General features: G+C 47.0%; 2 protein-coding genes and 1 long non-coding RNA gene across 3 annotated transcripts; 1 reads left to right on the top strand and 2 right to left on the bottom strand.

The window, feature by feature from the left end:
* Window positions 1-4,399: 4,399 nt before the first annotated feature.
* LOC140848803 (uncharacterized) lies at window positions 4,400-14,426 on the bottom strand. The gene is made up of 13 exons (XM_073233085.1): window positions 12,387-14,426; window positions 11,418-11,722; window positions 10,756-10,845; window positions 10,265-10,419; window positions 9,455-10,125; window positions 8,480-8,695; window positions 8,029-8,132; window positions 7,490-7,559; window positions 6,677-6,742; window positions 6,225-6,332; window positions 5,231-5,352; window positions 5,016-5,122; window positions 4,400-4,650 (listed from the first exon to the last, which is right to left on the bottom strand). Exons 1-12 carry the CDS (start codon window positions 12,522-12,524, stop codon window positions 5,035-5,037), a joined length of 2,133 nt encoding a protein of 710 aa, XP_073089186.1. The 5' UTR covers window positions 12,525-14,426; the 3' UTR covers window positions 4,400-4,650; window positions 5,016-5,034.
* Window positions 14,427-56,663: 42,237 nt separating this feature from the next.
* On the top strand, window positions 56,664-93,448 carry LOC140848636 (uncharacterized). The gene is made up of 3 exons (XR_012129724.1): window positions 56,664-56,717; window positions 78,931-79,115; window positions 92,160-93,448. It is a non-coding gene; the product is annotated as an uncharacterized lncRNA (long non-coding RNA).
* Window positions 93,449-102,077: 8,629 nt separating this feature from the next.
* LOC140848802 (uncharacterized) lies at window positions 102,078-112,838 on the bottom strand. The gene is made up of 13 exons (XM_073233083.1): window positions 110,799-112,838; window positions 109,830-110,134; window positions 109,168-109,257; window positions 108,677-108,831; window positions 107,867-108,537; window positions 106,892-107,107; window positions 106,441-106,544; window positions 105,902-105,971; window positions 105,089-105,154; window positions 104,637-104,744; window positions 103,643-103,764; window positions 103,428-103,534; window positions 102,078-103,062 (listed from the first exon to the last, which is right to left on the bottom strand). Exons 1-12 carry the CDS (start codon window positions 110,934-110,936, stop codon window positions 103,447-103,449), a joined length of 2,133 nt encoding a protein of 710 aa, XP_073089184.1. The 5' UTR covers window positions 110,937-112,838; the 3' UTR covers window positions 102,078-103,062; window positions 103,428-103,446.
* Between the last annotated feature and the right edge of the window lie 31,341 nt (window positions 112,839-144,179).

Here is a 144,179-nt window from a genome sequence, read left to right as displayed (position 1 = left end):
AAGAAAGAGCAGTGGGGGGTGGCAGTCCTCTCACTGCATCCCACCTGCACAGGGATGAGACCAACCCCAGGAGCCACCAACCGCAGGGACGACATCCAGATCACACTGTCCTCAGGGAGGATATTTTTCTTTTTTTTTATTAAGGAATTACTGACATACACTCTTATGAAGGTTTTACATGAGAAAACCATGTGGTTACTACATTCACCCGTTATCTTGTTGAACTCTGTTGAATAAGAGTGCAGAGAGTGGGCACCCTTGTCTCGTTCCCAATCCTAAGCACAGGCTTTCCGCTTCTCACTGTTAACCATGACGTGGGCTGTGGGCTGGTCATGTATGGCCTTTATTACGTTAAGGTACTTGCCCTCTATACCCATTTTGTTGAGAGTTTTGATTGTGAATGGATGTTGAATTTTCTCGAATGCGATTTTGGCATCTATGGAGATGATCATGTGGTTTTTGTCCTTTTTGTTGATGTGGTGGATGATGTTGATGGATTTCCTAATATTGTACCACCCTTGCATCCCTAGAATAAATCCTACTTGATCATGATGGATGATCTTTTTGATGTATTTTTGAACTGGGTTTGCTAATATTTCAGTCAGTATTTTTGCATCTATGTTCATCAGGGATGTTTGTAATTTTCTCATTTTGTGGTGTCTTTGGTTCATTTTTGGTATTCGGATGATGCTGGCCTCATAGAATGAGTGTGGAACTATTCCTTCCTTTTCTACTCTTTGGAAAACATTAGGGGGGTGGGTATTAGGTCTTCACTAAATGTTTGGTGAAATTCAGGGGTGAATCCATCTGGTTCAGGAGTTTGGTTCTTAGGTAGTGTTTTGATCACCACTTCAATTTTGTTGCTGGTAATGGTCTATTCAGGTCTTCTCTTTCTTTCTGGGTCAGCCTTGGAAGGTTGTACTTTTATAGAAAGTTGTCCGTTTCTTCTAGGTTATCCAGTGTGTTAGCGTATAATTTTTCATAGTATTCTCTAATAATTCTTTGTATCTCTATGGGGTCTGTAGTAACTTTTCCTTTCTCATTTCTGATTCTGTTTGCGTGTGCAGACTCTTTTTCTTGATAAGTCTGGCTAGGGGTTTATCTCTGTTGTTTATTTTCTCAAACAAACAGCTCCTGTTTTCATTGATTCTTTCTATTGTTTTGCTCTTCTTGATTTTATTTATTTCTGCTCCAATCTTCATTATGTCCCTCCTTCTACTGACTTTGGACCTCCTTTGTTCATTTTCTAGTTTAATTAATTGTGAGTTTAGAGTGTTCATATGGGATTGTTCTTCTTTCCTGAGGTAGGCCTGTATTGCAATATTCTTCCCTGTCAGCACAGTCTTCACTGCATCGCACAGATATTGCTGTGTTGAATTTTTTTGTCATTTGTCTCCATATATTGCTTGATCTGTTTTTATTTGGTCATTGATCCATTGCTTATTTAAGAGCACGTTGCTAAATTTCCCTGCGTTTGTAGGCTTTTCCATTTTGTTTGTGTAATGTACTTCCAGTTTCATACCCCTGTGGTCTGAGAAGCTGGTTGGTACAATTTCAATATTTTTAATTTACTGAGGCTCTTTTTGTGACCTAGTATATGACCTATTCTTGAAAATGTTCCACGTACACTTGAGAAGAATGTGTATCCTGCTGCTTTTGGGCAGAGAGTTCTGTAGATGTCTGTTAGGTCCATCTGTTCTAATGGTTGTTCAGTGCCTCTTGTCTCCTTACTTATCGTCTGTCTGGTGGATCTGTCCTTCAGAGTGCGTGGAGTGTTGAAGTCTCCTAGAATGAATGCATTGCATTCTATTTCCCCTTTTAATTCTGTTAGTATTTCTTTCACATATGTAGGTGCTCCTGTGTTGGGTGCACAGATATTTATAATGGTTATATCCTCTTGTTGCATTGACCCTTTATCATTATGTAATGTCCTTCTTTGTCTCTTTTGACTTTCTTTTAAAGTCTCATGTCTGATACAAGTTCTGCAACACCTGTTTTTTTCTCCCTATTACTTCTATGAAATATCTTTTCCGTCCCTTCACTTTTAGTCTGTATATGTCTTTGGGTTTGAAGTGAGTCTCCTGCAGGCAGCATACAGTCGGGTCTTGTGTTTCTATCCATTCAGTGACTCTGTGTCTTTTGATCGGTGCATTCAGACTATTTACATCCAGGGTAATCATCAGTAGGTGTGCACTTACTGCCACTGCAGGCTGCAGGTTTACTGGAGTTCAAGGGTGACTTCCTTACTATCTGAGAGTCTCACTTAGCTCAGTGTGCTCTCACAGACACCATCTGAAGTTCTACCCCCCTTTTTTCTCCTCCATTCTTTATATACTAGCTATATATCATATTCTGGACTCTTTGGCTGTCCCTTTTTATTACCTCTGGTGACAGTTATTTGACCTTGGGAACACTTCCATCTATAGCAGTCCCTCCAAAATACACTGTAGAGATGGTTTGTGGGAGCTAAGTTCTCTCAGCTTTTGCTTACCCAGAAATTCTCTAATTCCTCCTTCAAATTTAAATGATAATCTTGCCGGAAAAAGTATTCTTGGTTCGAGGCCTTTCTGCTGAGAGGTCTGATGACAGCCTGATGGTTTTTCCTTTGTATGTGATCCAATTTCTCTCTCTGGCTGCTTTTAATCTTCTGTCTTTATCCTTAATCTTTGCCATTTTAATTATCATATGTCTTGGTGTTGTCCTCCTTGGGTCCCTTGTGTCAGGAGATCTGTGCACTACCATAGCTGAGAGACTATCTCCTTCCCCAGACTGGGGAAGTTTTCAGCAATTACTTCCGCAAGGCACTTTCCATCCCTTTTTCTCTCTTCTTCGTCCTCTTCTGGTGCCCCATGATATGAATATTGTTCTGCTTGGTGTGGTCACACATTTCCCTCAGTATTCTTTCATTCCTACAGATCCTTTTCTCTCTGTTCCTCAGCTTCTTTGTATTCCTCTTCCCTGATTTCCATTTCATTTATCGTCTCCTCCACCATATTTAACCTGCTTTTAATGCCCTCTATTGTGCTCTTCAATGACTGGATCTCTGTCCTAAATTCATTCCTGAGTTCTTGAATATTTTTCTGTACCTCCATGAGCATGTTTATGATTTTCATTTTGAGGACTTTTCAGGAAAATTTATTAATTCAGTCTCAGTCGATCCTTCCTCTGCTGTTGAGATTTTGCTTTGTAACAGGTTCCTTTCACATTTCATACCTGTATGTGGCACCGCCTAGTGCCCAGAAGCTCTACTCTCTGGAGCCGTTCAGGCACTGGAGTGATCTTGGGGGTCACAGGGGAGTGGTGCTGGTGCCTGGGGGGCAGGAAAGAGCTGTCCCCTATTTCCTGGCTGCTTTGCCTGTCTCAACTGCCAAAACCAGGACTGAACACACAGGTGTAAGCCTCTATGCTTTGTGTTTATAGCTGCTGTAGGCAGGGCTTCCCTCTGGCTGGCCTGATGCCAGGGTAGGGGCAGCCAGTTTGTGAGCCAGGTGCAGGGCTAGGTGGGAGGAAGACACAGCAGGCTGCATATCACAGTGGGGGACCTTGGAGCTGCGAAGCCAGCCAGGGGGATGGAGCTCCTGAACATTGTTTAAGTTCCCAACCTGCTGGGCAGAGTGTACCCCCATAAGTTTTTCTACCTCTCCTTTCTCCTGAGTGCTGAGGTCTGTGCACTCCTTGTCCCTTTAGCAGCCCTCTCGCTTTTAGGAAGTCTTTCAAACTTCCCACCCAGATCAGCCGGATATGAATCCCTGTTTTCCACAAGCAGCTCGAATCTCTGTCCTCCAGGTCTGTGTCTCTTCCTCCCGCCATTGGGCTGGGGTGGGGGAAGGGCTTCGGTTCTGCCGGGTCACAGCTTTGATACCTGACCCTGTTCCGTGAGTTCTGCTCTTTTCTCCAGGTGTATGCAGTCCGGTGCAGCCTTCTTTCATGTTGCTCTTTCAGCATGACTTGTACTAATTATATTCTTTGTTTAATATGTGCTTTTAGGAGGGGGACTCTGTCTCATCTCTCACATCACCATCTTTAATCCCTAGGGAGGCTGTTTCTCAGGGATGAGAAAGTTCTAGAGGGGGTCCCCCTGGGAGCATGCCCTGGGAACCTGTAGTGGCCGGCCATCCCTGCGTCCTCAGATGCCTCTGCTGCACACCCAGGGATGGTGGTTCTTCGCAGTGCTGCACCATGTCAGTGTCCATCCTGGGAAAGGCCAGACCTGGTGAGGACGGCCCCACCTCTTCCTGGAACCCTGTGGCTACAACTCAGTGGCTGACAGCACCCAGGCAGCAGGTGGTGTCGACAACATGGGAGGCCATGTGCAGGAATGGTGACACCCTCCACATGGTGGGGCAGCTTGCCTCTGTCCAGTGGGCCACAAGCAGAGGGGCTGACACAGCACAAAGGTGTCCAGGTTGGCCGCAGCTACGTACGGGTCCTTGAGGATGCAGCGGCAGCCTGCAGAGATGCCCGAGTCTGCCGACAGAGGAGGTGCTAGAGCACCTGCCCCGGCAGAGGCTCAGGATGAGCAGCCGGAGGAGGAGGAGCAGCAGGCAGACTGGGGTCCTGGGGCGCCAGGTGCCGCCTGCCCGAAGGGGATGAAGCTCTCGTCCGCATGCAGCCAGGACACCAGCAGGACCACGGGCCCGATGACAGCAGCTACAGGGCCACGTGGGTGATCAGAAGAGGCAGGTTATCCCGGGTTCCCCCCATTATCCTGCTTCCACGCCATCCCCACTGCCCTCTGTGCTCCGGGCCCTGTGCGGAGGGTCCTGCCAATCACCAGCACCCGGGGGGTTCCTGTCACAGGAAGGCCCCTGAGCGTCACCTCCTCACGGACGAGGAGAATGGATCCCAGAGAGGGAGGGGAACCACCCTTCAGACTGACAGGACTGGTTGGCAGTGGAGCTGGCATGCCAGCCCCACTGGTCTTTAGGATGCCCCCACACCCAATGTGGCCCAAAGGTTCCCTAAGGCTGGGGAACAGCCCACCCCTTGCCAATGGCCCCAGGCCAGAAACTCACCTGGCCCTGGCCACTAAGTTTATATCTTGTGGGACCTGAAGAACTGCAACAGTTCCTTCATGCCGGCCCACTGGCCTGAGGCCTCCAGCTGGCAGGACAGGTGGTAGCTGCAGGACAGAGGGCCCCCTGTGAGCCCCTGGAGCCACACGTCAGGAGGACCTTCTCCCCAAGCCTGCCGGCAGCTACAGCCCACGCCCGACTCCTGCCAGCCTCACCTCTTCTCCTCATCCAGGAGCTCCTCAGTTTGGAAGAAGGACAGGAAGCGCTCATCGGGCTCCAGGTCATACAGCGCGGCCACGCGCTTGTGCATCATGATCTCACGTCCGATGAGAGTGACCTGGGGCAAGGAAGGACAGGATGCAGACAGGGAGGGGGGTGAGGGGTGGGGCAGTGGGATGGTCCCGGATCTTTGCTCACACGGGAACCCGCCTTCCCTCCAATGCCATCCAGCCCTGCCTGTTCCCAGTGTTGGGTCTCCAGCTCCTCCAGGAAGGGGGCCTTGATGCCACCCCCATCCCCCACCTGACAAAGCCTTTAGTGTCCTCAGCTCTGCATGTCTTAACTCTCTCAAGACACGTTAGACCCAGGGGATGGCCCGGACAAGGTCCTGCCCAGGGGTTCTTGACTCCATCCCTCACCTTTCATGGCTGGGCACTCAACTCTTATTTTATACCATCACCCTGGAAGGCAGCAAGGCAGCCAAAGTGCATCGGAAGCAGCCCTCTGAGCCCAGAACGAGGCCGGAACGTCCCCACCCTTTCTCAAGGTGGAGGAGAGCCAGGGCCCTCCAAGGGGCCGGCCTGACAAGAAAGAGCACCCGGACCTGGCCCAGGATCGGGGCTACCGAGAGGCGGGGAGTGGACTGGGGAGCTGAGGCCAAGCTTCCCACGCAACTCTGTGACGGCAGACAGGGAGACGGGGCCTCAGGCGGGAAGGCACTGCCAGCCCCCTGATGTGCTTCCTGCCCTGAAGGAGCAGTATCCCTCCCCCTGGGGAGGGCCTGAGGGGGATGCCAGTCCTGCCCAGATGCTGCCCCTCTAGCCCTCGGCCCCACCTGCCCTAGAGCCAGGACTACGGCTTAGGGGAGGTCCTTCTGGCAGTCCTCTCCAAGCAGCCCAGCTCGTGGGGTGGAAGGGGTTGCTCAGGAGTTGGGGGGGCGGTGCTGACAGGTCCGGGCTCACTGGGGGCTCTCCTCTCTGTAAAACTCACCATGCTCGCCCTCCTGTGCCTTGCTGGGTCACTCACGTCCTCATTATATTTCGAGAGTTGGTCTATGGGCACGTCACGCAGAAAATATCCAAGGAACGGGACTATGCCCTGTGCCACCAGGGTGGGGAGGTGATGAGTCCCCACCTGCCTCAGGGGTACACACAGAGCTTCCCCTGAACCCCACACGCACAACCCCCAGCTCCCTTGGACCACCCTGTGCTGCCGCCCTCCCCTACCTTCGCCCTGCTCCCCCCCTCCCCGGCCCTCCCAGGGCTGGCTTTTGGCCAGTCCCAGGCCCTGTGGTCCCTGCACCTGCCCTCCACCTTCTCCTGTACCCAGCTGCTCTCGCCCTCCTCCTGGTCCCCCCAGTGCCGGCAGCTCAGGGCAGGTGGCACCAGGAGCAGGTGCAGGGTCGCCCCCACTGCCCGTGACCCTGGCCATGCCTCTCTCACCTGCGTCTTCCCATCCAGGTATCTGTAGGGGGCCTGCCGCCGTCGCCTCACTGTGGCCCTCGCCTCCTGCAAGGTCCAGGACACACAGGTGCTCGAGCTCCCCTCCCACGTGGCCTCCACAACCAGACCTTGGTTGATGGATGCCTTGCCCAAGTCCCCTGGTACCTATGCTGCCCCAGCTCCAGCAGGCTCTCAGCCTAGAGCAACCCCAGCTCCAGCACACACATACTCATGGGAGTCCTTGGGCTGAGACCGGCTGCCCTGAGAGGCTTCCTCACCTCCAGAGTGTCAGGGGAGGTCCCTCTGCCTCCCAGGGTGCCCTGAGGACTCCGTGTCACCTGGCTATCACTACGGCTCCCCTCACATGACCAGGTGGGATGGGCACAAAGCTAAAGCCCATCTTGTGCTCCCTGGACACTGCTCACCTGGCAGGCCGCACCCCAGGGGGACGACAACCCTCCATGACCAGATGAGGAGCCCGAGGGCTCAGAGGGGCAGTGACGGGCTCAGGGGACCCAGGGGAGAGGCCAACCTTGCTCAGCCACAGGCCCCACCCCTGCTGCCGCCCCCACGCCAGCCCCAGCCCTGACTGGGGGCCTGTCCCCTGGGTCCTCACTGGATACCAGGCCCCCAGTCAAGTGGAGCCAGGGAGGGAGACAAACGGGACACCTCGGGGCCTGGGGGTCCCCACTTCCCCCATCAGCTCCCCCCTGTCACCCCACACATGTCGAGCCTGCCCCAAGGCAGGGCCACAGCACGGTAGAGGACTTGCCCCAAGGACCCCTCCCTTCCAGACCTCTAGCCTTCACGAACCTCGAGGAGCTGCTTCCCATTAAGCCCGTGGTCCCTCTTTTGAAGTTTCTTATAGCTCCAGAAGCTCTTCCTGAGGGGAGGGGAGAGGAGGAGGGAGACACATGGCCAGTAGGTGGAGAGCTTTCCTGGGGCATCAGAAGATCCACTACCTGCAGGAGGCTTTCCCTCACGGCCCTGAGCCCTGGGGACTCTGTGGCCTGGGGAGGGGGCTGCATGTTTCCACCCGTGGCCTCCTTTCCCAGTTCTCCCGGGGGCAGATCTGCTTGAGGTGAGGTCACTGTTCTTGGGGCAGAGACCTCCTGCTGCAGGGCACATGCTCAAGATCTCCAGTTGGCTTCAACCCACACCGGACATTGAAGGAAACGGATTCCTGCAGGGGTCCCCCTGGCCTAACCCACAGGGGGCTCCAAGAGCCCACCATCCCTGTCCCTAGGCTCTGCCGCCTCCCAGGAGGTCCCAGCCAACCGAGGGGACAGCGCCAGACCCAGGGGTGGACCTGTCCACTCAGGCGCCCTGGTCCCGAGGACACGACTACCCACCAGGAAACATGTCCCCAGGTGCTGTCCAGACGACATACAGCACGGCACTGCAGGGCACAGAGAATGGCGTGGAGGGACTCGAAATTTCTGAGGTCCAGACACTCCTGGGAGGGAAGAGAGAGCTCTCGGCTCAAGCATGGCCTGCTTCTCTGCTTCTGTCCCCCCATGAACTCCTGTCCTTAAGGAGACAGACACCCAGGGAACCCAGCACACCTGGTACCTGCTGAGCAGCCTTCCTGGGTGGAGGACTGTAGCTCAACCCAAGGAAGGGGCCAGGGATGCCTGTCCCAGGGTGTCCCAGGGATGGGAGTCCAGGTCCACACACCCCTGGCAGGAGGGGGCCAGGGACCATACAGGGTCAGATCACAGGCTCCCATCCTGAAACCTGGCCAAGGAGGGGAGCAGGTCACACGACGCCAGGATGGACCCCGGGGGCTGTTCCATGACACACCTTGGCCACCTGGATCCAGAACTCCACCACTCGGGCCCTATCCTGGGCCATCAAGCTCGGGGCCCTGAGGCAGGAGGAGGTGACGAAGTAAAACGTGGCATCAAATTGCCTCATGATGTTATGGATGTTGGGGGCCAGGAGCTCAATGCCTTCCATCAGTGGCTGGCTCTCTAAGTAGGTCTTACATTCACCGAATTCAATCCTGCTGTACAGCTCCTGGGGATCACAAGGAGGGTGGTTATCTAGCTGTGCCCCTGGTGCCCCTGTTCCTAGGCAGAGTCACCAGTCATAGCTGGGGCCCAGGCAGCTGGGGGTGTGCTGTGAGCCTTGTGGCCGCCCAGGCTTCGGACCCCGTCCACAGAGGCGCCCAGGACCGGATGCACAGGACCCCACAGTGCTGGGGAACGGAGGGGCTCTGCTCACAGGCACCCTCGCTCACCTCCTCCCTGCTACACAAGGCAGCTCACACCTGCCCATCCTGGGGCATCTGCCTCCCGTTCTGCCACCCCGTGGATCCCGCTTCCCACTCTGGTGCATTTTCCCCTGAAACAACTCCACCCAGAGCCTCTGTTGGTGTCTGTGTCTCCCAAGCAGTCAGGTACCCGGCAGGGGCCTCTGAGGTGTGGAGGCCATGGAAGCCTGCCAGGCCAATGGCCCAAGGACCTACGGCCCTGGCAGCACCTCTCTGAGCACCCCTCCCATGCCCTGCCCCTCCCACCCCAGCCAGGCCCTGCCCACCTTCCCTCCACTCCTCCTCATTGGCTTGCAAGGATCCCTAAGTGCCAGCCCTACTGTCCCCATGTGGTCAGTGAGGACTTGGGGGTGGGGAGAGTCTCTCAGGGCACAGGGTGAGTCGGTGGGGAAGCTAGGATGTGGGCCCACATCACAGGAGTCCACGTCAGGGGACAGCAGGTCTGGAGTAGGCCGTGACACAGGGAAGGCCCACCCCCATCCCAGAGAGCCCACTTCACTCACCGCACATATCAAGGTCAGCTGCTCGGCCACCAGGGACGGGGGAAACGCCAGGATCGTCGGCTCCTCCTCCCCTGGCTCATCCCAGGTGCTCCAGGAACAGGGGCTGGTGGGCTCCGGGTCCGCCTCTGGCTCTGCCAGGCCCAGTGCCGTTCCGGCAGGTGCCACGGGCCCCGGGCCCGAAGGCTCATGGGGCTCCAGCTCGGGGCGTGAGGCCACTCCTGGAATGCCCCAGGCATTCATGGCACAGGGTCTGGTGGGCTCCAGGTCCGCCTCTGGCTCTGCCAGGCCCAGTACAATTCTGGCAGGTGCCATGGGCCCCGGGCCTGAAGGCTCATGGGGCTCCAGCTCGGGGCCTGAGACCACTCCTGGGATGTCCCAGTGGCTCATGGCACGGGGTCTGGTGGGCGCCGGGTCCACCTCTGGCTCTGTCAGGCCCTGTGCCATCCAGGCTGGTGCTCCAGGCCCCGTGCCCAAGGGCTGATGGGGCTCCAGCTTGGGGCCTGGCCCTGGGGCTGAGGCCACTGCTGGGACATCCTCCGGCTCTGCAGAGGCTGAAGCAGGTGACACCGGCCGTAGCTCCAGCACAGGGGTCGCAGGGAGCTCCTGGACGGGCTCCACCCACGAAGCGGACCCTCCCTGTGTCTCTGGAGCCAGCTGCCTCTGCTGTGCTTCTGGAGCAGGACACAGAGAAAGGGTCACCCCAGGGCTGATTCCCCGCGCCTTACAATGACAGAAAAGCCCTCACTGCCTTGAAGGGAACCCCCGTCCGGGAAGCGGACCCTGCACGGTCTCCTGGCTGCAGCCCCTCACCTTCCAGCTCTGCCACCGCGGGCCCCAGGTGCTCCTCCTGGACCAAGTGGTGGAGGACTTGGCCCACCAGGATGGATGACAGCTCGCTGGCATCGATGACACTGGGCACATGCTGGGGCTCCCAAGCAAGGCGCCTAGCCCGTCCCATCCTGGGGCTGGGGGAAGGCCGGGGGGTGGCAGAGTGAGAAGCCTGGTCTTACCCGACACACTGCCCTCCCGGCCCACCCTTGTGTGGGCCTGGCCTCTGTGCACTCCCCTGCCTGTCCAGGCACATCCCACCCTCCTTCCTGACCCTGCATGCCTGTCCTGGCACCCCATCCTCTCCCATCCTCCCGAGTAGGAAGTCCCCAGTCATCAGCCTGCCCGTGGGAATCCAAAGATGGGTGACCTGCTGGGCTCTGCTGGGCGCCCCCTGCCCCAAGCCCCAGACGCCTCCTCCACCCATTCTGGGCACAGGGGCAGTGCCCCCTCTGGGCCCCATGAAAACTCACATTCTCAGATCCTCCTCTGGCCCCTCGTCATGCCCCTCATCACATGAGGGGGCCATGACGGCATCGCCCGTGATGCTCCCCGGCCGTGACCTGCAGATGACGCCTGAAGTGACTGCCCGACTCCACCCGGGACGGGGTCCCAGTATTGTGTCCGCTTCCTTCACTCAGTTATACTAAGTGGGCCCAAAAGGACCTGCACAAAGTGGGTGCTGCATACCTATGGTTGCTGAAGGAAGTCCTACCTGAACCTTCCCAGGTACCCCTCTGCTGACCCCAGAGGTCCCTTATGTGGCCTCAGTGAGGACAAGGACTGGGGCCAGCCACAGGGAATCGCAAGCCTCCCCTCCAAAGGCTGCTTTTCATGTGCTTTTCCAAATTGAGGCCCCTGAAGGATGAGGCCAAAGGCGTTTCATCGGGTACTGAGAAGTAATAGCCCCAACGTGGCCCAGCTTGGCCAGCAGTCCTTTCTGCAGCACCCAGTGTCAGGGGAGCCCCTCTAAGGCTCCTCCCGTGTTCCCCTCGGGCACCATAACAGGATGATTGCCAGTCACCCTGCCTGTCAGAGGAGCACACTGCGGCTCAGACACATGTGGAGACACTGAAGACACACCGCGGGCTGTGGACAGAGGCCCGACTGTGCCGAGGAGGGGGTGGGTGCTCACCGGGGGAGCAGCGGGCCCGTGGCCGGCTGGTCAGCATCCGTGGCAGGGAGTAAGGACGAACAAGCGTTCCGGCTGAGGGTTGCCCCTGAGGACAACCTTCTTGCCCTGAACAGTCCCTCCTTCTCCTGCACATGTGTGGGCTGGTTAGCGTCCTCGGGAGGGAGGGTGGCCTCGGGACTGCTCCGGCTGGTGTTTGGAGCTGGTTCCACTCGTGCCGTGCGCTTTCTCCACTTCCTCCTCACGCCTGTCCAGGGAGCCCTGCACCTGGGGACCTCAGTCCCATGAACAGTTGGCTCATGTTCAGGCTGAGGGGGGCAGTAGGGATAAAGTCAGTGGGAAACCCAGGACCCACCAGGACAAGGGAGGTTTGCAGCTCACCCAAGAGGTCCCAGCCCCCTGGGATGCGAGCAAGGAGAGGCACAGGGTCCCCCCAGGAATGAGGTTCCAGGCCCCCTGGAGTGGGGCAGCCCTGGGAGGGCCCTGGCAGGTTGCCAGGTTTGGAATGGGGTCCTGGGTGTAGACAGCCTGCCCCAGGTCCAGGGAGGTGGAGTAGGTGAACCCATCCACCAGCTCCAGCACGCTCCCCAGGGTGGAGTAATGAAAAGCCGATGCCTGGTCCAGGGCTGCCAGAATCTCCCCAGAGGGGGCAATGTGGGGCCCAAACCCTGCTCCGAGATCAGGCACACAGGGCCATCGGCCTAGACACCTAGTCCCTGGGGGAAGGAGAGGACACCCCCGGGCTCAGGACTAACATGTGGGTGGAAGTACCTGGTCCCAACACTCACCTCCACTCCTGAATGCTGAGACCAGAGCTGTGACACTGACTGCCCCTCCTCCCCAGCCTTCAGTCCCACCCATTCCCCATTCCCATCACACACACACAAGAAAGGCTGGGGGGAAGGTCAGCCCAGATGGGTCACACTTGTGGCCTGGTGCTGGAGTGACCCGCTGTGGGCTGCCCTGTGTTACCTCGGGGCTCCTCCGGAGACACGGGCAGAGACGGTGGAGGAGGTCACTGAGCCAGCGCCCACAGCGAGTGGGGAGACTCTCCCTCTCGGCTTCCCTGACTCCCACGCCTTCAGAAGGCTCCGCACAACAAGACCGCATGTTGCTCTGTCGAGCGCCGCCGGTCAAGTGAGCAGGACTGGGGTCTGCGACCAGGATCTGGGTTCCGTCCGGGTCACAATTCAGGTTCTACTGGGCGTGTCTTCAGTGACATCACTTCTTCAAGTGTCCATTTCATGGGCCTCTCCCTGCGTTCAGACACGCCCACCTGGCCCTCTGGGCTGCTGACTGCCCAGCCTCCTGGCCCTTGCCATGCATGACGCCAGACCTCAGCTCATGGTGTGGAAGACTGGCCTCCAGTACCTGGAGGTGGTGCCGTCTGGCCAAGACGTTCTGCTCTCTGGGGTCCGCCCCGGGGCATCGGCTCGCCTGCAGCTGCTTCATCGCGCTGCCTTCTCGGGTATCCCCAAGGCCGAGCTGGCGTTGGATTAAACCCCTTTCTTTTCCATTGTTGTCTGCCCAGCCCATCTCATTGAGGCGACAATAAAGGGCAGTAAGCAGCTCCGTCCACTTGCAGGAAAATGATTTTCCCAGCAAGGTCAGAGGGCGATTTCAGTTCACCAAGTACTTGAGCCCATTTGCTGGACTTCGGAGGGGCTTCTCTGAGACTCAGCTGACATCTTTCCATCTCTCGCCAGATCTGAGATTTGGAATTTCAACTATATGTGTCATAATAAACACAAGCTTGACAGTTTTCTGTCTCTTTGGGTAATAAAAAGAGTGCGCCACTTCCGAGAGTACTGCAGACATGAATTAATGTGTCAGCAGCGGAGAGCGAGCCCAACAGGGCTCCACGCCAGGGGCGCCAAGGAGAGGCTGGGCTCCATCGGGGGTAGGAACCCAGAGAGGTTCGGTTCATGTCGGATGACAATCCCCGGGGCCCGAGGCGGCAGCGCGGCTAGGGAAGGAAGCAGTGTGTGGTGGGGGCAAGGGGGCGTTCTGGACGGCTGTCCAGCCTCCGACCGGCTGCCCTTGCTTCCAGAATCATCTCCCTCAGTCTATCCTCCACAGCCCCAGTTAGCTCTCCAAAGCACAAATGGATTCTCTTCATGTCCCACCTCAGAACCTGTTCCCATGGCCTCCCGAAGAGAAGACCAAGCCCCACAGAAAGTCAGAGACGAGTGGTCCTCAGCCGCCTCCAGCTCTCCTCTGCCTGGGCTCCAAGCCTCTGTGTCTTGCCAATGGGTTCCAGCCCCGGGCAAGCTCACTGTGGATTCAGTGTGACCAAAGAAATGACAGTAGAACGTTCTTGGGGTGAAAGGGTCATACCCAACTTTATTTCCATGGTGGCAGGTCAGTCACCAAAATCCCATCCACTCAGAGCGAGTCTGCACACAGCAAGCCCAGTCTCTGCCTCTGGGCCTCTTTACTCACACAGCCATCTTTTGGGCCCCTGTCCTCGGCGCTGCCACCAATCCAGCCTCTGTTCTGCTCTCGTACAGCCTTGCAGCCATGCCACCATGTCGCCCAGACCACTGGGCAGGGCTCTTTATATAGAGTCAATAGCAACGTCTTTCCCACACTTGCGTAGTGAGCTAGCCGACCAGGGCCCAGTGAGAATCCTGGCCACAGGAAACTTCACTTTATCCACACCCTGCCCAGCACCAGCCCCCACGACCTGGCCTCTGCAAGGGCTCCTCCCTCGGCTGGGATGGCCTTCTCGCTGCCTCTCTGTGGAGAAAATGAAGGGTCCCTGTGACCAGGATTCTCGCCTGGCCCTGGTCAGCTTGTCCACTGCCCATGTGTGGCCAATGTGCTGTTACTGACTCTTTATAAAGAGCTCTGCCCAGGGCCCTGGGCCGCACGGCTGCAGGAGAGCAGAGGCGGGAGTGGTGCCAGTACCAAGGACAGAGACGGAGACGGCTGCCAGGACAGAGATGCCCGGAGGCAGAGACCGGCTTGCTGCACGCAGACTCGCTCTGAGTGGACGGGATTCTAAGCACTTGACCTGCCACCATGGGAATAAAGTTGGGCATAAACCCTTTCACTCCAAGAATGTTCCATTGTCACTTTTCAGTCTCGCTGAGTCAAGGGTGAACTTCCCTGGGGCTGAAACCCATTGGCAAGACCCTCCTCCCCAAACCTCCTCGGCCACATAAGGCTTTTCATGGCTATTGTATCACACCATGTGGCATTATAAATATTTGCTGATGGGTCTTTCTTTTCCCCAATTAAACTGGGAGCTTTTCAGGGGCCAAAACCGCCTCTCTGTCTCAGGTCTTTATCAGTACCTCCTGAAAGATGTAGAGAAATAGAAAATAGAGAAAACACACATTTTTTTAAATTCCCCATGTTCCCACCCTGCCGAGTTAGCAGCTGTTAGCCTCTGACGTCTCTGCTTCCAGCTACCTTCCGACATATATTCCTCTCTGTGGTTAAAATGAAGGTTCCTGTGGCCACGATTCTCACCGGGCCCCGGTTGGCTGGCTCACTACACGCATGTGGGCAACGCGTTTGCTATTGACTCTGGATAAAGAGCTCTGCCCGGCGCTCTGCCAGCTGCCGCCTTCTCTATGCCCTCACGTGGTGGGGGGAGCAGGGCTGAGAGAGAGGAGACAGGAGGGCTCCCGGGTGTCTCTCCTCATCAAGGACCCTCTCCCCACCGCGGGGACCGCCCTCACGACCTCGTCTAACGCTACTGCCTCCAGAGGCCCCACCTCCGATGCCACCCACTGGGGGTTGGGGCTTCAACACACGCAGTCTTGGGGGACACAGACATTCGGGCCCCAGCCAGGGTGGGGGCGTCCCTCCTCAGCATCCCCAGCAAGCCTGGCTGTGCTTCCTTCTCGTGGGGCCCAAAGTGCTCTGTATTATCATCTGTCACCTCCCAGGGGGCAGGAGGACTACAGTCAGGGACCCCAAAAAGGTGTGTGCCAGTCCTGATCCCAGCACCCGTGACCATGACCTGACTCGGAAAATGGGACCTCGCTCTGCAGCTGTGATTAAGGCTCTTGCGATGGGGTCACCCTGGATTACCCAGGTGGCCCTAAATCCAGTGACAGGCGCCCTTGTAGGAGACACACCAAGGAGAGACCCACAGAAAGGCCATGTGACTGTGCAGGTGAGGGTTTGGTGGCGCTCGGCCACAAGCTAAGTGTTCCTGGAGCCCCAGAGCTAGAAGTGGCAGGAAGGACCCTTCCCTAGAGGTCCCGGCGGGAGCACGCCCTCCGGACGCCTTGATCTCAGACCACCGCCCTCTGAAACGGGGAGAACACATTCCTGGTGTCTTAGGCCGCCGGGTCTGCCGGGATTCCCCACAGCTGCCCCAGGAAAGCCCAGAGGAAAGAGGCCCCAGCGGGAGGCCCCACAGAGCTGGGCTCCCCATCTCCCCCAGGGAACCTGAGCACATGCCGCCGCTAGAGCTAAAGAAAGAAAAGCCAAGATGGAGCTTAATTTTCTAAGGAAACCTTGTTTGGGAGAGTTTAATTTTGGGGGGGTCCTTTGGGGAAAAGTAAGAAAACAGACTTCCCCATTCCAGGCAGAAAAGTCCCTGTGAATGGTGGAGGCTTGATTTGCCCTGGCCCTACACCATTCTGTCATCCCAGACTTAAATTTTTTAATCAAAGCTTTCAGCTATCAAAGTGCCTGAGGTTGGCAGAGGTTTGCTATTATCTTACGTTAAAATCCATCACGATCTTAATAAAATGAAATTAATTTCAGATGCCAGAAGACCCTCAGGTCAAGAGAGCACCGGTGTTCCCAGCTGCTGGTGGCAGGCAGGTGCCAGGAGGGGCTTCCCCTGGGGGCTGCAGGGCACAGAGATGGGTGGGCACTGGAGCACACACAGGCCCCAGCAGCCGGGAGCTCAGAGGGCAGGGGCCTCAGATTGAGGGCCATGCCAGATGTTTCTCCCTAGGGACATCCCCAGGGATACATGGATGACACCTCCAGCTCCTGGGGGCTGTTGTCACGTGCGTCTGACGCACAGACTCAGACATGGAAGAATGTCCCCCAGGCTTGGCATGGAGCGTGGAACACCACGCAAGTCAGGCCGGGGTCCGAGCCTTGTGATCTTCGGAAAGTCACTCCCCCTGTAGGCCGTTTTCAGGTGTGCACCTGGAAGGGGCAGCAATGAGAGGGCATCCAGGTGTTGCCATCTACTGGCATCCACCTTCCAAAGGTCCAGGTTGCTCTCAAACTAGGTGCTTTTTAGACCAACCAGTAAATGGGTCAGAGTAGAACACTGGAAATGAGGTCTATGCTGCCTCTGAAATCCGAGGTGGTCCACCAGGCTGCTGTGTCCTTTGTGTGTGTGGAGGGGAGGAGGGTCCAGGTACAGCACCTTATTCATCACCTTAGGAGAGCTTGGAATGCCCACACGATAGACTTCTAGAAACTTCTCTAAGATGAAAGGTCCCTGAATTTTTGTTGGATTCATTTCCCACCTTCTGACACGTAACTGTGCTATCAATATGCCTAGATGAGCTGTACTTCCTGACCACTGGGTCCAATCAGCAGAGTACCATCACTGGGATGGGCCAGTGTGACGGCTTCTGGAAGGAAAAGGAGATGGAGGTTCCTTCTGACTAAGTGACAGCTTAAGTCTGGAGGTCTGATATGCCTCTGAGATAATTTTCTCCCCTTGCTGGCTGAAAGCCAACTGCCCTGCTGGTCTTTACTCATAGGAGGAGAACAAAGAGCATTTTCCTGACCAATACTTACACACTGGGTGCTTGGGGATCAAGTGATGAAGCCCCATGTGCAGCAGTAGGTGCAATTTGAGACACCTTGATTACGGTGACAATCATGCACTGTCATCTCCAAGATTCATCCGTTTTCTGAGGAGGCCACGTGAGTGACTTCAATAAAGGTCTGTGGAAATCACCACCCTGACATCTTCCAAGGCCTTGGTGGTCACTCCAGTCTGTAAGCTCTCCTGGAAGGCAGTACTGCTTTCAATATATACTTCAGAGGGAGTTCTAGAGGCTTGTACGTGACGTGCCACACGGCAGGCACTCCTGGCCGGCACAGTGTCCTGTGGCTAGCAAGGAGGAAGCCGGGAGCTCTGCGTCCCTGGCAGCTCGGCCCTGCGGCCTCTGACACTGAGGGAGCGGCCCTGCGGGCACTTGGTCGGCGTGGGGGGTGCTGCTCCTGATGCCAAGACCCTGTCCTCGTCCCTGAGGTCAAACCACAAAACACAATGACAAGGTTTTGACAAAAGGAAAGAATAGTTTATTGACTTGCTAGCAAATGAGGGAGTGGCAGGCTCCTGCCTTAAAGAACCACTGTCCTCCTGACACATAGTGGTCAGGGCTTTTTGAGGGGAAATGGTGAGAGAGAAGCTGGGGTGCAGACACATGAAGTAGCAGCTTGCAAGGGTCCAAGCAGACATTCCTGCACCAGTTCACTAGCTTTTTGTTTTTCTTTTCTGCTCCTCCTCAGTCCCCAGGGACTGGCTGCTTGGGGTTGAACAAAATCAGCTTTCAGCTTTAACTCTGACACTCAGACTGAGAAAATCTGGAGAACAAGAAGAAACTGCCGCCCCACCCAACCGCGCCCATTAGTGGACAAAGTTTCTGGGGCTGTTTGAGTTCACTTTCCAGTACATGTTAGTGTTCAGTTTTGAACAAAGATTTGATTCCCCTTTTCTTCTATTACAAATTCATTTCTTACTGTTACGTTCCCTTAACAGCAGTCCCAAAACAGATCACGAAATGCCTTGAGGGAGAGTTTCTGACTTTATTCCCCGAAGAGAGCCACAAGTTGAAAAGCACAGCTCTAAGCATTTCTTGGAATATCAGTGCTGGCTGACAAGACAGGAACTGCCATCTGCAGTTCAGATTTCCAGTGGACTTGGCTTATGTATTCAAATTCTGCAAATGTTGCTGTCAGAATCAGCAAGGGACTGCCTGGAGCCGGCAGCCTTGCATTTAATACTCGCCTGCAGAATTTTCTCAAGAGCCCCTCCCCCACTTCTAGCACATGACAAGTTGGGGAAATGAGAAGAGGGGACCCACAGAGGCATTTATGTCCGGACCCACTGCCCCACTCCATCCACAGAGGCCTCAGGAGCCGAGGGGACAGTGCTTGCAACCCAGGGCCTCTGCTTTGCCTTCCAGGGTGTTTCCCCTGCTGCTGCCACACTTGTTACCACTTTCAGAAACTTAGGAGAGAAACACAAGTGCAAATTGGCCCTCACTGAGGTTTCAGTAAACAGGTGAGGCTATCGATCCTAGGAGTCAGCCTGTCCTGGCCATGGCCCTGCCAGTCCTTCAGTTAATTCTGTGCTATGAGTACCAGAGCTGGCCCTGCCTGCTGGGAACCTTTTAGTTGATGCTGTTGGCAAGAGCCTACGGCCTTGTGCAGCCGGCCGGGTATGCAGCTGGCCGTGTATGGATCCCACCATGCTGTCCCCTCTCCACACAATACCCTGGGATTCTGATACCACCCTCATGTCTTCTCTGCCTGTCCCACATGCCCACTAGCTTAATTGAGGTACACCTGACATGGAAACAATGGCACACACTCCAAGGGAAGGACTGAGGATGTGATTATAACGTCCTGAGCTATATGAAGCTGAAAAGCTTCTGTAAAGCAAAGGACACTGTAAATAGAACAAAACAGCATCCTACAGTATGGGGAATATATTCACAAATGACAGACCCAATAAACAGTTGACATCCAAAATATATAAAGAGCTCACGCACCTCGACAAACAAAATGCAAATAATCCAATTAAAAAATGGGCAGAGGAGAGGGTATTATGCTCAGTGAAATAAGCGAGGTGGAGAAAGCTAAAAATGGACATTTAAAGGTTCTTTCTAGTGACCCATCCCCCTTACAAGAAGTTGAAATCCCTATGCTATGTTGATCGTGTCCCATGGAGTGAGTGTCTGAGACTCCGACTGCGGAAACCTAATCTGATTATTAGAGAGTTGGAAATTTAGGACCTACCAGAATAAATGAGAAAACAAACATCTGTAACTAAATTCTTGTACTGCGCGTTTTTCTTTTACCCCAATTCAGTCATTATATGTGGATCAATCTCAGGAGTCAGGTTACTGGTTCAGCAGAAGCCAGGAAAAACAATAACTTTACAGTGATCAGAATGGTATCCAACTGTATATTGTTCACCTTATTGTAAAAACTGGACAACAGTGGAGAATCAATAATTTTATATTCAAAAACAAAAAACAAAAACCCCATCACACCGCTCCACCCTGAGCACGATGAGGCTGCTGCGGAGCTGCAAGCGGGAGGAACAGGTGCTCGGGGTGGCGGCTTGCCTGGGGCAGTGGCCAGGGGTGCATCCCGCCTCCGCTGAAGCCGCTGCTCGGCTAGGTCCCACGGGGCCCCGGGGCCCAGCACCCATGCACAGTGGAGGGGTCGCGGCGTGCACATGGCTTCCCCGTCAACACTGCGGGCGCCCACAGCTGCCAGCAGTGCCTCAATGCATGCGGCCTCACCGATCTCGCGGCGGCCGCAGCCGGCCTCATTCCAATGTGCCCGGCCATGCCTTCGCATCTGGTGCCCATGCCGGGTCTGTGCGGCCGCCACCCACACCATACCAAGGCGGTCGCCCCCACGGACACCGACACCAAGGCCATGTTCATAAAGGAGGCGCCATGGGGCATGTGCTGAGCCCTCCGCTGTCACCCACGCGCTCCACACACAATCTGCACAAGTTGCTCAGACGCAAAATGGGCTCCCCTATCCTAAACCAGAAGCTTAACATGCGGATCGCATGAACACCTTCCTGGACATGAACCGTAGTTGCTAAAATTAAACGGGCTCTGGTTGGCGTCTCTCAGCCTGCATGATCCAAGTAGACAAGCACTTCATAGCAGCATACTTACAATCGACGGCGCTGTGGGCCTGGTAGAGAAGAAACTAAACTGTAACTTAAGTAGGTCTTGAATATTAATGGCAGCAGTATGCTCAGGTATAGTGGGAAAAACACTTGGTATATTGAAAAGACAAAAAATAAAAGTGGTTCTGAGCAAAAAAAAACAATACTCAACAAAATATTAGCACACCAAATTCAAAAATACATGAAAAAGATCACCCATCATGAACAAGCAGGACTTATTCCAGTGAAGCAAGGATGGTACAGTATTAGAAAATCCATCAACATCATCCACCACATCAACAAAAAGGAGGACAAAAACCACATGACCGTGTCCACAGATGCTGAGAAAACATTTGACAAAATTCAACATCCATTCATGATAAAAACTCTCAACAAAATGGGTATAGAGAGCAAGTACCTCAACATAATACAGGCCATATATGACAAGCCCACAGCCAACATCATACTTAACAGCAAGAAGCTGAGAGCTTTTCCTCTGAGATCGGGAACAAGACAGGGATGCCCACTCTCCCCACTGTTATTCAACATAGTACTGGAGGTCCCAGCCACAGAAATCAGACAAAACAAAGAAATACAAGGCATGCAGATTGGTAAAGAACAAGTCATACCATCACTATCTGCAGATGACATGATATTGTACATTAAAAACCCTAAAGACTCCACTCCAAAACTACTACAAGTAATATCTGAATTCAACAACTTTGAAGGATACAAAAGTAATACACAGCAATCTGTTGCTGTCTTAGACACTAACGATGAACTACCAGAAAGAGAAATCAGGAAAACAATTCCATTCACAATTGCATCAACAAGAATAAAATACCTACGAATAAACCTAACCAAGGAACTGAAAGACCTACAATACCCTGAAAACTACAAGACACTCTTAACAGAAATTAAAGAGGACACTAACAAATGGAAACTCATCACATGCTCCTGGCTAGGAGGAATTAATATTATCAAAATGGCCATCCTGCCTAAAGCAATCTACAGGTTCAATGCAATCCCCATCGAAATACCAACAGCATTCTTCAACGAACCGGACACACTTTTATGAGATAAAAAGTACAGCATTTCGTCAGGAATAAGAGCGAAGTGTAGATCTCCTACCTTGCGGTGCTGAGCATCAGGGTCCGTGGCACTGATGAAGTCAGAGGCACACATCGAGCGAGTAAAGGATGTAAAGAGCACCCTTGCCTCACCCAGAGGCAGGGGCGGCCTGGAGGAGCAGGCTGGAAGTCAGAGAGACAGAAAGAGAGACACTCCTCACGGATACCCAGCCGGGCTGTCGGGGTCTGATTCCAGACACGCGGGCCTTGGAGAAGCCGCTGAAGCGCAGCCTCAGCCTAGACGCTTGCAGGTGCCCACGGCCTTCCTCAGTCCCTCGCATCCAGGGAGACGCCTCTGAAGGGGAACCCTGGCCTCCACTCAGGTGACTTTCCCGGCTCCCAAGGGAGACGGGGGATCCACTGAGGGAGACTCAGGGGAAACTGGCACTCGAGACTTTGAGATCGGCAGCCGGGCTAGTCCCATTTAAGTGGCTGACGAGCGCCCGATGTTGTGTGCCACAGACGGCTTCCTTCTATAAGGACAGTGAAGGAAAAGGCAGGCTCGGATGCCTATACTCACCTCTGAAGTAATCCCGGACGAGCCCTCAAAAATGACGCAGCTTCTCACACCACAAGGGTATGAAACTGGAAATAAATTACGCAAGTAAAATGAAAAAGCCTACCACCGCGTGGAGGCTTGACAACATGCTCCTAAATAACCAACAGACAAATGACTGAATAAAAACAGAGATCAAGCCATATATGGAGACAACTGACAGCAATAACTGAACAACACAAAATCCGTGGGACACAGACAAGGCGGTGCTAAGAGGGAAGTACACTGCAATACAGGCCTACCTCAGGAAAGAAGAACAATCCCACATGAACAGTCTAAACTCACAACTGGAAAAAGAAGAAGAAATGAGGTCCAAAGTCAGCAGGAGGAGGAACATAATAGGGATTGGAGCAGAAATAAATAGAACCGAGAAGAATGAAACAATAGAAAGAATCAATGAAAGCAGGAGCTGATGCTTTGAGAAAATAAACAAAATGGATAAACCCCTAGCCAGACTAATCAAGAAAAAAAGAGAGCCTGCACACATAAACAGAATCATAAATGAGAAAGGAAAAATCACTACGAAAACCACAGAAATACAAAGAATTATTAGAGAACACGATGAAAAATTTTATGCTAATTAACTGGATAACGTAGAAGAAATGGACAACTTTGTAGAAAAATGCAACCTTCCAAGGCTAACCCAGAAAGTACGGAAAATCTGAACAGACCAATGACTAGCAACAAAATTCAACTGGTAATCAAAAAACTACCTAAGAACAAAACACCTGAACCAGATGGCTGCACCGCTGACTTTAATCAAACATGTAGTGAAGATCTAATAGTCATCCTCCTTAAACTTTTCCAAAATGTAGAAGAAGAAGGAATATTTCCAAACTCATTCTACCAGGCCAGCATCACCTTTATACCAAAACCAGGCAAAGACACCACAAAAAAAGAAAATTACACACCAATATCGCTGACAAACATACATGCAAAAATACTCAACAATCCACTTCCAGGAATTTACCCTAAGAAAGCAGCAGCCCAGTTTGAAAAAGACAGATGCACCCCTATGTTTATCGCAGCACTATTTACAATAGCCAAGAAATGGAAGCAACCTAAGTGTCCATCAGTAGATGAATGGATTAAGAAGAGGTGGTACATACACACAATGGAATATTATCCAGCCATAAGAAGACAACAAATACTACCATTTGCCACAACATGGATGGAGCTAGAGGGCATTATGCTCAGTGAAATAAGCCCGTTGGAAACAGTCAAGCACCAAATGATTTCACTCATCTGTCTAGTATAAGAACAAAGAAAGTCTGAAGGAACAAAACAGCAGCAGAATCACAGAACCCAAGAATGGACTAATAGTTACCAAAGGAACATGGACTGAGGAGGATGGGTGGGAAGGGAGGGATAAGGGGGAAAAAGAAAGGGAGCATTACGATTAGCATGTATAATGTTGGGGGGCCATGGGAAGGGCTGTGCAACACAGAGAAGACAAGTAGTGATTCTACAATATCATACTACGCTGATGGGCAGTGACTGTAATGGGGTTTCTGGGGGGGACTTGGTGAAGGGGGGAGCCTAGTAAACATAATGTTCTTCATGTAACTGTAGATAAATGATAACAAAATAAAAATGAATAAATAAATGAAGGAAGGAAGGAAGGAAGGGCATCAGAGTTAATGCCATTACCTTTGTGGTAAGATAGAGCTAAATTTACATAGTGCTCCACTTCTTGTTATAAGGCCACAGATGAACTGCTGAATAGCCTTAGTTTCTTCACTTCTAAAATAGGGAAGGATAACAGAGCCAACCTCATAGTATATAATTTAACACGATTAGCACAATTCCCATTGCACAGTAAATACACAATAAGTATTAGCATGGATGTATTATAAGTTCTTCCTATCAAACATGAACTCATGAAGGTAAGTTTTTGATGCAGATTATAGGACCAACCTTAGATAGGGTGGTGAAGACCAGACTCTATTCAATACCCTGGAGATGTTACTTTTGCAAAGGAATAGTGCTATAAAGAATTTTTTTCCTTCTCTTTATTTTTCCAGTCAGCTCACACAGTACACTTCTCGTTACTGAGAGACACTAGTAGGGAAGCTCACTGTAATCAAAAGATTGATCTTCTGGAAACAATGCTTAATAACAGGCACAAAAAAGTGTGAGTAATTCTGCATTTTCCAACACTCTCCTCAAGTTAATTTAACCTGAGCTGTTTGTGAACCACCTAGAAAGTCTAGACTCGGTGTGTGCAGGCTGAAATCAATGCACCAGAGAGAAGAGGACACAAACTCCGACTGGCCACTTCACTGAGATCAGGGGAGCCTTGTGAAAAAAAAAGCAGGTGAACACACATTGCTAACAGTTCAGATTTGCAATGGCAACTTTTTGTATTTTGTGTGTTCTCTAAAGGAAACATCTATCTTTATGCATATATATTTATATTAATGTGTGTGCTGCAGGGACAGTGGGAAAGACACTTGGTGTATTGAAAAGACAAAAAATAAAAGGGGTTCTGAGCCAAAAAAAAAAAATACTCAACAAAATATTAGCACACCAAATTCAAAAATACATGAAAGGCGGAGTCAGGCTGGCGACGTGAGTAGGACAGTGGGAATATCCTCCCAAAAACATATATATTTTTGAAATTACAACAAATACGACTAATCCTAAAAGAGAGATGAGAAGACACAGGACAACAGCCAGACCACATCCACACCTGCGAGAACCCAGCGCCTGGTGAAAGGGGTAGGATACAAGCCGCAGCCCGGCGGGACCCGAGGCCCCTCACCCCAGCTCCTAGCGGGAGAAAAGGAGTCGGAGCGGGGAGGGAGAGGGAGCCCAGGACTGCTGAACACCCAGCCCCAGCCTACCAGAGCGCAGACACAGTGCATGCGCGGAGAGCTGGAAACTAGGGAAACAGGGCAGCAGGACCTCTGAGCAGGTTCCGAAGCTGATGCCCCTGTGACAAAGAAAAGCAAGTGCTTTTTGAAAGTCTTAAAGGGACAGGGACCCCACAGCTGGACTAAGCATCCCAGGTCACAGTCCAGCAGCTGGAAATTCCAGGGAAGTCCAGGCGCACTAACCCCCTGGGTGACAGCTCTGAGACCCCTCACGGAGGTAAACAGCCAAACAGCCCCCCCCCCCGTCTATTACCCCTCCAGGGCCCTGCCATAGCAGAACAGCAGCCTGAGGCTGGTCACGCCCACAGCAAGGGAGCTTCCTCCATACCAGCCGGGCAAAATACAGACACAGTCTACATGCAATTGCCCAACACAAGCCACTAGGGGTCGCAGTTGTCCCAGTAAAGAAAGGCCAGGAGCAAGTGGGAAGTCTTGGCTCTCCCAGCTGACAGACAAGTCAATAGCTCACCATTGCACCTATCAACATGAAAAGGCAAAAAAATTTGATCCAGACAAGACTAACCCAGACAGCTTCGACAGCTTCTACATCTTCCCCTGAGAAGGAACCTGGGGAGATAGATTTAACCAGTCTTCCTGAAAAAGAATTCAAAACAACAGTCATAACCATGCTGATGGACTTGCAGAGAAATATGCAAGAACTAAGGAGGGAGAATACAGAAATAAAACAAGCTCTGGAAGGACTTCAAAGCAGAATGGACGAGATGCAAGAGACCATTAATGGACTAGGAAACAGAGAACAGGAACGCAGAGAAGCTGATGCAGAGAGAGATAAAAGGATCTCCAGGAATGAAAGAATTCTAAGAGAGCTGAGTGACCAATGAAATGGAATAACACCCGCATTATAGGGGTACCAGAAGAAGAGAGAGAAAAAGGGATAGGAAGTGTCTTTGAAGAAATAATTGCTGAAAACTTCCCCAAACTAGGGGAGGAAATGGCCTCTCAGACCACAGAGGTACACAGAACTCCCATGACAAGGGAACCAAGGACGGCAACACCAAGACGCATAATAATTAAAATGGCAAAGATCAAAGACAAGGACAAAGTACTAAAGGCAGCCAGAGAGAAAAAACAGGTCACCCACAAAGGAAAACCCATATGGCTATCATCAGACTTCTCAACAGAAACCCTACAGGCCAGAAGAGAATGGCATGATATACTTCATGCAATGAAACAGAAGGGCCTCGAACCAAGACTACTGTATCCAGCACGATTATCACTTAAATATGAAGGAGGGATTAAACAATTCCCAGACAAGCAAAAGTTGAGGGAATTTGCCTCCCACAAACCACCTCTACAGGGCATCTTACAAGGACTGCTCTAGATGGGAGCACTCCTAAAAAGAGCAGAGAACAAAACACCCAACATATGAAGAAGGGAGGAGGAGGAATAAAAAGGGAGAGAAATAAAGATTCATCACACCATGTTTATAATAGTTCAATAAGTGAGTTTAGTTAGACAGTAAGATAGTAAAGAGGCTAACCTTGAACCTTTTGTAACCACAAACTTAAAGCCTGCAATGGCAATAAGTACATACCTTTCAATAATCACCCTAAATGTAAATGGACTGAATGCACCAATCAAAAGATACAGAGTAATAGAATGGATAAAAAAGCAAGACCCATCCATATGCTGCTTACAAGAGACTCACCTCAAACCCAAAGACGTGCACAGACTTAAAGTCAAGGGATGGAAAAAGATATTTCATGCAAACAACAGAGAGAAAAAAGCAGGTGTTGCAATACTAGTATCAGACAAAATAGACTTCAAAATAAAGAAAATAACAAAACATAAAGAAGGACATTACATAATGATAAAGGGCTCAGTCCAACAAGAGGATATAACCATTATAAATATATACAGAACTCTACATCCAAAAGTATCAGGATACACATTCTTCTCAAGTGCACATGGAACATTCTCCAGAAGTGACCACATACTAGGCCACAAAAAGAGCCTCAGTAAATTACAAAAGACTGAAATCCTAACAACCAACTTTTCAGACCACAAAGGCATAAAACTAGAAATAAATTGTACAAAGAAAGCAAAAAGGCTCACAAACACATGGAGGCTTAACAACACACTCCTAAAAAATCAATGGATCAATGACCAAATCAAAATGGAGATCCAGCAATATATGGAAACAAACGACAACAACAACACAAAGCCCCAGCTACTGTGGGACACAGCAAAAGCAGTCTTAAGAGGAAAGTACATAGCAATCCAGGCATATTTAAAGAAGGAAGAACAATCCCAAATGAATGGTCTAATGTCACAATTATCAAAATTGGAAGAAGAAGAACAAATGAGGCCTAAGGTCAGCAGAAGCAGGGACATAATAAAGATCAGAGAAGAAATAAATAAAATTGAGAAGAATTAAACAATAGCAAAAATCAATGTAACCAAGAGCTGGTTCTTCGAGAAAATAAACAAAATAGATAAGCCTCTAGCCAGACTTATTAAGAGGAAAAGAGAGTCAACACACATCAACAGAATCAGAAACGAGAAAGGAAAAATCACGACGGACCCACAGAAATACAAAGAATTATTAGAGAGTACTATGAAAACCTATATGCTAACAAGCTGGGAAACCTAGGAGAAATGGACAACTTCCTAGAAAAATATAACCTTCCAAGACTGACCCAGAAAGAAACAGAAAATCTAAACACACCAAATACCAGCAACAAAATTGAAGTGGTAATCAAAAAACTACCAAAGAACAAAACCCCCGGGCCAGATGGATTTACCTCGGAATTTTATCAGACATACAGAGAAGACATAATACCCATTCTCCTTAAAGTTTTCCAAAAAAGAGAAGAGGAGGGGATACTCCCAAACTGATTCTATGAAGCCAACATCACCCTAGTACCAAAACCAGGCAAAGACCCCACCAAAAAAGAAAATTACAGACCAATGTACCTGATGAACGTAGATGCAAAAATACTCAACAAAATATTAGCAAACCGAATTCAAAAATACATAAAAAGTATCACGCACCATGAACAAGTGGGATTCGTAACAGCGACGCAAAGATGGGACAACATTCGAAAATCCATCAACATCATCCACCACATCAACAAAAAGAAAGACAAAAACCACATGATCATCTCCATAGATGCTGAAAAAGCATTTGATAAAATTCAACATCCATTCATAATAAAAACTCTCAACAAAATGGGCATAGAGGGCAAGTACCTCAACATAATGAAGGCCATATATGATGAACCCACAAACAACATAATACAGAAGAAAGAGAAGCTGAAAGCCTTTCCTCTGCAATCAGGAACAAGACAGGGATGCCCACTCTCCGCACGGTTATTCAACATAATACTGGAGGTCACAGACACAGCAATCAGACAAAACAAAGAAATACAAGGCATCCAGATAGGTAAAGAACAAGTCAAACTGTCACTACTTGCAGATGACATGATATTGTACATAAAAAACCCTGAAGACCCCTCTCTAAAACCACTACAACTTATATCTGAATTCAGCATAGTTGCAGGATACAAAATTAATACACAGGAATCTGTTGCTTTCATAGACACTAACGGTGAACTAGCAGAAAGAGAAATCAGGAAAACAATTCCGTTCACAATTGCGTCAACAAGAATAAAATACCTAGGAATGAACCTAACCAAGGAAGTGAAAAGACCTACTATATCTGAAAACTACAAGACACTCTTAAGAGAAATTAAAGAGGACACTGACAAATGGAAACTCATCCCATGCTCCTGGCTAGGAAGAATTAACATCGTCAAAATGGCCATCCTGCCCAAAGCAATATACAGATTCGATGCAATCCCTATCAAACTACCAACAGCATTCTTCAATGAACTGGAAAAAACAGTTCAAAAATTCATATGGAAACACCAAAGACCCCAAATAGCTAAAGCAATCCTGAGAAGGAAGAATAAAGTGGGGGGGATCTCACTCCCCAACTTCAAGCTCTACTACAAAGCCACAGTAATCAAGACAATTTGGTACTGGCACAAGAACAGAGCCACCGACCAATGGAACAGAATAGAGACTCCAAACATTAACCCAAACATATATGGTCAACTAATATTCGTTAGAGGGGCCATGGACATACAATGGGGAAATGATGGTCTCTTCAACAGACGGTTCTGGCAAAACTGGACAGCTACATGTAGGAGAATGAAACTTGATCACTGTCTAACCCCATACACAAAAGTAAATTCAAAATGGATCAAAGACTTGAATGTACGTCATGACACCATAAAACTCTTAGAAAAAAACATCAGCAAAAATCTCTTAGACATAAACATGAGTGACCTCTTCTTGAACATGTCTCCCCGGGAAGGGAAACAAATGCAAAAGTGAACAAATGGGAGGATGGCGGCGTGAGTAGAGCAGTGGAAATCTCCTCCCAAAAACACATAGAGCTATGAAAATATAACAAAGAAAAATCTTCCTAAAATAGAGACCACAGGACACAGGACAACATCCAGACCACATCCACACCTGCAAGAACCCAGCGCCTTGCGAAGGGGGTAAGATACAAGCCCCGGCCCGGCGGGACCCGAGTGCCCCTCCCCCCGGCTCCCGGTGGGTGGAAAGAAACCGGAGCGGTTTTTTTTCTGGCGAGCGCTTTTTGGAAGCCTTAAAGGGACGGGCCCCCGTTGCTAGGGAGGCAGGGTGGCGGGACCTGTGAGCAGGTGCCTGGGACCGGTGCCTGAGGACAAAGAATATCCTGCATTTCTCCCTGCGGGACCGGCGGGCGGGTGCCTGAGACCGGTGCCTGAGGACAGAGGAAATCACGCGTTTTTACCTTTTTTTTTCTCTTTTTGGCGAGCGCTTTTTGGAAGCCTTAAAGGGACAGGGACCCCAGTGCTAGGGAGGCAGGGTGGCAGGACTGGTGAGCAGGTGCCTGGGACCGGTGCCTGAGGACAAAGAATATCCCACGTTTTTCCCTGCGGGACCGGTGGGCGGGTGCCTGAGACCGGCACTTGAGGACAGAGGAAATCATGCGTTTTTCCCCTTTTTTTTTTCTCTTTTCTGCGAGTGCTTTTTGGAAGCCTAAAAGGGACAGGGACCCCGGTGCTAGGGAGGCAGGGCGGCGGGACTGGTGAGCGGGTGCCTGGGACCAGTGCCTGAGGACAAAGAATATCGAGCGTTCCTTCCCTGCGGGACCGGTGGGTGGGTGCTTTTTGGAAGCCTTGAAAGGACAGGGACCCTGGTGCTAGGGAGACAGGGCAGCAGGACCAGTGAGCGGGTGCCTGGGACCGGCACCTGAGGACAAAAAAAAAAAAAATTGCTTCTTTATTCCTTTTTTTTTTTTTCATTCTTTCTGTTCCCTCTCTCATTGTTGCTGTTGTTGTTTTGGTTTGGAGAGTGCTTTTTGGAAGTCTTAAAGGGGCAGGACAGGTCACTTAGACCAGAGGCAGGGAATCTGGGGATCTCTGGGCACTCTAACCCCCTGGGCAGCAGGGAGCACAGAGGCCCCTTACGGAGATAAATAGCCTCCTGGCCGCTCCCACTCCAACGGGGCTCCACCACTTTGGAGGAACAGCCCCAGCCAGGCCATGCCCACAGCAACAGCGGAGATAAACCCCAAAGCAACTGGGCAGGAAGCAGAAGCCCTGTCTGCGCACAGCTGCCCAGCACAAGCAACTAGAGGTCGCTATTCTCCCAGGTGAGGAAGGCCACAAACCAACAAGAAGGGAAGCTCTTCCAGCGGTCACTTGTACCAGCTCTGCACACTATCTCTATCACCATGGAAAGGCAAAACTACAGGCAGACAAAGATCACAGAGACAACACCTGAGAAGGAGACAGACCTAACTAGTCCTCCTGAAAAAGAATTCAAAATAAAAATCATGAACATACTGACAGAGATGCAGAGAAAAATGCAAGAGCAATGGGATGAGATGCAGAGAAAAATGCAAGAGCAGTGGGATGAGATGCAGAGAAAAATGCAAGAGCAGTGGGATGAAGTCCGGAAGGAGATCACAGAGGTCGGGAAGGAGATCACAGAAGTGAAACAATCCCTGGAAGGATTTATAAGCAGAATGGATAAGATGCAAGAGGCCATTGAAGGAATAGAAGCCAGAGAACAGGAACGTATAGAAGCTGACATAGAGAGAGATAAAAGGATCTCCAGGAATGAAACAACACTAAGAGAAATATGTGACCAATACAAAAGGAATAACATTCGTATTATAGGGGTACCAGAAGAGGAAGAAAGAGGAAAAGGGATAGAAAGTGTCTTTGAAGAAATAATTGCTGAAAACTTCCCCAAACTGGGGGAGGAAATAATCGAACAGACCATGGAATTACACAGAACCCCCAACAGAAAGGATCCAAGGAGGACAACACCAAGACACATAGTAATTAAAATGGCAAGGATCAAGGACAAGGAAAGAGTTTTAAAGGCAGCTAGAGAAAAAAAGGTCACCTATAAAGGAAAACCAATCAGGCTAACATCAGACTTCTCAACAGAAACCCTACAGGCCAGAAGAGAATGGCATGATATACTTAATGCAATGAAACAGAAGGGCCTTGAACCAAGGATACTGTATCCAGCACGACTATCATTTAAATATGATGGTGGGATTAAACAATTCCCAGACAAGCAAAAGCTGAGGGAATTTGCTTCCCACAAACCACCGCTACAGGGCATCCTACGAGGACTGCTCTAGATGGGAGCACCCCTAAAAAGAGCACAGAACAAAACACACGACATATGAAGAATGGAGGAGGAGGAATAAGAAGGGAGAGAAGAAAAGAATCTCCAGACAGTGTATATAACAGCTCAATAAGCGAGCTAAGTTAGGCAGTAAGATACTAAAGAAGCTAACCTTGAACCTTTGGTAACCACGAATCTAAAGCCTGAAATGGCAATAAGTACATATCTCTCAATAGTCACCCTAAATGTAAATGGACTTAATGCACCAATCAAAAGACACAGAGTAATAGAATGGATAAAAAAGCAAGACCCATCTATATGCTGCTTACAAGAAACTCACCTTAAACCCAAAGATAAGCACAGACTAAAAGTCAAGGGATGGAAAAACATATTTCAGGCAAACAACAGTGAGAAGAAAGCAGGGGTCGCAGTACTAATATCAGACAAAATAGACTTCAAAACAAAGAAAGTAACAAGAGATAAAGAAGGCCACTACATAATGATAAAGGGCTCAGTCCAACAAGAGGATATAACCATTCTAAATATATATGCACCCAATACAGGAGCACCAGCATATGTGAAGCAAATACTAACAGAACTAAAGAGGGAAATAGACTGCAAAGCATTCATTGTAGGAGACTTCAACACACCACTCACCCCAAAGGATAGATCCACCGGGCAGAAAATAAGTAAAGACACACAGGCACTGAACAACACACTAGAACAGATGGACCTAATAGACATCTATAGAACTCTACATCCAAAAGCAACAGGATATACATTCTTCTCAAGTGCACATGGAACATTCTCCAGAATAGACCACATACTAGCTCACAAAAAGAGCCTCAGTAAATTCCAAAATATTGAAATTCTACCAACCAATTTTTCAGACTACAAAGGTATGAAAGTAGAAATAAATTCTACAAAGAAAACAAAAAGGCTCACAAACACATGGAGGCTTAACAACATGCTACTAAATAATCAATGGATCAATGAACAAATCAAAATAGAGATCAAGGAATATATAGAAACAAATGACAACAACAACACAAAGCCCCAACTTCTGTGGGATGCAGCGAAAGCAGTCTTAAGAGGAAAGCATATAGCAATCCAGGCACACTTGAAGAAGGAAGAACAATCCCAAATGAATAGTCTAACATCACAATTATTAAAACTGGAAAAAGAAGAACAAAGGAGGCCTAAAGTCAGCAGAAGGAGGGACATAATAAAGATCAGAGAAGAAATAAACAAAATTGAGAAGAATAAAACAATAGCAAAAATCAACATAACCAAGAGCTGGTTCTTTGAGAAAATAAACAAAACAGATAAGCCTCTAGCCCAACTTATTAAGAGAAAAAGAGAGTCAACACAAATCAACATAATCAGAAATGAGAATGGAAAAATCACGACAGACTCCACAGAAATACAAAGAATTATTAAAGACTACTATGAAAACCTATATGCCAACAAGCTGGAAAACCTAGAAGAAATGGACAACTTCCTAGAAAAATACAACCTCCCAAGACTGACCAAGGAAGAAACACAAAAGTTAAACAAACCAATTACAAGCAAAGAAATTGAAATGGTAATCAAAAAACTACCCAAGAACAAAACCCCGGGGCCGGACGGATTTACCTCGGAATTTTATCAGACACACAGAGAAGACATAATACCCATTCTCCTTAAAGTGTTCCACAAAATAGAAGAAGAGGGAATACTCCCAAACTCATTCTATGAGGCCAACATCACCCTAATACCAAAACCAGGCAAAGACCCCACCAAAAAAGAAAATTACAGACCAATATCCCTGATGAATGTAGATGCAAAAATACTCAATAAAATATTAGCAAACAGAATTCAACAGTATATCAAAAGGATCATACACCATGACCAAGTGGGGTTCATCCCAGGGATGCAAGGATGGTACAACATTCGAAAATCCATCAACATCATCCACCACATCAACAAAAAGAAAGACAAAAACCACATGATCATCTCCATAGATGCTGAAAAAGCATTTGACAAAATTCAACATCCATTCATGATAAAAACTCTCAGCAAAATGGGAATAGAGGGCAAGTACCTCAACATAATAAAGGCCATATATGATAAACCCACAGCCAGCATTATACTGAACAGCGAGAAGCTGAAAGCATTTCCACTGAGATCGGGAACCAGACAGGGATGCCCACTCTCCCCACTGTTATTTAACATAGTACTGGAGGTCCTAGCCACGGCAATCAGACAAAACAAAGAAATACAAGGAATCCAGATTGGTAAAGAAGAAGTTAAACTGTCACTATTTGCAGATGATATGATACTGTACATAAAAAACCCTAAAGACTCCACTCCAAAACTACTAGAACTGATATCGGAATACAGCAAAGTTGCAGGATACAAAATTAACACACAGAAATCTGTAGCTTTCCTATACACTAACAACGAATCAATAGAAAGAGAAATTAGGAAAACAATTCCATTCACCATTGCATCAAAAAGAATAAAATACCTAGGAATAAACCTAACCAAAGAAGTGAAAGACTTATACTCTGAAAACTACAAGTCACTCTTAAGAGAAATTAAAGGGGACACTAATAAATGGAAACTCATCCCATGCTCATGGCTAGGAAGAATTAATATCGTCAAAATGGCCATCCTGCCCAAAGCAATATACAGATTTGATGCAATCCCTCTCAAATTACCAGCAACATTCTTCAATGAATTGGAACAAATAATTCAAAAATTCATATGGAAACACCAAAGACCCCGAATAGCCAAAGCAATCCTGAAAAAGAAGAATAAAGTAGGGGGGATCTCACTCCCCAACTTCAAGCTCTACTACAAAGCCATAGTAATCAAGACAATTTGGTACTGGCACAAGAACAGAGCCACAGACCAGTGGAACAGATTAGAGACCCCAGAAATTAACCCAAACATATATGGTCAATTAATATTTGATAAAGGAGCCATGGACATACAATGGCAAAATGACAGTCTCTTCAACAGATGGTGCTGGCAAAACTGGACAGCTACATGTAGGAGAATGAAAGTGGACCATTGTCTAACCCCATATACAAAGGTAAACTCAAAATGGATCAAAGACCTGAATGTAAGTCATGAAACCATTAAACTCTTGGAAAAAAACATAGGCAAAAACCTCTTAGACATAAACATGAGTGATCTCTTCTTGAACATATCTCCCCGGGCAAGGAAAACAACAGCAAAAATGAGCAAGTGGGACTACATTAAGCTGAAAAGCTTCTGTACAGCGAAAGACACCATCAATAGAACAAAAAGGAACCCTACAGTATGGGAGAATATATTTGAAAATGACAGATCCGATAAAGGCTTGACGTCCAGAATATATAAAGAGCTCACACGCCTCAACAAACAAAAAACAAATAACCCAATTAAAAAATGGGCAGAGGAACTGAACAGACAGTTCTCCAAAAAAGAAATACAGATGGCCAAGAGACACATGAAAAGATGCTCCACATCGCTAATTATCAGAGAAATGCAAATTAAAACTACAATGAGGTATCACCTCACACCAGTAAGGATAGCTGCCATCCAAAAGACAAACAACAACAAATGTTGGCGAGGCTGTGGAGAAAGGGGAACCCTCCTACACTGCTGGTGGGAATGTAAATTAGTTCAACCATTGTGGAAAGCAGTATGGAGGTGCATCAAAATGCTCAAAACAGACCTACCATTTGACCCAGGAATTCCACTCCTAGGAATTTACCCTAAGAACGCAGCAATCAAGTTTGAGAAAGACAGATGCACTCCTATGTTTATCGCAGCACTATTTACAATAGCCAAGAATTGGAAGCAACCTAAATGTCCATCGGTAGATGAATGGATAAAGAAGATGTGGTACATATACACAATGGAATACTACTCAGCCATAAGAAGTGGAAAAATCCAACCATTTGCAGCAACATGGATGGAGCTGGAGAGTATAATGCTCAGTGAAATAAGCCAAGCGGAGAAAGAGAAATACCAAATGATTTCACTCATCTGAGGAGTATAGGAACAAAGGAAAAACTGAAGGAACAAAACAGCAGCAGAATTACAGAACCCAAAAATGGACTAACAGGTACCAAAGGGAAAGGAACTGGGGAGGATGGGTGGGCAGGGAGGGATCAGTGGGGGGAAGAAGAAGGGGGGTATTAAGATTAGCATGCATGGGGGGAGGGAGAAAGGGGAGGGTGGGCTACACAACACAGAGAGGACAAGTAGTGACTCTACAACATTTTGCTAAGCTGATGGACAGTAACCGTAATGTGGTTGTTAGGGGGGACCTGATATAGGGGAGAGCATAGTAAACATAGTATTCTTCATGTAAGTGTAGATTAAAAATCAAAAATTAAAAAAAAAAAGAAAGAAAGAAAGAAAAGGGGGATTACTCCTTAACAGGATAAAACTATTGGTAAATCAAAGATCAACGCATGCTTTAAATATCCTTAATGTTGATCACTTAAAGGGTGTCAGATGATCAGCTATGGAGGTACTCTTTTCTGATAATATTCCTTTCTCTTAATTAAAAAAAAAAAAAAAAAAAGCAGTTACTGTGTGCTGACCTCCAATGAGTTCTGCACAGTGGTATAGAGGGCATGTCAAAGTGTGGGCAAAGGGTCTGTTTGTTTCTACGCAGAAGATCAAGGCCTAGCTTGGATACCCAGAAAATGAACTAAGATACGATATGAGGAGGAGCTTCCGGCATCAGCACTCTCTGGAGGACTCGTGCCGGGGGATGATCATCAAAAAGCCTCCACAGGGATCCGGACGATGCTGCGGTTGTGGCTGCATCCAGCCCACCGTCTCCTGGACTTGCCATAGGAATGAGGAGGGAGATGTCTAGGCTGGCATGTGCATACTGTGAGACAACGAATTTGACCGGATCTGTACTGTTGGAACTCAACCAGGAGTTGGGAGGGGTGCAAGTTGTAGCGCTCCAAAATCTCATGACTATAGACTATCTATGGTTAAAAGAACATATGGGATGTGAACAGATCCCAGAAATGGGCTGCTTTAATTTGTCTGATGGTTCAAGTACAGTTGGACAATATCCATCATATCATAGATAAATTTTCACAAATGCCTAGGGTGCCTAAATGGTTTTCTTGGCTTCACTGGAGATGGATGGTAATTATAGATTTGCTTTGTTTATGTCACCGTATTCCTATTATGTTAATATGTGTGTGCAAATTAGTTAGTAGTTTAAAACCTATACATACTTAAGGTACTCTACAAGAAGATATGTCAAAGAAATAATCAATCCTCCCATGTTTCCTTTATATGCTACATCTATAGCTTTTCTTCTTCCTTCCTAATTACAACCCTTAAATAGAATTCGTGCCTCATATCGAATTTACCGAGTATCATAATTCCTCCAGGTGGTAAAGATACCTCGAGACAAATGCTGGGCATAGAAGCCACAGGGCATAAATCTGCAAAGAAGTAAAAAGCTAACCTTTGCAAACAATATGGCTTCTCTCTCACTTACCAACTTTACATTTCCCTGTATGGCCCCGGAAGATGACTGGTTAGCCAGAGACGGGTAAGATTCCTCAAGGGAGGAACAACCTAAGACAGGCACAGTCGCAGGGGGGCCATCAGGTGAGAATTTGGGGATCAACAGAGGTGAGGCTCAGAACCTCACCCCCCCTGCTTTGAGAGAAATCTTCTGCATCCATGGATGTTTTGCTGCCCTTGTCTAGCCTGGATTAATACTTAGTCCATAGGCACACACCTGATCATCTGATCATCTACATTTGCCCTCTTACAGCACTAAACTATGTTTTCTACCTTTATCTTGCATCTACCTACCACTTCAGCATTTTATTAAAAATAAAAATAATAATAACAATAGGAGAAATGTGGGATCAACATATAAATCAAGTACAAAAATCAAACGAATATTCATATTTGACCTGATTGTTTATAGGTCATATTGCATGATCAAAACCGAAAGTTTCTGTGATGAATATCCTTGTACTGTTCACCATGTAAGAATTTATTCACTATGTAAGAATTCGTTCACCATGTAAGAACTTGTTCGTTATGCTTCAGAAGATTGGAGACTGACGAGAATTAGGCTTGAGATGGATTAATGATTGTACATTGAGCGTTGACCCCCCTATACTGAATTTTATTGTTGTTAACAACCATTTGATCAATAAATATGAGAGATGCCCTCTCAAAAAAAAAAAAGTGAACAAATGGGACTTTATCAAACTGAAAAGCTTCTGTACAGCAAAGGACACCATCAATAGAACAAAAAGGTATCCTACAGTATGGGAGAATATATTTGTAAATGACAGATCCGATAAAGGGTTGACATTCAAAATATATAAAGAGCTCACACACCTCACCAAACAAAAACCAAATAATCCAATTAAAAAATGGGCAGAGGAGCTGAACAGACAGTTCTCTAAAGAAGAAATTCAGATAGCCAAAAGACACATGAAAAGATGCTCCACATCGCTTGTCATCAGAGAAATGCAAATTTAAACCACAATGAGATATCATCTCACACCATTAAGGATGGCTACCATCCAAAAGACAAATAACAACAAATGTTGGTGAGGTTGTGGAGAAAGGGGAACCCTCCTACACTGCTGGAGGGAATGTAAATTAGTTCAACCATTGTGGAAAGCAGTATGGAGGTTCCTCACAATGCTCAAAATAGAAATACCATTTGACCCAGGCATTTCACTTCTAGGAATTTACCCCAAGAATGCAGCACTCCAGTTTGAAAAAGACAGATGCACCCCTATATTTATTGGTACACTATTTACAACAGCCAAGATATGGAAGCAACCTAAATGTCCATCAGTAGATGAATGGATAAAGAAGATGTGGTACATATACACAATGGAATATTACTCAGCCATAAGAAAAAAACAAATCTGACCATTTGCAACAACATGGAATGGAGCTAGAGGGTATTATGCTCAGTGAAATAAGCCAGGCGGAGAAAGACAAGTACCAAATGATTTCACTCATATGTGGAGCATAAGAACAAAAGAAAACTGAAGGAACAAAACAGCAGCAGAAGCAGAGAACCCAAGAACGGACTAATAGTTACCAAAGGGAAAGGGACTGGGAAGGACAGGTGGGAAGAGAGGGATAAGGGCGAGAAAAAAAGAAGGGGGCATTATGATTAGCATGTATAGTGTCAGGGGGGAACGGGGAGGGCTGTGCAACACAGAAAACACAAGTAGTGATTTTACAGCATCTTACTATGTTGACGGACAGTGACTCTGAACGGGGATGTGGGAAGGGGGGACTTGGTGATGGGGGAAGCCTAGTAAACATAATTTCCTTCACGTAATTGTAGATTAATGATATCAAAATAAAATTTTTAAAAAAATACATGAAAAAGATCATTCATCATGAACAGGTAGGACTTATTCCAGGGAAGCAAGCATGCTACACTATTAGAAAATCCACCAACATCATCCACCACATCAACAAAAAGGAGGACAAAAACCACATGACCGTGTCCACAGATGCTGAAAAAACATTTGACAAAATTCAACATCCATTCATGATAAAAACTCTCAACAAAATGGGTATAGAGGGCAAGTACTTCAACACAATAAAGGCCATATATGACAAGCCCACAGCCAACATCATACTTAACAGCAAGAAGCTGAAAGCTTTTCCTCTAAGATCGGGAACAAGACAGGGATGCCCACTCTCCCCTCTGTTATTCAACATAGTACTGGAGGTCACAGCCATGGCAATCAGACAAAACAAAGAAATACAAGGCATCCAGATTGGTAAAGAACAAGTCAAACCATCACTATCTGCAGATGACATGATATTGTACATAAAAAAAACCCTAAAGACTCCACTCCAAAACTACTAGAACTGATATCTGAATTCAGCAGAGTTGCAAGATACACAATTAATACACAGAAACCAGTTGCTTTACTATACACTAACGATGAACTACCAGAAAGAGAAATCAGGAAAACAATTCCATTCACAATTGCATCAACAAGAATAAAATACCTACGAATAAACCTAACCAAGGAACTGAAAGACCTACAATACCCTGAAAACTACAAGACACTCTTAACAGAAATTAAAGAGGACACTAACAAATGGAAACTCATCACATGCTCCTGGCTAGGAGGAATTAATATTATCAAAATGGCCATCCTGCCTAAAGCAATCTACAGGTTCAATGCAATCCCCATCAAAATACCAACAGCATTCTTCAACGAACCGGACACATTTTTATGAGATAAAAAGTACAGCATTTTGTCAGGAATAAGAGTGAAGGAGTGAGGCGTAGATCTCCTACCTTGCAGTGCTGAGCATCGGGGTCCGTGGTACTGATGAAGTCAGAGGCACACATCGAGCGAGTAAAGGATGTAAAGAGCACCCTTGCCTCACGCAGAGGCTGGGGCGGCCTGGAGGAGCAGGCTGGAAGTCAGACAGACAGAAAGAGAGACACTCCTCACGGATACCCAGCCGGGCTGTCGGGGTCTGATTCCAGACACGCGGGCCTTGGAGAAGCCGCTGAAGCGCAGCCTCAGCCTAGACGCTTGCAGGTGCCCACGGCCTTCCTCAGTCCCTCGCATCCAGGGAGACGCCTCTGAAGGGGAACCCTGGCCTCCACTCAGGTGACTTTCCCTGCTCCCAAGGGACATGGGGGATCCACTGAGGGAGACGCAGGGGAACCTGGCGCTCGAGACTTTGAGATCGGCAGCCGGGCTAGTCCCATTTAAGTGGCTGACGAGCGCCCGATGTTGTGTGCCACAGACGGCTTCCTTCTATAAGGACAGTGAAGGAAAAGGCAGGCTCGGATGCCTATACTCACCTCTGAAGTAATCCCGGACGAGCCCTCAAAAATGACGCAGCTTCTCACACCACAAGGGTATGAAACTGGAAATAAATTACGCAAGTAAAATGAAAAAGCCTACCACCGCGTGGAGGCTTGACAACATGCTCCTAAATAACCAACAGACAAATGACCAAATAAAAACAGATCAAGCGATACCTGGAGACAAATGACAGCAATAACTGAACAACGCAAAATCCGTGGGACACAGACAAGGCGGTGCTAAGAGGGAAGTACACTGCAATACAGGCCTACCTCAGGAAAGAAGAACAATCCCACATGAACAGTCTAAACTCACAACTGGAAAAAGAAGAAGAAATGAGGCCCAAAGTCAGCAGGAGGAGGAACATAATAGGGATTGGAGCAGAAATAAATAGAACTGAGAAGAATGAAACAATAGAAAGAATCGATGAAAGCAGGAGCTGATTCTTCAGGAAAATAAACAAAATGGATAAACCCCTATCCAAACTAATCAAGAAGAAAAGAGAGCCTGCACACATAAACAGAATCAGAAGTGAGAAAAGAAAAATCACTAGGGATCCCTCAGAAATACAAAGAATTATTAGAGAATACTATGAAAATCTATATGCTCACAAACTGGATAAGCAAGAAGAAGTGGGTAACTTCCTAGAAAAATACAATCTCCAAGACTGACCCACGAAGAAATAGAAAACCTAAACAGACCAATCACTGGCAAATGAAACTGAATTGGTAATCAAAAAAATATCCAAGAACAAAACGCCCGGGGCCAGAAGGATTGACCCTGAATTCTATCAGACATACAGAGAAGACATAATACCTGTTCTCCTTAGAAGATTTCCAAAAAATAGAAGAGGAGGGAGTATTTCCAAACTCATTCTATGAAGCCAGCATCACTCTAAAACCAAAACCAGGCAAAGACCCCACAAAAAAGAAAATTACAGACCAATATCCCTGACGAATATAGATGCAAAAATACTCAACAGAATATTAGCAAGCCAAATTCAAAAATACATCAAGAGGATCATTCACCATGAACAAGTGGGATTCATCTCAACAATGCAAGGACGGTAAAACATTCGAAAATCTGTCAACATCTTCTACCACATGAACAAAAAGGGGTACAAAAACCACATGATCAAATCCATAGATGCTGAAAAAACATTCAACAAAATTCAACATCCATTCATGATAAAAACTCTCAACAAAATGGGTATAGAGGGCAAGTACCTCAACACAATAAAGGCCATATATGACAAGCCCACAGCCAACATCATACTTAACAGCAAGAAGCTGAAAGCTTTTCCTCTAAGACTGGGAACAAGACAGGGATGCCCACTCTCCGCACGGTTATTCAACATAATACTGGAGGTCACAGCCACGGCAATCAGAGAAAACAAAGAAATACAAGGCATCCAGATAGGTAAAGAACAAGTCAAACTGTCACTACTTGCAGATGACATGATATTGTACATAAAAAACCCTGAAGACCCCTCTCCAAAACCACTACAATTTATATCTGAATTCAGCATAGTTGCAGGATACAAAATTAATACACAGAAATCTGTTACTGTCGTAGACACTAACGGTGAACTAGCAGAAAGAGAAATCAGGAAAACAATTCCGTTCACAATTGAGTCAACAAGAATAAAATACCTAGGAATGAACCTAACCAAGGAAGTGGAAGACCTACTATACCCTGAAAACTACAAGACACTCTTAAGAGAAATTAAAGAGGACACTGACAAATGGAAACTCATCCCATGCTCCTGGCTAGGAGGAATTAATATTGTCAAAATGGCCATCCTGCCTGAAGCAATCTACAGAGTCAATGCAATCCCTATCAAAATACCAAGAGCATTCTTCAACGAACTGGAACAAAGTTTTAAAATTCATATGGAACCACAAAAGACCGCGAATAGCCAGAGCAATCCTGAGAAGGAAGAACAAAGCAGGGTGGGGGTCTTGCTCCCCAACTTCAAGTTCTACTACAAAGCCACAGTAATCAAGACAATTTGGTACTGGCACAAGAACAGACCCACAGACCAGTGGAACACAATAGAGTCCCCAGACATTAACCCAAACATACACAGTCAATCAATACACAATACAGGAGCCATGGACATACAATGGGGAAACGACAGCCTCTTGCAACAGCTGGTGTTGGCAAAACAGGACAGCTACATGTAAGAGAATGAAACTGGATGATCGTATAACCCCATGCACAAAAGTAAACTGGAAATGGATCAAACACCTGAATATAAGTCATGAAACCATAAAACTGTTCGGAAAAAACATAGGCAAAAATCTCTTGGACGTAAATATGAGTGACTCCTTCATGAACCTATCTTCCTGGGCAAGGGACACAAAAGCTAAAATGAACAAGTGGGACTATATCAAGCTGAAAAGCTTCTGTACAGCAAAGGACACCACCAACAGAACAAAAAGGCATCCTACAGTGTGGGAGAATATATTCATAAATGACAGATCCGATAAAGGGTTCACATCCAAAACATATAAAGAGCTCACACACCTCAACAAACAAAAAGCAAATAATCCAATTAAAAAGTGGGAAGAGGAGCTGAACAGACACTTCTCCAAAGAAGAAATTCACATGGTCAGCAGGCACATAGAAAAGATGCTCCACATAGATTGTCATCAGAGAAATGCAACTTAAAACTACAATGAGATGTCACCTCACAGTGCTAAGGATCGCCACCATCCAAAAGACAAACAACAAATGTTGGTGAGGTTGCGGAGAAAGGGAAACTACCCTACACTGCTGGTGGGAATGTAAATTAGTTCAACCATTGTGGAAAGCAGTATGGAGGTTCTTTAAAATGCTCAAAAAAGAAATATCATTTGACCCAGAAATTCCACTTCTAGGAATTTACCCTAAGAATACAGCAGCCCAGTTTGAAAAAGACAGATACACCCCTATGTTTATCGCAGCACTATTTACAAGAGCCAAGAAGTGGAAGGAACCTAAGTGTCCATCAGTACATGAACGGATAAAAAAGATGTGATACATATACACAATGGAATACTATTCAGCCATAAGAAGAAAACAAATCCTAGCATTTGCAACAACATGGATGGAGCTGGAGGGTATTATGCTCAGTGAAATAAGCCAGGCGGAGAAAGACAAGCACCAAATGATTTCACTCATCTGTGGAGTTTAAGAACAAAGCAGCACAATCACAGAAGCCGAGAATGGACTGACAGTTACCAAAGGGAAAGGGACTGGGGAGGATGGGTGGGAAGGGAGGGATAAGGGGAAAAAGGGGGGCATTACTATTAGCAGAAATGATGTAGGGGGATATGGGGACGGCTGTACAACACAGAGAAGACAAGTAGTGATTCGATAGCATCTTACTACGCTGATAGACACTGACTGTAATGGGGTATGTGCGGGGGACTTGTCGATGGGGGGAGTCTAGTAAACACAATGTTGCTCATGTATTGTAGATGACTCATACAAAAATAATAACAATAATAATAATAATAATAATAATAATAATTTTTTAAAAAGATTGCCATTTAAATTTGAAGGAGGAATTACACAATTTCCAGTTAAGCAAAAGCTGAGAGAATTTAGCTCCCACCAACCATCTCTACAGTGTATTTTGCAGGGACTGCTATAGATGGAAGTGTTCCTAAGGTTAAACAGCTGTCACCAGAGGTAACAACAATGGAGAGACAAAGAGTACAGAATATGATACCTAATATATAAATAATGACGAGGAATAAAAACAACCTTTAGACTGTGTTTGTAATAGCATACTTAAGTTACTCAAGTTAGCTTCTTAGATAATAAGGAAGGGACACTTTAAACTTTGGTAACCATGAATCTACAGCCTGCAATGGCAATAAATACATACCTATAGATAATCACCCTAAATGTAAATGGTCTCAATGCACCAATCAAAAGACACAGACTCACTGAATGGATAAAAAACAAGACCCATCTAGATGCTGCCTACAAGAGACTCACTTCAAACCCAAACACATACACAGACTAAAAGTGAAGGGACGGAAAAAGATACTTCACGCAACTAACAGGGAGAAAAAAGCAAGGGTTGCAGTACTTGTATTGGACAAAAAAAAGACTTTAAAACAAAGAAAGTCATAAGAGACAAAGACGGACATGACATAACGATGAAAAGGTCAATCCAACAACAGGATGTAACCATTATAAATATCTATTCCCCCAACACAGGAGCACCGACAGATGTGAAACAAATAGAAACAGAATTAAAAGGGGAAATAGAATGCAATGCATTCGTTTAGGAGACTTCAACACTCCACTCACTCCAAAGAACAGATCAACCAGACAGAAAATAAGTAAGGAGACAGAGGCACTGAACAACACACTAGAACAGATGGACCTAACAGACATCTACAGAACTCTCCACTCAAAAGCAGCAGGATACACATTCTTCTCAAGTGCACACCGAACATTTTCAAGAATAGATCATATACTAGGCCACAAAAAGAGCCTCAGTAAATTCAAAAAGATTGAAATTATACCAACCAACATCTCAGATAACAAGGGTATGAAACTAGAAATAAATTACACAAATAAAAAGAGATCAAGCAATATATGGAAACAAATGACAACAATAATTCAACAACGCAAAATCTGGGACGCAGCAAAGGCGGTGGTAAGAGGGAAGTATATTGCAACACAGGTCTACCTAAGGAAAGAACAACAATTCCGTATGAACAGTCTGAACTCACAATTAACTAAACTACAAAAAGAACAAATGAGGCCTAAAGTCAGTAGAAGGAGCGCCATAATAAAGATTAGAGCAAAAATAAATAAAACTGAGAAGAATAAAACAACAGAATCAATGAAAGCAGGAGCTGGTTCTTCGAGAAAATAAAAAAAATAGATAAACCGCTAGCCAGACAAGAAAAAAAAAAAGAGTCTACGCACATGAACAGAATCAGAAATGAGAAAGGGAAAATCACTACTGACACTACTGAAATATGAAGAGTAGAGAATACTATGAAAAGTTATATAGTAACAAACAGCACAACCTAGAAGAAATGGTCAACTTTCTAGGAAAATGCAACCTTCCAAGGGTGACCCAGGAAGAAACAGAAAATCTGAACAGACCAATGACCAGCAAGGAAACGGAACCGGTAATCCCGAATGACAAGGACGACAGGAGCCTCAGGAAACAGTTGTTAATCCTGGAGGCGCTGCCTCCGGCGGCCTCTCCCCGCCGCCCCGCCGCGGGTCCCACCCGACCCTCGCCCCCGAGGCCGCCGCCAGAAAACGGCGCAGACGGCGACACGCCCGCCGGCCTCCCCGTCTGCGCGGCCGGGCCCGGCCCCTCCCCCTGCGGCCCCGGCCCGGGCGGCGGTGGCAGGTTGGAGGCGCGGCGCAGGCCGGACCCCGCGAGCCCCCCAACCGCGTCGGCCGCCCCCCGGCCCCCGCGCGGCCCGCCGAGCCCCTCGCACGGCCGCCCCCTCACCGGTCCGCCGCGCCTGCAGGCGGAGGCAGGGGTCCACGCGCCCACTCCGGGCCCCTCGGCCACGTACCTTCCAGTCCGCAGAACCGTCGCTGTCGCCCTCAGCCCTGAAGCGGGGCCCGTTCTGGACGCTCCGCAGCAGGTCCAACGGTGCAAGGCTGGAGGCGGCAGAGCTGGACGAGCGCAGGTCCGGCCGGGGCGGCGGCTCCAAGTCCGGGCGGATCGCCGCCCTCCGCCAGGCGCGGGAGAGCCGCGAAGGGCCGAGTGCGGCGCCGGGGCCCAGCCGGCGCGAGGAGGCGATCCGAGGCCGGGGGGTGAGGTCGGTGCCGCAGGGGCATGCGCGCCGGGAGGAAGGCGCAGCCGAGCACAGCGCGGGTCACCATCTGGGCTCCGGCGGGCTCGCTGCGCGGACGAGACGGCGGGACGTAGGACACGGACGGCGAACCGGGGCTCGGACTGAGGCGCTGCAGCAGCTCCTCCTGGCGGCGCTCGCGAACCTATGATTCTTCAATTCGGCGGCGGCGGCGCCTGCAGCTACTACGCAGCCGCCGGAGGTACGTTTTCTGCGCGCGCGCCCAATGGCTACCTACTCTGCGGACCCGCTCCCACACTGGCCTCGAGTTCCGTCAGTCGGGGGAGGGCCTGAGCCTGGCGCCCCACGCTCATTGGCCGCGACGGCCTTCACACGGGGGCGGGCCTGCGCGGGATGCTGCACGCTCATTGGCCGCGAGGGCTGTCAGGCGGGGACTTTCATTTTGTTCACTGTACTTTCTAATTTTTCATGAGATGACCCACGTGTTATTTTTATTTATTTACTTATTTTATTGTGGTGTCATTAATACACAGTCACATGAGCAACAATGTGGTTACTAGATTCCCCCCATTATCAAGTCTCCCCACACACCCCATTACAGTCACTATCCATCAGCGTAGTAAGATGCTGGAGTCATTACTTGTCTTCTCTATATTTACTGCCTTTCTCGTGTCCCCCCGCTACATTATGTGTGCTAATCGTAATGCCCCTTTTCCCCCTTATCCCTCCCTTCCCACCCATCTCCCCAGTCCCTTTCCGTTGTCAGTCCATGTTTGGGTTCTTTGAGTCAGCTGCTGTTTTGTTCCTTTAGAAAGATATCCAGAAAATCTACAGTCACTTGAAAAGTAACTTCATAACACGTGAGTTATTTACAATAGCCAAGAAATGGAAGCAACCTAAGTGTCCATTAGTACATGAATGGATAAAGAGATGGTACATATACACAGTGGAATATTATTCAGCCATAGGAAGAAAACGAATCCTACCATTTGCAACAACATGGACGGAGCTAGAGGGTATTATGCTCAGGGAAATAAGCCAGGAGGAGAAAGACAAGTACCAAAAAATGATTTCACTCATCTGTGGAGCATAAGATCAAAGCAAAAACTGAAGGAACAAAACAACAACGGACTCACAGAACCCAAGAATGGACTGACAGTTACCAAAGGGAAAGGGACTGGGGAGTGTGGGTGGGGAGGGAGAAGGGGAATGAGGGGCATCAGGATCAGTACACATAATGCAGGGGGGGCGCGGGGAGGGCGGTACAACACGGAGACGACTTGTAGTGACTACAGCGTCGCACTACGCTGATGGATAGTGACTGTAATGGGGTGTGTGGGGAGACTTGATAATGGGGGGAATCTAGTAACCACATTGTTGCTCATGTGACTGTGTATTAATGACACAATAAAATAAATAAATAAATAAAAATAACACGTGGGTCATCTCATGAAAAATTAGAAAGTACAGTGAACAAAATGAAAGTCCCCGCCTGACAGCCCTCGCGGCCAATGAGCGTGCAGCGTCCCGCGCAGGCCCGCCCCCGTGTGAAGGCCGTCGCGGCCAATGAGCGTGGGGCGTCAGGCTCAGGCCCTCCCCCGACTGACGGAACTCGAGGCCAATGTGGGAGCGGGTCCGCAGAGTAGGTAGCCATTGGGCGCGCGCGCAGAAAACGTACCTCCGGCGGCTGCGTAGTAGCTGCAGGCGCCGCCGCCGCCGGATTGAAGAGTCAGTAGGTTCGCGAGCGCCGCCAGGAGAGCAGCTGCCGCAGCACAGTCCGAGCTCCGGTCCGCTGTCCGTGTCCGGGCGCCTCCGGCCCTCCGTCCCGTCCGCGCAGCGAGCCCGGCGGAGCCCAAATGGTGAACCGCGCTGTGCTCGGCTGCACCTTCCTCCCGGCGCGGAGGCGTCGGCGGTACCGACCACGCCCGCTGGGCCCACGGCGCTGCACTCGCCCCTTCGCGCCTCTCCCGCGGCGGGCGGAGGGCGGCGATAGACCCGGACTTAGAGCCGCCGCCCCGGCCGGACCTGCGCCCGTCCATCTCTGCCGCCTCCAGACTGGCGCCGTCGGGCGGCGCGACCGGGAACCCCGATGCGGCCGCGGACCTGGCTTCAGGCCTCGTAGGAGCAGCTCGTCGGCCGCAGCCGTTGGGCCGCCTGTCCCCAGCCGACCGCATCGCCAAGGCCGCCGAGAGCCCGGCCGGGAAGCGTCTCCCGCCGCCGCGGACCTGCGCCGGACCGTCCGGAGCGGGCCCCGCTTCGGGGGTGAAGGTGACAGCGACGGCTCTGTGGGCCCCAAGGTACGTGGTCGCGGGGCGCGGCGGGGCCGGGACGGGGCGCGGGGACCCCTGCCTCCGCCTGCGGGCGCGGTGGAGCCGGTGAGGGGGCGCTCGTGCGAGAGCTCGGCGGGCGGCGCGGGGCCCGCGGGGCCGTGGGGCGGACGACGCGGCTGCTGGGTCCTCGCTGGGCCCGGCTCGGGGCCGCTCCGCCGACCTGCCGCCGCCGCCCGGGACGGGGCCGCGCAGGCGGGGAGGCCGGCGGGCGTCTTGCCGCGTGTGGAGGTTCTCGGCGGCGGCCTCGAGGGCGAGGGCCGGGCGAGCAGAGGGTCAGGCGGGACCCGCGGCGGGGCGGCGGGGGAGAGGCCCCCGTAGGCCGCGCCTTCGGAATTAAACGTGTTGTCCTGCGGTGCCTGCTGCCTGCTGCCGTTTGGGATTACCGGTTCAGTTCCCTTGCCGGTCATGGGTCTGTTCAGATTTTGTTTCTTCCTGGGGCAGCCGTGGAAGGTTGCATTCTTCTAGAAAGCTGACCATCTTCTAGGTTCTCCACATTGTTACCATATAATTTTTGATAGTATTCTCTCATAATTCTTCATATTTCTGTGGTGTCAGTAGTGATTTTTCCTTTCTCATTTCTGGTTCTGTTCATGTGTGTAGACTCTCTTTTTTTCTTTGTAAGTCTGGCATAGGGGTTTAGTATTTTGTTTATTTTCTCAAAGAACCAGCTCCTGCTCTCATTGATTCACTCTATTGTTTTATTCTTCTCTGTTTTTCTTATTTCTGCTCTAATCATTATGTCCCTCCTTCTCCTGACTTTGGGCCTCATTTGTTCTTCTTTTTCTAGTTTAGTTAATTGTGAGTTTAGACTGTTCATATGGGATTGTTGTCCTTTCCTGAGGTAGGCCTGTGGTACAATATACTTCTTTCTTACCACCGCCTTCGCTGAGTCCCACAGATTTTGCGTTGTTGAATTATTGTTATTTGTTTCCATATGTTACTTGATCTCTGTTTTTATTTGGTCATTGATCTACTGGTTATTTAGGAGCATGTTAAGCCTCTGTGTGATTTGTAGGCCACTTTGTCGTCTTTGTGTAATTTATTTCTAGTTTCATACTCTTGTGGTCTGAGAAGCTGGTTGGTACAATTTCAATCTTTTCGAATTTCCTGAGGCTCTTTTTGTGGCCTAGTATATGATCTATTCTTGAAAATGTTCCGTGTGCACTTGAGAAGAATGTGTATCCTGCTGCTTTTGAGTGGAGAGTTCTGTAGATGTCTGTTAGGTCCATCTGTCCTAGTGTGTTGTTCAGTGCCTCTGTCTCCTTACTTATTTTCTGTCTGGTTGATCTGTGATTTGGAGTGAGTGGAGTGTTGAAGTCTCCTAGAATGAATGCACTGCATTCTATTTTCCCTTTCAATTCTTTTGGTATTTGTTTCACATGTGTAGGTGCTCCTGTGTTGGGTGCATAGGTATTTATAATGCTTATATCCTCTTGTTGGACTGACCCCTTTATCATTATGTAATGTCCGTCTTTGTCTCTTGTGACTTTCTTTGTTTTAAAGTCTATTTTGTTCAATACAAGTACTGCAACACCTGCATTTTTCTCCCTATTAGTTGCATGAAATATCTTTTTCCATCTCTTCACTCTTAGTCTGTGTATGTCTTTGGGTTTGAAGCGAGTCTCTTATAGACAGTATATACATGGGTCTTGTTTTTTTTATCTATTCAGTGACTCTGTGTGTTTTGATTGGTGCATTCAGACCATTTACATTTAGGGTGATTATCGGTAGGTATGTACTTATTGCCATTGCAGGCTTTAGGTTCCTGGTTACCAAAAGGTAAAGGGTCCCATCCTTACTACCTAAGAATCTAACTTAACTCACTTAAGTATGCTATTACAAACACAATCTAAAGGTTGTTTTTTTTTCCCCCTTCTCATTCTTTATATATTAGGTATGGTATTCTGTACTCTTTGTCCCTTTTTATTACCTCTGGTGACAGCTATTTAACCTTAGAAACACTTCCCTCTATAGCAGTCCCACCAAAATACACTGTAGAGATAGGTGGTGGGAGCTAAATTCTCTCAGCTTTTGCTTATCTGGAAATTGTGTAATCCCTCCTTTTAATTGAATGATAGTCTTTTTTATTTTTATTTCTTATTCAGTGGTTATTTTTTGTATGATTAATCTACAATTACATGAGCAACATTATGTTTACTAGACTCCCCCCATCATCAAGTCCCCCCCACATACCCTTTACAGTCACTGTCCATCAGCGTAGTAAGATGCTATAGAATCACTACTTGTCTTCTCTGTGTTGTACAGCCGTCCCCATGCACCCCCTACATTATGTCTGCTAATAGCAATGCCCCTTTTTTTCTGCTTATCCCTCCCTTCCCATACCCATCCTACCCAGTCCATTTCCCTTTGGTAACTCTTACTCCATTCTTGGGTTCCGTGAGCCTGCTGCTGTACATTCCTTCAGGTTTTTTTTCTTTGTTCTTATGCTCCACAGATGAGTGAAATCATCTGATACTTTTCTTTTTCCGCCTGGCTTATTTCACTGAGCATAATACCCTCCAGCTCCATCAATGCTGTTGCAAATGGTAGAATTTGTTTTCTTCTTATGGCTGACTAATATTCCATTGTGTATGTGTACCACATCTTCTTTATCCATTCATCTACTTATGGACACTTAGGTTGTTTCCATTTCTTGGCTATTGTAAATAGTGCTGTGATAAACATAGGGGTGCATCTGTCTTTTTCAAACTGGGCTGCTGCATTCTTAGGGTAAATTCCTAGAATTGGGATTCCTGGGTCAAATGGTATTTCTATTTTGAGCTTTTTGAGAAACCTCCATCCTTGCTATTAACAATGGTTGAACTAATTTACATTCCCACCAGCAGTGCAGGAGGGTTCCCCTTTCTCCACAATCTCACCATCATTTGTTGCTTTGTCTTGGATGGTAGCCATCCTTACTGGTGTGAGGTGATACCTCATTGTGGTTTTAATTTGCATTTCTCTGATGACAGGCGATGTGGAGCATCTTTTCATGTGTCTGCTGGCCATCTGAATTTCTTCTTTGGAGAACTGTCTGTTCAGCTCCTCTGACCATTTTTTAATTGAATTATTTGCTCTTTGTTGAAGTGTGTGAGCTCTTTATATATTTTTGATGTCAGCCCTTTATCGGATCTGTCATTTATGAATATATTCTCCCATACTGTAGGATGTCTTTTTGTTATATTGATGGTGTCCTTTGCTGTACAGAAGCCTTTCAGCTTGATATAGTCCCACTTGTTCATTGTTGCTTTTGTTTCCCTTGCCTGGGGAGATATGTTCATGAAGAAGTCGCTCATGTTTATGTCCAAGAGGTTTTTCACTCTGATTTTTTTCTAAGAGTTTTATGGATTCCTGGCTTACATTCAGGTCTTTGATCCATTTCCAATTTTCTTTTGTGTATGGGGTTTGACAGTGATCCAGTTTCATGCTCTTACATGTAGCTGTCCTGTTTTGCCAACACCAGCTGTTGCAAGAGGCTGTCGTTTCCCCATTGTATGTCCATGGCTCCTGTATTGTGTATTGATTGACCGTGTATGTTTGGGTTAATGTCTGGGGACTCTGTTGTGTTCCACTGGTCTGTGGGTCTGTTCTTGTGCCAGTACCAAATTGTCTTGATTACTGTGGCTTTGTAGTAGAGCTTGAAGTTGGGGAGCAAGAGCCCCACCCTGCTTTGTTCTTCCTTCTCAGGATTGCTCTGGCTATTCGCGGTCTTTTGTGGTTCCATATGAATTTTAAAACTATTTGTTCCAGTTCGTTGAAGAATGCTCTTGGTATTTTGATAGGGATTGCATTGACTCTGTAGATTGCTTCAGGCAGGATGGCCATTTTGACAATATTAATTCCTCCTAGCCAGGAGCATGGGATGAGTTTCCACTTGTCAGTGTCCTCTTTAATTTCTCTTAAGAGTGTCTTGTAGTTTTCAGGGTATAGTAGGTCTTCCACTTCCTTGGTTAGGTTTATTCGTAGGTATTTTATTCTTGATGACGCAACTGTGAATGGAATTGTTTTCCTGATTTCTCTTTCTGCTAGTTCATCATTAGTGTCCAAGAAAGCAACAGATTTCTGTGTATTAATTTTGTATCCTGCAACCATGCTGAATTCAGATATTAGTTGTAGTGGTTTTGGAGTGGGGTCTTCAGGGTTTTTTATGTACAATATCCTCTTATCTGCACATAGTGACAGTTTGACTTGTTCTTTACCTATATGGACGCCTTGTATTTCTTTATTTTGTCTGATTGCCGTGGCTAGGACCTCCAGTACTATGTTGAATAACAGTGGGGAAAGTGGGCATCCCTGTCTTGTTCCCAATCTTAGAGGAAAAGCTTTCAGCTTCTTGCTGTTAACTGTGATGTTGACTGTGGGCTTGTCATATATGGCCTTTATTATGTTGTGGTACTTGCCCTCTATACCCATTTTGTTGAGAGTTTTTATCATGAATGGATGTTGAATTGTGTTGAATGCTTTTTCAGCGTCTATGGAGTTGATCGTGTGGTTTTTGTCCCCCTTTTTGTTCATGTGGTGGATGATGTTGATGGATTTTCGAATGTTTTACCATCCTTGCATCGCTGAGATGAATCCCACTTGTTCATGGTGAATGATCCTCTTGATGTATTTTTGAATTTGGTTTGCTAATATTCTGTTGAGTATTTTTGCATCTATATTCGTCAGGGATATTGGTCTGTAATTTTCTTTTTTGTGGGGTCTTTGCCTGGTTTTGGTTTTAGAGTGATGCTGGCTTCATAGAATGAGTTTGGAAATACTCCCTCCTCTTCTATTTTTTGGAAATCTTCTAAGGAGAACAGGTATTATGTCTTCTCTGTATGTCTGATAGAATTCAGGGTCAATCCTTCTGGCCCCGGGGGTTTTGTTCTTGGATAGTTTTTTGATTACCAATTCAATTTCATTTGCCAGTGATTGGTCTGTTTAGGTTTTCTATTTCTTCCTGGGTCAGTCTTGGAGATTGTATTTTTCTAGGAAGTTACCCACTTCTTCTTGCTTATCCAGTTTGTAAGCATATAGATTTTCATACAGTTCTCTAATAATTCTTTGTATTTCTGAGGGGTCCATAGTGATTTTTCTTTTCTCACTTCTGATTCTGTTTATGTGTATAGATTTCTCTTTTTCTCTTAATAAGTCTGACTAGTGGTTTATCTATTTTGTTTATTTTTTCCAAGAACCAGCTCTTCGTTTCTTTGATTTTTTTCTATTGTTTTATTCTTCTCAATTTTATTTATTTCTTCTCTGAGCTTTATTATGTCCCTTCTTATGCTGACTTTGGGCCTCCTTTCCTCTTCTTTTCCAGTTTCAATAATTGTGATTTTAGACTATTCATTTGGGATGGTTCTTCCTCTTTAAATAGGCCTGGATTGCTATATACTTTCCTCTTAGAACTGACTTCGTCACATCCCACAGAAGTTGGGGCTTTGTGCTGTTGTTGTCATTTGTCTCCATATATTGCTTGATCTCTGTTATAATTTGGTCATCGATCCATTAATCATTTAGGAGTATGTTGTTAAGCCTCCTTGTGTTTGTGAGCCTTTTTGTTTTCTTCGTATGATTTATTTCTAGTTTTTTACCTTTGTGATCTGAGAGGTTGATTGGTAGAATTTTAATCTTTTTGAATTTACTGAGGCTCATTTTGTGGCCTAATAATGTGGTCTGTTCTGGAAAATGTTCCGTGTGCACTTGAGAAGAATGTGAGTCCTGCTGTTTTTGGGTGTAGAGTTCTGTACATGTCTGTTAGGTTCATCTGTTCCCAGTGTGTTGTTCAGTGCCTCTGTGTCCTTACTTATATCTTCTGTCTGGTTGATCTGTCCTTTGTAGTGAGTGGTGTGTTGAAGTCTCCTAGAATGAATGCATTGCATTCTACTTCCTCCTTTAATTCTGTTAGTATTTGTTTCACATATGTCAGTGCTCCTGTGTTAGGTGCATAGATATTTATAATGCTTGTATCCTGTTGTTGGGCTGCTGCCTTTACCATTCTTTAATGTCCTTCTTTATTAACTCTTGTTACTTTCTTTGTTTTGAAGTCTATTTTGTCTGATACAAGTATTGCAACACCTTATTTCTCCCTGTTGTTTGCATGAAATACCTTTTTCCATCCCTTCACTTTTAATCTGTGTATGTCTTTGGGTTTGAGGTGGGTCTCTTGTAAGCAGCATGTATATGGGTCTTGCTTTTTTGTCCATTCTGTTACTCTGTGTCTTCTGGTTGGTGCATTCAGTCCATTAACGTTTAGGATGATTATCAAAAGATATGTGCTTACTGCTGTTGCAGGCTTTGGATTCGTGGTTACCAGAGGTTCAAGGGTAGCTTCTTTACTATCTGACTGTCTAACTTGACTCTCATATTAGGTTATTATGAACACAGTCTGATGATGATTTATTTCTCTCCCTTCTTATTCCTCCTCCTCCATTCCTTATATGTTAGGTGTTCTCTTCTCTACTCCTTTGTGTTTCCTTTGGCTGCTTTTGTGGACAGTTGATTTAATTTTTTTTTGCCTTTAGTTAGTATTTGGTTGGTCTGTTTTCTTTGCTGTGATTTTATTTTCTCTGGTGACGTCTATTTTGCCTTAGGAGTGCTTCCATCTAGAGCAGTCCCTTTAAAATATCCTGTAAAGGGTGGTTTGTGGGAGGCAAATTCCCTCAAGTTTTGCTTGTCTGGGAAGTCTTTAATCCCTCCTTCAAATTTAAATGATAGTCATGCTGGATACAGTGTTCTTGGGTGAAGGCCTTTCTGTTTCTTTGCATTAAATACATCACGCCATTCTCTTCTGGCCGGTAAGGTTTCTGCTGAGAAATCTGATGATAGCCTGATGGGTTTTCCTTTGTATGTGGTCTCATTTCTCTCTCTGGATGCCTTTAATAGTCTGTCCTTATCCTTGATGTTTGCCGTTTTAATTATTATATGTCTTGGTGTTGTCCTCTTTGGCTCCCTTGTGTTGGGAGATCTCTGCACCTCCATGGCCTGAGAGACTATCTCCTTCCCCCGATTGGGGAGGTGTTCAGCAATTACTTCCTCAAAGACACTTTCTGTCCCTTCCTCTCTCTCCCTCCTTTTTCTTCTGGCACCCCTGTAATACGAATATTATTCCGTTTGGATTGGTCACACAGCCCTCTCAGTATTCCTTCATTCCTAGAGACCCTTTTTTCTCTCTGTGCCTCATCTTCTTTGGATTCCTCTTCCCTAGTTTCTGTTTTCATTTGTCATCTCCTCCACCGAATCTAATCTGCTTTTAATACCCTCCATTGTGCTCTTCACTGATTAGATCTCCGTCCTAAATTCTTTCTGAGTTCGTGAATATTTTTCTGTACCTCAATGAGCATGTTTATGATTTTTATTTTGAAATCTCTTTCAGTAAGATTTCTTAATTCAGTCCCAGTCCTTTCTCTGGTGTTGAGATTTTGCTTTGAACCAGGTTCCTTTGACGTTTCATATTTGTATGTGGCGCCCTCTAGTGCCCAGAAGCTCTCTCTGGAGCTGCTCAACGCCTGGAGGGACGTCCTGGGTCATAGGGGAGTGGTGCTGGTGCCCTATTCTGTGAGGTCTGCTGTTTTCTCCAGGTGTACACAGTCTGGTGCAGAATCTTTCCTGGTGCTCTTTCCTGGTGTGTTAATTATACTTTTGTATTATATGTGGTTTTACAAGAGGTTCTCTGTCTCACCTCTCATGCCACTGTCTTTAATCCAGTCTCAGTTGTTTTGATGCTCCACCCAGAACTTGGAGTTCTAAATTGTCAACTCCGTATGGCTATGTTGGAGGCATTTAATTTACTGTCAGGAGAGGAGCTACTGTGATATCTGGGATTTACCTTTCCGCTTCAGAGGGAAGAAGTAGTAAGATTCTTCACTTATTCTTTAGCAGAGAGACAACAACTCAGCCCACCTGTGGGCTGGGCATGCACCTTGTCTGATATGCTCCCCGACCAAGACGCTGGTATCCCAGGGAGAAACCAGAGCAGTAAATTTTGTGCGTTAAGTTAATTTTAAATCTTCAGGGACCACTTAACAAGTGCACACCATTAATCCTTTATCCAGTTCCCAAAAATCCTCCACTGCTTATAAAACCCCCAGACAATGCACAACTTTGGGCTCTCTTGTCCCCTTCTGGCACGGCGAGCCAGGAGCTCTGTCCTCTCAATGCATATCCCACTGAAAGCCTCTCCTACCTTGGGTGTTTGCTAAGTTCATTCTTCAACTCCACAGACAAGAAGAACCTGAGGATCATTTTGGGGGCTCGTCCGGGATTACTTCGGAGGTGAGTAATCAGCATCCAAGCCTGCCTTATCTTTCACTGTCCTCATAGAAGGATGCCGTCTGTGGCACACAATATCGGGCGCTCGTCAGCCACTTAAATGGGACTAGCCTGGCTGCCGATCTCAAAGTCTCGAGCGCCAGGTTCCCCTGCGTCTCCCTCAGTGGATCCCCCGTCTCCCTTGGGAGCCGGGAAAGTCACCTGAGTGGAGGCCAGGATTCCCCTTCAGAGGCATCTCCCTGGATGCGAGGAACTGAGGAAGGCCGTGGGCACCTGCAAGCGTCTAGGCTGAGGCTGCGCTTCAGCGGCTTCTCCAAGGCCCGCGTGTCTGGAATCAGACCCCGACAGCCCGGCTGGGTATCCGTGAGGAGTGTCTCTCTTTCTGTCTCTCTGACTTCCAGCCTGCTCCTCCAGGCCACCCCAGCCTCTGGGTGAGGCAAGGGTGCTCTTTACATCCTTTACTCGCTCGATGTGTGCCTCTGACTTCGTCAGTGCCACGGACCCAGATGCTCAGCACCGCAAGGTAGGAGATCTACGCTTCGCTCTTATTCCTGACAAAATGCTGTACTTTTTATCTCATAAAAGTGTGTCCGGTTCGTTGAAGAATGCTGTTGGTATTTCGATGGGGATTGCATTGAACCTGTAGATTGCTTTAGGCAGGATGGCCATTTTGATAATATTAATTCCTCCTAGCCAGGAGCATGGGATGAGTTTCCATTTGTTAGTGTCCTCTTTAATTTCTGTTAAGAGTGTCTTGTAGTTTTCAGGGTATGGTAGGTCTTTCAGTTCCTTGGTTAGGTTTATTCGTAGGTATTTTATACTTGTTGATGCAGTTGTGAATGGAATTGTTTTCCTGATTTCTCTTTCTGCCAGTTCATCGTGAGTGTCTAAGACAGCAACAGATTTCTGTGTATTAATTTTGTATCCTGCAAATTTGTTGAATTCAGATATTACTTGTAGTAGTTTTGGAGTGGAGTCTTTAGGGTTTTTAATGTACAATATCATGTCATCTGCAGATAGTGATGGTATGACTTGTTCTTTACCAATCTGCATGCCTTGTATTTCTTTGTTTTGTCTGATTGCCGTGGCTGGGACCTCCAGTACTATGTTGAATAACAGTGGGGAGAGTGGGCATCCCTGTCTTGTTCCCGATCTCAGAGGAAAAGCTCTCAGCTTCTTGCTGTTAAGTATGATGTTGGCTGTGGGCTTGTCATATATGGCCTTTATTCTGTTGAGGTACTTGCTCTCTATACCCATTTTGTTGAGAGTTTTTATCACGAATGGATGTTGAATTTTGTCAAATGTTTTTTTAGTATCTGTGGAGACGGTCACGTGGTTTTTGTCCTCCTTTTTGTTGATGTGGTGGATGATGTTGGTGGATTTTCTAATACTGTACCATCCTTCATTCACTGGAATAAGTCCTACTTGTTCATGATGGGTGATCTTTTTCATGTATTTTTGAATTTGGTGTGCTAATATTTTGTTGAGTATTTTTTTTTCTCAGAACCACTTTTATTTTTTGTCTTTTCAATATACCAAGTGTTTTTCCCACTGTACCTTCAGCACATACACATAAATAAATATATATGCATAAAGATAGATGTTTCCTTTAGAGAACACACAAAATACAAAAAGTTGCCATTGCAAATCCGAACTGTTAGCAATGTGTGTTCCCCTGCTTTTTTGTTCACAAGGCTCCCCTGATCTCAGTGAAGGGCCAGTCGGAGTTCGTCTCCTCTTCTCTCTGGTGCATTGATTTCAGCCTGCACACACCGAGTCTAGACTTTCTAGGTGGTTCACAAACAGCTCAGGTTAAATTAACTTGAGGACAGTGTTGGAAAATGCAGAATTACTCACACTTTTTTGTGCCTGTTATTAAGCATTGTTTCCAGAAGATCAATCTTTTAATTACAGTGAGCTTCCCGACTGGTGGTTCTCAGTAACGAGAAGTGTACTGTGTGAGCTGACTGGTAAAATAATGAGAAGGAAAAAAATTCTTTACAGCACATTGCCTTTGCAAAAGTAACATCTCCAGGGTATTGAATAGAGTCTGGTCTTCACCACCCTATCTAAGGTTGGTCCTATAATCTGCATCAAAAACTTACCTTCATGAGTTCATGTTTGATAGGAAGAACTTATAATACATCCATGCTAATACTTATTGTGTATTTACTGTGCAATGGGAATTGTGCTAATCGTGTTAAATTATATAGTATGAGGTTGACTCTGTTATCCTTCCCTATTTTAGAAGTGAAGAAACTAAGGCTATTCAGCAGTTAATCTGTGGCCTTATAACAATAAGTGGAGCACTATGTTAAATTTAGCTCTGTCTTACCACAAAGGTAATGGCATTAACTCTGATGCCCTTCCTTCCTTTCTTCCTACCTTCCTTCCTACCTGCCTGCCTTCCGTTATCATTTATCTACAATTACATGAAGAACATTATGTTTACTAGGCTCCCCCTTCACCAAGTCCCCTCCACAAACCCCATTACAGTCACTGTCCATCAGCGTAGTAAGATGCTGTAGAATCACTACTTGTCTTTTCTGTGTTGCACATCTCTTCCCTTGCCCCCCCACAGTACACATGCTAATCGTAATGCCCCCTTTCTTTTTCCCCCTCATCCCTCCCTTTCCCACCCATCCTCCCCAGTCCATTTTCCTTTGGTAACTTTTAGTCCAATCTTGGGTTCTGTGATTCTGCTGCTGGTGTTTTTTTTTTTCTAGATAATTATTTTTTATTGAAGGGTAGTTGACACACAGTATTACATTAGTTTCAAGTGTACAACACAGTGATTCAACATTTATATACATGATAATTCTAGGTACCAGCTATCACCATACAAAGTTGTTACAATATTTTGACTATATTCCTTATGCTATACATTTCATCCCAGTTACTTATTTGTTTTACAGTTGGAAGTCTGTAATTTTTTTTTTGAGAGGGCCTCTCTCATATTTATTGATCAAATGGTTGTTAACAACAATAAAATTCTGTATACGGGAGTCCATGCTCAATGCACAATTATTAATCCACCCCAAGCCTAATTTTCGTCAGTCTCCAATCTTCTGAAGCATAATGACCAAGTTCTTACATGGAGAACAAGTTCTTACATAGTGAATAAGTTACATCGTGAACAGTACAAGGGCAGTCATCACAGAAACTTTCGGTTTTGATCATGCATTATGAACTATAAACAATCAGTTCAAATATGAATATTCGTTTGATTTTTATACTTGATTTGTATGTGGATTCCACATTTCTCTCTTTATTAGTATTACTTTTAATAAAATGCTGAGGTGGTAGGTAGACGCAAGATAAAGGTAGAATACATAGTTTAGTGTTGTAAGAGAGCAAATGTAGATGATCAGGTGTGTGCCTGTAGACTATGTGTTAATCCAGGCTAGACAAGGGCAATAAAACATCCTTGGATGCAGAAGATTTCTCTCAAAACAGGGGGGGTGAGGTTCTAAGCCTCACCTCTGTTGATCCCCAATTTCTCACCTGATGGCCCCCCTGCAACTGTGCCTGTCTTAGGTTGTTCCTCCCTTGAGGAATCTTACCCGTCTCTGGCTAACCAGTCATCTTCTGGGGCCATACAGGGAAATGTAAAGTTGGTATGTGAGAGAGAAGCCTTACTGTTTGAAAAGGTTAGCTTTTTACTTCTTTGGATATTTATGCCCTGTGGCTTCTATGCCCAGCATTTGTCTTGAGGTATCTTTACCACTTGGAGGAATTATGATACTCAGTAAATTCAATATGAGGCACGAATTCTATTTAAGGGTTGTAATTAGGAAGGAAGAAGAAAAGCTATAGAAGTAGCAGGTGGAAGAAAACATGGGAAGATTCAGTATTTCTTTGATATTTCTTCTTGTAGAGTAACTTAAGCATGTATAGGTTTTAAACTACTAATTAAATTGCACACACACATTAACATAATAGGAATACAGTTACATAACCAAAGCAGACCTATAATTACCAGCCATCTCCAGTGAAACCAAGAAAACCAGTTAGGCACCTTAGGCATTTGTGAGAACTTATCTATAATATGGTGGATATTGTCCAACTGAACTTGAACCGTCTGAGAAAAATCCGACAAATTAAAACAACCCATTCCTGGGGACTGTTCACATCCCATATGTTCTTTTAACAGTAGATAGTCTGTAGTTGTAAGATTTTGGAGCGCTACAATTTGCACTTCTAATTCTTGGTTGAGTTCCAACAGTATAGATCCAGTCAAATTTGTTGCTTTACTGAAAGCACAGGCCAGCTTAGGTATCTCCTTCTTCATTCCCATGGCAAGTCCAGGAACCGGAGGGATGAGTGCAGCTACAACTGCAGCATCGCCTGGATCTTTGTGGAGGTTTTCTGATGATCATCTTCTGGTATGAGTCTTCCAGAGAGTGCTGATGTTGGAAGTTCTTCTTCATATCGTATCTTAGTTCATTTTCTGGGTAGCCAAATCAGGCTTTGATCCTCTGTATAAACACAAACAGACCCTTTGCCTACACTTTTATATGCCCTTTATACCATTGTGTAGAACTCATTGGAGGTCACCACACAGGAAGTGCTTTTTTTTTTTAAGAGAAAGGAATATTATCAGAAAAATGTACCTCCATAGCCGATCATCTGACACCCTTTAAGTGGTCCAAATTAAGGATATTTAAAGCATGCATTAATCATCGATTTACAGTTAGTTTTATCCTGTCAGGGAGTAATCCCCCTTTTCTTTCTTTCTTTTTTTTTGTTATCATTAATCTACACTTACATGATGAATATTGTGTTTACTAGGCTCTCCCCTATACCAGGTCCCCCCTATAAACCCCTTTACAGTCACTGTCCATCAGCATAGCAAAATGTTGTAGAGTTATCATTTAGATGAACTACAACTCTATAAAGAAGGTTGATTTATTCAGTTTTCAGAGGCTCATTTCACAGCTATTTCATCTGGAGGGTTCTTGGGGACATCCTGTTCCTAAAATCAAATGCTCCAGGTGGCACTGCTATGGCCGCTAATGGCGTCTCCACACCTGTGTCCTCCTGGCCATGCTGTAGGGTGTAGAATTCGGGGGATGTGATCATACCACATTGCCTCTTTTGAAATGAAGCCAAATCTACCCTTGTGACTAAGCAGTTGGTTCCTGCAGCCTCTCCCTGTGGGCGCAGGGGAGGGCCTTTGATCCCAATGACAGTTTTGATTAAGCTCCCCTCTGGCCACCTGGTCAACCTACCCAGTGCCACCCATTGCCAGCCACTGTAATGCTTTGCTCTCCACCTTCCAACCAAAGCCTGCAATCACTTTTGTAAAATACACTATCATCTGCAGGGTGTGTGATTCATCCCTGCCTCTGGGCGCTCTCCACTCCAGCTCCGAGCAAGAAGCCCGTGTATTTACACCACGTCCTGACCTTGTCTTGGCAGAGCCTGGCATTTACTGAGTCAGTTTTCACCCCTGACCTTGCTGAGACCTTCATGAGAAATGGCTACATGAAGTGTAGCGGTGGTCCTTTTGCACAAGAATGTTGTCACTTTTTCCCACGGGACTCCCAGCACCAATTAGAGTCCTCCTTTCAGGAAGGTGCGTGTCCCTCCCTTCTGATAAAAGACGCCCCCTGCTCGTACCCTTCCATTTGGGCTGCAGGGAGCTCGGAGCACACCCGAGCCCAACGACAAGCAGTTTTGTCTCCCTCCTGTGTCTGGTTCTTACTGTCTCATGGTACTTGTTTTGGGTACCAATCCTCCATCACAGTTGGTGTTTGGTGTCATTGGGAAGGGCGGGGCCATGGGGGCAGGCCCTTGGATTTTAGATTCTAGCATTCTGTGCTCAAACCCCAGCTGTGTGGCCGTGGGTAGGTGATGAATCTCTCTGAGATCAATGATGGCCCATTTCCATATTTTATGTCAAATGAGCCTTATTTGTCACGTCAGGGAGCTCGAGCTCAGCCGGGTTACAAAGAACTATGCCAGTGTCTCATAAAACTTTTAGGTGGACAAGCACATAGTAATTAATATTTTCCACAGGGCACGAAAAAAAAGCCGATTTACTGTCTTACTATTTCTAATCCTCAGAGAAAGACAGATGGGCTTGCAGTACGGAGGGCTGGAAACTTTCCTCGGTGTATCTTTGGAGATGAGCCTTCTGAAGCACTGGGGGTCTTTGCTGGGAAATGGCAAGCCAACCCACATTAATTCTCCACTAACTGGGCCATGGAAGCCTCTAGAATTCTGACTCCCATTCCAGTAGGTGTGTGGTATTTCACACCATTGAGTAATACTCAGACACCATCTGGGTGTCCTGCAGTTCCACTCAGTGTTGACCCTACACGTGGAGATGGCATCAGACCTCATGGGTTTAGGACTTGATCCCATGAGACTTCCCTGCTCCCCTTCAGATGCCGGTCACAAGTCCAGGGGTCACCTGTGCATGTCACCCATGCTTCTCACCAACTGGCTGTGAATTGGAAGGCCTCGTGAACTCCTTAGGTTTGATTAATTTGGTAGAGCAGCTCACAGAACTCAAATTTTACTTACTTACTAGATTATCAGTTTATTATAAAGTGACATAACTCAGGAGCAGCCAGATGGCAGAGAGGCACAAGGCCAGGTGTGGTGGGGGAAGGCTGTGCAACTCCCCTGCCCTCTCTGGGCCCCCCACCTCCACGTGAGCACCCAGCTGGAAGCTCTCTGAACTCTGTCCTCTGGGTTTTTATGGAGGTGTCATTATATAGGCACAATTGATTAAATCATTGGCCACTGGGGGCTGACCCAACCCCTCGGCCATCTCCCTCCCCAGAGGTCGGGCTGGGATCGAAGGTTCCGATCCTCTGGTCACTGGCATCAGGTGCCATTTTTAGGTGTGGTCCAAAGTCACCTCATAAATAACAAGGACAGCTTTGTGCTCTCATCACTTAGGAAATCCCAAAGGCTTCAGGAGCTCTGTGCCGGTCCCGGGATGAAGACCAAATATGTATTTCTTATTATAAATCACATGGTCACAGCTCTCTTGTGACCAACACTGTGGGGACCCATTTAAGGCTACACTTTCACCAAGGGAGTGGCCTCGTTTCCTGCGGCTGCTGTGTGAGGACGCCCTAAACGAGGCAGTGGCAGGGGCAGGATGGGGCCGAGTGTCCCAGTGATGGTCAGGCTTTGGGACGCAGACTCCCAGGTTCTGGGCCAGCAGGGCCAGCAGGGCCAGCAGGGGCCCAGGTTGCTGCATGTCCCACAGGCTCCCAGGTGAGCCCGGCCATTGCCTGGTGGGGCTGGGGACGCCCTGGGCCTGCTGATGCCTGCTCCCACTAACCCTGCTCCCTCCCAGTGCTGGGTTTGGGTCAGGGGTCAGGTCCGGAACACCCCCGGGGGGTCTGTCAGGTGCTGTCACTCTTCTGCCTCATAGACTATGAGGAACAAAACACATTAAAAAAGATTATTACTTATCATCCCCTTTGGCTTTGTGTTTTTTTTTTTTTCCTTTTGGGGCTGACTTGGCACTGGGGATGATAAAGCTGGGAGGGGACGATCCTGGAAGCAGCTGAGTTGTTAAAAACTTCGGTTTAATTCAGATTGATAACAGCATTTACGAGGCCAGCTTTCCCAGCGGTAATTGAGTTACACTCTCAACAACAGTTCTGCCAACATCCTGCCGGGGGGGTGGGGTGGTGATTTATGCTGAATCCCAGGCCCACCTCGGCATCTCTGGGTACCCATTAGCAGCTCTTCTCTAGGCCAGTTGGTTTCCTTGTGCACGGGGGGAGATCTCGGGGCACAGGTGAGACCCCAGCGGGTGCTCTGCCTCCCCTCCCTGCTCTCTGCTGTCTAACCAATCAGGTGGGCAATCCTTCCAGAAACTTCCCTCCATGGGGAAGCCTGGCTGCTCCTCCATCATTCCCATCCCTGGGCTCTTGGCCGCAACCGTTTGTCATGTTGCCCAGGGTCTCTGGTACATTCTGTCACTCACTGGGTATCTATTTAGACAAAATCTCCCCTCTGTCTGGATTATCTTCCCTGGGTCTGCCCGTGCTTATCCATCCAGCTTACAGGGGATATTTGTCCTCTGATTTCCACCAGGCAGGGAATTCTGTCACAGAGCCCAGTACTTCCCCTCCCTTTCTGGTCCCTGAACAGACCTGCTGCTTAGCAGGGTTGGTGATGAGCAGAAAGGGGGGCAGTACTGGAAGGGCCTCTCTGAGATTGGCAGAGGTGTCCTGGGAATTGTTGAGACTTGTGGTATATGAAAATAGGACAGAAAGAAAGTTAACACCTAACAGGGCTTCAATATTCTAGATCCCATTTTAAATGCATTGCACCGATGGACATATTCAATATCCATGCTAATTCTATAAAGTAGGGAGTTTCGGTATCACCACTTTGAATTAAGAAAAGAAGGACACAAAATAGAAACAAGAATACAAAAAAAGGAACGTATGAAGGAACATTATGTACTCACAAATAATTCAAGGAGAGCTATTCATCATACATGTATATGCACCTGGCTTCACAAAAACATCATGCAATACACAGAAATCCAGGCAGAAACTTTAATGGAGCTTTTCATGAAAAATAAAGCAGATAAAAGAAAGCAGAGATACTGAAGTCTTGACAAACATGCTGGAGCTGTGAGGTGTGCAGAGGATGCTAGAACCCCAAAACGGAGAATGTGTGTGCCCTTTTCCCCAGGCATGCAAAAAACATGTACAAAATGGGTCATATACAAAAACCACATGATCATCTCCATAGATGCTGAAAAAGCATTTGACAAAATTCAACATCCATTCATGATAAAAACTCTCAGCAAAATGGGAATAGAGGGCAAGTACCTCAACATAATAAAGGCCATATATGATAAACCCACAGCCAGCATTATACTGAACAGCGAGAAGCTGAAAGCATTTCCACTGAGATCGGGGACCAGACAGGGATGCCCACTCTCCCCACTGTTATTTAACATAGTACTGGAGGTCCTAGCCACGGCAATCAGACAACACAAAGAAATACAAGGAATCCAGATTGGTAAAGAAGAAGTTAAACTGTCACTATTTGCAGATGATATGATACTGTACATAAAAAACCCTAAAGACTCCACTCCAAAACTACTAGAACTGATATCGGAATACAGCAAAGTTGCAGGATACAAAATTAACACACAGAAATCTGTAGCTTTCCTATACACTAACAACGAATCAATAGAAAGAGAAATCAGGAAAACAATTCCATTCACCATTACATGAAAAAGAATAAAATACCTAGGAATAAACCTAACCAAAGAAGTGAAAGACTTATACTCTGAAAACTACAAGTCACTCTTAAGAGAAATTAAAGGGGACACTAATAAATGGAAACTCATCCCATGCTCATGGCTAGGAAGAATTAATATCGTCAAAATGGCCATCCTGCCCAAAGCAATATACAGATTTGATGCAATCCCTCTCAAATTACCAGCAACATTCTTCAATGAATTGGAACAAATAATTCAAAAATTCATATGGAAACACCAAAGACCCCGAATAGCCAAAGCAATCCTGAAAAAGAAGAATAAAGTAGGGGGGATCTCACTCCCCAACTTCAAGCTCTACTACAAAGCCATAGTAATCAAGACAATTTGGTACTGGCACAAGAACAGAGCCACAGACCAAGTGGAACAGATTAGAGACCCCAGAAATTAACCCAAACATATATGGTCAATTAATATTTGATAAAGGAGCCATGGACATACAATGGCAAAATGACAGTCTCTTCAACAGATGGTGCTGGCAAAACTGGACAGCTACATGTAGGAGAATGAAACTGGACCATTGTCTAACCCCATATACAAAGGTAAACTCAAAATGGATCAAAGACCTGAATGTAAGTCATGAAACCATTAAACTCTTGGAAAAAAACATAGGCAAAAACCTCTTAGACATAAACATGAGTGATCTCTTCTTGAACATATCTCCCCGGGCAAGGAAAACAACAGCAAAAATGAGCAAGTGGGACTACATTAAGCTGAAAAGCTTCTGTACAGCGAAAGACACCATCAATAGAACAAAAAGGAACCCTACAGTATGGGAGAATATATTTGAAAATGACAGATCCGATAAAGGCTTGACGTCCAGAATATATAAAGAGCTCACACGCCTCAACAAACAAAAAACAAATAACCCAATTAAAAAATGGGCAGAGGAACTGAACAGACAGTTCTCCAAAAAAGAAATACAGATGGCCAAGAGACACATGAAAAGATGCTCCATATCGCTAGTTATTAGAGAAATGCAAATTAAAACCACAATGAGGTATCACCTCACACCAGTAAGGATGGCTACCATCCAAAAGACAAACAACAACAAATGTTGGCGAGGCTGTGGAGAAAGGGGAACCCTCCTACACTGCTGGTGGGAATGTAAATTAGTTCAACCATTGTGGAAAGCAGTATGGAGGTGCATCAAAATGCTCAAAACAGACCTACCATTTGACCCAGGAATTCCACTCCTAGGAATTTACCCTAAGAACGCAGCAATCAAGTTTGAGAAAGACAGATGCACTCCTATGTTTATCGCAGCACTATTTACAATAGCCAAGAATTGGAAGCAACCTAAATGTCCATCGGTAGATGAATGGATAAAGAAGATGTGGTACATATACACAATGGAATACTACTCAGCCATAAGAAGTGGAAAAATCCAACCATTTGCAGCAACATGGATGGAGCTGGAGAGTATAATGCTCAGTGAAATAAGCCAAGCGGAGAAAGAGAAATACCAAATGATTTCACTCATCTGAGGAGTATAGGAACAAAGGAAAAACTGAAGGAACAAAACAGCAGCAGAATTACAGAACCCAAAAATGGACTAACAGGTACCAAAGGGAAAGGAACTGGGGAGGATGGGTGGGCAGGGAGGGATAAGGGGGGGGAAGAAGAAGGGGGGTATTAAGATTAGCATGCATGGGGGGAGGGAGAAAGGGGAGGGTGGGCTACACAACACAGAGAGGACAAGTAGTGACTCTACAACATTTTGCTAAGCTGATGGACAGTAACCGTAATGTGGTTGTTAGGGGGGACCTGATATAGGGGAGAGCATAGTAAACATAGTATTTTTCATGTAAGTGTAGATTAAAAATCAAAAATTAAAAAAAAAAGAAAGAAAGAAAAGGGGGATTACTCCTTAACAGGATAAAACTATTGGTAAATCAAAGATCAACGCATGCTTTAAATATCCTTAATGTTGATCACTTAAAGGGTGTCAGATGATCAGCTATGGAGGTACTCTTTTCTGATAATATTCCTTTCTCTTAATTAAAAAAAAAAAAAAAAAAGCAGTTCCTGTGCGCTGACCTCCAATGAGTTCTGCACAGTGGTATAGAGGGCATGTCAAAGTGTGGGCAAAGGGTCTGTTTGTTTCTATGCAGAAGATCAAGGCCTAGCTTGGATACCCAGAAAATGAACTAAGATACGATATGAGGAGGAGCTTCCGGCATCAGCACTCTCTGGAGGACTTGTGCCGGGGGATGATCATCAAAAAGCCTCCACAGGGATCCGGACGATGCTGCGGTTGTGGCTGCATCCAGCCCACCGTCTCCTGGACTTGCCATAGGAATGAGGAGGGAGATGTCTAGGCTGGCATGTGCATACAGTGAGACAACGAATTTGACCGGATCTGTACTGTTGGAACTCAACCAGGAGTTGGGAGGGGTGCAAGTTGTAGCGCTCCAAAATCTCATGACTATAGACTATCTATGGTTAAAAGAACATATGGGATGTGAACAGATCCCAGAAATGGGCTGCTTTAATTTGTCTGATGGTTCAAGTACAGTTGGACAATATCCATCATATCATAGATAAATTTTCACAAATGCCTAGGGTGCCTAAATGGTTTTCTTGGCTTCACTGGAGATGGATGGTAATTATAGATTTGCTTTGTTTATGTCACCGTATTCCTATTATGTTAATATGTGTGTGCAAATTAGTTAGTAGTTTAAAACCTATACATGCTTAAGGTACTCTACAAGAAGATATGTCAAAGAAATAATCAATCCTCCCATGTTTCCTTTATATGCTACATCTATAGCTTTTCTTCTTCCTTCCTAATTACAACCCTTAAATAGAATTCCTGCCTCATATCGAATTTACCGAGTATTATAATTCCTCCAGGTGGTAAAGATACCTCGAGACAAATGCTGGGCATAGAAGCCACAGGGCATAAATCTGCAAAGAAGTAAAAAGCTAACCTTTGCAAACAATATGGCTTCTCTCTCACTTACCAACTTTACATTTCCCTGTATGGCCCCGGAAGATGACTGGTTAGCCAGAGACGGGTAAGATTCCTCAAGGGAGGAACAACCTAAGACAGGCACAGTCGCAGGGGGGCCATCAGGTGAGAATTTGGGGATCAACAGAGGTGAGGCTCAGAACCTCACCCCCCCTGCTTTGAGAGAAATCTTCTGCATCCATGGATGTTTTGCTGCCCTTGTCTAGCCTGGATTAATACTTAGTCCATAGGCACACACCTGATCATCTGATCATCTACATTTGCCCTCTTACAGCACTAAACTATGTTTTCTACCTTTATCTTGCATCTACCTACCACTTCAGCATTTTATTAAAAATAAAAATAATAATAACAATAGGAGAAATGTGGGATCAACATATAAATCAAGTACAAAAATCAAACGAATATTCATATTTGACCTGATTGTTTATAGGTCATATTGCATGATCAAAACCGAAAGTTTCTGTGATGAATATCCTTGTACTGTTCACCATGTAAGAATTTATTCACTGTGTAAGAATTCGTTCACCATGTAAGAACTTGTTCGTTATGCTTCAGAAGATTGGAGACTGACGAGAACTAGGCTTGAGATGGATTAATGATTGTACATTGAGCGTTGACCCCCCTATACTGAATTTTATTGTTGTTAACAACCATTTGATCAATAAATATGAGAGATGCCCTCTCAAAAAAAAAAAGTGAACAAATGGGACTTTATCAAACTGAAAAGCTTCTGTACAGCAAAGGACACCATCAATACAACAAAAAGGTATCCTACAGTATGGGAGAATATATTTGTAAATGACAGATCCGATAAAGGGTTGACATTCAAAATATATAAAGAGCTCACACACCTCACCAAACAAAAACCAAATAATCCAATTAAAAAATGGGCAGAGGAGCTGAACAGACAGTTCTCTAAAGAAGAAATTCAGATAGCCAAAAGACACATGAAAAGATGCTCCACATCGCTTGTCATCAGAGAAATGCAAATTAAAACCACAATGAGATATCATCTCACACCATTAAGGATGGCTACCATCCAAAAGACAAATAACAACAAATGTTGGTGAGGTTGTGGAGAAAGGGGAACCCTCCTACACTGCTGGAGGGAATGTAAATTAGTTCAACCATTGTGGAAAGCAGTATGGAGGTTCCTCACAATGCTCAAAATAGAAATACCATTTGACCCAGGCATTTCACTTCTAGGAATTTACCCCAAGAATGCAGCACTCCAGTTTGAAAAAGACAGATGCACCCCTATATTTATTGGTACACTATTTACAACAGCCAAGATATGGAAGCAACCTAAATGTCCATCAGTAGATGAATGGATAAAGAAGATGTGGTACATATACACAATGGAATATTACTCAGCCATAAGAAAAAAACAAATCTGACCATTTGCAACAACATGGAATGGAGCTAGAGGGTATTATGCTCAGTGAAATAAGCCAGGCGGAGAAAGACAAGTACCAAATGATTTCACTCATATGTGGAGCATAAGAACAAAAGAAAACTGAAGGAACAAAACAGCAGCAGAAGCAGAGAACCCAAGAACGGACTAATAGTTACCAAAGGGAAAGGGACTGGGAAGGACAGGTGGGAAGAGAGGGATAAGGGCGAGAAAAAAAGAAGGGGGCATTATGATTAGCATGTATAGTGTCGGGGGGGGAACGGGGAGGGCTGTGCAACACAGAAAACACAAGTAGTGATTTTACAGCATCTTACTATGTTGACGGACAGTGACTCTGAACGGGGATGTGGGAAGGGGGGACTTGGTGATGGGGGAAGCCTAGTAAACATAATTTCCTTCACGTAATTGTAGATTAATGATATCAAAATAAAATTTTTAAAAAAATACATGAAAAAGATCATTCATCATGAACAGGTAGGACTTATTCCAGGGAAGCAAGCATGCTACACTATTAGAAAATCCACCAACATCATCCACCACATCAACAAAAAGGAGGACAAAAACCACATGACCGTGTCCACAGATGCTGAAAAAACATTTGACAAAATTCAACATCCATTCATGATAAAAACTCTCAACAAAATGGGTATAGAGGGCAAGTACTTCAACACAATAAAGGCCATATATGACAAGCCCACAGCCAACATCATACTTAACAGCAAGAAGCTGAAAGCTTTTCCTCTAAGATCGGGAACAAGACAGGGATGCCCACTCTCCCCTCTGTTATTCAACATAGTACTGGAGGTCACAGCCATGGCAATCAGACAAAACAAAGAAATACAAGGCATCCAGATTGGTAAAGAACAAGTCAAACCATCACTATCTGCAGATGACATGATATTGTACATAAAAAAAACCCTAAAGACTCCACTCCAAAACTACTAGAACTGATATCTGAATTCAGCAGAGTTGCAAGATACACAATTAATACACAGAAACCAGTTGCTTTACTATACACTAACGATGAACTACCAGAAAGAGAAATCAGGAAAACAATTCCATTCACAATTGCATCAACAAGAATAAAATACCTACGAATAAACCTAACCAAGGAACTGAAAGACCTACAATACCCTGAAAACTACAAGACACTCTTAACAGAAATTAAAGAGGACACTAACAAATGGAAACTCATCACATGCTCCTGGCTAGGAGGAATTAATATTATCAAAATGGCCATCCTGCCTAAAGCAATCTACAGGTTCAATGCAATCCCCATCAAAATACCAACAGCATTCTTCAACGAACCGGACACATTTTTATGAGATAAAAAGTACAGCATTTTGTCAGGAATAAGAGTGAAGGAGTGAGGCGTAGATCTCCTACCTTGCAGTGCTGAGCATCGGGGTCCGTGGTACTGATGAAGTCAGAGGCACACATCGAGCGAGTAAAGGATGTAAAGAGCACCCTTGCCTCACGCAGAGGCTGGGGCGGCCTGGAGGAGCAGGCTGGAAGTCAGACAGACAGAAAGAGAGACACTCCTCACGGATACCCAGCCGGGCTGTCGGGGTCTGATTCCAGACACGCGGGCCTTGGAGAAGCCGCTGAAGCGCAGCCTCAGCCTAGACGCTTGCAGGTGCCCACGGCCTTCCTCAGTCCCTCGCATCCAGGGAGACGCCTCTGAAGGGGAATCCTGGTCTCCACTCAAGTGACTTTCCCTGCTCCCAAGGGACATGGGGGATCCACTGAGGGAGACGCAGGGGAACCTGGCGCTCGAGACTTTGAGATCGGCAGCCGGGCTAGTCCCATTTAAGTGGCTGACGAGCGCACGATGTTGTGTGCCACAGACGGCTTCCTTCTATAAGGACAGTGAAGGAAAAGGCAGGCTCGGATGCCTATACTCACCTCTGAAGTAATCCCGGACGAGCCCTCAAAAATGACGCAGCTTCTCACACCACAAGGGTATGAAACTGGAAATAAATTACGCAAGTAAAATGAAAAAGCCTACCACCGCGTGGAGGCTTGACAACATGCTCCTAAATAACCAACAGACAAATGACCAAATAAAAACAGATCAAGCGATACCTGGAGACAAATGACAGCAATAACTGAACAACGCAAAATCCGTGGGACACAGACAAGGCGGTGCTAAGAGGGAAGCACACTGCAATACAGGCCTACCTCAGGAAAGAAGAACAATCCCACATGAACAGTCTAAACTCACAACTGGAAAAAGAAGAAGAAATGAGGCCCAAAGTCAGCAGGAGGAGGAACATAATAGGGATTGGAGCAGAAATAAATAGAACTGAGAAGAATGAAACAATAGAAAGAATCGATGAAAGCAGGAGCTGATTCTTCAGGAAAATAAACAAAATGGATAAACCCCTATCCAAACTAATCAAGAAGAAAAGAGAGCCTGCACACATAAACATAATCAGAAGTGAGAAAAGAAAAATCACTAGGGATCCCTCAGAAATACAAAGAATTATTAGAGAATACTATGAAAATCTATATGCTCACAAACTGGATAAGCAAGAAGAAGTGGGTAACTTCCTAGAAAAATACAATCTCCAAGACTGACCCACGAAGAAATAGAAAACCTAAACAGACCAATCACTGGCAAATGAAACTGAATTGGTAATCAAAAAAATATCCAAGAACAAAACGCCCGGGGCCAGAAGGATTGACCCTGAATTCTATCAGACATACAGAGAAGACATAATACCTGTTCTCCTTAGAAGATTTCCAAAAAATAGAAGAGGAGGGAGTATTTCCAAACTCATTCTATGAAGCCAGCATCACTCTAAAACCAAAACCAGGCAAAGACCCCACAAAAAAGAAAATTACAGACCAATATCCCTGACGAATATAGATGCAAAAATACTCAACAGAATATTAGCAAGCCAAATTCAAAAATACATCAAGAGGATCATTCACCATGAACAAGTGGGATTCATCTCAACAATGCAAGGACGGTAAAACATTCGAAAATCTGTCAACATCTTCTACCACATGAACAAAAAGGGGTACAAAAACCACATGATCAAATCCATAGATGCTGAAAAAACATTCAACAAAATTCAACATCCATTCATGATAAAAACTCTCAACAAAATGGGTATAGAGGGCAAGTACCTCAACACAATAAAGGCCATATATGACAAGCCCACAGCCAACATCATACTTAACAGCAAGAAGCTGAAAGCTTTTCCTCTAAGACTGGGAACAAGACAGGGATGCCCACTCTCCGCACGGTTATTCAACATAATACTGGAGGTCACAGCCACGGCAATCAGAGAAAACAAAGAAATACAAGGCATCCAGATAGGTAAAGAACAAGTCAAACTGTCACTACTTGCAGATGACATGATATTGTACATAAAAAACCCTGAAGACCCCTCTCCAAAACCACTACAATTTATATCTGAATTCAGCATAGTTGCAGGATACAAAATTAATACACAGAAATCTGTTACTGTCGTAGACACTAACGGTGAACTAGCAGAAAGAGAAATCAGGAAAACAATTCCGTTCACAATTGAGTCAACAAGAATAAAATACCTAGGAATAAACCTAACCAAGGAAGTGGAAGACCTACTATACCCTGAAAACTACAAGACACTCTTAAGAGAAATTAAAGAGGACACTGACAAATGGAAACTCATCCCATGCTCCTGGCTAGGAAGAATTAATATTGTCAAAATGGCCATCCTGCCTGAAGCAATCTACAGAGTCAATGCAATCCCTATCAAAATACCAAGAGCATTCTTCAACGAACTGGAACAAATAGTTTTAAAATTCATATGGAACCACAAAAGACCGCGAATAGCCAGAGCAATCCTGAGAAGGAAGAACAAAGCAGCGTGGGGGTCTTGCTCCCCAACTTCAAGCTCTACTACAAAGCCACAGTAATCAAGACAATTTGGTACTGGCACAAGAACAGACCCACAGACCAGTGGAACACAATAGAGTCCCCAGACATTAACCCAAACATACACGGTCAATCAATACACAATACAGGAGCCATGGACATACAATGGGGAAACGACAGCCTCTTGCAACAGCTGGTGTTGGCAAAACAGGACAGCTACATGTAAGAGCATGAAACTGGATCATTGTCAAACCCCATACACAAAAGAAAATTGGAAATGGATCAAAGACCTGAATGTAAGCCAGGAAACCATAAAACTCTTCGGAAAAAACATAGGCAAAAATCTCTTGGACGTAAATATGAGTGACACCTTCATGAACCTATCTTCCCGGGCAAGGGACACAAAAGCTAAAATGAACAAGTGGGACTATATCAAGCTGAAAAGCTTCTGTACAGCAAAGGACACCACCAACAGAACAAAAAGGCATCCTACAGTGTGGGAGAATATATTCATAAATGACAGATCCGATAAAGGGTTCACATCCAAAATATATAAAGAGCTCACACACCTCAACAAACAAAAAGCAAATAATCCAGTTAAAAAGTGGGAAGAGGACCTGAACAGACACTTCTCCAAAGAAGAAATTCACATGGTCAGCAGGCACATAGAAAAGATGTTCCACATAGATTGTCATCAGAGAAATGCAACTTAAAACCACAATGAGATATCACCTCACAGTGCTAAGGATCGCCACCATCCAAAAGACAAACAACAAATGTTGGTGAGGTTGCGGAGAAAGGGAAACTACCCTACACTGCTGGTGGGAATGTAAATTAGTTCAACCATTGTGGAAAGCAGTATGGAGGTTCTTTAAAATGCTCAAAAAAGAAATATCATTTGACCCAGAAATTCCACTTCTAGGAATTTACCCTAAGAATACAGCAGCCCAGTTTGAAAAAGACAGATGCACCCCTATGTTTATCGCAGCACTATTTACAAGAGCCAAGAAGTGGAAGGAACCTAAGTGTCCATCAGTACATGAATGGATAAAAAAGATGTGATACATATACACAACGGAATATTATTCAGCCATAAGAAGAAAACAAATCCTAGCATTTGCAACAACATGGATGGAGCTGGAGGGTATTATGCTCAGTGAAATAAGCCAGGCGGAGAAAGACAAGCACCAAATGATTTCACTCATCTGTGGAGTTTAAGAACAAAGCAGCACAATCACAGAAGCCGAGAATGGACTGACAGTTACCAAAGGGAAAGGGACTGGGGAGGATGGGTGGGAAGGGAGGGATAAGGGGAAAAAGGGGGGCATTACTATTAGCAGAAATGATGTAGGGGGATATGGGGACGGCTGTACAACACAGAGAAGACAAGTAGTGATTCGATAGCATCTTACTACGCTGATAGACACTGACTGTAATGGGGTATGTGCGGGGGACTTGTCGATGGGGGGAGTCTAGTAAACACAATGTTGCTCATGTATTGTAGATGACTCATACAAAAATAATGACAATAATAATAATAATAATAATAAATTTTTTAAAAAGATTACCATTTAAATTTGAAGGAGGAATTACACAATTTCCAGTTAAGCAAAAGCTGAGAGAATTTAGCTCCCACCAACCATCTCTACAGTGTATTTTGCAGGGACTGCTACAGATGGAAGTGTTCCTAAGGTTAAACAGCTGTCACCAGAGGTAACAACAATGGAGAGACAAAGAGTACAGAATATGATATCTAATATATAAATAATGGCGAGGAAAAAAAACAACCTTTAGACTGTGTTTGTAATAGCATACTTAAGTTACTCAAGTTAGCTTCTTAGATAATAAGGAAGGGACGCTTTAAACTTTGGTAACCATGAATCTACAGACTGCAATGGCAATAAGTTCATACCTATAGATAATCACCCTAAATGTAAATGGTCTCAATGCACCAATCAAAAGACACAGACTCACTGAATGGATAAAAAACAAGACCCATCTAGATGCTGCCTACAAGAGACTCACTTCAAACCCAAACACATACACAGACTAAAAGTGAAGGGACGGAAAAAGATACTTCACGCAACTAACAGGGAGAAAAAAGCAGGGGTTGCAGTACTTGTATTGGACAAAAAAAAGACTTTAAAACAAAGAAAGTCACAAGAGACAAAGACGGACATGACATAACGATGAAAAGGTCAATCCAACAACAGGATATAACCATTATAAGTATCTATTCCCCCAACACAGGAGCACCTACATATGTGAAACAAATAGAAACAGAATTAAAAGGGGAAATAGAATGCAATGCATTCGTTTAGGAGACTTCAACACTCCACTCACTCCAAAGTTGGCTGGTTGTTGTGTGGGTGGGTGGATGGATGGATGGATGAGTGGGTGGATGGATGGATGGATGGATGGATGGATGGATGGATGGATTGCTGAGTGGATGGACAGATAAGTGGAGGAATGCCACAGCAATCATTAATTATCCCCTTCAAAACAGCAAAGTCTCCTGTTTCTTCTGTCTCCTCACTTGCCCTCTACAATGCATTCTCCACACAGTTTAAAGCGTTCATTGACTTTCCATCTCCAGGACGAATTTCAAAACCTTGCCACAGCGCTCAGGTCCAGCTGCAATCTATTACCTCGGTGTGTTGTGCTACTTACCTTCTTGCTCCCAGGGCAGCCCCGACTCTGCCTGCCAATGGTGCTTTCAAAATGCAGTGTTCCTTCTCACCCCAGGGCCTTTGCACAGCCCTGGAACCTCTTCTCCACCTCTGTGCCCAAGTATGTCCTTCTCCCTTGCAGCTGGTAATTCTTCACTATGTAGCTTGTTTAGTGTCTATCTTCCCACTGATGAACGCTTCAAGAAGTCAAGGAATGGATCCATTTGGCTCACCGTTTATCCCCAGAGCCCAAGACAGTGCCTGGCAAAGAGCAGGCAGTAAATGCTTGTTGAATGACCAAGAATGCCCAGTATCTAGCAATTAAAACCACACTGCTTGCTCAAGAGAGCCCAAGCTTGGACTGATGCTAATTCCGCAAGACACTTTTCAGACACCTCACTGAAATAAGGCCAGATGGGGTGATGACGGATGCCAATAGATTACATGCACAGAGATATCAGGACACAATATGCAATGCTGACTTTTAAATGCAGTGTTGACTTTCAAATGACTAGACCCTGTAATGCCTCCCAGCCCCCACCCACTGCTAACCAGGATTCAGATTCCAACAGACGGTTGATATTTTGAAGCAGACAATTCTTCGCAGTGGGGGCTCTCCTGCCACAGCACCCTCTCCTCCCTCCAGGTGGAACAAGCTGGAATGTCTCCAGACAGTGCCAAAGCCCCGTGGGGGTCAGGATCAGTTCAGATCCGGTACCAACAGTGGGCCCCAGTGATGAGGGACACAAGCTACTTTCTGCTGGACTGTCTTGATCCAGGAGGCACATTCATACTACCTATTTGGGGGGGTCATGCACCTACTTGAGCATCTAATGAAACCTATTAATATTCCGGAGGCAGGATGGGGCTGTCTAGACATTCAAGCCCACTTCCTCAATATTTAGGAGGATTGCTGACCCTCTGAAGTCCGTGTATGCCACCCTGACAACCTGCTGCAGAGCTTATGCACTTTAGCCTAAAAGCCCTTAGTCCATGAAAATGGGTGGACTGAGATCTTCTAGGCATTTTTTCATTAATAGTATTTATGTCTGTATTGCCTTCCTCATGCAAAGGAAAAGGGAAAATAGAGCTACACACAGCAAGCTAACGTGTAAGTAAGGAAATCGGACGTGAGGGGGGGCTAGTGGGGAAAGAAAGCCTTGTCTGTTAAAAGGCAGCACCTATTTTTCATGCTACAAAATGCTTTATAGTAAGTCAAAGTTGGGTGTAAATTTGTCCCTGAGTCAATGTAAAGGGAGAAACATTATCAGCTTATACATTCCATTGTCCTGCAGGATCCCCCAAGAGGGGGCCAGTATTTTCCCTCTTGTCTCTCTCTCTCCCTTCCTCTTTTTTTAAATTCTCCCCCCACTTCCACAAAATACAATTTTACATTACTCAGGAGACAAAGTTTGAGCCCATTGGAAATTGGATGAAATAATTGTGGCTTAGTCAAAAACTATTTAATAAGGAATCCCTAGACGCCACTGCAGCTTGGCAATGCCTTCCAGCGTGCTGCCTGCTGCGTAGCAGGTGCTACAAAAGGTAATTCTTACATTTGGGTTATAGTAATGGACACAATCACCTAGCAAAGTGCATGTTAGCCAGAGATACCCTACAGGTAGGGAAACCAAGGCTCACGGAGAGGTGTGGCGGGATCACACAACTGGCAAGCATCAAGGTTGCTGTTTGGTGCGTATTAATATTCCAGGAAAGCCTCGTAGTGGCCAAAAAGCCTGGCATGTCCTGGGAAACAGCACAGACTTTGGGCAGGTGATCAGTGGATATGCAGGGAGTGGATACATCTCTCAAAGCCATGAGATTCACTTCCGTGCAACCAGAGACAAGGTATTTCCCAAGCAGGCAGCCACACCTTGCTAAGTGCTGGCATGGTACCTGGGGGCAGGAAACTGCAGGTGCAGAGCCCAGGAGGAAGGGACCTATTCTAGGACAAGCACCCCCAGAGAGCTTGGGCCCCTCCTCACCTGGGGCTGTCTCACTACTTTCTCTGCAGGTGGATGACGTGGGCGTGCACATACTTCGGAAGCTCATGGGCTCAGCAGACACTGAGAAGCTGTGAAACCTGATCTGAAATGGAAAACTTTAAAAAAATTAACCTTGGAGAGTCTAGTTCCTGGAATGAGACAATACCCAATGCCCCCCCTCCAAACTCTTGAGAAAGCAGAAGGAAAGAGACAGGTAATGTCACCCAAAGGGGACACTTGCTATTTTTTTTTAATTGTCATTCTAAGGTGTGAAATACTATCTCACTGTGGTTGTGACTTGCTGATCCATGATGTTGAGTGATATTGAACATCTTTTTCATGTACCTGTGGGCCATTTGGATGTCTTCTTTGGAAAAAAATGCAGTTACTCTACTCATTTTTCAATCAGATTTTTTTTTTTTTTTTTTGGCTAGAGTAGATCTTAAATGTTCTCAACACAAAAAAAGATAGAGTAATTATGTATGATGGAGACGTGAGCTAACAGTGTGATGGTAACCAGATTGCAGTATATAAATGTGTCGACCTACCCAATGTTTCAAGTCCATTTTATCTCAATAAAGCCAGAGGGGAAAAGAAGACCCCGATCATGTTGAGAAATGGAAAACTCATGGTTGGGCACAGTGTCCAGAGTGAATGGAGAAGCAGGAAGCTCAGAAGTATGCATAACGTTAAGGGACTGGCCAAACCCCTGTCTGCTGGTTGGGGAGACCGAGACTGGGGGCGTGTCAGGTAGTGAGACCCTGTAGGTACTCCGGGGATGTCCCTTCTGTGGAAGAGGGGTGCATCCGCCTTCTTCCTTGGAGGAGTCAAAATGAGCCTTTAAAATGGAATGAGAAACCTCTCACTCCTTTCAACTCTGATACTGACAGTTCCCATGGGGTAGCAGAGGCCCCCATCTGTGAATCTCAGGTCTCTTAACTTCTGTGAAAATGTCATCAAATACTCAGAAAGCTATGAGTTTGTATTTATGACTTTCATCTTTAAGGTAACTTAATTACAAGTGTCTGTCATTTTTCACAATGGCTCTGTTTGTCAACCTGCACACAAATTTCCTAAAAATTCCACAACTGTCTCTTGTAAGCCTGTGCAAATGGTGTGAGCATTTCAATCTCATCCTCCTGAGCTTGTCACACAAGACGCTGCCCCTAGTCTCCGCACGGCTTACGTGGCCTCTCATACACTCAGGACACCCAGACCTCTGAGGCCAGCCCATCTCCTTCTTTTTCCTGAGGTCCAGGACCAAACAGTCAGCTGCCCCTCTGGGGAAACCTCAAGGACCTCACTTCCTAAATGGGTGCGACAGAGCTGGTTACCCTTTTGTGACCAGTACCCTTCTTCCTTTCTCTTGCTTAATGATTCCAACATCCACTGATTGGTCCCAAAGACCCAGGAGCCACCCCATCTTCTGCACTGAGCCCTTATCCCCAAACACTGCCCTGCCCCTATCGCAATACCCACTGTTGCATATTACAAATCACTGTTTGGAGCCCCGTGTCTCACCTCCAGCTCTATGGAAAAAAAGGAGGTGAGACTTACTTTTGAATCTTGGCATCTCCAGTGCCTACCAACCTCCCTAGGCTTGAATCTGATCATCCATAAGACTTTAGTGAGCACCTGCTGTGATTCAGGCGTTATGCACCAGGAGATGATAAGGCAGAAGAGATGACATCTCTCCTGGAGAAGTGTGAGGCCCAGGGGCCCCGAGAAGTCAGGGTCAGTGTACAGAGCTTGGTGCTCCCACCCCTACATCCATATTCTGTCCAAGCAACTCCTGCCAGGCTCACGTAGCTTGGCCGTGGTACAGCTCACGGCTGGGATTCAAGCAGCAGAAGCGGTGCTTTGAGTTTTCTGGTCTGGGTTCCTTCCTTCAATGGGGGGAGGATGGTGTGGGAATAGCCACCCACATTTTTTAAGATGTGAATTTTTTAAATGTCTGTGCAGCAACCCTGGAGAAGCGGCAGGAGGCTGGGGGTTGGTGGAGGCTGGGCAGGTGGGGTATGAGACCCCAGGGCTGGGTCGGGGAGGATTCCCCTCTAGGTGCTGAGGCAGGCCGTGGTCACACGAGTGAATGGGTTCCAGGGCACAGAAATTCACCCTGCACAGGGATGAGAGATGCCACCACTGGAGCTCACTGACCTGAGCTCCCCCACCAGGCCTCTGCAGCTCAAGGGCTATAGGGCTGGGCCAAGTCAAGTTCTCAGAGCCTTCAGACTTGGAGGGGATGCGGGGAGCAAGACAGGGGCACGCTGAGCAGAGACAGTCACGGGGCTGATCAGAGACCCCAGGAGGCCCTGCAATCGAGCTGTCTGGGGTCACTTTTATAAGGGCACTGATTCCACTCATGAGGTCCCCACCATTGTGACCTGATTACCTCCCAAAGTCCCCACCCCCTAACACTGTTGCACTGGACATAGGATTTCAACACAGGAATTTAGAGGTGGGGGATACAGGCATTCAGACCATAGCACCTATTTGTTTCTACTTAAAAAAAAAAAAAAATATATATATATATATATATATATATATATGGCTATTAGCAAAAATTTAAATTACACATGTGGCTCACATTATACTTCTATTGGGTAGTGTGAGCAGAATGACCTTCATTGTACAGAAGAGCGAACCAAGGCACAGAGAGGTAAATGACATGCCCAGTGTAACACAGCTGGTGAGAGGCAAGGTCGGGATTGGAATCCACAACGTGTGGCTCCAAGCCAGGGCACCGAGCCACTGTCACGGCCCCAGCGCCCCCTCATGCATCAGGGGGGTCTGTGGGAGGAGGTTGTGTGAAGATCAGAGGCCACTGCTGCCCCCCCCCCCCTGGAGGGACCTCTTGCACCAAGATCGTCTGCACTGCACGGAGAAAGCCGGGAGCTGAGTGACCCGCTTGCCCTTGTCCATCTGTCCCTGACAGATTCCCATCCGGGGCGGATCTCCATCTCCCTCATGGCGAGCCCTGTCACCCAGCAAGAGGGAAGTACTTGCGAGTGTCAAGTGGAAGAAAAAACAAGGTGTGGAACAAGACGCATTGTGTTTCTGGATGATTGGGTTTAAAGGACACGAACTCCTTTGCTCTCTCTCTGAGCATGGTGGCTGTTTCTAGGGACAAGCCAAAGCCGTCACCTGGCTCCAAGGGACACCTGACCCCAGCAGAAGGTCCCTCAGCTGGTCAGAATTGCTGGGACTCAAACCCTTTCCTGTGACTTCAGAGGCAGACTTTCAGGAAAAAATTAGAAGAGAAATATGATGTATTCTTTGCCTCGAGAGATCACCTACGGAAAGCCACACACACCCATCACTAGAGCCCAGTGGGTGCGGTCAGAGATATTCAAACCTGCCCTACCCTGCCCCACCACGTGCACCATCTGCAGGGGGACACGCTGACTGTTCATACAAATCCACTGACCCCCACAGGCCCACCCACACCACCGCTGTACTGTCATCAAGGACGCACACACCAGAACCACACCTGCTAGGCTCTTCCACAGTCATTACATCTGCTCTCCCGAGCACAAGTCCCCTGCATCTGTTACAGAGCAAGAGACTCAAAAAACAACAGCAGCCAGACCTGTGGACCGGGTGTTCTCACATTCAAAGAATCCATTAGAGGTAAGGGGGTATTTCAACGTGGACTGGGCATCAGATGATACTGAGGAGGCATCGTTCATTTGTGAAGTGTGGTGATGCCAGAGCATCAGTGGGCTCCTGAAGGGGCCCATCCTTCCTCCTATGGAAAGCTGCATGGATCTCCCCACCTCTGAATCGGGGCTCAGCCATGGGACTTGTGTTGACCAATTTAGAGCAGGGCAGAAGAGACCTTGTGGACTTCTGAAGCTGAGCCTTGGGACATGTGGAGCTTGTATTTTGTGGGGTTTGGAAGGCTTCTCCCAGGAATCCATCCACCACGTGGTGCCACGTCCAAGCCAAGTGGAGCCGAGTGAGGATGCTCCGGCCGACAGCCCAGCACCGGCTCCCGCCCGAGGGCACAAACCACCCAGAAGAACTTTCCATGCCAGCCCAGCCACATCGCAGAGCTATGGGATGGGAGGCGGTGGTGGTTTTAAGCTGCCACATGTTTTAAAACAGAACAATGGACAACAGCAATAATGTTGGCAAGCAAAATAAATAAGCTTTCCTCATGCACTGTGGGTGGGAATGTAAATTGGTGTAGCCACTATGGAAAACGATGTGGAGTTTCTCAAAAATTTAAAAGATCCTATGATCCAGCAATTCCACTTCTGGGTGTCTATCTGAAGAGAATGAAAACAGCAATTTGAAAGACAGCTGCACCACATGGTTATTGCAGCATCATTATTTATAACAGCCAAGATACAGGAGCAACATAAGTGCTCACTAATGGATGAGTGGATAAAGAAAATGTGGTACATATACACGGTGGAATATTACTTAGCCACAAAAAAGAAGGAAATCCTGCCATTTGCAACATGAATGGATCCTCAGGGCTCTGTGCTAAGTGGAATAAGCCAGGCAGAGAAAGACAAATACCTTATGATCTGACGTACATGTGGACTTTAAAAATCAAAACAAAAATGACTCATAGATACAGACAACAGATTGGTGGTTGGTGGGTATCGGGGGTAGGAAGAATGGGTAAAAGGGGTCAAAAGGTACAAACTTCCAGTTTAAAAACAGACAAGTCCTGGTAGAGGTGATGTACATGGTAACTTAGTTAACAAGCCTGCATTGTATATTTGAAAGTTGCTAAGAGACTAGATCTTAATGTTTGCATCACAGGAGAAACATGTGGAACTATGACAGATGTTAAGCAGACATTGTGGGGATCTTTTCTCAGTGTGTACAAATACCAAATCATGACATCGTGTGCCTGAAACTAGTCTAATGTTATATGTCAATCATATGTCCGTTTAACAAAATAAACAAGTTCTTACTCTCAAATGTGTGCATAGATATTCAACCTCCTCAACGTAAACACACTTTTTCCACAGATCCTCTACACAGGTTCCCACAGCTCCTAGAAATTACACACACAAAGATGCAAACACAAGCACCTGACCCCTAAAATATTGAAAGTCCCACCGGCAAAAACAGGAGCACTGCTCACCAACCGACCTACCCCCAGATTTAACCCCAAAAACGAACAGACATCAGTGTACCGACACACACCAATTCCTGGGACATAACCACGCACATCCTTACTACCCATAGAGACGACTAGATGGTAGTGAGAAACAAACATGCTTACCAATGGTGGTAGCCAGACAAGCAGGCAGTGTTCAAACACCTCTCAAGCCCTAACCAAGGCACCATTCACTCATTCATTCATTGAATGGATTCATTGAATTCTTTGGACAAATGCATACTGAGTCCCTACTGTGTGCCAGACCCTGTTTTAAACCATTTAGGATTCATCAATAAGCAAAATGAAGATTCCTACCTTGCAAAGTATATAAAGAGTCTGGAATATCTAGTTCCAGAAAGTAAGGAAGTGCTTACAGATTAATGGGGCCGTATCTACAGGACAAAGGAGCTGGGCCAAGGGTGGGATAAGTTGGTATCAATGATGACAGTCACCAAGGATACTCCATTGAATGTGTTAAGAATCTAGAGGTTATATTGACATAAATAACAAATAAATAACTAAATGCCATGTGAGGAACCTCCCACCAGGTAACATCCTGATTGGCACCTGGGTATTGGACTTCTAATCTCCAGAACCATCAGAAAATACATTTCAACAGTTAAGCCACCCAAGCTCTTTTGTTATGGCAGCCTGAGTGCTGTAAGTCATTCAGATTCCCCACTGCCACCCAAAATTTCCTTCCCATCGCAGCCAATGTCATCACCATGTCCTTACCTTCTGAAGCTCTCCTAGGACCCCCGCAAGGGTCCTTTCCCCAAGGGGTGGTGATCCCAGTGCCTAGCATAAAGCCTGGCACGCAGAAGGTCTTTTGGTGTTCTGAGACTGTTTCCAATGGTAGAGGGCTGGTTCCCCCACATCAACCAGAAATTCTTGGACAGCAGCAGGGTGTCTGGAAATTCAAACTCAATTCTGACACTATCTACCTGGAGACAGCATCAGCTCCCACAGGTTAAGGGTTCAGTCTACAAGACTGCCCCCCAACACACACTTCAAGGCACCAATCGCAAGCCGGGCTTGTCACCTGCACTTCTGACCCCCTGGCTACAGATCAGTGGTTCCCCAGACGCCTGTACTTGGGTGTCACTAATTTGCCAGAGCAGCTCACGGAAGTCAGAGAGACAGTTAGCGAGGTTGTGTCTCCAGGTAACAGCTTACATACTTCCCTGGCCCAGCGAGGCCCACTGAGGTCTGCAAGAAGGCAACTGGGGTGCAATCCTGATTCCACCACTGGCCAGCTGTGTGAGCTTCTCTGGGCCTCAGTTTCCCCATTTGGAAAGTGGGAATGGCAATAATAAGACTTTCCTCAGAAGATTCTTGTGTGGACCCCATGAGAAGGGGCAAGGGCGATGGTCCCAGCCAAGTCTGTGCTCAATAGAGGTGGACTGCTATTTTCCCTGGCCTAAGCTAAGGGGCAGCCTATCTCAGATCAGAAGCTTTTTAGAGCAGTCTATTGCTCCCTAATCAGAGCCCACAAATCCTTAGGCCATTGCTCAATGCGTGGGCTGCCCCCTTCCATCGTTATTGTTCATGCCCGCCCCTTCCACATCACCCTGCATTCCAGCGAAACTGGGCAACACATCACAGGCAAAACACAGCTGGTGATCTCTACCCCAGGACCTTTGCTTATTCTACCTCCAGAAGAACTCATGGCACAGAGGATTGGAAATGGGCATCACTACTTACCAAACTGGACTGTACCCCAGTTTCACCTCTTGAATGCTGCTGACATTTAGCAAGTGACAAAACCTCTCTGAACTTCAGTTTATCCTTATGTACTAGAGTAGATAATGTATACATTAGAGATAATGAATGAGGACTAAAAGTGGATGGTAAACTCACCTAGACCAGAGAGGTACAGTAAATATAATTATTACTATAGTAAAATAAATAGTAATCGTAATATCAATAATAGATGTTAATTAATGTTATGTAATGTATAATCATAATTATAACACATATTATATATAATTGAAATAAAATTATATGTATTATAATACATATAATTAATGTAATTATTATAGCAAAATAAGTCATAACATTAATCTTAACAATAAATTTTATACAATATATACTATGCATAATATATTACTATTACATAATCAAAATAAATAAAAATATGATAAACATAATAAAATTATATAATAATATAATCATACAATTATAGTATGTGTATCATATATTATTGTGTATGATATGTATGTTATAATATTACAATATGTCATAATAGATGTTAATGCTACATTATAGGACAGATGATTACAATGATATGCTTATATATTATTATAACTAGTATGTACTTATAATTATAATATATATGATTATATAATGTATTTATTCTTACAATACAATAAATAATACTCATGTTAATAAATGCTAATTCATGCTATTATATTATGGTCATATATAATAACTCATATAATTATCAATGTAATGTCATAGTTTTATACATTTTCTATATGTTTACTATATATTCACTATATATTTAATTGTAGAATATATGTGATTATATAAAAAATTATAAAATATATAATGATACATGTTGTTCTATGAATATACACTGGTATCCATAATATAATATACATTTCAAATGTTTTTCCAATATTAATAAGCATTTGCCATGTGCCAGGCACTGTTCAAGAGCTCTACATATACTAAGTGATGGACTCCTTACAACACCCTCTCATGTCAACAGACCATCAATAAACCCATTTTACAGACTGAGGAAAGGGAGGCAAGGAGAGGCAGAGCAGGGCCTGAACCCTGGACATTTCCCTCCAGAGCATCGCTGTCAGATGGGCTGGTGGACATTCCTGCAGCAATGGACACGTTTTGTACCGCCAGTAGGGTAGCCACTGCTCCTGCATAGCTCCTGAGCTCTCCGAATGCAGCTACCATGGCTGAGGAAGTTGATTTTTATTTTTATCTAATTCTTAATAACTTACACTGAAGTAGCCACATGTGACTAGAGGCTATTGCACTGCGAGCCACAGCTTTGGGGCCCTCTCTCTTACCCACCACCCTCTCCTGACATTCAGCGCCCGTGGCTGGCCGGGCTGGCTGTAAGAAGAGCGTTCTTCATATAATAAATGCAGAGCGACAGTCCTGACAACGACGGGGAAATCATTCCTCCTGCTCCTGGGACACTGAGGCTCCCATTTCCCACTTGACTTGGAGATGCTGTGGATGAATATTACATGTTCCCCTGACTTTTACTCCAGGAAGAAACAGCAGTGCAACGACAAAAAGGAAGGCAACTGGGTGCTCTGAACCCAGCATGGGAGGCAACAGGCAGTGGTGGGGACTGGGACAAACTGGGTGCTCTGAACCCAGCATGGGAGGCAACAGGGAGTGGTGGGGACTGGGACAAACTGGGTGCTCTGAACCCAGCATGGGAGGCAACAGGGAGTGGTGGGGACTGGGACAAACTGGGTGCTCTGAACCCAGCATGGGAGGCAACAGGGAGTGGTGGGGACTGGGACAAACTGGGTGCTCTGAACCCAGCATGGGAGGCAACAGGCAGTGGTGGGGACTGGGACAAACTGGGTGCTCTGAACCCAGCATGGGAGGCAACAGGCAGTGGTGGGGACTGGGACAAACTGGGTGCTCTGAACCCAGCATGGGAGGCAACAGGGAGTGGTGGGGACTGGGACAAACTGGGTGCTCTGAACCCAGCATGGGAGGCAACAGGCAGTGGTGGGGACTGGGACAAACTGGGTGCTCTGAACCCAGCATGGGAGGCAACAGGCAGTGGTGGGGACTGGGACAAACAAATTGAAGACTTCTACCTGCTCCATCAAAAGGGACAGCTGCTGCTCAGCTTTTGCTGGGAGGCACACGACTGGGGCTGGCAGGAATTTAAAGCTTTTTACAAGGAGTTGGAAACCTGGAAACTTTACAGGATTTCAAAATATCAGTCGGGGGAATGCAACAACTTTTAAGAGGCTCTACCCCAAAACAAAGGCATGGCATGCTTGGGCCTGAATCAAGCTTTAGGCCATCATTTGAAAACTTCTGATTTAAATCAATGGTTCTCGATCCTGGCTGTGCATTAAAATCTCCCGTGCTAGCTTATTTTTTAAGAAAAATACCAATTTGGACAGGAGCACTGACTTGGGATTTTTCTCAAATCTTCCAGGGCATTCAGACACACAGTCAGGCTTCAGAGTCACTGATTTAAAATGAGGTCTTGGGCCCTTTCGTGCAATAAACATCTGTGGCGTGTCCACGTGCTATATTTTGTGACAGGAACAAAGTGGGCACTTGATAAAGAGGATGGAAATGTGGGGAAACAGGCACCTCACTCCAGGTTTTTCTGTGTCTCCATCTCTCTCCTTTTACATCTTGCACCCCTCATGTCTGTCACCCCTAAAGGGAAAGCAGCACGCCCCAATTCACTCTTGGTTTTTCTGTCTTCATCTGTATGGACAGCTGAGCCCTGAAGTACCCGGAGGCCAGAAGCCTATAAATGACTTCTTGGCAGGCCTCTCGAAGGCTGCAGCCGAGCAGACCTGACACCCTTTAATCCTGACCAAACGGGGTCGGTGGCAACGCTGCCTGTGCTGGAGGAAATCTCACATGATTTCCTGCTACAAAACCGAAAGAGCGGCTCTGGGGAAAAACGCGAAGACTACTGACTGGGGCAGGTGTGTGGGGTTTGCGCCACAGCGAGCAATCTTTTTTTCTTTCAAAAACTGGAGGAGAGCAACAATGTGGATTTGAAACAAATAGAGGTTTCAAGAGGGTAACTTTCCGACTCTGGGCCAAGGGCTGTGGCCTCCCCTGGGCTCCCGAGGACTGCGTCAGCCGGGGCTCCTTCAAATGAAACCTGGTTTGCAAGATTCCAAGTCCTCAAAGACAGACCAGACTTCCTGGCCTTAAACTGTTTCTCTCTTGTTGAATCCGGCATGTGGAGCTTGCAGGCTGGGGGTTTAAGGAAACCCAGGGACAGAAAGTGGCCCTGCCCTGCCTGCTCCCCCAGCCGGGCTCTTTGGTTCTGATACCAGCCGAGTGTTCAGAAAGGGCTTCTCTGCCCTTCTCTGCTCCAAAACCTGACATCCATCTTTCTGTCCAACCAATACATATACACTGAGTGTCCAACACGGGCTAAATTGAAGCTAAGGATTACAATAGCACCCCACCCCCATCTGTGGGGAGCTATGCTCAAAAACCATCAGTGGATGCCTGAACCCCGTATATACCATGCTTCTCCTACCCATACCTTCCTGGGATCAGCTGACCTTATAAATCAGGCACAGTAAGAGACTGGCAACAATGATGACGGAACAAATACAACAATACACTGTAACAAAAGTGATGTGAATGCGGTCTCTCGCTCTCTCTCAAAATATCTTTTTGTGAGTGGTGGAGGCGTCGTAACCTGGCATTACGCCGCTATTGACCTTCTGACATTTGTTTCCAGCTCCTCAGCACCCACCCAGGGCCTCCTGGTGGACCTGCTACTGAGCTGCAGTTGACCCCTAGTAACTGAAACTGGAGAGCGAAACGGCAGATAAGGGGGCATTGCTGAGTATTTTTATTATTCTTACTATCCTAATAGCAGCAAACACAAGTAGGCCCTATTCTGTGCCCCTGACATGTTCTAGGAGTAGTTCATGTAAATCCTTATTGAAAAGCTTCTACTTTCCCCATTTTATGGAGGAAGAAACAGAGGTTCAGAGGCCCCAAGTCATACAGTTGGGCTGGGATTTGAACCGGGCCATCTGGCCCTAGACCAGCCCTTTTTACCCCCTGGCATCATGCTCCCCTCACAGAACATATAGTTGAGTGGGGGCAACTTAAAAAACAAGTTGACTTCAGATATTTATATTTAAATTCTCATAAAGATATGAGAAATTTCATTTTCCTGTGGAAACAGCCAATTTAGCTAAAATTAGCTAATTTACCTAATTACCAGGGATTGTGAAATTACCAGTTTATTGTGAAAACATATCTGTAATGGGTTGTATCTGCTGGGCTGAGTAAAAGGGCAAGTTTTCTTCTGACTCAGTCTCTGAGCAGGTTGCCTGTGAAATGTGCCATGTTCTGGGTTCATGATTATGGTTTAATGGCTTTTCGTTAAAATTTCCCCAAAACCTGCGTGTTGCTTCCTACCTTTTCCTAATCGACACCTTTAGTCTGAGAGTCCCAGGAAGCCAGAGCTGGCCTAGCTTGTGGTCTTAATTTCACAGTGACATGGTGGGATCTGTCATCAATTCTGGGTTCAAATCCTGTGTGGCCGTGGACAAGGCACGCAACTTCTCTGTGCCTGAATTCCCCCCTTTGGTAAATTAGGGTTACAAATGACAGTACCTATTCCAGAGGATTATTGCCAGAACTAATGGGGAGAAGGGCTTAGGCTGAATCTCCGCACAAAGCACATAATTTTAGTTAATAATAACAACCACTATGGTTTTAGGATCCCTCGCTCTCATTGGGTTAGTACTATGTCAAATCCCAATATTAATAACAATGCAGTGCTGTCTGCTTCTCACTAAAAGCTAACATGCACTTTGACCTTGTTCACATAAGTGAACAAAACAATGTCCCTGCCCTCATGGGCCTCATAGGCTGGAGGGGGAAATAGACAAACAAGTAAATAAGTAATGGTGGAATGTAATGCCAAGTGGAGGGAAGGAAAGTCAGAAGAGAAGAGTGGTCTCTGTTGGCAGGGTGTTTGGAAACACGGAAGAGTGACAGACAGGCAGAGACCACACGGGAATGGGAGACCCAGTGAGGCTGACACTCACGGCCATCTGAGAATGATTCTGGGCATCCCTGAGGCCAGGTGGGGCTGGGAAGGGCCCCCTCGCCTATCCCAGGCCCTGATTGGCTCCCGGGGCCCTGGGAGCGGCCTGCATAGGCTCCCAGGTGGGTGTGGAGTGGGCTGCCGGGCTCACCCAGGAGTTACCTCCATTTTCCAGGGGAGGCACACTGGGGTACAGACACCTTGCTGCAGCTCACGCAGCCCTCGAGGGTCCACTGATGTGGGCACTGAGATCTGACGGCAGAGGGACAGCTGGGCTCTGCAGAGCTCCCAGCTGGTGTGGAAGGGCCGGGGTGCCAGGAAGAAGACGTGACCCTTGTTTCCAAGGCCCTGGGTGGATGATGAGAAGCTTGAGACAGAGCGAGAGCAGGTCGAGGCTGGGGTTCTAGGAAAAGCCCCGGTGGCTGTGGGAAGGAAGAAGGTCTGGAAGGAAAGATCCTGCAGGTAATTGGGCCAGAGGGGCTGGCGGACTAAGTCAGGGAGGCCTGATTGGAGTCACAGCAGTGGGGACAGAGGGAAGGAAACAGACTAGGAAGGTGGAACAGAGGGGCAGCCTTAGAGACTGGGGGACGGCACTGGGGAGAGGCAGCGGGGTTCCAGACGGGAGTTCCATTGGGCTGTTGGTTGGCAATGACCCCATTCTTTTCCCAGATCTGGCCCCACACCACCTTGTATCTGGTCCTGTCTGCAAGTGCCGGACACAGCCAGCTCAGCTGTGCACCAACCGTACTTCCTGTCCGTGACCTAGCCTCATCTTACCCAAGTGTCCTCATGGGTACATGGGATCAGAACATGTAAAATGCATCTGTAACGTGACCAGTCCTTCAGATGAATCTGAGGAATGCCAAATACTGGGCAGCATTGTTCTAGAATGTAGATTTCATAACGTTATTCTTGTCCTTCTGTTTGCTTGAAGGCATGGGCTATTTCCAAAGGAAATCCATGCCTGACTCTTGGTGTCAGTCTCAGCACCTGGTACAATGTGTAAAATGGAGTTGGTGATCTCTAAAAATTTGGGCCAGTAATAGGAAGACAGGAAAGAATCGGTGTGAGAGATGGTGATGGAGGGAGAAACGGGCAGAGGGACAGATCTGAATATTCATCTGGGTTCACGATATATACGGAGGGTGTTGCTTGTTTTGTGGTAACCACTGATTCTCGAACATTAACGTGTTTCAAATTCATCTGGAGGGCTTGTGAAAACGCACGTTTCTGGTCCTCCTCCCTGAGTTTATCCAGAGGAAGTCTTCAGTATTACCAAGAACTTTCATTTCTAACAAGTTCCCGGTTGGTGTTGCTGCTGTTAGAACAGGAACTATTATCTTTTCTTTTCCCTGCCTCTTTTACACCAGATTCATCAACAACACGAAGCCCACAGATCACACAGATGTTTCACAATTCCTCCTCCCACGGCTGACACAGGATCCAGACAGGAGCCCAGCAACTCATCAGCCATCACAGGAAAGTTCTCTACTGTTGAGATCATTTTGCTCTTAGAGAATTCGGCCGTCTTGAATTCACAGTATGAGATTTCCCACAGTTTTGGCAGAGTTTCCCAGACTGGAATAGCTGACCAGGAAATTTGTTTCTAGACACAATGTAACAGGGATGCTTCCGGAATGGGAACATTCACAAAACCTTGAGAATATGAGTCATTCTTGAGGATGAGGAGTTTGTGGCTTCCTTTTTCTGTTGTTTAAAGCCAATACTAAGGTTCCTTCAGAGTTTCTCACATTTTCCTAGGCCCAGAAAAATCCTCTAGGACCTGGTGTTCTGGTTGTCTATTGCTGTGTAACAAGTCACCCCAACCCGTGGCTGCAATACAGCAGGGAGTGACTGCTCCTCAGGATCCCCTGTGTAGCTCCAGGCCGAAGGGGGTTCCAGTTCCAGGCAAGGTTACTCTGGGTCCCCTGAGACTGAATAATGACCACGGAACACGCAGGTAGAAAAGGGCTCTGTCTCTGGTCCTGCTCAGCCTCTGCGCCAGCGGCTGCCTCTGCTTTCCGGCTCTCCTGCTGTCCTGCTTCCTTGCTGTCTGTCTTCCTCCCAGCAGGAGGCGGAGCTCTTTATGTAAAGACACAGGCAGCAACGGCTTATCGCCAAGCCTGCGCAGGAGGCCAAGTATTACCTCAAGCACGTACACAATGGGTGGGCAGATTAGGATCAGGTGAGGGTCCTGGCCGGGGTAACTTCCATTTTCACTATGCATGGGTTGTGTGTTTGGTCCCTTTGCTGATCTCACCCGCTGGCTTCGTCACTCCGTTACATTCTGCCAGTGGCTGGGCTGGACAATCACCCATGTGGCAGCTGGTACTGGCCGTTGGCTGGGCATCTTGTTCTTGAAAAATTAATACAGGGAAACCCCACTAAAATGCAGTCAACAGGCCAGAAGGGGGTGCCCTTACGCCAACCATTTGTTGTCACTTACAGAAAAAATCATCCACTATAGACCCCAACAGAACCGTCAACTGGAAAGAATCATCAATTACAGGCCCCAACAGGAAAAGAGGTACATTGCATCCCCTACAAGAAATCGGCTACCCCAGCAACTCAGCCACTGAGAAATTGTCACCACCTTGAACTCTTGCTTTTCTTCAATGGAATTTCATTCAAAACAACCCCTCCCGACTTCCCTCTTCTTCTCCATAAAGTAACATTTCTCTCTTTTGCTTGTTGGACTGGCCTTACCTTGCAGGCCCTGAATTGCAATTCTCTGATATCCTAAATAAGCCCATTTTTGCTGGTAAAATAACCATTTATCTCTAAGGTCCAGAGAAGGAAACCAACCCCCCCCCAACCCAACCCGCAGTGGATCTGAGGCTGGTGAGCACACAGGTGTTGGGAACGAGAAAGCCTTTGAACTCACTGCTTTCCTGCCAACCCCAGCATTGGTGGGTGACACTTCTGGGTTTTGAGATCCACTCCTTGTGTTTTGAGCTCTCCAGGCTTGATCCAGGATCTGTTCTAAGGCTTTGTCCTTTCTGAGAGTGCCCATTGGGACCTTTGGGTCTCCTTCGTGGAAACAGACTGTTCCTGCTGGAACTGTGCTGACCTTCGATCGGATTCCTTTTAGAGCTGGGCTGTTCCTACCGGAACTGTGCTGTTTAGGAATTTTTCTTTTTGCTCTAGAGAAAAACCTCTAGGAAATGGGATTCCAGAAACCAAGATACTTTGAGGGTGCTGCCCACCCACCCAGCCCTTCTGGGATCCCCATAAGTTTGATGTTAAAAAACTGCGGTCCTTCCTCCTTTGCATTTCTAAGTAAGTGGGCCAGCATAACTGAGAGTCATGTAGAACGCCAATGGCCAACGTGGGAAACTATGGATCTCCCCCAGCTTACTCTTCTCAGAACTAACTTGGACAGCCATGGCTCAAAAATTGTCAAAACTGAATGGGACACCTATTTTAATTGGTATTTTGAAACTTTCTAATGTTATCAGGGATCTAAAATTGCCTTTTTGCAAAACAGAATTTCCCAACTAACTGAGACCAACAGTCAACAACAGACAAAGAGGCTTCCGAGGCCCCTTTTTCCCCCCCGTTTTCCTTTCTCTCCAGATGCACAGCCGCCACCTTATGATCAGGCCCCACCTCTGGGGCCATTATTCTTTTTCCTTTCTGCACCACCTAAGCTCCCTATATAGCCTCAGCTTCCCCATTCTGATTACCTATCAGAACCAGCCCCTTTAAAGTTAAGTGCCCTGAAAAAAATAATAATAAAAAGGGGATTAAGTGTCTTGAGGATCAAAAAAAACCCCGAATTTCTGTTTCCTGGAGTAAAGCTGAATTGCAAGCCATAGTTACACTTTCCTGAAGTGACTGAGGACCCCATAGGTTTGCTGAAGAGTTTCATGTAGTGATTCAACTTACCGACCTGCATCTCAGATTTACATCAGTTAGTCTACAAGTACCACATGCCTGTTGAGGCCCAGGACAAACACTGGAGAAACTGGCTCAACAAACACATCCTTATTAGGCAGAAAGACAGACATGAGGAGGATGAAAAGAGGGTGGGGCCTACCAAGAACTCAGAAAGTCAGTCAGATAGAGCCAGAGACAACTCAGACAGCCAACTGACTGGAGCTACAGGGACTGGGAGTGACTTTAAGGGGACAGAGATACCGCAGAGCAAGGCACACCCCAGATGACAAGAATTTCCCAGATGAAAAATGTGACAGCACAACCCATGTCTCCAGTCCTCCAATCAGATCAAGTGCCCAAGCCCAAAGAATGTCAATCGAGGACTCCTTTGCAATGCCAAAAACCCCATAAAAGAAGCCTCACGATAGGCAGTCAGGGCCTCCTGACACTAGCTCAGAGGCCCACTCTGTTTCAGAGCTTATGAATAAAACTTGCTTTCCTTTCTTGACGTTGGTTTCACGTTTCACTCTATCTGAATCTGACTTCTCTGTGACTCCAAACCCAGTGACACCCCAACATCCTGAACAGGATTTAGGAAATGAAACCCTCATTTGTATCAAAATGCTAGAACACTCATTGAAAACCTCCCCCAAGTAGCTGCAGTTTTTCTAAGCCTGATTAGATCAAAATTTAAGCTTTCCCACAAAAATATGATAAATCAGTTCATGATTATTATGATTGACTTCAGATTGTTTTCAAAGAAAATTCTGGTCTTCCTTTAGATGTTAAATCCACTGTGGGACAAAGGACAGGCTACCCAAAGACGTGCCATTGTGACATGCAGATTATTTCAGAGTGGAGAACAGTCAAGGCCCAAATGATTCACAAACTTTGATGTCATACCCCCCAACTCCATAAACAGAATTTAGATACAGTGCATGCTCCAGAAAGAGCTCTATCACCTGAGACAGCTGTATTATAATGTAAACGAGGTGTGCTAGACAGGGAGGGATGTGGCTATGAGACAGGGACCATGGGTTACGCAGAGTAGGGTGAAGGCCTCCAGAAAAAATACCCTACGTAACTCCGTGTTAAACAATTAAGCAAACTCAGAGTGTCTTGCCAATGGGATTCAGCTGTGGATTCAGTGTGACCATAGAAATTGACAGCAAAACGTTCTTTGGGGTGAAAGGGTTATACCCAACTTTACTTCCAGGTGGCAGGTCAGTCACTAAAATCCCATTCACTCAGAGCGAGTCTGCATGCAGCAAGCTGATATCTGCCTCTGGGCCCCTCTGTCTGCACAGCTGTCCCTCACGGCCGTCCTCCAGGCCGCTCTGCACAGTCATCCCACACAGCCATCCTCTGGGCCACTGCCCTTGGTGCTGCCACCACTGCAGCCTCTGCTCTGCTCTCCTGCAGCCTTGCAGCCCTGCCACCGTGTCATGCCCAGAGCACTGGGCGGAGCTCTTTATATAGAGTCAACAGCCATGTATTGCCCACAGGTGTGCAGTGAGCTAGTCAGCCAGGGCCAGGTGAGAATCCTGGCCACAGGAACTCTCATTTTATCCACACAGAATCACATTAATTCTGTAAACTGGGATAAGCATTCTTCTGCGAGATTAATTGATATTAAAAAGCCAGGAGTAACGTGGCCTGAAATGTTTGAATATCCCCCAGATAAAAAAGACCACAGCATAGCCCATGTCTTCACTGTGTCAGTTCAATTCAGCTATTGTAAAATGTACCATAGCCTGCTAAAAGGCCCGGCGTATTTTCTTTCACTTTACCCACATGCTGCTTTTCTTCCTCCAGCCCTAATCAAATGATTTGCAACCTAGTTAAGTAATAATGGCAAGCAAGCCCAGTCACAAACAGCATAGTAAAAACAGGAAAAATTCCATCTTAAAGATAAGATTGCATTTTAAAACCCAAGAAGTCAAAAAATAGGTTTCTTGAAATAACAGACAATAATAACCCAGCCCACCCTGCGAGCAGGACACGCAGTCTTGATTGACACGCTCCCAAACCAAGAAGCTGCTACTGTAGGATAGAATCAAAGCAGTAAATTTCTTGTGTTAACTCTGCAAAATTATCTGGAAGACTGATAAGAAACTTAGTGTCTCTTCAAAGATAAGCATTGGGGGACCATTTAGCAGGTCTGCATCCCTAGCCCTTTGTCTCTCAACTGCCTATAAATCCCTAGACAGTGCACCACCCTGGGGCTGTCTTGTCAACTCTGGGCAGCAGCAAGCCAGGAGCTCTGTCCTCTTGGTTTATCTCTAAATAAAAGCCTTGCACTTGCTCTCCTACCTTACCTTGAGTGTTTGCAAAGTTCATTCTTTGACTCTGTGAACAAGAACACCGGCATCAGCTTCTGTGAAGAGCCCGAGGACAGGGACTCCCCAGAGTCCCATGCCTGGGCCCAGGTCAGAGCACCAGGTGCCAGAGGGCCCTGCCAGCTCCCCGGCACACGTTGGGTGGGACAGGTGCACTGCAGCCCACAGTCAGGGTGGCCACGCAGCTGTGTGAGCCTGGTGTCCCAGCAGCAGCAGTCCAGAGCCTGGCACACTTGGGCCACCTGCACACACCCGGGGCAGGATGGAACACTGGACCCAGTGACCACCGAGCAGGCCCAGGGCTGCTGCTTTGTTTCTGGGCCCAGAGCTCTTCTGTCTCACGTTCAGGCTGGTGGGCTGTGCAGGAAGACAGGTCTGACCTTGGCCACTGCCCTTCCAGGGACCCGTCTGCCCTCCTCCTGCCCAAACCTACCTCCCTATGTGGCCGGGGTCATCCCTGGGACCACTGTGCAGGCAGATGGCTCTGAGGGTGCTGGGGGCAGGGCCAAGGGATGGAGGGTGGCCTGGGTGTCCCGATTTTACCTCCAGTCACCCAGTCACCTAAGGCTGTCAGGTGGGCCCAAATCCCCTTCCCCAGTCCCCAGTCTGGGGCTCCACCTGCAGCATAAGGCCTGGAGACTGTCTCCAGCCTGAAGCCCCCCATGTGGGTATTTGTGCTGATTGTGGAACTCCCCTCCAGGCCTTCCCTCCCTTCCTGGGAGGGCGAGCACATCCTGAGAGCCCTGGGGGAGCATTATGGGGAGAATCAGAGCCAAGTGCCTCTGCTCAGCCTCCCCAGCCTTTTGTCACAGACATCAAGCCACTCAGCCAGGAGCTGGACGGCTGAGGGGCACCATGGAGGAGGACTGGGGACCTGGGAGCTCTGGTGGGTGCTCTGAGGTGTGAAGGTTGGAGAAACTAGACTCAGAGAAAGCCCCCCAATGGAAGGTGTGTACCTCTTGGAGGTGCTGGAGAGACTAAGTTCAACATTTTTTTAAAAGGAATTTTCTGGAATGTGTGGAGCAGCTGTGTCTCATCAAATGGGACAGTGCTAGACTGGTGCCCTGCAGCCCTGGGATCTACTTTGGTTACACATGCATTGGTGTTCCAGATATGAGGAGACACCCTGGGGCTTATAGATTTTGGTGTCTCATCATAACCTATAACCTATAGGTGTCAGGAAGAAAGGCCCAGGTTCTGTTTGACCAGCCCTCCCCAGTGCTGCCAAGGTGTGCCAGCCTGGGGCATAGAGTGCCCCGCTCTTCCTGAGCACCTTATGGGGGAGGTCAGAGGATGGAGGGCAACCTGGCAGAGATCAGGGCCCCCCTGTGTCAGAGTTGGAGGGCCGGGTGGGTCAGGGGGCACATGAGATCTGCATGACAGCAGAGCTTTGAGAATAAAGAGCAGTGGGGGGGGGCGCAGTCCTCTCACTGCATCCCACCTGCACAGGGATGATACCAACCCCAGGAGCCACCAACCGCAGGGACAACATCCAGATCACACTGTCCTCAGGGAGGATATTTTTCTTTTTTTTTTATTAAGGTATTATTGACATACACTCTTATGAAGGTTTTACACGAGAAAACCAAGTGGTTACTACATTCACCCGTTATCTTGTTGAACTGTGTTGAATAAGAGTGCGGAGAGTGGGCACCCTTGTCTCGTTCCCAATCCTAAGCACAGGCTTTCCGCTTCTCACTGTTAACCATGACGTGGGCTGTGGGCTGGTCATGTATGGCCTTTATTACGTTAAGGTACTTGCCCTCTATACCCATTTTGTTGAGAGTTTTGATTGTGAATGGATGTTGAATTTTGTCGAATGAGATTTTGGCATCTATGGAGATGATCATGTGGTTTTTGTCCTTCTTTTTGTTGATGTGGTGGATGATGTTGATGGATTTCCTAATATTGTACCACCCTTGCATCCCTAGAATAAATCCTACTTGATCATGATGGATGATCTTTTTGATGTATTTTTGAACTGGGTTTGCTAATATTTCGGTCAGTATTTTTGCATCTGTGTTCATCAGGGATGTTTGTAATTTTCTCATTTTGTGGTGTCTTTGGTTCATTTTTGGTATTCGGATGATGCTGGCCTCATAGAATGAGTGTGGAACTATTCCTTCCTTTTCTACTCTTTGGAAAACATTAGGGGGGTGGGTATTAGGTCTTCACTAAATGTTTGGTGAAATTCAGGGGTGAATCCATCTGGTTCAGGAGTTTGGTTCTTAGGTAGTGTTTTGATCACCACTTCAGTTTTGTTGCTGGTAATGGTCTATTCAGGTCTTCTCTTTCTTTCTGGGTCAGCCTTGGAAGGTTGTACTTTTATAGAAAGTTGTCCGTTTCTTCTAGGTTATCCAGTGTGTTAGCGTATAATTTTTCATAGTATTCTCTAATAATTCTTTGTATCTCTATGGGGTCTGTAGTAACTTTTCCTTTCTCATTTCTGATTCTGTTTGCGTGTGCAGACTCTTTTTCTTGATAAGTCTGGCTAGGGGTTTATCTCTGTTGTTTATTTTCTCAAACAAACAGCTACTGTTTTCATTGATTCTTTCTATTGTTTTACTCTTCTTGATTTTATTTATTTCTGCTCCAATCTTCATTATGTCCCTTTTTTTACTGACTTTAGACCTCCTCCTTTGTTCATTTTCTAGTTTAATTAATTGTGAGTTTAGAGTATTCATATGGGATTGTTCTTCTTTCCTGAGGTAGGCCTGTATTGCAATATTCTTCCCTGTCAGCACAGTCTTCACTGCATCACACAGATATTGCTGTGTTGAATTTTTTTGTCATTTGTCTCCATATATTGCTTGATCTGTTTTTATTTGGTCATTGATCCATTGCTTATTTAAGAGCACGTTCCTAAATTTCCCTGCGTTTGTAGGCTTTTCCATTTTGTTTGTGTAATGTACTTCCAGTTTCATACCCCTGTGGTCTGAGAAGCTGGTTGGTACAATTTCAATATTTTTAATTTACTGAGGCTCTTTTTGTGGCCTAGTATATGACCTATTCTTGAAAATGTTCCACGTACACTTGAGAAGAATGTGTATCCTGCTGCTTTTGGGCAGAGAGTTCTGTAGATGTCTGTTAGGTCCATCTGTTCTAATGTGTTGTTCAATGCCTCTTGTCTCCTTACTTATCGTCTGTCTGGTGGATCTGTCCTTCAGAGTGCGTGGAGTGTTGAAGTCTCCTAGAATGAATGCATTGCATTCTATTTCCCCTTTTAATTCTGTTAGTATTTCTTTCACATATGTAGGTGCTCCTGTGTTGGGTGCACAGATATTTATAATGGTTATATCCTCTTGTTGCATTGACCCTTTATCATTATGTAATGTCCTTCTTTGTCTCTTTTGACTTTCTTTTAAAGTCTCATGTCTGATACAAGTTCTGCAACACCTGTTTTTTTCTCCCTATTACTTCTATGAAATATCTTTTCCGTCCCTTCACTTTTAGTCTGTATATGTCTTTGGGTTTGAAGTGAGTCTCCTGCAGGCAGCATACAGTCGGGTCTTGTGTTTCTATCCATTCAGTGACTCTGTGTCTTTTGATCGGTGCATTCAGACTATTTACATCCAGGGTAATCATCAGTAGGTGTGCACTTACTGCCACTGCAGGCTGCAGGTTTACTGGAGTTCAAGGGTGACTTCCTTACTATCTGAGAGTCTCACTTAGCTCAGTGTGCTCTCACAGACACCATCTGAAGTTCTACCCCCCTTTTTTCTCCTCCATTCTTTATATACTAGCTATATATCATATTCTGGACTCTTTGGCTGTCCCTTTTTATTACCTCTGGTGACAGTTATTTGACCTTGGGAACACTTCCATCTATAGCAGTCCCTCCAAAATACACTGTAGAGACGGTTTGTGGGAGCTAAGTTCTCTCAGCTTTTGCTTACCCAGAAATTCTCTAATTCCTCCTTCAAATTTAAATGATAATCTTGCCGGAAAAAGTATTCTTGGTTCGAGGCCTTTCTGCTGAGAAGTCTGATGACAGCCTGATGGTTTTTCCTTGGTATGTGATCCAATTTCTCTCTCTGGCTGCTTTTAATCTTCTGTCTTTATCCTTAATCTTTGCCATTTTAATTATCATATGTCTTGGTGTTGTCCTCCTTGGGTCCCTTGTGTCAGGAGATCTGTGCACTACCATAGCTGAGAGACTATCTCCTTCCCCAGACTGGGGAAGTTTTCAGCAATTACTTCCGCAAGGCACTTTCCATCCCTTTTTCTCTCTTCTTCGTCCTCTTCTGGTGCCCCATGATATGAATATTGTTCTGCTTGGTGTGGTCACACATTTCCCTCAGTATTCTTTCATTCCTACAGATCCTTTTCTCTCTGTTGCTCAGCTTCTTTGTATTCCTCTTCCCTGATTTCCATTTCATTTATCGTCTCCTCCACCATATTTAACCTGCTTTTAATGCCCTCTATTGTGCTCTTCAATGACTGGATCTCTGTCCTAAATTCATTCCTGAGTTCTTGAATATTTTTCTGTACCTCCATGAGCATGTTTATGATTTTCATTTTGAGGACTTTTCAGGAAAATTTATTAATTCAGTCTCAGTCGATCCTTTCTCTGGTGTTGAGATTTTGCTTTGAAACAGGTTCCTTTCACATTTCATACCTGTATGTGGCACCCCCTAGTGCCCAGAAGCTCTACTCTCTGGAGCCGTTCAGGCACTGGAGTGATCTTGGGGGTCACAGGGGAGTGGTGCTGGTGCCTGGGGGGCAGGAAAGAGCTGTCCCCTATTTCCTGGCTGCTTTGCCTGTCTCAACTGCCAAAACCAGGACTGAACACACAGGTGTAAGCCTCTATGCTTTGTGTTTATAGCTGCTGTAGGCAGGGCTTCCCTCTGGCTGGCCTGATGCCAGGGTAGGGGCAGCCAGTTTGTGAGCCAGGTGCAGGGCTAGCTGGGAGGAAGACACAGCAGGCTGCATATCACAGTGGGGGACCTTGGAGATGCGAAGCCAGCCAGTGGGATGGAGCTCCTGAACATTGTTTAAGTTCCCAACCTGCTGGGCAGAGTGTACCCCCATAAGTTTTTCTACCTCTCCTTTCTCCTGAGTGCTGAGGTCTGTGCACTCCTTGTCCCTTTAGCAGCCCTCTCGCTTTTAGGAAGTCTTTCAAACTTCCCACCCAGATCAGCCGGATATGAATCCCTGTTTTCCACAAGCAGCTCGAATCTCTGTCCTCCAGGTCTGTGTCTCTTCCTCCCGCCATTGGGCTGGGGTGGGGGAAGGGCTTCGGTTCTGCCGGGTCACAGCTTTGATACCTGACCCTGTTCCGTGAGTTCTGCTCTTTTCTCCAGGTGTATGCAGTCCGGTGCAGCCTTCTTTCATGTTGCTCTTTCAGCATGACTTGCACTAATTATATTCTTTGTTTAATATGTGCTTTTAGGAGGGGGACTCTGTCTCATCTCTCACATCACCATCTTTAATCCCTAGGGAGGCTGTTTCGCAGGGATGAGAAAGTTCTAGAGGGGGTCCCCCTGGGAGCATGCCCTGGGAACCTGTAGTGGCCGGCCATCCCTGCGTCCTCAGATGCCTCTGCTGCACACCCAGGGATGGTGGTTCTTCGCAGCGCTGCACCATGTCAGTGTCCATCCTGGGAAAGGCCAGACCTGGTGAGGACGGCCCCACCTCTTCCTGGAACCCTGTGGCTACAACTCAGTGGCTGACAGCACCCAGGCAGCAGGTGGTGTCGACAACATGGGAAGCCACATGCAGGAATGGTGACACCCTCCACATGGTGGGGCAGCTCGCCTCTGTCCAGTGGGCCACAAGCAGAGGGGCTGACACAGCACAAAGGTGTCCAGGTTGGCCGCAGCTACGTACGGGTCCTTGAGGATGCAGCGGCAGCCTGGAGAGATGCCCGAGTCTCCCGACAGAGGAGGTGCCAGAGCAGCTGCCCCGGTAGAGGCTCAGGATGAGCAGCCGGAGGAGGAGGAGCAGCAGGCAGACTGGGGTCCTGGGGCGCCAGGTGCCGCCTGCCCGAAGGGGATGAAGCTCTCGTCCGCATGCAGCCAGGACACCAGCAGGACCACGGGCCCGATGACAGCAGCTACAGGGCCACGTGGGTGATCAGAAGAGGCAGGTTATCCCGGGTTCCCCCCATTATCCTGCTTCCACGCCATCCCCACTGCCCTCTGTGCTCCGGGCCCTGTGCGGAGGGTCCTGCCAATCACCAGCACCCGGGGGGTTCCTGTCACAGGAAGGCCCCTGAGCGTCACCTCCTCACGGACGAGGAGAATGGATCCCAGAGAGGGAGGGGAACCACCCTTCAGACTGACAGGACTGCTTGGCAGTGGAGCTGGCATGCCAGCCCCACTGGTCTTTAGGATGCCCCCACACCCAATGTGGCCCAAAGGTTCCCTAAGGCTGGGGAACAGCCCACCCCTTGCCAATGGCCCCAGGCCAGAAACTCACCTGGCCCTGGCCACTAAGTTTATATCTTGTGGGACCTGAAGAACTGCAACAGTTCCTTCATGCCGGCCCACTGGCCTGAGGCCTCCAGCTGGCAGGACAGGTGGTAGCTGCAGGACAGAGGGCCCCCTGTGAGCCCCTGGAGCCACACGTCAGGAGGACCTTCTCCCCAAGCCTGCCGGCAGCTACAGCCCACGCCCGACTCCTGCCAGCCTCACCTCTTCTCCTCATCCAGGAGCTCCTCAGTTTGGAAGAAGGACAGGAAGCGCTCATCGGGCTCCAGGTCATACAGCGCGGCCACGCGCTTGTGCATCATGATCTCACGTCCGATGAGAGTGACCTGGGGCAAGGAAGGACAGGATGCAGACAGGGAGGGGGGTGAGGGGTGGGGCAGTGGGATGGTCCCGGATCTTTGCTCACACGGGAACCCGCCTTCCCTCCAATGCCATCCAGCCCTGCCTGTTCCCAGTGTTGGGTCTCCAGCTCCTCCAGGAAGGGGGCCTTGATGCCACCCCCATCCCCCACCTGACAAAGCCTTTAGTGTCCTCAGCTCTGCATGTCTTAACTCTCTCAAGACACGTTAGACCCAGGGGATGGCCCGGACAAGGTCCTGCCCAGGGGTTCTTGACTCCATCCCTCACCTTTCATGGCTGGGCACTCAACTCTTATTTTATACCATCACCCTGGAAGGCAGCAAGGCAGCCAAAGTGCATCGGAAGCAGCCCTCTGAGCCCAGAACGAGGCCGGAACGTCCCCACCCTTTCTCAAGGTGGAGGAGAGCCAGGGCCCTCCAAGGGGCCGGCCTGACAAGAAAGAGCACCCGGACCTGGCCCAGGATCGGGGCTACCGAGAGGCGGGGAGTGGACTGGGGAGCTGAGGCCAAGCTTCCCACGCAACTCTGTGACGGCAGACAGGGAGACGGGGCCTCAGGCGGGAAGGCACTGCCAGCCCCCTGATGTGCTTCCTGCCCTGAAGGAGCAGTATCCCTCCCCCTGGGGAGGGCCTGAGGGGGATGCCAGTCCTGCCCAGATGCTGCCCCTCTAGCCCTCGGCCCCACCTGCCCTAGAGCCAGGACTACGGCTTAGGGGAGGTCCTTCTGGCAGTCCTCTCCAAGCAGCCCAGCTCGTGGGGTGGAAGGGGTTGCTCAGGAGTTGGGGGGGCGGTGCTGAGAGGTCTGGGCTCACTGGGGGCTCTCCTCTCTGTAAAACTCACCATGCTCGCCCTCCTGTGCCTTGCTGGGTCACTCACGTCCTCATTATATTTCGAGAGTTGGTCTATGGGCACGTCACGCAGAAAATATCCAAGGAACGGGACTATGCCCTGTGCCACCAGGGTGGGGAGGTGATGAGTCCCCACCTGCCTCAGGGGTACACACAGAGCTTCCCCTGAACCCCACACGCGCAACCCCCAGCTCCCTTGGACCACCCTGTGCTGCCGCCCTCCCCTACCTTCGCCCTGCTCCCCTCATCCCCGGCCCTCCCAGGGCTGGCTTTTGGCCAGTCCCAGGCCCTGTGGTCCCTGCACCTGCCCTCCACCTTCTCCTGTACCCAGCTGCTCTCGCCCTCCTCCTGGTCCCCCCAGTGCCGGCAGCTCAGGGCAGGTGGCACCAGGAGCAGGTGCAGGGTCGCCCCCACTGCCCGTGACCCTGGCCATGCCTCTCTCACCTGCGTCTTCCCATCCAGGTATCTGTAGGGGGCCTGCCGCCGTCGCCTCACTGTGGCCCTCGCCTCCTGCAAGGTCCAGGACACACAGGTGCTCGAGCTCCCCTCCCACGTGGCCTCCACAACCAGACCTTGGTTGATGGATGCCTTGCCCAAGTCCCCTGGCACCTATGCTGCCCCAGCTCCAGCAGGCTCTCAGCCTAGAGCAACCCCAGCTCCAGCACACACATACTCATGGGAGTCCTTGGGCTGAGACCGGCTGCCCTGAGAGGCTTCCTCACCTCCAGAGTGTCAGGGGAGGTCCCTCTGCCTCCCAGGGTGCCCTGAGGACTCCGTGTCACCTGGCTATCACTACGGCTCCCCTCACATGACCAGGTGGGATGGGCACAAAGCTAAAGCCCATCTTGTGCTCCCTGGACACTGCTCACCTGGCAGGCCGCACCCCAGGGGGACGACAACCCTCCATGACCAGATGAGGAGCCCGAGGGCTCAGAGGGGCAGTGACGGGCTCAGGGGACCCAGGGGAGAGGCCAACCTTGCTCAGCCACAGGCCCCACCCCTGCTGCCGCCCCCACGCCAGCCCCAGCCCTGACTGGGGGCCTGTCCCCTGGGTCCTCACTGGATACCAGGCCCCCAGTCAAGTGGAGCCAGGGAGGGAGACAAACGGGACACCTCGGGGCCTGGGGGTCCCCACTTCCCCCATCAGCTCCCCCCTGTCACCCCACACATGTCGAGCCTGCCCCAAGGCAGGGCCACAGCACGGTAGAGGACTTGCCCCAAGGACCCCTCCCTTCCAGACCTCTAGCCTTCACGAACCTCGAGGAGCTGCTTCCCATTAAGCCCGTGGTCCCTCTTTTGAAGTTTCTTATAGCTCCAGAAGCTCTTCCTGAGGGGAGGGGAGAGGAGGAGGGAGACACATGGCCAGTAGGTGGAGAGCTTTCCTGGGGCATCAGAAGATCCACTACCTGCAGGAGGCTTTCCCTCACGGCCCTGAGCCCTGGGGACTCTGTGGCCTGGGGAGGGGGCTGCATGTTTCCACCCGTGGCCTCCTTTCCCAGTTCTCCCGGGGGCAGATCTGCTTGAGGTGAGGTCACTGTTCTTGGGGCAGAGACCTCCTGCTGCAGGGCACATGCTCAAGATCTCCAGTTGGCTTCAACCCACACCGGACATTGAAGGAAACGGATTCCTGCAGGGGTCCCCCTGGCCTAACCCACAGGGGGCTCCAAGAGCCCACCATCCCTGTCCCTAGGCTCTGCCGCCTCCCAGGAGGTCCCAGCCAACCGAGGGGACAGCGCCAGACCCAGGGGTGGACCTGTCCACTCAGGCGCCCTGGTCCCGAGGACACGACTACCCACCAGGAAACATGTCCCCAGGTGCTGTCCAGACGACATACAGCACGGCACTGCAGGGCACAGAGAATGGCGTGGAGGGACTCGAAATTTCTGAGGTCCAGACACTCCTGGGAGGGAAGAGAGAGCTCTCGGCTCAAGCATGGCCTGCTTCTCTGCTTCTGTCCCCCCATGAACTCCTGTCCTTAAGGAGACAGACACCCAGGGAACCCAGCACACCTGGTACCTGCTGAGCAGCCTTCCTGGGTGGAGGACTGTAGCTCAACCCAAGGAAGGGGCCAGGGATGCCTGTCCCAGGGTGTCCCAGGGATGGGAGTCCAGGTCCACACACCCCTGGCAGGAGGGGGCCAGGGACCATACAGGGTCAGATCACAGGCTCCCATCCTGAAACCTGGCCAAGGAGGGGAGCAGGTCACACGACGCCAGGATGGACCCCGGGGGCTGTTCCATGACACACCTTGGCCACCTGGATCCAGAACTCCACCACTCGGGCCCTATCCTGGGCCATCAAGCTCGGGGCCCTGAGGCAGGAGGAGGTGACGAAGTAAAACGTGGCATCAAATTGCCTCATGATGTTATGGATGTTGGGGGCCAGGAGCTCAATGCCTTCCATCAGTGGCTGGCTCTCTAAGTAGGTCTTACATTCACCGAATTCAATCCTGCTGTACAGCTCCTGGGGATCACAAGGAGGGTGGTTATCTAGCTGTGCCCCTGGTGCCCCTGTTCCTAGGCAGAGTCACCAGTCAGAGCTGAGGCCCAGGCAGCTGGGGGTGTGCTGTGAGCCTTGTGGCCGCCCAGGCTTCGGACCCCGTCCACAGAGGCGCCCAGGACCGGATGCACAGGACCCCACAGTGCTGGGGAACGGAGGGGCTCTGCTCACAGGCACCCTCGCTCACCTCCTCCCTGCTACACAAGGCAGCTCACACCTGCCCATCCTGGGGCATCTGCCTCCCGTTCTGCCACCCCGTGGATCCCGCTTCCCACTCTGGTGCATTTTCCCCTGAAACAACTCCACCCAGAGCCTCTGTTGGTGTCTGTGTCTCCCAAGCAGTCAGGTACCCGGCAGGGGCCTCTGAGGTGTGGAGGCCATGGAAGCCTGCCAGGCCAATGGCCCAAGGACCTACGGCCCTGGCAGCACCTCTCTGAGCACCCCTCCCATGCCCTGCCCCTCCCACCCCAGCCAGGCCCTGCCCACCTTCCCTCCACTCCTCCTCATTGGCTTGCAAGGATCCCTAAGTGCCAGCCCTACTGTCCCCATGTGGTCAGTGAGGACTTGGGGGTGGGGAGAGTCTCTCAGGGCACAGGGTGAGTCGGTGGGGAAGCTAGGATGTGGGCCCACATCACAGGAGTCCACGTCAGGGGACAGCAGGTCTGGAGTAGGCCGTGACACAGGGAAGGCCCACCCCCATCCCAGAGAGCCCACTTCACTCACCGCACATATCAAGGTCAGCTGCTCGGCCACCAGGGACGGGGGAAACGCCAGGATCGTCGGCTCCTCCTCCCCTGGCTCATCCCAGGTGCTCCAGGAACAGGGGCTGGTGGGCTCCGGGTCCGCCTCTGGCTCTGCCAGGCCCAGTGCCGTTCCGGCAGGTGCCACGGGCCCCGGGCCCGAAGGCTCATGGGGCTCCAGCTCGGGGCGTGAGGCCACTCCTGGAATGCCCCAGGCATTCATGGCACAGGGTCTGGTGGGCTCCAGGTCCGCCTCTGGCTCTGCCAGGCCCAGTACAATTCTGGCAGGTGCCATGGGCCCCGGGCCTGAAGGCTCATGGGGCTCCAGCTCGGGGCCTGAGACCACTCCTGGGATGTCCCAGTGGCTCATGGCACGGGGTCTGGTGGGCGCCGGGTCCACCTCTGGCTCTGTCAGGCCCTGTGCCATCCAGGCTGGTGCTCCAGGCCCCGTGCCCAAGGGCTGATGGGGCTCCAGCTTGGGGCCTGGCCCTGGGGCTGAGGCCACTGCTGGGACATCCTCCGGCTCTGCAGAGGCTGAAGCAGGTGACACCGGCCGTAGCTCCAGCACAGGGGTCGCAGGGAGCTCCTGGACGGGCTCCACCCACGAAGCGGACCCTCCCTGTGTCTCTGGAGCCAGCTGCCTCTGCTGTGCTTCTGGAGCAGGACACAGAGAAAGGGTCACCCCAGGGCTGATTCCCCGCGCCTTACAATGACAGAAAAGCCCTCACTGCCTTGAAGGGAACCCCCGTCCGGGAAGCGGACCCTGCACGGTCTCCTGGCTGCAGCCCCTCACCTTCCAGCTCTGCCACCGCGGGCCCCAGGTGCTCCTCCTGGACCAAGTGGTGGAGGACTTGGCCCACCAGGATGGATGACAGCTCGCTGGCATCGATGACACTGGGCACATGCTGGGGCTCCCAAGCAAGGCGCCTAGCCCGTCCCATCCTGGGGCTGGGGGAAGGCCGGGGGGTGGCAGAGTGAGAAGCCTGGTCTTACCCGACACACTGCCCTCCCGGCCCACCCTTGTGTGGGCCTGGCCTCTGTGCACTCCCCTGCCTGTCCAGGCACATCCCACCCTCCTTCCTGACCCTGCATGCCTGTCCTGGCACCCCATCCTCTCCCATCCTCCCGAGTAGGAAGTCCCCAGTCATCAGCCTGCCCGTGGGAATCCAAAGATGGGTGACCTGCTGGGCTCTGCTGGGCGCCCCCTGCCCCAAGCCCCAGACGCCTCCTCCACCCATTCTGGGCACAGGGGCAGTGCCCCCTCTGGGCCCCATGAAAACTCACATTCTCAGATCCTCCTCTGGCCCCTCGTCATGCCCCTCATCACATGAGGGGGCCATGACGGCATCGCCCGTGATGCTCCCCGGCCGTGACCTGCAGATGACGCCTGAAGTGACTGCCCGACTCCACCCGGGACGGGGTCCCAGTATTGTGTCCGCTTCCTTCACTCAGTTATACTAAGTGGGCCCAAAAGGACCTGCACAAAGTGGGTGCTGCATACCTATGGTTGCTGAAGGAAGTCCTACCTGAACCTTCCCAGGTACCCCTCTGCTGACCCCAGAGGTCCCTTATGTGGCCTCAGTGAGGACAAGGACTGGGGCCAGCCACAGGGAATCGCAAGCCTCCCCTCCAAAGGCTGCTTTTCATGTGCTTTTCCAAATTGAGGCCCCTGAAGGATGAGGCCAAAGGCGTTTCATCGGGTACTGAGAAGTAATAGCCCCAACGTGGCCCAGCTTGGCCAGCAGTCCTTTCTGCAGCACCCAGTGTCAGGGGAGCCCCTCTAAGGCTCCTCCCGTGTTCCCCTCGGGCACCATAACAGGATGATTGCCAGTCACCCTGCCTGTCAGAGGAGCACACTGCGGCTCAGACACATGTGGAGACACTGAAGACACACCGCGGGCTGTGGACAGAGGCCCGACTGTGCCGAGGAGGGGGTGGGTGCTCACCGGGGGAGCAGCGGGCCCGTGGCCGGCTGGTCAGCATCCGTGGCAGGGAGTAAGGACGAACAAGCGTTCCGGCTGAGGGTTGCCCCTGAGGACAACCTTCTTGCCCTGAACAGTCCCTCCTTCTCCTGCACATGTGTGGGCTGGTTAGCGTCCTCGGGAGGGAGGGTGGCCTCGGGACTGCTCCGGCTGGTGTTTGGAGCTGGTTCCACTCGTGCCGTGCGCTTTCTCCACTTCCTCCTCACGCCTGTCCAGGGAGCCCTGCACCTGGGGACCTCAGTCCCATGAACAGTTGGCTCATGTTCAGGCTGAGGGGGGCAGTAGGGATAAAGTCAGTGGGAAACCCAGGACCCACCAGGACAAGGGAGGTTTGCAGCTCACCCAAGAGGTCCCAGCCCCCTGGGATGCGAGCAAGGAGAGGCACAGGGTCCCCCCAGGAATGAGGTTCCAGGCCCCCTGGAGTGGGGCAGCCCTGGGAGGGCCCTGGCAGGTTGCCAGGTTTGGAATGGGGTCCTGGGTGTAGACAGCCTGCCCCAGGTCCAGGGAGGTGGAGTAGGTGAACCCATCCACCAGCTCCAGCACGCTCCCCAGGGTGGAGTAATGAAAAGCCGATGCCTGGTCCAGGGCTGCAAGAACCTCCCCAGAGGGGGCAATGTGGGGCCCAAACCCTGCCCCGAGATCACGCACACAGGGCCATCGGCCTAGACACCTAGTCCCTGGGGGAAGGAGAGGACACCCCCGGGCTCAGGACTAACATGTGGGTGGAAGTACCTGGTCCCAACACTCACCTCCACTCCTGAATGCTGAGACCAGAGCTGTGACACTGACTGCCCCTCCTCCCCAGCCTTCAGTCCCACCCATTCCCCATTCCCATCACACACACACAAGAAAGGCTGGGGGGAAGGTCAGCCCAGATGGGTCACACTTGTGGCCTGGTGCTGGAGTGACCCGCTGTGGGCTGCCCTGTGTTACCTCGGGGCTCCTCCGGAGACACGGGCAGAGACGGTGGAGGAGGTCACTGAGCCAGCGCCCACAGCGAGTGGGGAGACTCTCCCTCTCGGCTTCCCTGACTCCCACGCCTTCAGAAGGCTCCGCACAACAAGACCGCATGTTGCTCTGTCGAGCGCCGCCGGTCAAGTGAGCAGGACTGGGGTCTGCGACCAGGATCTGGGTTCCGTCCGGGTCACAATTCAGGTTCTACTGGGCGTGTCTTCAGTGACATCACTTCTTCAAGTGTCCATTTCATGGGCCTCTCCCTGCGTTCAGACACGCCCACCTGGCCCTCTGGGCTGCTGACTGCCCAGCCTCCTGGCCCTTGCCATGCATGACGCCAGACCTCAGCTCATGGTGTGGAAGACTGGCCTCCAGTACCTGGAGGTGGTGCCGTCTGGCCAAGACGTTCTGCTCTCTGGGGTCCGCCCCGGGGCATCGGCTCGCCTGCAGCTGCTTCATCGCGCTGCCTTCTCGGGTATCCCCAAGGCCGAGCTGGCGTTGGATTAAACCCCTTTCTTTTCCATTGTTGTCTGCCCAGCCCATCTCATTGAGGCGACAATAAAGGGCAGTAAGCAGCTCCGTCCACTTGCAGGAAAATGATTTTCCCAGCAAGGTCAGAGGGCGATTTCAGTTCACCAGGTACTTGAGCCCATTTGCTGGACTTCGGAGGGGCTTCTCTGAGACTCAGCTGACATCTTTCCATCTCTCGCCAGATCTGAGATTTGGAATTTCAACTATATGTGTCATAATAAACACAAGCTTGACAGTTTTCTGTCTCTTTGGGTAATAAAAAGCGTGTGCCACTTCCCAGGGCACTGCAGACATGAATTAATGTGTCAGCAGCGGAGAGCGAGCCCAACAGGGCTCCACGGCAGGGGCGCCAAGGAGAGGCTGGGCTCCATCGGGGGTAGGAACCCAGAGAGGTTCGGTTCATGTCGGATGACAATCCCCGGGGCCCGAGGCGGCAGCGCGGCTAGGGAAGGAAGCAGTGTGTGGTGGGGGCAAGGGGGCGTTCTGGACGGCTGTCCAGCCTCCGACCGGCTGCCCTTGCTTCCAGAATCATCTCCCTCAGTCTATATTCCATAGCCCCGGTTAGCTCTCCAAAGCACAAATGGATTCTCGTCATGTCCCACCTCAGAACCTGTTCCCATGGCCTCCCGAAGAGAAGACCAAGCCCCACAGAAAGTCAGAGACGAGTGGTCCTCAGCCGCCTCCAGCTCTCCTCTGCCTGGGCTCCAAGCCTCTGTGTCTTGCCAATGGGTTCCAGCCCCGGGCAAGCTCACTGTGGATTCAGTGTGACCAAAGAAATGACAGTAGAACGTTCTTGGGGTGAAAGGGTCATACCCAACTTTATTTCCATGGTGGCAGGTCAGTCACCAAAATCCCATCCACTCAGAGCGAGTCTGCACACAGCAAGCCCAGTCTCTGCCTCTGGGCCTCTTTACTCACACAGCCACCTTTTGGGCCCCTGTCCTCGGCGCTGCCACCAATCCAGCCTCTGTTCTGCTCTCGTACAGCCTTGCAGCCATGCCACCATGTCGCCCAGACCACTGGGCAGGGCTCTTTATATAGAGTCAATAGCAACGTCTTTCCCACACTTGCGTAGTGAGCTAGCCGACCAGGGCCCAGTGAGAATCCTGGCCACAGGAAACTTCACTTTATCCACACCCTGCCCAGCACCAGCCCCCACGACCTGGCCTCTGCAAGGGCTCCTCCCTCGGCTGGGATGGCCTTCTCGCTGCCTCTCTGTGGAGAAAATGAAGGGTCCCTGTGACCAGGATTCTCGCCTGGCCCTGGTCAGCTTGTCCACTGCCCATGTGTGGCCAATGTGCTGTTACTGACTCTTTATAAAGAGCTCTGCCCAGGGCCCTGGGCCGCACGGCTGCAGGAGAGCAGAGGCGGGAGTGGTGCCAGTACCAAGGACAGAGACGGAGACGGCTGCCAGGACAGAGATGCCCGGAGGCAGAGACCGGCTTGCTGCACGCAGACTCGCTCTGAGTGGACGGGATTCTAAGCACTTGACCTGCCACCATGGGAATAAAGTTGGGCATAAACCCTTTCACTCCAAGAATGTTCCATTGTCACTTTTCAGTCTCGCTGAGTCAAGGGTGAACTTCCCTGGGGCTGAAACCCATTGGCAAGACCCTCCTCCCCAAACCTCCTCGGCCACATAAGGCTTTTCATGGCTATTGTATCACACCATGTGGCATTATAAATATTTGCTGATGGGTCTTTCTTTTCCCCAATTAAACTGGGAGCTTTTCAGGGGCCAAAACCGCCTCTCTGTCTCAGGTCTTTATCAGTACCTCCTGAAAGATGTAGAGAAATAGAAAATAGAGAAAACACACATTTTTTTAAATTCCCCATGTTCCCACCCTGCCGAGTTAGCAGCTGTTAGCCTCTGACGTCTCTGCTTCCAGCTACCTTCCGACATATATTCCTCTCTGTGGTTAAAATGAAGGTTCCTGTGGCCACGATTCTCACCGGGCCCCGGTTGGCTGGCTCACTACACGCATGTGGGCAACGCGTTTGCTATTGACTCTGGATAAAGAGCTCTGCCCGGCGCTCTGCCAGCTGCCGCCTTCTCTATGCCCTCACGTGGTGGGGGGAGCAGGGCTGAGAGAGAGGAGACAGGAGGGCTCCCGGGTGTCTCTCCTCATCAAGGACCCTCTCCCCACCGCGGGGACCGCCCTCACGACCTCGTCTAACGCTACTGCCTCCAGAGGCCCCACCTCCGATGCCACCCACTGGGGGTTGGGGCTTCAACACACGCAGTCTTGGGGGACACAGACATTCGGGCCCCAGCCAGGGTGGGGGCGTCCCTCCTCAGCATCCCCAGCAAGCCTGGCTGTGCTTCCTTCTCGTGGGGCCCAAAGTGCTCTGTATTATCATCTGTCACCTCCCAGGGGGCAGGAGGACTACAGTCAGGGACCCCAAAAAGGTGTGTGCCAGTCCTGATCCCAGCACCCGTGACCATGACCTGACTCGGAAAATGGGACCTCGCTCTGCAGCTGTGATTAAGGCTCTTGCGATGGGGTCACCCTGGATTACCCAGGTGGCCCTAAATCCAGTGACAGGCGCCCTTGTAGGAGACACACCAAGGAGAGACCCACAGAAAGGCCATGTGACTGTGCAGGTGAGGGTTTGGTGGCGCTCGGCCACAAGCTAAGTGTTCCTGGAGCCCCAGAGCTAGAAGTGGCAGGAAGGACCCTTCCCTAGAGGTCCCGGCGGGAGCACGCCCTCCGGACGCCTTGATCTCAGACCACCGCCCTCTGAAACGGGGAGAACACATTCCTGGTGTCTTAGGCCGCCGGGTCTGCCGGGATTCCCCACAGCTGCCCCAGGAAAGCCCAGAGGAAAGAGGCCCCAGCGGGAGGCCCCACAGAGCTGGGCTCCCCATCTCCCCCAGGGAACCTGAGCACATGCCGCCGCTAGAGCTAAAGAAAGAAAAGCCACGATGGAGCTTAATTTTCTAAGGAAACCTTGTTTGGGAGAGTTTAATTTTGGGGGGGTCCTTTGGGGAAAAGTAAGAAAACAGACTTCCCCATTCCAGGCAGAAAAGTCCCTGTGAATGGTGGAGGCTTGATTTGCCCTGGCCCTACACCATTCTGTCATCCCAGACTTAAATTTTTTAATCAAAGCTTTCAGCTATCAAAGTGCCTGAGGTTGGCAGAGGTTTGCTATTATCTTACGTTAAAATCCATCACGATCTTAATAAAATGAAATTAATTTCAGATGCCAGAAGACCCTCAGGTCAAGAGAGCACCGGTGTTCCCAGCTGCTGGTGGCAGGCAGGTGCCAGGAGGGGCTTCCCCTGGGGGCTGCAGGGCACAGAGATGGGTGGGCACTGGAGCACACACAGGCCCCAGCAGCCGGGAGCTCAGAGGGCAGGGGCCTCAGATTGAGGGCCATGCCAGATGTTTCTCCCTAGGGACATCCCCAGGGATACATGGATGACACCTCCAGCTCCTGGGGGCTGTTGTCACGTGCGTCTGACGCACAGACTCAGACATGGAAGAATGTCCCCCAGGCTTGGCATGGAGCGTGGAACACCACGCAAGTCAGGCCGGGGTCCGAGCCTTGTGATCTTCGGAAAGTCACTCCCCCTGTAGGCCGTTTTCAGGTGTGCACCTGGAAGGGGCAGCAATGAGAGGGCATCCAGGTGTTGCCATCTACTGGCATCCACCTTCCAAAGGTCCAGGTTGCTCTCAAACTAGGTGCTTTTTAGACCAACCAGTAAATGGGTCAGAGTAGAACACTGGAAATGAGGTCTATGCTGCCTCTGAAATCCGAGGTGGTCCACCAGGCTGCTGTGTCCTTTGTGTGTGTGGAGGGGAGGAGGGTCCAGGTACAGCACCTTATTCATCACCTTAGGAGAGCTTGGAATGCCCACACGATAGACTTCTAGAAACTTCTCTAAGATGAAAGGTCCCTGAATTTTTGTTGGATTCATTTCCCACCTTCTGACACGTAACTGTGCTATCAATATGCCTAGATGAGCTGTACTTCCTGACCACTGGGTCCAATCAGCAGAGTACCATCACTGGGATGGGCCAGTGTGACGGCTTCTGGAAGGAAAAGGAGATGAAGGTTCTTTCTGACTAAGTGACAGCTTAAGTCTGGAGGTCTGATATGCCTCTGAGATAATTTTCTCCCCTTGCTGGCTGAAAGCCAACTGCCCTGCTGGTCTTTACTCATAGGAGGAGAACAAAGAGCATTTTCCTGACCAATACTTACACACTGGGTGCTTGGGGATCAAGTGATGAAGCCCCATGTGCAGCAGTAGGTGCAATTTCAGACACCTTGATTACGGTGACAATCATGCACTGTCATCTCCAAGATTCATCCGTTTTCTGAGGAGGCCACGTGAGTGACTTCAATAAAGGTCTGTGGAAATCACCACCCTGACATCTTCCAAGGCCTTGGTGGTCACTCCAGTCTGTAAGCTCTCCTGGAAGGCAGTACTGCTTTCAATATATACTTCAGAGGGAGTTCTAGAGGCTTGTACGTGACGTGCCACACGGCAGGCACTCCTGGCCGGCACAGTCCCCTGTGGCTAGCAAGGAGGAAGCCGGGAGCTCTGCGTCCCTGGCAGCTCGGCCCTGCGGCCTCTGACACTGAGGGAGCGGCCCTGCGGGCACTTGGTCGGCGTGGGGGGTGCTGCTCCTGATGCCAAGACCCGGTCCTCGTCCCTGAGGTCAAACCACAAAACACAATGACAAGGTTTTGACAAAAGGAAAGAATAGTTTATTGACTTGCTAGCAAATGAGGGAGTGGCAGGCTCCTGCCTTAAAGAACCACTGTCCTCCTGACACATAGTGGTCAGGGCTTTTTGAGGGGAAATGGTGAGAGAGAAGCTGGGGTGCAGACACATGAAGTAGCAGCTTGCAAGGGTCCAAGCAGACATTCCTGCACCAGTTCACTAGCTTTTTGTTTTTCTTTTCTGCTCCTCCTCAGTCCCCAGGGACTGGCTGCTTGGGGTTGAACAAAATCAGCTTTCAGCTTTAACTCTGACACTCAGACTGAGAAAATCTGGAGAACAAGAAGAAACTGCCGCCCCACCCAACCGCGCCCATTAGTGGACAAAGTTTCTGGGGCTGTTTGAGTTCACTTTCCAGTACATGTTAGTGTTCAGTTTTGAACAAAGATTTGATTCCCCTTTTCTTCTATTACAAATTCATTTCTTACTGTTACGTTCCCTTAACAGCAGTCCCAAAACAGATCACGAAATGCCTTGAGGGAGAGTTTCTGACTTTATTCCCCGAAGAGAGCCACAAGTTGAAAAGCACAGCTCTAAGCATTTCTTGGAATATCAGTGCTGGCTGACAAGACAGGAACTGCCATCTGCAGTTCAGATTTCCAGTGGACTTGGCTTATGTATTCAAATTCTGCAAATGTTGCTGTCAGAATCAGCAAGGGACTGCCTGGAGCCGGCAGCCTTGCATTTAATACTCGCCTGCAGAATTTTCTCAAGAGCCCCTCCCCCACTTCTAGCACATGACAAGTTGGGGAAATGAGAAGAGGGGACCCACAGAGGCATTTATGTCCGGACCCACTGCCCCACTCCATCCACAGAGGCCTCAGGAGCCGAGGGGACAGTGCTTGCAACCCAGGGCCTCTGCTTTGCCTTCCAGGGTGTTTCCCCTGCTGCTGCCACACTTGTTACCACTTTCAGAAACTTAGGAGAGAAACACAAGTGCAAATTGGCCCTCACTGAGGTTTCAGTAAACAGGTGAGGCTATCGATCCTAGGAGTCAGCCTGTCCTGGCCATGGCCCTGCCAGTCCTTCAGTTAATTCTGTGTTATGAGTACCAGAGCTGGCCCTGCCTGCTGGGAACCTTTTAGTTGATGCTGTTGGCAAGAGCCTACGGCCTTGTGCAGCCGGCTGGGTATGCAGCTGGCCGTGTATGGATCCCACCATGCAGTCCCCTCTCCACACAATACCCTGGGATTCTGATACCACCCTCATGTCTTCTCTGCCTGTCCCACATGCCCACTAGCTTAATTGAGGTACACCTGACATGGAAACAATGGCACACACTCCAAGGGAAGGACTGAGGATGTGATTATAACGTCCTGAGCTATATGAAGCTGAAAAGCTTCTGTAAAGCAAAGGACACTGTAAATAGAACAAAACAGCATCCTACAGTATGGGGAATATATTCACAAATGACAGAACCAATAAACAGTTGACATCCAAAATATATAAAGAGCTCACGCACCTCGACAAACAAAATGCAAATAATCCAATTAAAAAATGGGCAGAGGAGAGGGTATTATGCTCAGTGAAATAAGCGAGGTGGAGAAAGCTAAAAATGGACATCTAAAGGTTCTTTCTAGTGACCCATCCCCCTTACAAGAAGTTGAAATCCCTATGCTATGTTGATCGTGTCCCATGGAGTGAGTGTCTGAGACTCCGACTGTGGAAACCTAATCTGATTATTAGAGAGTTGGAAATTTAGGACCTACCAGAATAAATGAGAAAACAAACATCTGTAACTAAATTCTTGTACTGCGCGTTTTTCTTTTACCCCAATTCAGTCATTATATGTGGATCAATCTCAGGAGTCAGGTTACTGGTTCAGCAGAAGCCAGGAAAAACAATAACTTTACAGTGATCAGAATGGTATCCAACTGTATATTGTTCACCTTATTGTAAAAACTGGACAACAGTGGAGAATCAATAATTTTATATTCAAAAACAAAAAACAAAAACCCCATCACACCGCTCCACCCTGAGCACGATGAGGCTGCTGCGGAGCTGCAAGCGGGAGGAACAGGTGCTCGGGGTGGCGGCTTGCCTGGGGCAGTGGCCAGGGGTGCATCCCGCCTCCGCTGAAGCCGCTGCTCGGCTAGGTCCCACGGGGCCCCGGGGCCCAGCACCCATGCACAGTGGAGGGGTCGCGGCGTGCACATGGCTTCCCCGTCAACACTGCGGGCGCCCACAGCTGCCAGCAGTGCCTCAATGCATGCGGCCTCCCCGATCTCGCGGCGGCCGCAGCCGGCCTCATTCCAATGTGCCCGGCCATGCCTTCGCATCTGGTGCCCATGCCGGGTCTGTGCGGCCGCCACCCACACCATACCAAGGCGGTCGCCCCCACGGACACCGACACCAAGGCCATGTTCATAAAGGAGGCGCCATGGGGCATGTGCTGAGCCCTCCGCTGTCACCCACGCGCTCCACACACAATCTGCACAAGTTGCTCAGACGCAAAATGGGCTCCCCTATCCTAAACCAGAAGCTTAACATGCGGATCGCATGAACACCTTCCTGGACATGAACCGTAGTTGCTAAAATTAAACGGGCTCTGGTTGGCGTCTCTCAGCCTGCATGATCCAAGTAGACAAGCACTTCATAGCAGCATACTTACAATCGACGGCGCTGTGGGCCTGGTAGAGAAGAAACTAAACTGTAACTTAAGTAGGTCTTGAATATTAATGGCAGCAGTATGCTCAGGTATAGTGGGAAAAACACTTGGTATATTGAAAAGACAAAAAATAAAAGTGGTTCTGAGCAAAAAAAAACAATACTCAACAAAATATTAGCACACCAAATTCAAAAATACATGAAAAAGATCACCCATCATGAACAAGCAGGACTTATTCCAGTGAAGCAAGGATGGTACAGTATTAGAAAATCCATCAACATCATCCACCACATCAACAAAAAGGAGGACAAAAACCACATGACCGTGTCCACAGATGCTGAGAAAACATTTGACAAAATTCAACATCCATTCATGATAAAAACTCTCAACAAAATGGGTATAGAGAGCAAGTACCTCAACATAATACAGGCCATATATGACAAGCCCACAGCCAACATCATACTTAACAGCAAGAAGCTGAGAGCTTTTCCTCTGAGATCGGGAACAAGACAGGGATGCCCACTCTCCCCACTGTTATTCAACATAGTACTGGAGGTCCCAGCCACAGAAATCAGACAAAACAAAGAAATACAAGGCATGCAGATTGGTAAAGAACAAGTCATACCATCACTATCTGCAGATGACATGATATTGTACATTAAAAACCCTAAAGACTCCACTCCAAAACTACTACAAGTAATATCTGAATTCAACAACTTTGAAGGATACAAAAGTAATACACAGCAATCTGTTGCTGTCTTAGACACTAACGATGAACTGGCAGAAAGAGAAATCAGGAAAACAATTCCATTCACAATTGCATCAACAAGAATAAAATACCTACGAATAAACCTAACCAAGGAACTGAAAGACCTACAATACCCTGAAAACTACAAGACACTCTTAACAGAAATTAAAGAGGACACTAACAAATGGAAACTCATCACATGCTCCTGGCTAGGAGGAATTAATATTATCAAAATGGCCATCCTGCCTAAAGCAATCTACAGGTTCAGTGCAATCCCCATCAAAATACCAAAAGCATTCTTCAACAAACCGGACACATTTTTATGAGATGAAAAGTACAGCATTTCGTCAGGAATAAGAGCGAAGTGTAGATCTCCTACCTTGCGGTGCTGAGCATCAGGGTCCGTGGCACTGATGAAGTCAGAGGCACACATCGAGCGAGTAAAGGATGTAAAGAGCACCCTTGCCTCACCCAGAGGCTGGGGCGGCCTGGAGGAGCAGGCTGGAAGTCAGAGAGACAGAAAGAGAGACACTCCTCACGGATACCCAGCCGGGCTGTCGGGGTCTGATTCCAGACACGCGGGCCTTGGAGAAGCCGCTGAAGCGCAGCCTCAGCCTAGACGCTTGCAGGTGCCCACGGCCTTCCTCAGTCCCTCGCATCCAGGGAGACGCCTCTGAAGGGGAACCCTGGCCTCCACTCAGGTGACTTTCCCGGCTCCCAAGGGAGACGGGGGATCCACTGAGGGAGACTCAGGGGAAACTGGCACTCGAGACTTTGAGATCGGCAGCCGGGCTAGTCCCATTTAAGTGGCTGACGAGCGCCCGATGTTGTGTGCCACAGACGGCTTCCTTCTATAAGGACAGTGAAGAAAAAGGCAGGCTCGGATGCCTATACTCACCTCTGAAGTAATCCCGGACGAGCCCTCAAAAATGACGCAGCTTCTCACACCACAAGGGTATGAAACTGGAAATAAATTACGCAAGTAAAATGAAAAAGCCTACCACCGCGTGGAGGCTTGACAACATGCTCCTAAATAACCAACAGACAAATGACTGAATAAAAACAGAGATCAAGCCATATATGGAGACAACTGACAGCAATAACTGAACAACACAAAATCCGTGGGACACAGACAAGGCGGTGCTAAGAGGGAAGTACACTGCAATACAGGCCTACCTCAGGAAAGAAGAACAATCCCACATGAACAGTCTAAACTCACAACTGGAAAAAGAAGAAGAAATGAGGTCCAAAGTCAGCAGGAGGAGGAACATAATAGGGATTGGAGCAGAAATAAATAGAACCGAGAAGAATGAAACAATAGAAAGAATCAATGAAAGCAGGAGCTGATGCTTTGAGAAAATAAACAAAATGGATAAACCCCTAGCCAGACTAATCAAGAAAAAAAGAGAGCCTGCACACATAAACAGAATCAGAAATGAGAAAGGAAAAATCACTACGAAAACCACAGAAATACAAAGAATTATTAGAGAACACAATGAAAAATTTTATGCTAATTAACTGGATAACGTAGAAGAAATGGACAACTTTGTAGAAAAATGCAACCTTCCAAGGCTAACCCAGAAAGTACGGAAAATCTGAACAGACCAATGACTAGCAACAAAATTCAACTGGTAATCAAAAAACTACCTAAGAACAAAACACCTGAACCAGATGGCTGCACCGCTGACTTTAATCAAACATGTAGTGAAGATCTAATAGTCATCCTCCTTAAACTTTTCCAAAATGTAGAAGAAGGAATATTTCCAAACTCATTCTACCAGGCCAGCATCACCTTTATACCAAAACCAGGCAAAGACACCACAAAAAAAGAAAATTACACACCAATATCGCTGACAAACATACATGCAAAAATACTCAACAATCCACTTCCAGGAATTTACCCTAAGAAAGCAGCAGCCCAGTTTGAAAAAGACAGATGCACCCCTATGTTTATCGCAGCACTATTTACAATAGCCAAGAAATGGAAGCAACCTAAGTGTCCATCAGTAGATGAATGGCTAAAGAAGATGTGGTACATACACACAATGGAATATTATCCAGCCATAAGAAGACAACAAATACTACCATTTGCCACAACATGGATGGAGCTAGAGGGCATTATGCTCAGTGAAATAAGCCCGTTGGAAACAGTCAAGCACCAAATGATTTCACTCATCTGTCTAGTATAAGAACAAAGAAAGTCTGAAGGAACAAAACAGCAGCAGAATCACAGAACCCAAGAATGGACTAATAGTTACCAAAGGAACATGGACTGAGGAGGATGGGTGGGAAGGGAGGGATAAGGGGGAAAAAGAAAGGGAGCATTACGATTAGCATGTATAATGTTGGGGGGCCATGGGAAGGGCTGTGCAACACAGAGAAGACAAGTAGTGATTCTACAATATCATACTACGCTGATGGGCAGTGACTGTAATGGGGTTTCTGGGGGGGACTTGGTGAAGGGGGGAGCCTAGTAAACATAATGTTCTTCATGTAACTGTAGATAAATGATAACAAAATAAAAATGAATAAATAAATGAAGGAAGGAAGGAAGGAAGGGCATCAGAGTTAATGCCATTACCTTTGTGGTAAGATAGAGCTAAATTTACATAGTGCTCCACTTCTTGTTATAAGGCCACAGATGAACTGCTGAATAGCCTTAGTTTCTTCACTTCTAAAATAGGGAAGGATAACAGAGCCAACCTCATAGTATATAATTTAACACGATTAGCACAATTCCCATTGCACAGTAAATACACAATAAGTATTAGCATGGATGTATTATAAGTTCTTCCTATCAAACATGAACTCATGAAGGTAAGTTTTTGATGCAGATTATAGGACCAACCTTAGATAGGGTGGTGAAGACCAGACTCTATTCAATACCCTGGAGATGTTACTTTTGCAAAGGAATAGTGCTATAAAGAATTTTTTTCCTTCTCTTTATTTTTCCAGTCAGCTCACACAGTACACTTCTCGTTACTGAGAGACACTAGTAGGGAAGCTCACTGTAATCAAAAGATTGATCTTCTGGAAACAATGCTTAATAACAGGCACAAAAAAGTGTGAGTAATTCTGCATTTTCCAACACTCTCCTCAAGTTAATTTAACCTGAGCTGTTTGTGAACCACCTAGAAAGTCTAGACTCGGTGTGTGCAGGCTGAAATCAATGCACCAGAGAGAAGAGGACACAAACTCCGACTGGCCACTTCACTGAGATCAGGGGAGCCTTGTGAAAAAAAAAGCAGGTGAGCACACATTGCTAACAGTTCAGATTTGCAATGGCAACTTTTTGTATTTTGTGTGTTCTCTAAAGGAAACATCTATCTTTATGCATATATATTTATATTAATGTGTGTGCTGCAGGGACAGTGGGAAAGACACTTGGTGTATTGAAAAGACAAAAAATAAAAGGGGTTCTGAGCCAAAAAAAAAAAATACTCAACAAAATATTAGCACACCAAATTCAAAAATACATGATAGGCGGAGTCAGGCTGGCGACGTGAGTAGGACAGTGGGAATATCCTCCCAAAAACATATATATTTTTGAAATTACAACAAATACGACTAATTTTAAAAGAGAGATGAGAAGACACAGGACAACAGCCAGACCACATCCACACCTGCGAGAACCCAGCGCCTGGTGAAAGGGGTAGGATACAAGCCGCAGCCCGGCGGGACCCGAGGCCCCTCACCCCAGCTCCTGGCGGGAGAAAAGGAGTCGGAGCGGGGAGGGAGAGGGAGCCCAGGACTGCTGAACACCCAGCCCCAGCCTACCAGAGCGCAGACACAGTGCATGCGCGGAGAGCTGGAAACTAGGGAAACAGGGCAGCAGGACCTCTGAGCAGGTTCCGAAGCTGATGCCCCTGTGACAAAGAAAAGCAAGTGCTTTTTGAAAGTCTTAAAGGGACAGGGACCCCACAGCTGGACTAAGCATCCCAGGTCACAGTCCAGCAGCTGGAAATTCCAGGGAAGTCCAGGCGCACTAACCCCCTGGGTGACAGCTCTGAGACCCCTCACGGAGGTAAACAGCCAAACAGCCCCCACCCCCCGTCTATTACCCCTCCAGGGCCCTGCCATAGCAGAACAGCAGCCTGAGGCTGGTCACGCCCACAGCAAGGGAGCTTCCTCCATACCAGCCGGGCAAAATACAGACACAGTCTACATGCAATTGCCCAACACAAGCCACTAGGGGTCGCAGTTGTCCCAGTAAAGAAAGGCCAGGAGCAAGTGGGAAGTCTTGGCTCTCCCAGCTGACAGACAAGTCAATAGCTCACCATTGCACCTATCAACATGAAAAGGCAAAAAAATTTGATCCAGACAAGACTAACCCAGACAGCTTCGACAGCTTCTACATCTTCCCCTGAGAAGGAACCTGGGGAGATAGATTTAACCAGTCTTCCTGAAAAAGAATTCAAAACAACAGTCATAACCATGCTGATGGACTTGCAGAGAAATATGCAAGAACTAAGGAGGGAGAATACAGAAATAAAACAAGCTCTGGAAGGACTTCAAAGCAGAATGGACGAGATGCAAGAGACCATTAATGGACTAGGAAACAGAGAACAGGAACGCAGAGAAGCTGATGCAGAGAGAGATAAAAGGATCTCCAGGAATGAAAGAATTCTAAGAGAGCTGAGTGACCAATGAAATGGAATAACACCCGCATTATAGGGGTACCAGAAGAAGAGAGAGAAAAAGGGATAGGAAGTGTCTTTGAAGAAATAATTGCTGAAAACTTCCCCAAACTAGGGGAGGAAATGGCCTCTCAGACCACAGAGGTACACAGAACTCCCATGACAAGGGAACCAAGGACGGCAACACCAAGACGCATAATAATTAAAATGGCAAAGATCAAAGACAAGGACAAAGTACTAAAGGCAGCCAGAGAGAAAAAACAGGTCACCCACAAAGGAAAACCCATATGGCTATCATCAGACTTCTCAACAGAAACCCTACAGGCCAGAAGAGAATGGCATGATATACTTCATGCAATGAAACAGAAGGGCCTCGAACCAAGACTACTGTATCCAGCACGATTATCACTTAAATATGAAGGAGGGATTAAACAATTCCCAGACAAGCAAAAGTTGAGGGAATTTGCCTCCCACAAACCACCTCTACAGGGCATCTTACAAGGACTGCTCTAGATGGGAGCACTCCTAAAAAGAGCAGAGAACAAAACACCCAACATATGAAGAAGGGAGGAGGAGGAATAAAAAGGGAGAGAAATAAAGATTCATCACACCATGTTTATAATAGTTCAATAAGTGAGTTTAGTTAGACAGTAAGATAGTAAAGAGGCTAACCTTGAACCTTTTGTAACCACAAACTTAAAGCCTGCAATGGCAATAAGTACATACGTTTCAATAATCACCCTAAATGTAAATGGACTGAATGCACCAATCAAAAGATACAGAGTAATAGAATGGATAAAAAAGCAAGACCCATCCATATGCTGCTTACAAGAGACTCACCTCAAACCCAAAGACGTGCACAGACTTAAAGTCAAGGGATGGAAAAAGATATTTCATGCAAACAACAGAGAGAAAAAAGCAGGTGTTGCAATACTAGTATCAGACAAAATAGACTTCAAAATAAAGAAAATAACAAAACATAAAGAAGGACATTACATAATGATAAAGGGCTCAGTCCAACAAGAGGATATAACCATTATAAATATATACAGAACTCTACATCCAAAAGTATCAGGATACACATTCTTCTCAAGTGCACATGGAACATTCTCCAGAAGTGACCACATACTAGGCCACAAAAAGAGCCTCAGTAAATTACAAAAGACTGAAATCCTAACAACCAACTTTTCAGACCACAAAGGCATAAAACTAGAAATAAATTGTACAAAGAAAGCAAAAAGGCTCACAAACACATGGAGGCTTAACAACACACTCCTAAAAAATCAATGGATCAATGACCAAATCAAAATGGAGATCCAGCAATATATGGAAACAAACGACAACAACAACACAAAGCCCCAGCTACTGTGGGACACAGCAAAAGCAGTCTTAAGAGGAAAGTACATAGCAATCCAGGCATATTTAAAGAAGGAAGAACAATCCCAAATGAATGGTCTAATGTCACAATTATCAAAATTGGAAGAAGAAGAACAAATGAGGCCTAAGGTCAGCAGAAGCAGGGACATAATAAAGATCAGAGAAGAAATAAATAAAATTGAGAAGAATTAAACAATAGCAAAAATCAATGTAACCAAGAGCTGGTTCTTCGAGAAAATAAACAAAATAGATAAGCCTCTAGCCAGACTTATTAAGAGGAAAAGAGAGTCAACACACATCAACAGAATCAGAAATGAGAAAGGAAAAATCACGATGGACCCACAGAAATACAAAGAATTATTAGAGAGTACTATGAAAACCTATATGCTAACAAGCTGGGAAACCTAGGAGAAATGGACAACTTCCTAGAAAAATATAACCTTCCAAGACTGACCCAGAAAGAAACAGAAAATCTAAACACACCAAATACCAGCAACAAAATTGAAGTGGTAATCAAAAAACTACCAAAGAACAAAACCCCCGGGCCACATGGATTTACCTCGGAATTTTATCAGACATACAGAGAAGACATAATACCCATTCTCCTTAAAGTTTTCCAAAAAAGAGAAGAGGAGGGGATACTCTCAAACTGATTCTATGAAGCCAACATCACCCTAGTACCAAAACCAGGCAAAGACCCCACCAAAAAAGAAAATTACAGACCAATGTACCTGATGAACGTAGATGCAAAAATACTCAACAAAATATTAGCAAACCGAATTCAAAAATACATAAAAAGTATCACGCACCATGAATAAGTGGGATTCGTAACAGCGACGCAAAAATGGGACAACATTCGAAAATCCATCAACATCATCCACCACATCAACAAAAAGAAAGACAAAAACCACATGATCATCTCCATAGATGCTGAAAAAGCATTTGATAAAATTCAACATCCATTCATAATAAAAACTCTCAACAAAATGGGCATAGAGGGCAAGTACCTCAACATAATGAAGGCCATATATGATGAACCCACAAACAACATAATACAGAAGAAAGAGAAGCTGAAAGCCTTTCCTCTGCAATCAGGAACAAGACAGGGATGCCCACTCTCCGCACGGTTATTCAACATAATACTGGAGGTCACAGACACAGCAATCAGACAAAACAAAGAAATACAAGGCATCCAGATGGGTAAAGAACAAGTCAAACTGTCACTACTTGCAGATGACATGATATTGTACATAAAAAACCCTGAAGACCCCTCTCTAAAACCACTACAACTTATATCTGAATTCAGCATAGTTGCAGGATACAAAATTAATACACAGGAATCTGTTGCTTTCATAGACACTAACGGTGAACTAGCAGAAAGAGAAATCAGGAAAACAATTCCGTTCACAATTGCGTCAACAAGAATAAAATACCTAGGAATGAACCTAACCAAGGAAGTGAAAAGACCTACTATATCTGAAAACTACAAGACACTCAAGAGAAATTAAAGAGGACACTGACAAATGGAAACTCATCCCATGCTCCTGGCTAGGAAGAATTAACATCGTCAAAATGGCCATCCTGCCCAAAGCAATATACAGATTCGATGCAATCCCTATCAAACTACCAACAGCATTCTTCAATGAACTGGAAAAAACAGTTCAAAAATTCATATGGAAACACCAAAGACCCCAAATAGCTAAAGCAATCCTGAGAAGGAACAATAAAGTGGGGGGGATCTCACTCCCCAACTTCAAGCTCTACTACAAAGCCACAGTAATCAAGACAATTTGGTACTGGCACAAGAACAGAGCCACCGACCAATGGAACAGAATAGAGACTCCAAACATTAACCCAAACATATATGGTCAACTAATATTCGTTAGAGGGGCCATGGACATACAATGGGGAAATGATGGTCTCTTCAACAGACAGTTCTGGCAAAACTGGACAGCTACATGTAGGAGAATGAAACTTGATCACTGTCTAACCCCATACACAAAAGTAAATTCAAAATGGATCAAAGACTTGAATGTACGTCATGACACCATAAAACTCTTAGAAAAAAACATCAGCAAAAATCTCTTAGACATAAACATGAGTGACCTCTTCTTGAACATGTCTCCCAGGGAAGGGAAACAAATGCAAAAGTGAACAAATGGGAGGATGGCAGCGTGAGTAGAGCAGTGGAAATCTCCTCCCAAAAACACATAGAGCTATGAAAATATAACAAAGAAAAATCTTCCTAAAATAGAGACCACAGGACACAGGACAACATCCAGACCACATCCACACCTGCAAGAACCCAGCGCCTTGCGAAGGGGGTAAGATACAAGCCCCGGCCCGGCGGGACCCGAGTGCCCCTCCCCCCGGCTCCCGGTGGGTGGAAAGAAACCGGAGCGGTTTTTTTTCTGGCGAGCGCTTTTTGGAAGCCTTAAAGGGACGGGCCCCCGTTGCTAGGGAGGCAGGGTGGCGGGACCTGTGAGCAGGTGCCTGGGACCGGTGCCTGAGGACAAAGAATATCCTGCATTTCTCCCTGCGGGACCGGCGGGCGGGTGCCTGAGACCGGTGCCTGAGGACAGAGGAAATCACGCGTTTTTCCCTTTTTTTTTCTCTTTTTGGCGAGCGCTTTTTGGAAGCCTTAAAGGGACAGGGACCCCAGTGCTAGGGAGGAAGGGTGGCGGGACTGGTGAGCGGGTGCCTGGGACCGGTGCCTGAGGACCAAGAATATCCCACGTTTTTCCCTGCGGGACCGGTGGGCGGGTGCCTGAGACCGGCACTTGAGGACAGAGGAAATCATGCGTTTTTCCCCTTTTTTTTTTCTCTTTTCTGCGAGTGCTTTTTGGAAGCCTAAAAGGGACAGGGACCCCGGTGCTAGGGAGGCAGGGCGGCGGGACTGGTGAGCGGGTGCCTGGGACCAGTGCCTGAGGACAAAGAATATCGAGCGTTCCTTCCCTGCGGGACCGCTGGGTGGGTGCTTTTTGGAAGCCTTGAAAGGACAGGGACCCTGGTGCTAGGGAGACAGGGCAGCAGGACCAGTGAGCAGGTGCCTGGGACCGGCACCTGAGGACAAAAAAAAGAAAAAAAAAATTGCTTCTTTATTCCTTTTTTTTTTCTTTCTTTCTTTCTGTTCCCTCTCTCATTGTTGCTGTTGTTGTTTTGGTTTGGAGAGTGCTTTTTGGAAGTCTTAAAGGGGCAGGACAGGTCACTTAGACCAGAGGCAGGGAATCTGGGGATCTCTGGGCACTCTAACCCCCTGGGCAGCAGGGAGCACAGAGGCCTCTTACGGAGATAAATAGCCTCCTGGCCGCTCCCCCTCCAACGGGGCTCCACCACTTTGGAGGAACAGCCCCAGCCAGGCCATGCCCACAGCAACAGCGGAGATAAACCCCAAAGCAACCGGGCAGGAAGCAGAAGCCCTGTCTGCGCACAACTGCCCAGCACAAGCAACTAGAGGTCGCTATTCTCCCAGGTGAGGAAGGCCACAAACCAACAAGAAGGGAAGCTCTTCCAGCGGTCACTTGTACCAGCTCTGCACACTATCTCTATCACCATGGAAAGGCAAAACTACAGGCAGACAAAGATCACAGAGACAACACCTGAGAAGGAGACAGACCTAACTAGTCCTCCTGAAAAAGAATTCAAAATAAAAATCATGAACATGCTGACAGAGATGCAGAGAAAAATGCAAGAGCAATGGGATGAGATGCAGAGAAAAATGCAAGAGCAGTGGGATGAGATGCAGAGAAAAATGCAAGAGCAGTGGGATGAAGTCCGGAAGGAGATCACAGAGGTCAGGAAGGAGATCACAGAAGTGAAACAATCCCTGGAAGGATTTATAAGCAGAATGGATAAGATGCAAGAGGCCATTGAAGGAATAGAAGCCAGAGAACAGGAACGTATAGAAGCTGACATAGAGAGAGATAAAAGGATCTCCAGGAATGAAACAACACTAAGAGAAATATGTGACCAATACAAAAGGAATAACATTCGTATTATAGGGGTACCAGAAGAGGAAGAAAGAGGAAAAGGGATAGAAAGTGTCTTTGAAGAAATAATTGCTGAAAACTTCCCCAAACTGGGGGAGGAAATAATCGAACAGACCATGGAATTACACAGAACCCCCAACAGAAAGGATCCAAGGAGGACAACACCAAGACACATAGTAATTAAAATGGCAAGGATCAAGGACAAGGAAAGAGTTTTAAAGGCAGCTAGAGAAAAAAAGGTCACCTATAAAGGAAAACCAATCAGGCTAACATCAGACTTCTCAACAGAAACCCTACAGGCCAGAAGAGAATGGCATGATATACTTAATGCAATGAAACAGAAGGGCCTTGAACCAAGGATACTGTATCCAGCACGACTATCATTTAAATATGATGGTGGGATTAAACAATTCCCAGACAAGCAAAAGCTGAGGGAATTTGCTTCCCACAAACCACCGCTACAGGGCATCCTACGGGGACTGCTCTAGATGGGAGCACCCCTAAAAAGAGCACAGAACAAAACACACGACATATGAAGAATGGAGGAGGAGGAATAAGAAGGGAGAGAAGAAAAGAATCTCCAGACAGTGTATATAACAGCTCAATAAGCGAGCTAAGTTAGGCAGTAAGATACTAAAGAAGCTAACCTTGAACCTTTGGTAACCACGAATCTAAAGCCTGAAATGGCAATAAGTACATATCTCTCAATAGTCACCCTAAATGTAAATGGACTTAATGCACCAATCAAAAGACACAGAGTAATAGAATGGATAAAAAAGCAAGACCCATCTATATGCTGCTTACAAGAAACTCACCTTAAACCCAAAGATAAGCACAGACTAAAAGTCAAGGGATGGAAAAACATATTTCAGGCAAACAACAGTGAGAAGAAAGCAGGGGTCGCAGGACTAATATCAGACAAAATAGACTTCAAAACAAAGAAAGTAACAAGAGATAAAGAAGGCCACTACATAATGATAAAGGGCTCAGTCCAACAAGAGGATATAACCATTCTAAATATATATGCACCCAATACAGGAGCACCAGCATATGTGAAGCAAATACTAACAGAACTAAAGAGGGAAATAGACTGCAAAGCATTCATTGTAGGAGACTTCAACACACCACTCACCCCAAAGGATAGATCCACCGGGCAGAAAATAAGTAAAGACACACAGGCACTGAACAACACACTAGAACAGATGGACCTAATAGACATCTATAGAACTCTACATCCAAAAGCAACAGGATATACATTCTTCTCAAGTGCACATGGAACATTCTCCAGAATAGACCACATACTAGCTCACAAAAAGAGCCTCAGTAAATTCCAAAATATTGAAATTCTACCAACCAATTTTTCAGACTACAAAGGTATGAAAGTAGAAATAAATTCTACAAAGAAAACAAAAAGGCTCACAAACACATGGAGGCTTAACAACATGCTACTAAATAATCAATGGATCAATGAACAAATCAAAATAGAGATCAAGGAATATATAGAAACAAATGACAACAACAACACAAAGCCCCAACTTCTGTGGGATGCAGCGAAAGCAGTCTTAAGAGGAAAGTATATAGCAATCCAGGCACACTTGAAGAAGGAAGAACAATCCCAAATGAACAGTCTAACATCACAATTATTAAAACTGGAAAAAGAAGAACAAAGGAGGCCTAAAGTCAGCAGAAGGAGGGACATAATAAAGATCAGAGAAGAAATAAACAAAATTGAGAAGAATAAAACAATAGCAAAAATCAACATAACCAAGAGCTGGTTCTTTGAGAAAATAAACAAAATAGATAAGCCTCTAGCCCAACTTATTAAGAGAAAAAGAGAGTCAACACAAATCAACATAATCAGAAATGAGAATGGAAAAATCACGACAGACTCCACAGAAATACAAAGAATTATTAAAGACTACTATGAAAACCTATATGCCAACAAGCTGGAAAACCTAGAAGAAATGGACAACTTCCTAGAAAAATACAACCTCCCAAGACTGACCAAGGAAGAAACACAAAAGTTAAACAAACCAATTACAAGCAAAGAAATTGAAATGGTAATCAAAAAACTACCCAAGAACAAAACCCCGGGGCCGGACGGATTTACCTCGGAATTTTATCAGACACACAGAGAAGACATAATACCCATTCTCCTTAAAGTGTTCCACAAAATAGAAGAAGAGGGAATACTCCCAAACACATTCTATGAGGCCAACATCACCCTAATACCAAAACCAGGCAAAGACCCCACCAAAAAAGAAAATTACAGGCCAATATCCCTGATGAATGTAGATGCAAAAATACTCAATAAAATATTAGCAAACAGAATTCAACAGTATATCAAAAGGATCATACACCATGACCAAGTGGGGTTCATCCCAGGGATGCAAGGATGGTACAACATTCGAAAATCCATCAACATCATCCACCACATCAACAAAAAGAAAGACAAAAACCACATGATCATCTCCATAGATGCTGAAAAAGCATTTGACAAAATTCAACATCCATTCATGATAAAAACTCTCAGCAAAATGGGAATAGAGGGCAAGTACCTCAACATAATAAAGGCCATATATGATAAACCCACAGCCAGCATTATACTGAACAGCGAGAAGCTGAAAGCATTTCCACTGAGATCGGGAACCAGACAGGGATGCCCACTCTCCCCACTGTTATTTAACATAGTACTGGAGGTCCTAGCCACGGCAATCAGACAACACAAAGAAATACAAGGAATCCAGATTGGTAAAGAAGAAGTTAAACTGTCACTATTTGCAGATGATATGATACTGTACATAAAAAACCCTAAAGACTCCACTCCAAAACTACTAGAACTGATATCGGAATACAGCAAAGTTGCAGGATACAAAATTAACACACAGAAATCTGTAGCTTTCCTATACACTAACAACGAATCAATAGAAAGAGAAATCAGGAAAACAATTCCATTCACCATTACATGAAAAAGAATAAAATACCTAGGAATAAACCTAACCAAAGAAGTGAAAGACTTATACTCTGAAAACTACAAGTCACTCTTAAGAGAAATTAAAGGGGACACTAATAAATGGAAACTCATCCCATGCCCATGGCTAGGAAGAATTAATATCGTCAAAATGGCCATCCTGCCCAAAGCAATATACAGATTTGATGCAATCCCTCTCAAATTACCAGCAACATTCTTCAATGAATTGGAACAAATAATTCAAAAATTCATATGGAAACACCAAAGACCCCGAATAGACAAAGCAATCCTGAAAAAGAAGAATAAAGTAGGGGGGATCTCACTCCCCAACTTCAAGCTCTACTACAAAGCCATAGTAATCAAGACAATTTGGTACTGGCACAAGAACAGAGCCACAGACCAGTGGAACAGATTAGAGACCCCAGAAATTAACCCAAACATATATGGTCAATTAATATTTGATAAAGGAGCCATGGACATACAATGGCAAAATGACAGTCTCTTCAACAGATGGTGCTGGCAAAACTGGACAGCTACATGTAGGAGAATGAAACTGGACCATTGTCTAACCCCATATACAAAGGTAAACTCAAAATGGATCAAAGACCTGAATGTAAGTCATGAAACCATTAAACTCTTGGAAAAAAACATAGGCAAAAACCTCTTAGACATAAACATGAGTGATCTCTTCTTGAACATATCTCCCCGGGCAAGGAAAACAACAGCAAAAATGAGCAAGTGGGACTACATTAAGCTGAAAAGCTTCTGTACAGCGAAAGACACCATCAATAGAACAAAAAGGAACCCTACAGTATGGGAGAATATATTTGAAAATGACAGATCCAATAAAGGCTTGACGTCCAGAATATATAAAGAGCTCACACGCCTCAACAAACAAAAAACAAATAACCCAATTAAAAAATGGGCAGAGGAACTGAACAGACAGTTCTCCAAAAAAGAAATACAGATGGCCAAGAGACACATGAAAAGATGCTCCACATCGCTAATTATCAGAGAAATGCAAATTAAAACTACAATGAGGTATCACCTCACACCAGTAAGGATGGCTGCCATCCAAAAGACAAACAACAACAAATGTTGGCGAGGCTGTGGAGAAAGGGGAACCCTCCTACACTGCTGGTGGGAATGTAAATTAGTTCAACCATTGTGGAAAGCAGTATGGAGGTGCATCAAAATGCTCAAAACAGACCTACCATTTGACCCAGGAATTCCACTCCTAGGAATTTACCCTAAGAACGCAGCAATCAAGTTTGAGAAAGACAGATGCACTCCTATGTTTATCGCAGCACTATTTACAATAGCCAAGAATTGGAAGCAACCTAAATGTCCATCGGTAGATGAATGGATAAAGAAGATGTGGTACATATACACAATGGAATACTACTCAGCCATAAGAAGTGGAAAAATCCAACCATTTGCAGCAACATGGATGGAGCTGGAGAGTATAATGCTCAGTGAAATAAGCCAAGCGGAGAAAGAGAAATACCAAATGATTTCACTCATCTGAGGAGTATAGGAACAAAGGAAAAACTGAAGGAACAAAACAGCAGCAGAATTACAGAACCCAAAAATGGACTAACAGGTACCAAAGGGAAAGGAACTGGGGAGGATGGGTGGGCAGGGAGGGATAAGGGGGGGGAAGAAGAAGGGGGGTATTAAGATTAGCATGCATGGGGGGAGGGAGAAAGGGGAGGGTGGGCTACACAACACAGAGAGGACAAGTAGTGACTCTACAACATTTTGCTAAGCTGATGGACAGTAACCGTAATGTGGTTGTTAGGGGGGACCTGATATAGGGGAGAGCATAGTAAACATAGTATTCTTCATGTAAGTGTAGATTAAAAATCAAAAATTAAAAAAAAAAGAAAGAAAGAAAGAAAAGGGGGATTACTCCTTAACAGGATAAAACTATTGGTAAATCAAAGATCAACGCATGCTTTAAATATCCTTAATGTTGATCACTTAAAGGGTGTCAGATGATCAGCTATGGAGGTACTCTTTTCTGATAATATTCCTTTCTCTTAATTAAAAAAAAAAAAAAAAAAAGCAGTTCCTGTGCGCTGACCTCCAATGAGTTCTGCACAGTGGTATAGAGGGCATGTCAAAGTGTGGGCAAAGGGTCTGTTTGTTTCTATGCAGAAGATCAAGGCCTAGCTTGGATACCCAGAAAATGAACTAAGATACGATATGAGGAGGAGCTTCCGGCATCAGCACTCTCTGGAGGACTTGTGCCGGGGGATGATCATCAAAAAGCCTCCACAGGGATCCGGACGATGCTGCGGTTGTGGCTGCATCCAGCCCACCGTCTCCTGGACTTGCCATAGGAATGAGGAGGGAGATGTCTAGGCTGGCATGTGCATACTGTGAGACAACGAATTTGACCGGATCTGTAGTGTTGGAACTCAACCAGGAGTTGGGAGGGGTGCAAGTTGTAGCGCTCCAAAATCTCATGACTATAGACTATCTATGGTTAAAAGAACATATGGGATGTGAACAGATCCCAGAAATGGGCTGCTTTAATTTGTCTGATGGTTCAAGTACAGTTGGACAATATCCATCATATCATAGATAAATTTTCACAAATGCCTAGGGTGCCTAAATGGTTTTCTTGGCTTCACTGGAGATGGATGGTAATTATAGATTTGCTTTGTTTATGTCACCGTATTCCTATTATGTTAATATGTGTGTGCAAATTAGTTAGTAGTTTAAAACCTATACATGCTTAAGGTACTCTACAAGAAGATATGTCAAAGAAATAATCAATCCTCCCATGTTTCCTTTATATGCTACATCTATAGCTTTTCTTCTTCCTTCCTAATTACAACCCTTAAATAGAATTCCTGCCTCATATCAAATTTACCGAGTATCATAATTCCTCCAGGTGGTAAAGATACCTCGAGACAAATGCTGGGCATAGAAGCCACAGGGCATAAATCTGCAAAGAAGTAAAAAGCTAACCTTTGCAAACAATATGGCTTCTCTCTCACTTACCAACTTTACATTTCCCTGTATGGCCCCGGAAGATGACTGGTTAGCCAGAGACGGGTAAGATTCCTCAAGGGAGGAACAACCTAAGACAGGCACAGTCGCAGGGGGGCCATCAGGTGAGAATTTGGGGATCAACAGAGGTGAGGCTCAGAACCTCACCCCCCCTGCTTTGAGAGAAATCTTCTGCATCCATGGATGTTTTGCTGCCCTTGTCTAGCCTGGATTAATACTTAGTCCATAGGCACACACCTGATCATCTGATCATCTACATTTGCCCTCTTACAGCACTAAACTATGTTTTCTACCTTTATCTTGCATCTACCTACCACTTCAGCATTTTATTAAAAATAAAAATAATAATAACAATAGGAGAAATGTGGGATCAACATATAAATCAAGTACAAAAATCAAACGAATATTCATATTTGACCTGATTGTTTATAGGTCATATTGCATGATCAAAACCGAAAGTTTCTGTGATGAATATCCTTGTACTGTTCACCATGTAAGAATTTATTCACTATGTAAGAATTCGTTCACCATGTAAGAACTTGTTCGTTATGCTTCAGAAGATTGGAGACTGACGAGAATTAGGCTTGAGATGGATTAATGATTGTACATTGAGCGTTGACCCCCCTATACTGAATTTTATTGTTGTTAACAACCATTTGATCAATAAATATGAGAGATGCCCTCTCAAAAAAAAAAAAGTGAACAAATGGGACTTTATCAAACTGAAAAGCTTCTGTACAGCAAAGGACACCATCAATAGAACAAAAAGGTATCCTACAGTATGGGAGAATATATTTGTAAATGACAGATCCGATAAAGGGTTGACATTCAAAATATATAAAGAGCTCACACACCTCACCAAACAAAAACCAAATAATCCAATTAAAAAATGGGCAGAGGAGCTGAACAGACAGTTCTCTAAAGAAGAAATTCAGATAGCCAAAAGACACATGAAAAGATGCTCCACATCGCTTGTCATCAGAGAAATGCAAATTTAAACCACAATGAGATATCATCTCACACCATTAAGGATGGCTACCATCCAAAAGACAAATAACAACAAATGTTGGTGAGGTTGTGGAGAAAGGGGAACCCTCCTACACTGCTGGAGGGAATGTAAATTAGTTCAACCATTGTGGAAAGCAGTATGGAGGTTCCTCACAATGCTCAAAATAGAAATACCATTTGACCCAGGCATTTCACTTCTAGGAATTTACCCCAAGAATGCAGCACTCCAGTTTGAAAAAGACAGATGCACCCCTATATTTATTGGTACACTATTTACAACAGCCAAGATATGGAAGCAACCTAAATGTCCATCAGTAGATGAATGGATAAAGAAGATGTGGTACATATACACAATGGAATATTACTCAGCCATAAGAAAAAAACAAATCTGACCATTTGCAACAACATGGAATGGAGCTAGAGGGTATTATGCTCAGTGAAATAAGCCAGGCGGAGAAAGACAAGTACCAAATGATTTCACTCATATGTGGAGCATAAGAACAAAAGAAAACTGAAGGAACAAAACAGCAGCAGAAGCAGAGAACCCAAGAACGGACTAATAGTTACCAAAGGGAAAGGGACTGGGAAGGACAGGTGGGAAGAGAGGGATAAGGGCGAGAAAAAAAGAAGGGGGCATTATGATTAGCATGTATAGTGTCAGGGGGGAACGGGGAGGGCTGTGCAACACAGAAAACACAAGTAGTGATTTTACAGCATCTTACTATGTTGACGGACAGTGACTCTGAACGGGGATGTGGGAAGGGGGGACTTGGTGATGGGGGAAGCCTAGTAAACATAATTTCCTTCACGTAATTGTAGATTAATGATATCAAAATAAAATTTTTAAAAAAATACATGAAAAAGATCATTCATCATGAACAGGTAGGACTTATTCCAGGGAAGCAAGCATGCTACACTATTAGAAAATCCACCAACATCATCCACCACATCAACAAAAAGGAGGACAAAAACCACATGACCGTGTCCACAGATGCTGAAAAAACATTTGACAAAATTCAACATCCATTCATGATAAAAACTCTCAACAAAATGGGTATAGAGGGCAAGTACTTCAACACAATAAAGGCCATATATGACAAGCCCACAGCCAACATCATACTTAACAGCAAGAAGCTGAAAGCTTTTCCTCTAAGATCGGGAACAAGACAGGGATGCCCACTCTCCCCTCTGTTATTCAACATAGTACTGGAGGTCACAGCCATGGCAATCAGACAAAACAAAGAAATACAAGGCATCCAGATTGGTAAAGAACAAGTCAAACCATCACTATCTGCAGATGACATGATATTGTACATAAAAAAAACCCTAAAGACTCCACTCCAAAACTACTAGAACTGATATCTGAATTCAGCAGAGTTGCAAGATACACAATTAATACACAGAAACCAGTTGCTTTACTATACACTAACGATGAACTACCAGAAAGAGAAATCAGGAAAACAATTCCATTCACAATTGCATCAACAAGAATAAAATACCTACGAATAAACCTAACCAAGGAACTGAAAGACCTACAATACCCTGAAAACTACAAGACACTCTTAACAGAAATTAAAGAGGACACTAACAAATGGAAACTCATCACATGCTCCTGGCTAGGAGGAATTAATATTATCAAAATGGCCATCCTGCCTAAAGCAATCTACAGGTTCAATGCAATCCCCATCAAAATACCAACAGCATTCTTCAACGAACCGGACACATTTTTATGAGATAAAAAGTACAGCATTTTGTCAGGAATAAGAGTGAAGGAGTGAGGCGTAGATCTCCTACCTTGCAGTGCTGAGCATCGGGGTCCGTGGCACTGATGAAGTCAGAGGCACACATCGAGCGAGTAAAGGATGTAAAGAGCACCCTTGCCTCACGCAGAGGCTGGGGCGGCCTGGAGGAGCAGGCTGGAAGTCAGACAGACAGAAAGAGAGACACTCCTCACGGATACCCAGCCGGGCTGTCGGGGTCTGATTCCAGACACGCGGGCCTTGGAGAAGCCGCTGAAGCGCAGCCTCAGCCTAGACGCTTGCAGGTGCCCACGGCCTTCCTCAGTCCCTCGCATCCAGGGAGACGCCTCTGAAGGGGAACCCTGGCCTCCACTCAGGTGACTTTCCCTGCTCCCAAGGGACATGGGGGATCCACTGAGGGAGACGCAGGGGAACCTGGCGCTCGAGACTTTGAGATCGGCAGCCGGGCTAGTCCCATTTAAGTGGCTGACGAGCGCCCGATGTTGTGTGCCACAGACGGCTTCCTTCTATAAGGACAGTGAAGGAAAAGGCAGGCTCGGATGCCTATACTCACCTCTGAAGTAATCCCGGACGAGCCCTCAAAAATGACGCAGCTTCTCACACCACAAGGGTATGAAACTGGAAATAAATTACGCAAGTAAAATGAAAAAGCCTACCACCGCGTGGAGGCTTGACAACATGCTCCTAAATAACCAACAGACAAATGACCAAATAAAAACAGATCAAGCGATACCTGGAGACAAATGACAGCAATAACTGAACAACGCAAAATCCGTGGGACACAGACAAGGCGGTGCTAAGAGGGAAGTACACTGCAATACAGGCCTACCTCAGGAAAGAAGAACAATCCCACATGAACAGTCTAAACTCACAACTGGAAAAAGAAGAAGAAATGAGGCCCAAAGTCAGCAGGAGGAGGAACATAATAGGGATTGGAGCAGAAATAAATAGAACTGAGAAGAATGAAACAATAGAAAGAATCGATGAAAGCAGGAGCTGATTCTTCAGGAAAATAAACAAAATGGATAAACCCCTATCCAAACTAATCAAGAAGAAAAGAGAGCCTGCACACATAAACAGAATCAGAAGTGAGAAAAGAAAAATCACTAGGGATCCCTCAGAAATACAAAGAATTATTAGAGAATACTATGAAAATCTATATGCTCACAAACTGGATAAGCAAGAAGAAGTGGGTAACTTCCTAGAAAAATACAATCTCCAAGACTGACCCACGAAGAAATAGAAAACCTAAACAGACCAATCACTGGCAAATGAAACTGAATTGGTAATCAAAAAAATATCCAAGAACAAAACGCCCGGGGCCAGAAGGATTGACCCTGAATTCTATCAGACATACAGAGAAGACATAATACCTGTTCTCCTTAGAAGATTTCCAAAAAATAGAAGAGGAGGGAGTATTTCCAAACTCATTCTATGAAGCCAGCATCACTCTAAAACCAAAACCAGGCAAAGACCCCACAAAAAAGAAAATTACAGACCAATATCCCTGACGAATATAGATGCAAAAATACTCAACAGAATATTAGCAAGCCAAATTCAAAAATACATCAAGAGGATCATTCACCATGAACAAGTGGGATTCATCTCAACAATGCAAGGACGGTAAAACATTCGAAAATCTGTCAACATCTTCTACCACATGAACAAAAAGGGGTACAAAAACCACATGATCAAATCCATAGATGCTGAAAAAACATTCAACAAAATTCAACATCCATTCATGATAAAAACTCTCAACAAAATGGGTATAGAGGGCAAGTACCTCAACACAATAAAGGCCATATATGACAAGCCCACAGCCAACATCATACTTAACAGCAAGAAGCTGAAAGCTTTTCCTCTAAGACTGGGAACAAGACAGGGATGCCCACTCTCCGCACGGTTATTCAACATAATACTGGAGGTCACAGCCACGGCAATCAGAGAAAACAAAGAAATACAAGGCATCCAGATAGGTAAAGAACAAGTCAAACTGTCACTACTTGCAGATGACATGATATTGTACATAAAAAACCCTGAAGACCCCTCTCCAAAACCACTACAATTTATATCTGAATTCAGCATAGTTGCAGGATACAAAATTAATACACAGAAATCTGTTACTGTCGTAGACACTAACGGTGAACTAGCAGAAAGAGAAATCAGGAAAACAATTCCGTTCACAATTGAGTCAACAAGAATAAAATACCTAGGAATGAACCTAACCAAGGAAGTGGAAGACCTACTATACCCTGAAAACTACAAGACACTCTTAAGAGAAATTAAAGAGGACACTGACAAATGGAAACTCATCCCATGCTCCTGGCTAGGAGGAATTAATATTGTCAAAATGGCCATCCTGCCTGAAGCAATCTACAGAGTCAATGCAATCCCTATCAAAATACCAAGAGCATTCTTCAACGAACTGGAACAAAGTTTTAAAATTCATATGGAACCACAAAAGACCGCGAATAGCCAGAGCAATCCTGAGAAGGAAGAACAAAGCAGGGTGGGGGTCTTGCTCCCCAACTTCAAGTTCTACTACAAAGCCACAGTAATCAAGACAATTTGGTACTGGCACAAGAACAGACCCACAGACCAGTGGAACACAATAGAGTCCCCAGACATTAACCCAAACATACACAGTCAATCAATACACAATACAGGAGCCATGGACATACTATGGGGAAACGACAGCCTCTTGCAACAGCTGGTGTTGGCAAAACAGGACAGCTACATGTAAGAGAATGAAACTGGATGATCGTATAACCCCATGCACAAAAGTAAACTGGAAATGGATCAAACACCTGAATATAAGTCATGAAACCATAAAACTGTTCGGAAAAAACATAGGCAAAAATCTCTTGGACGTAAATATGAGTGACTCCTTCATGAACCTATCTTCCCGGGCAAGGGACACAAAAGCTAAAATGAAGAAGTGGGACTATATCAAGCTGAAAAGCTTCTGTACAGCAAAGGACACCACCAACAGAACAAAAAGGCATCCTACAGTGTGGGAGAATATATTCATAAATGACAGATCCGATAAAGGGTTCACATCCAAATTGTATAAAGAGCTCACACACCTCAACAAACAAAAAGCAAATAATCCAATTAAAAAGTGGGAAGAGGAGCTGAACAGACACTTCTCCAAAGAAGAAATTCACATGGTCAGCAGGCACATAGAAAAGATGCTCCACATAGATTGTCATCAGAGAAATGCAACTTAAAACTACAATGAGATGTCACCTCACAGTGCTAAGGATCGCCACCATCCAAAAGACAAACAACAAATGTTGGTGAGGTTGCGGAGAAAGGGAAACTACCCTACACTGCTGGTGGGAATGTAAATTAGTTCAACCATTGTGGAAAGCAGTATGGAGGTTCTTTAAAATGCTCAAAAAAGAAATATCATTTGACCCAGAAATTCCACTTCTAGGAATTTACCCTAAGAATACAGCAGCCCAGTTTGAAAAAGACAGATACACCCCTATGTTTATCGCAGCACTATTTACAAGAGCCAAGAAGTGGAAGGAACCTAAGTGTCCATCAGTACATGAACGGATAAAAAAGATGTGATACATATACACAATGGAATACTATTCAGCCATAAGAAGAAAACAAATCCTAGCATTTGCAACAACATGGATGGAGCTGGAGGGTATTATGCTCAGTGAAATAAGCCAGGCGGAGAAAGACAAGCACCAAATGATTTCACTCATCTGTGGAGTTTAAGAACAAAGCAGCACAATCACAGAAGCCGAGAATGGACTGACAGTTACCAAAGGGAAAGGGACTGGGGAGGATGGGTGGGAAGGGAGGGATAAGGGGAAAAAGGGGGGCATTACTATTAGCAGAAATGATGTAGGGGGATATGGGGACGGCTGTACAACACAGAGAAGACAAGTAGTGATTCGATAGCATCTTACTACGCTGATAGACACTGACTGTAATGGGGTATGTGCGGGGGACTTGTCGATGGGGGGAGTCTAGTAAACACAATGTTGCTCATGTATTGTAGATGACTCATACAAAAATAATAACAATAATAATAATAATAATAATAATAATAATAAATTTTTTAAAAAGATTGCCATTTAAATTTGAAGGAGGAATTACACAATTTCCAGTTAAGCAAAAGCTGAGAGAATTTAGCTCCCACCAACCATCTCTACAGTGTATTTTGCAGGGACTGCTATAGATGGAAGTGTTCCTAAGGTTAAACAGCTGTCACCAGAGGTAACAACAATGGAGAGACAAAGAGTACAGAATATGATACCTAATATATAAATAATGACGAGGAATAAAAACAACCTTTAGACTGTGTTTGTAATAGCATACTTAAGTTACTCAAGTTAGCTTCTTAGATAATAAGGAAGGGACACTTTAAACTTTGGTAACCATGAATCTACAGCCTGCAATGGCAATAAATACATACCTATAGATAATCACCCTAAATGTAAATGGTCTCAATGCACCAATCAAAAGACACAGACTCACTGAATGGATAAAAAACAAGACCCATCTAGATGCTGCCTACAAGAGACTACACAGACTAAAAGTGAAGGGACGGAAAAAGATACTTCACGCAACTAACAGGGAGAAAAAAGCAAGGGTTGCAGTACTTGTATTGGACAAAAAAAAGACTTTAAAACAAAGAAAGTCACAAGAGACAAAGACGGACATGACATAAAGATGAAAAGGTCAATCCAACAACAGGATGTAACCATTATAAATATCTATTCCCCCAACACAGGAGCACCGACAGATGTGAAACAAATAGAAACAGAATTAAAAGGGGAAATAGAATGCAATGCATTCGTTTAGGAGACTTCAACACTCCACTCACTCCAAAGAACAGATCAACCAGACAGAAAATAAGTAAGGAGACAGAGGCACTGAACAACACACTAGAACAGATGGACCTAACAGACATCTACAGAACTCTCCACTCAAAAGCAGCAGGATACACATTCTTCTCAAGTGCACACCGAACATTTTCAAGAATAGATCATATACTAGGCCACAAAAAGAGCCTCAGTAAATTCAAAAAGATTGAAATTATACCAACCAACATCTCAGATAACAAGGGTATGAAACTAGAAATAAATTACACAAATAAAAAGAGATCAAGCAATATATGGAAACAAATGACAACAATAATTCAACAACGCAAAATCTGGGACGCAGCAAAGGCGGTGGTAAGAGGGAAGTATATTGCAACACAGGTCTACCTAAGGAAAGAACAACAATTCCGTATGAACAGTCTGAACTCACAATTAACTAAACTACAAAAAGAACAAATGAGGCCTAAAGTCAGTAGAAGGAGCGCCATAATAAAGATTAGAGCAAAAATAAATAAAACTGAGAAGAATAAAACAACAGAATCAATGAAAGCAGGAGCTGGTTCTTCGAGAAAATAAAAATAGATAAACCGCTAGCCAGACAAGAAAAAAAAAAGAGTCTACGCACATGAACAGAATCAGAAATGAGAAAGGGAAAATCACTACTGACACTACTGAAATATGAAGAGTAGAGAATACTATGAAAAGTTATATAGTAACAAACAGCACAACCTAGAAGAAATGGTCAACTTTCTAGGAAAATGCAACCTTCCAAGGGTGACCCAGGAAGAAACAGAAAATCTGAACAGACCAATGACCAGCAAGGAAACGGAACCGGTAATCCCGAATGACAAGGACGACAGGAGCCTCAGGAAACAGTTGTTAATCCTGGAGGCGCTGCCTCCGGCGGCCTCTCCCCGCCGCCCCGCCGCGGGTCCCACCCGACCCTCGCCCCCGAGGCCGCCGCCAGAAAACGGCGCAGACGGCGACACGCCCGCCGGCCTCCCCGTCTGCGCGGCCGGGCCCGGCCCCTCCCCCTGCGGCCCCGGCCCGGGCGGCGGTGGCAGGTTGGAGGCGCGGCGCAGGCCGGACCCCGCGAGCCCCCCAACCGCGTCGGCCGCCCCCCGGCCCCCGCGC

The sequence above is a fragment of the Manis javanica genome, chromosome 4 (assembly GCF_040802235.1).
Source record: "Manis javanica isolate MJ-LG chromosome 4, MJ_LKY, whole genome shotgun sequence".
Classification (NCBI taxonomy): Eukaryota; Metazoa; Chordata; class Mammalia; order Pholidota; family Manidae; genus Manis; species Manis javanica.
The sequence above is the reverse complement of the archived record's forward strand: the minus strand, read 5'-3'. Positions and strand labels throughout refer to the sequence as shown.

Bases quoted from the DNA above. Each gene is read 5' to 3' on its own strand.
- LOC140848802 (XM_073233083.1), bottom strand. From the start codon at position 110,936: ATGCGGTCTTGTTGTGCGGAGCCTTCTGAAGGCGTGGGAGTCAGGGAA. The intron at 107,108-107,866 runs GTGAGTGAAGTG...TGTGATCCCCAG, and splicing joins AGCTGACCTTGATATGTGCG to GAGCTGTACAGCAGGATTGA. The intron at 106,545-106,891 runs GTGTGTCATGGA...CTTCCCTCCCAG, and splicing joins TCTGGATCCAGGTGGCCAAG to GAGTGTCTGGACCTCAGAAA.
- LOC140848803 (XM_073233085.1), bottom strand. From the start codon at position 12,524: ATGCGGTCTTGTTGTGCGGAGCCTTCTGAAGGCGTGGGAGTCAGGGAA. The intron at 7,560-8,028 runs GTGGGTAGTCGT...CCCTCCCCTCAG, and splicing joins ACCTGGGGACATGTTTCCTG to GAAGAGCTTCTGGAGCTATA. The intron at 5,123-5,230 runs GTGAGGCTGGCA...TCTGTCCTGCAG, and splicing joins CTCCTGGATGAGGAGAAGAG to CTACCACCTGTCCTGCCAGC.